At 40.3% G+C, this 144,179-nt stretch overlaps 3 protein-coding genes across 6 annotated transcripts; all 3 read left to right on the forward strand.

Moving 5' to 3' along the window:
• The first annotated feature begins 6,107 nt into the window (after positions 1 to 6,107).
• itgav (integrin, alpha V) lies at positions 6,108 to 82,729 on the forward strand. 2 transcript variants are annotated; one of them, XM_052030793.1, is made up of 30 exons: positions 6,108 to 6,813; positions 7,187 to 7,317; positions 27,224 to 27,315; positions 30,921 to 31,035; positions 32,868 to 32,929; positions 33,618 to 33,663; positions 34,004 to 34,129; positions 34,558 to 34,602; positions 37,332 to 37,375; positions 37,891 to 37,947; positions 38,047 to 38,099; positions 43,135 to 43,340; positions 49,078 to 49,269; positions 50,795 to 50,840; positions 57,104 to 57,208; positions 61,529 to 61,584; positions 64,971 to 65,125; positions 65,922 to 66,059; positions 66,925 to 66,992; positions 68,613 to 68,760; positions 70,151 to 70,243; positions 71,008 to 71,087; positions 72,115 to 72,195; positions 74,077 to 74,176; positions 75,473 to 75,631; positions 76,787 to 76,894; positions 77,610 to 77,723; positions 78,101 to 78,202; positions 78,282 to 78,404; positions 81,456 to 82,729. In XM_052030793.1, the coding sequence occupies exons 1-30, from the start codon at positions 6,644 to 6,646 to the stop codon at positions 81,555 to 81,557; spliced, it is 3,117 nt and encodes a 1,038-aa protein (XP_051886753.1). In that variant the 5' UTR covers positions 6,108 to 6,643; the 3' UTR covers positions 81,558 to 82,729. The 2 variants fall into 2 exon arrangements, with proteins under 2 accessions (XP_051886753.1, XP_051886762.1); XM_052030802.1 differs by having other exon boundaries at positions 6,109 to 6,813; positions 7,190 to 7,317.
• Positions 82,730 to 86,619: 3,890 nt separating this feature from the next.
• Positions 86,620 to 127,873, forward strand: fam171b (family with sequence similarity 171 member B). Its single transcript, XM_052029908.1, has 10 exons — positions 86,620 to 86,673; positions 87,130 to 87,283; positions 106,542 to 106,775; positions 107,976 to 108,068; positions 112,208 to 112,366; positions 114,524 to 114,694; positions 116,695 to 116,811; positions 120,243 to 120,363; positions 122,410 to 126,689; positions 127,586 to 127,873. The coding sequence occupies exons 1-9, from the start codon at positions 86,620 to 86,622 to the stop codon at positions 123,788 to 123,790; spliced, it is 2,484 nt and encodes an 827-aa protein (XP_051885868.1). The 3' UTR covers positions 123,791 to 126,689; positions 127,586 to 127,873.
• On the forward strand, positions 127,326 to 141,090 carry si:dkey-10c21.1 (uncharacterized). Of its 3 annotated transcripts, none has more exons than XM_052030828.1 (5): positions 127,326 to 127,677; positions 133,684 to 133,978; positions 136,772 to 136,948; positions 138,348 to 138,395; positions 139,947 to 141,090. In XM_052030828.1, the coding sequence occupies exons 2-5, from the start codon at positions 133,699 to 133,701 to the stop codon at positions 140,198 to 140,200; spliced, it is 759 nt and encodes a 252-aa protein (XP_051886788.1). In that variant the 5' UTR covers positions 127,326 to 127,677; positions 133,684 to 133,698; the 3' UTR covers positions 140,201 to 141,090. The 3 variants fall into 3 exon arrangements, with proteins under 3 accessions (XP_051886788.1, XP_051886802.1, XP_051886796.1); XM_052030842.1 differs by lacking the exon at positions 127,326 to 127,677 and adding an exon at positions 129,758 to 130,027; XM_052030836.1 differs by lacking the exon at positions 127,326 to 127,677 and adding an exon at positions 132,357 to 132,470.
• Positions 141,091 to 144,179: the final 3,089 nt, after the last annotated feature.

The raw sequence follows: 144,179 nt of genomic DNA on the forward strand, positions 1-144,179 counted from the left end.
AGCTCTTCAGTTTGTCTTTTGACACATAATGCTGAAACAAATTCCTCCACCTTATTTATTTTTAGATTCGGTGTATTGTCTACATCGACATCAACATAGAAGCATTTGTCAGTGACGTAGTGAAAGAAATGTTGGAGGATGTGGTTAGTTTATGGCTGGTTAATGTACCACTGTATGAAGTAAATGCTGAAAGAAATGTAAAATTCTGCATATATGTACAGAAGAAATAAAATCAAAAATGCTGGAAATACTGAACAAGTGACCTACCTTCTTACCTGAATTATTAACTCTGTTTCTCACTCAACAGAAACCTCCTGAGAGGCATTGGTTCTGTGTTCCGTGAAGAAGCAACTTAATTTAGGAACAGCGCATTTAGAAACTTTCATTTCTAATAGATGGATCTACAGACCCATCTGGGTTATGAATGCCCAACTTAGGGACACACTGTACATGTAAACAAGCTCCAATAAATATTATTAAATTCAAACAAAAACCAGTCTTGGAAAAGACCCTGCTTACACGCAACCTCCCCGCTGTAATCAGATACCACTGTCTCTTAAGAATACAGGCTGTCATGTTCACCACGGGAGCCCACTTGCTTTGGAAATTGACCAGCAATCACTTCTATTGATACTACTGCAACAATACTCTATTAAGCAATGTAACACCCACTGATACTTCAAGCCCATTGAAACCAGCCATTGAGCTTGGGACATCCTGATTCTGTACCACTGTAACTAGGCAGGGGAAGACAATAAGTAAATGTTCATGTTAATTGGCCCTTATCAAGTTCTCAAACACAGAAGTCTTTAATGATTTCTGATTTAACATATTTGATGGTTGATAGTCCACAGATGATTTGAATGTAATTGACAGGCTGGCATATGAATGCAAGGAATGTGTGAGTGATGCATATTCTCTGTTAATATAAGTTTTATAAACACTGACATGCAAGCAATTTCTGTACTCTTTTCAAAAAGCAAAACAAAAATGCTAATGCTGTTAATCGGAAATAAAAATTGAAAATGCTGAAAACTCTCAGCATGTCAGGCAGATCAACAACACCCAAAGTGACTGGATTTTTTTAAGTTCAATTTCAAGTTTATTGTCACGGGCATACATACCCAGGGTACAAAAATGCCATGAACACAGCACAGCACATTACAAACAAAACAAACATAACTTACATAAACTTCAATTAACATAAAATTATACATAACTTACATGACAAAATATTCTAAAGTAAACATAACAGCATTAGTACAAGTTGAGGGAAATATAGTCCGAGGAGGAATTAGGATTCTTCAGGTCGTGTCAAGAACCTGATGGCAGTGGGGAAGAAGCTGTTGTTGGACTATGAGGTGTGAGTCTTCAGCCTCTTGTATCTCCTGCCTGATGGCAGCATCGAGAAGGGGCCATCGCCCAGATGGTGGGGGTCCTTAATGATGGATGCCACCTTCCTGAGATGTTGCTTCCTGCAGATGTCCTCGATGGTTGGGAGAGCTGTACCTGTGATGGAACTGGCTGAGTACACCACTATCTGCAGTCTGAATGAAAAACACGATGATGCTGGAGGAAGTCAGCAGGCCAGGCAGCATCCGTAGAGAAAAGCAGGCGGTAAATGTTTTGGGTCAGGACCCTGCTTCAGGACTGAAGATAGGAAAAGGGGAAGACCAATATATGGGAGGGAAAAGCAGAGCCGTGATAGGTGGACAAAAGAGGGGAGGCTCTCTTCTCCCCTCTTCCATCAGGCAGAAGATACAGGAGGCTGAGGGTACATACCACCAGTCTCAAGGACAGCTTCTATCCCATGGTGATAAGACTATTGAATGGTTCTTTTATATGATAAGATGGACTCTTGACCTCACAATTGTTATGACCTTAATTGTTATACCTTGTTATCACCTTGCACCTTATCATCCACCTGCAATGCACTTCCCAGTAGCTGTGACACTTTACTCTATATTCTGTTATTGTTTTTACCCTGTACTACCCCAATGCACTATGTAATGAATTGATCTGTATGAATGGTGTGCAAGAGAAGTTTTGCACTGTACCTCTGTACAAGTGACAATAATAAACCAATACCAATACCAACTTCTTCTTTTGTATAGTTGGTTTAAACTGAAGTGACATTAATTAACCAATCTAATATCCTTGAGAACAAGAGATTTATCTCGTCAATGTTACCATCAAATTTGTGTACAGGATGCTAATTGAAGCAAAACACAGCAGCTGTTGTAAATTTAAAACTAAAACAGGAAAAACAGTGAATGCCAGAAACATGAGACCACTTGAAAGATCATTGACCTAAGATATTATCTTTGTTTCACTTTCCACAAATGCTGTCTGACCCGCTGAGAGTTTCCAACATTTTCTGCATTTGTGCACAGGACAGTAAGCTATTACTTGCTGCATAGTTTGATCAGAATTCCCAGAGCCACTTCTTACAAAGCTCGTTTTTGGTCTCTGGTGCATCAAGTGACAATAGCAATCATGATCCTTCTGAGCCAACTGAGTGATTATGATATGCTCCAGAACAGGTCAAAGCCAGGTTGCTTTACTGTTGGGTTGGAAATCAGATGTCTATTCTGGACTGTGGTTTCATCCCATGCTTTCCTCCAGGTCACTGCAATATTGTGACCCACAAGGGCCTGGGCTCATGTTTGTAATCTGACATCTACACAGACCAGTTTAGGATACATTAAGCCCTTGCAAGCTCTTGTGCACTGCTCAAGCTCTGGCTCCTCATGCTGACCCTGCAGAATTTGACTTCAGACAACTGCTGAATACCCCAAGCAAAAATATCAAATCCAAGATTGGGTTTTTAGAAGTGGAAGCATCAGGAAAAACTTTAATGAACTGACTGCTAACCAAATGAGGGGAGATCAGCCAGCCTGTCCAAGATAGAGGATATCCAGTCTAGGACCATTGGCTCCACATATGACAAATATTCCTTAATGAAGGAATGAAAAAGCACAAAGCAATCTGACAGGTGAATTTGCAAAATATGTCCTTTTTATTGAATTTTCTATTTTATTTAAATCCCTAAGATCCAAAATGAGATGTCAGATACGCAATAAACTGTATGTGTGACAAAATAATACTTTTTTTTCTATAACATTGGCAGGATGACGCTGTTGCCCAAAAGGCATGAAGAGTTGACCTCAAATTGTTTAAATGAATTCACTTGTAATGTGCCAAGCCCTTTTCCCTGAAGGACATTAACAAAGCATTTCAGTTTTTACAGTAAGCCAGCAGCTTTCATATTCATTTGCTGATGCCAAATATGATAATATTTATCAAATTCAGTTTCATAACTTGCCATAGTAGATTTGAATTTACAATCTTAAGCTTGCTTTTTCGAAGCACAACTATTAGGCTATTCTACCCAAGTTCAGTCAATATATCTTTAAGATATATGAAAAAAAGTTCCTTGATTTATTTTGTATCTTATTTCCATTTATCTCATCATCTGTTGCATCTATTTCCTATCTGTATCTGTTTCCTATTGTGTTATTTGGGGCTATTAAAGATCTATTCAAGTATTGATCTGCCAATTTTTATTCACTAATATCACTTCAAAATTATTCTCATTTGCTTCCATTTTATAAGCTGAAATATTTGTCATATGTGGAGCCAATGGTCCTAGACTGGATATCCTCTATCTTGGACAGGCTGGCTGATCTCCCCTCATTTGGTTAGCAGTCAGATTATTGCAATTGATAATCTAAGAACACAGAACAGTACACAGGAACAGGCCCTTTGCCCACCATGTCTGCACTGAACAAGATGCCAAAATAAACTAATTCTCTTCTGCCTGTACATGATCCATATCCGTCCGTTCCCTGCATATTTATGTGTCTATCTAACAGCCTCTTAAATGCCACTACTGTATCTGCTTCCACCACTTACCCAGGCAGCACGTTTCAGGCTGTTTAAAAAACTTGCCCTGCACATCTCCTTTAAACTTTCCCCCTCTCAACTTAAAGACCTGCCCTCACTTACTTTCAAGGCTTTCACATGAATGGGTGAGGTATTAGAGATTGGCTGATGCCTGCAAAAGAGTACCACTGTTGTTGGTTTAACAGGGAGGAAGAGAGGGAAGAACATAAAAAACTTTCAGTCTATAGTAATCTGCAAAACTGTTCACGCATTCAGTCTACATGTAGCTTAAATTAACACATTGTCCTAGATTTCACTTACAAGGTTACGTTGGCAATTCTCAACAATACTACTGCATTTATAAACAGGAAGGAGTTATTTTCAATGCATTGTTTATTCTGCTCATAAATTACCAGTGAAGGTGGGTATTGAGTCTAATGACACAGATGCCAATCAAATGAACTGCTCCATCCTAAAAGCAATTCACTTGACTGAGTGTCCTTGTGATGCATTGATCCAAAAAAGTGGCTCGTAATCCTCTGTATTCCTTACTTAGGATGCTGGAAAGGCTTTAATTAGTGAACTGAGCCCCCTTGCCCTGCAGTTTTAGAAACAATACTGCTACGGCTAGTCCAGTTAAGTTTCCAGTCAATATTAATCCCCAAGATATTGATCATGGGGAATTCATTGATGATAATTCTGCCCAGTGGGTGTGCACAGGAAATTTATTTGCCTGCTTTTGGAAGCAGACATGCACACATGTTCTTATCACACAAACCAGCTTCCCCTCCATCAATTCTGTCTACACTTCCCGCTGCTTTGGAAAAGCAGCCAATGTACTCAAGGACCCCTTCTACTCCAGTCATTCTCTCATCTCTGCCCCCCTGTCGCATAGAAGATACAAAAGTTTGAGAGCACATATGACCAGGCTCAAGGACAATATGAGGGAAGGGCTAGAACGATTGTGAGGTAGGTTTATATAGGTCGGCACAATATCATAGGCCAAAGGGCCCGTACTGTGCTGTTCTATGTTCTAACTTCTACCCTGCTGTTATCAGACTCTTGAACAGTCCTCCCACACACTAAAAGATGAACTCTTGATCACCCAATCTACCTCATCGCCTTTGCTCTTTATTTGCCTTTGCACTGCACTTTTTACTATTTACTACTTCACTGTGTTTATGTATGGAATCATCTGTCTGGATGGCACACAAACAAAGCTTTCTGGTACATGTGACATAATAAACCAATACCAATAATGTTATGGGATGGATATGTGTGAGTGCTTGTCCACAACCTCATGAATTATAAAAAATAATTATTGGAACTGGATCTGTGCTCCTGTTTGCCTCTTTTTTATGTGTAGCCTAGTGGCACCTTTTTAGATCATGAGTACTTTCTCTTGGTTGGTATGGTTATTACCTGTAATTTTCCCCAAGTAGTACTTGGGGGGCCTTTGAAGGCTGAAAAACCTTGGTTGGTGCACTTGTAGACAGCTATCTCTGGTTTTGGGGAAATGAGATAGAATGCCAAAGATCTGTAATTTATGGAGTCTTTTACGTGGTTCAGCATTTCTAAAAATAGCAAGAAGAGTTAAGTCAAGTTCATAACAGTATACCAACATGCCCTACTTATAATTAAGGGCTTATGACTTGCATATTTTGAACTCTCTCATGCATAATTTAGGTCCTTAACTTAATCAGTGACTTAACCTTTCAAATGTGTCATTTTGAAAAACAAAATGGAACATTACTTTCAAGTGATATTACCAAGCATCATTCGCATTAATCAGAAATGTTATTCACTGCTTTTTACCCATCGTGAATGTTTCAGAAAACAGAAAAAATAGAGAATATTGGAAATACCCAGCAGGGCGGGGGAATAAAATGCATGAGGTACATTGAAACTTTAATTCTCTCTCCGTCTCTCCACAGATGCTACCTGACATGCTGAGTACATCCTACACGTTCTGTTTTTATGATAAATTTCCAGCATCCGCAGTGTTTTGCACTTCAATTAATATTCTCGATGACGCGTAGCGTGCAGGTTTTTGGCCCTTCTACGAAATGGGGAGTTTGCGATGCTACAAATGCAGGATATCACCAGCGACGTCTCCAGGAGCCATTAAATGTCTCGTTGCATAAATTATCCACCTTCATTGTGTTACTGGGAAACTGCTGAGTAATTGTTTCAAGTTTCCAGCGAACACAAGAACTGCCCTCTCAGACTAAGTGACTAAATCTGGCGGCTGCATTGTTTGGTGGTGCAAGGAACAGTGTCAGACGGAGGGAAATGTATGACGAGAATTGAATTAACGCAAGACAGGAGGTAGGTGGAGCTTCCTTCTTGGCAGAAAGACGTCGGTGGAAAGCTGCCTTTAAACCTCGGTCTGATCGTTGGGGGAACACTGATTCACGTCGAACTGAACTACTCACGTCGAACGTTGCTTACACTTCATTTCCTGACCCGAGCGGCGCGCGGCCATCCGGTTGCTATTGGCAGCGCCGGGCTGGGGTTCTAAATCAGAACCTCGGGATAGCGTCTGGGTTCGATCCGGGCACGCGGGGGTGCACCCAGGCAGTCCGCAACACTTGGCCCGCCTCGTCGTCGCCGCCGACGAACCAGCAGCCTCGCTGCAAGGCATCGACCCTCGGCCGGCAGTCCCCGCTCTGGGAAGGGAAGAGGGGGTGGGGGGGGGGGGTGATTAAAAAAAAGAACTTCAGTACGTTGTAAAGCGAAGAAAGGGAGTCAGATCTTAATGATGGCATTCGGGGATTTGGAGACGGGGCGCCAAGCGCTTGTCGTGATCTTGCTCTCTCTCTCCCGTTGTTCGGGCTTTAACTTGGACACCAGCCCATCCGTTTACTCCGGACCTCAGGGCAGTTACTTCGGATTTGCTGTCGACTTCTTCACACCTGCCTCGGGACAGTAAGTGGAAGGTTAAAAGCATTCTCTGAAGGGGTTTATTGTCTGGATTTTTTTTCTCTCTACGAACACAGATGTTGCAGCAAAAAATTCCAAATGTTAAAATATGTTTATTGCTTAAATGTAGCAGTTGTGGGTTTAACATGCCTTCCACTGAATTAACTGCTGAACATATTGAGGCAAAGTATGCACCCTGCTGTGATTTTTAAATACTTGAGTACTTCTTTTGTTGGTCAAAACTAAACATAAATCTGTGGAGCAAGTATGCGATCCGTCTTTGCCATTGTCCTAGAATGAAATGCATTCGTGAAAAGGTGACTGCACAGTAAACTGAACAAAGGCTTTTGTTTCTCTGCTCTTTTCATAATGTTCCGAGAAGGAACATTTTAGTTGGAGCCCCAAAGGCAAATACTTCTCAGCCAAACATAGTCGAAGGTGGAGCGGTGTACAAGTGCCCCTGGGAAAGCGGGGTCGCCAGCTGCGAGCAGTACCCATTTGACAACACAGGTATGTAGATTTATTACTGTCAAGCAATCCTGTCCTAGTCAAACATGTAGCAATTCCTCCTTGGTGGCAGGTTTGATTCAAGTTGTATCTGCAGAGAGCCTGTTTGTACATGGTGGTATAGAATAATTTTTTTTTCATTCTGCATCCTGCATGAGTTACTAAATTATCATGCAATTATCCAACTGCATTTTGTATATTTGGAACTGCTATGATCAGATAAACAGCAGACCCCCACTTTGAGTATCAGGTTGTATACCTGTGACCTGGCATAAACTGTTTTCAAACTTAAACGTTAAAGCCAACTTTTGTTTCTTAACTGATCAAAATAAACAAAACCACACTTTCTTCCATGTATTTTTTAATGTTAGTTGCCTATCTAATTGTACATTATAGTATAATGCAAATTTAACACACTATTTAATAATCCTATTGATATTATTTGCAGGGAGGATACTAATGTGGTCACCATTGTTGCAAGCTGTTTGTTTCATAGGTGTAATGCAACATACAGTATTGGTCTGGTGGCTGTAATATTGCCTTTGTTTGACAGTTGTAAGTTCAAGACCTGGTCTAGAGATTTGAGGACGTTATACAGATCAACAATCCAGTTATCTATGAAGCATGATTTACAAGGAAGTGCTATATTGTAGAATGTGCCATCTTTTAGATGAAATGTTAAACAGTAACCAGTGTATTGGATATGTTTGTAAGCTAACTTTAGCAAGTTGGAAACATTGAAATAGATTGGTATTAATGTATATAATGAGGTAATTTTCCTATTCTAAGTAGTAGAAGTGGGAAAAGTTTTGCTCTTCCTCTAATTCAGCAAGTTCTATTCCCTTCTTTGTGTGGAAGTTGAGCACAGAAGGGTAGACCGATACTCCAGTGCAATTGCATTCTTGGACGTGGCTGTCTCAGATGAGTTATTAAAATGAGGACCTGATTGTTCCCTCAGGAGGTCATGAGAGATCCTATTACTCAAGGATCGTGGCAGATAACCGTGGTGTCCTGGTCAGTGTTTACGTATTAGTCAACATTTCAAAAACAGCTTACTGGTCATTATCACGTTGTTATTTATGGAAGTGTGCTGTGTGCAAATTGGCTAACCTGTTTCTTGCATTTGCTGTAAAATGGTTCAGGATGTTTGAAGGGGATGTGAAAGGTTCTATATAAATGCAAGGTTTTGTGGTGAATTACGGCATTTTGAATATTTGGCACTGAATGCAACAGTTCTTGATCATAAATGTAAATTATTAAAGTAGTTTTGGAAAAAGCATTTGACCAGAGTGTTCTAGTGAATCTGTGCGTGAAGAATATAATTTTGATATATTGATGAGTTGGACTTGGGTATAATGGCATAACTTCAAGTTTTGCAGATTACTCAAATCTCAAAACTAGTAAGCAGTAAGGACCTGAGTACCAGACTTTGGGATGCTCTACAGACTGGGGGGTATAGACATTTCATCACTCATTCAATATGTTATGTTCTAACGTTGGGATCAAAATGTAAACTGAGCGCATGCAAACTCTAAAGCATTTAATGTAACATTTATCTCCCCAGTGATTCCTTGGATGTTGATGGAATGATCAGTGAAGACCTGTCATTTGTTCAGTTTGTGCGCTGAATTCATTTTTCTAAATGAAATAAATGATCTTGCTATGATTGGGGGAGATAATAGAAGCTGTCAAACAATTTTAAATGTAGCTGCAGAAATAAGAGACTGTATTTAAGAATAATGTATTAAAAATCCAGTATTCTTGGCTGTTACTAATTTTGGCATGGGTCACAAGTTATGCTAACCAGTGGTTATCAAACAGGGGTTAAACAGCTGGAGTATGCTGGCCATTTCTGGCCACCTCACTTAAGGACAGCAAGGATTCCAGAAACAATGCAGAAATTTACTTGAATGGTATCAGTAATGAAAAAGAAACTTCAATTTCATGAAATCATGGTCATACAGCACAGAAAAGCTCACCATGTTCATGCCAACCACCAAGTACCCATCAATACTAGAGAAATAAGAGTTGCCATCTGAACAGAATTTTTTTTAAGGGAAATTTGATTAGAGATTTTCATCTCGAGACTTTTAGTGGCACAACTAAGCAGTGACTTTATGGTGGAAGAGGGTATGGAAATCTGAAAATACCAATTAAACATAGTAAAGATCAGAAGATTTTTACAGAGCAATCTTTTGTGATCTGGTGTGCACTGCAGAAATTGTCAAAACAACAGGTTTGGTTGAGAAATTTTAAAAAGGAGTTGAATGATTACTAGGTAGTAAGTGCACGGAAAACATTTGTAGGAATGTGAAAAGACTCTTGAGGTGGGGTGTGGAATTATTGGAAAATGCTTTCAATAGCATATCATGAACTGTGGGACATTATATGATCCCTAGGAAATAACGTGCAATAATTCTTCCAAGATTGTTAATGTGTATGCTGAAATGTGCTAAAACTTTTAAAAGAAATAATTGTTGGTATTCTAAAATTTACTTTGCTACAGTCTTGAAGGAGGTGGTATTGTGCTCATCAGCCATGGGAAATGGATGGTTAGAATGTCATTATAAAGTAGTTGTCGTTGGTGTTTCTTGATTAAATCAACAGCGTCATGCTAAGCTAATAAAAGCAATTCTATAATGAAATATCCAACAAATTCCAATGGTTACAGAACCTTTCATTCAACAACAATTTTGCATGTGGATTCTTACAAGAATCTAACATTTTGAGTGAGTGATGGAAAGCATTTTGGTGAAAAAGAGAAATGTTGTGGATCATCCATGAAATACTGTGAGAAATAAAGTCACTGGGGCATGTTTTTGCTATGTATTAAATTTAAGTGACATGATATTGCTAAATACAGAAAACATTGTAAAATTTAAAAAAAAACTGCAAATTGTGAATAAGAACAGAAAATTCTGTTAATTTGTGTCAGTCAGCATCTGAAAAAGAAGGTAGGCTGTGATGTTTTCGGTGTATGGTTACTCCTGAAACTTAAGGTAACTTTGCTCTTTACAGAAGCTGATTAATCTTTAGTAATTTTTTTTATTACCAAGAGCATTGTTTGATTTGCCTCATTGCAGCAAGCTGTAGATTATCATATATATTTTTTAAAAAAAGTAGCATCTTTTGAGGGCCTGCAAAAACAGCTTAAAGTGGCAAATACTAGTGCCTTCGTGAATTGCATAATAAAGTAGGAGGAAGATTGTGAAATTAGTGATCCTATGAATCAGGCAAATTTCTAAGAAAGGATTTGCATTCCCAAACTAAAATCAGAAGCTTTGAAATAAGTTTGCACAGTTAAGGGTTACAGGGAGAAGGCAGGAGAATGGGGTTTAAAAGCAATCAGCCATGATTGAATGGCAGAGCAGACTCAATGGGCCAAATGGTCTAATTCTGTTCCTATATCTCATGGTCTAAATTTGTATTGTTGGGAAGAGATGGACAAATGGTTCCCAAAGGATATTACTTGAAGAAATACTCCTGCATTTATTGTATCGTATGTCAATAAAGTAATTTTCTTTTTGTTTTGATTTATATAATCTGACCTTGCCCCAAGCCAGGAATCTGTGAATTAACCATAGGAGGTGCCCAGGATTACATTGTCGATGATCTCAAAGGAGCATGTGGTTAGAACCAGGTTACAACAGCTAAACATTGGAAATCTATGTTTTATTGACATTGCTATAGGCATTGCACATTCTCACAAATGCAAAATTTGTGTGAAGTGAAAGAAGGGCAGCTACTTATTGGAGGATGATTCTGAACTGTGCAAATACCATACCAAAGACTCACCTGAAGCACTATGATGACACCACCTTAAGTAATCTTTTTTTCTCATTAGATTGAATAATACATTATGTATTAATGTTTACTGCTGTCCCTATAAATTATGCAATATTATGGAAATGGCTTCAGGAGATTTTATTTCACTTAGTGAAGATTTAAGAATTTGTTCCATTAATAACACACAAATGGTATGCACAAAATGAGCAATAACTGAATGCATGCAAACTCTAAAGCATTTAAATATACCACTTCTCCGCTCCAGTGATTTCCTTGAATGTTGGTGGAATGATCAGAGATGACCTGACACTTGTTCTGTTTGTGCACTGAATTCATTTTTCTAAGTGAACTCATAGTGCAGCCGCATAGCAGACCTAAAATGTTTTACACAAAATAGCTCCTAGAAAATTGGGATTAAATCTAAACTGTGGGGGCATATGGTTTGGAATTTTTGTCAGTTTAAGACTTCCAGTAGGAACCTCTTCGAACAAGCTCTTTTCAAAACTTTTGGAGTCTATCTATACGGAATATCAGTGAAAGACTGGAAGTCAAGTGCAACACCCTAGTTTAGAAATTTAGACAATTTTGTCTGAATCATGTCTACTGCCGAAGATGACTTATAATACTCTGACATGAATTTTATTAGCATGCTTGAAGTTTCATGTGGAATATCTTTTAGTTATCGAGTTCTTTTCCACTGAATTAATGATGGCAAGCTTGATTTATTATACGTAAATAATGTGGATCCAAAGGAATGTGCAAAGACAAAGCTGTGTTTTTGGACTGGCCTTCGAGATGTGGTAGTCATTTTTAAAATGACTTGGTTATGACAAACTGTACCTGCAGTAGCCGCCTTGAATTCCCAGTGTCATTGGGTCACCAGCAGAAGTTAAGAATAGATGGTTACCAATGATCTGCGCCAGTCCCATTAATTTCTAGATGGCACTGGTCAAGCTGCTGAACAAATTTCTAGCTTGGAATTTAATAATTGACATACTAGCACAAGCTAAAAGAACCACAAGCCAGATTTTCATTAAGGCAAGAGTGAGGTGATGCACTTTGGGAAGTCAAATTGGGGTAGGATGTGTACAGCAAGGAATGTTGAGAGACCTGGGGTCCAAGTTTATTGTTCACTGGAGGTGGCAACACGGGTAGATAGGATGGTGAAGAAGGCACATGACATGCTTGGCTTCATGGTTGGGTCATGGAATATAAGAGTTAGGATGGCACGTTGCAACTTTGCAAAACACTGGTAGGCCACACTTGAGGTAATGAGTATAGCTTTGGTCGCCACACTGTAGGAAAGATGTGGTTGTGCTGAGAGACTGCAGTGGCGATTCTCCGGATGTTACCTGGATTGAAGGTCTTTATTTATGGGGAAGAGATTGGGTAGGCTGAGCTCGCTTTCCTTGGAGTGAAGGAGGCTGAGGGGTGACCTGATAAAAGTATTTAAGGTTATGAGAGCCATAGATGGCATAGATAATCAGAATCTTTTTCCCAAAGTAGGGGTATCAAAAACAAAGAGGGCATTGGTTTAAGGAGAAAGGAAGGAGTTTTAAAATGGACCTGAGGGGTAAGATGTTTACTCAGTGGTTGATATTTGGAACATGCTGCTAGAGGATGTGGTGAAAGATTCATTAAGACTGATGTTTGGACAGGCAAAACATAGAAGGATACAGTCCTAATGTAGGCAAATGGATTTGGTGTAGATGGGTGAAAAGGTAGGCATAGACCTGGTGGGCCAAAGGGAACATTTCTGTGCTAAATGCAAATGTATTTGAAGGTATAAATTAAGAGCAGAAGTTGCCATTTGGCCCCTTAGCCCTGTTCCACCTATTAATAAGATCATGGTTGAGCTGATTGTAACCTCAACATCACAATCCACTGCACCCATGGTAACTTTTCAATCTCTTATCAAGAATTTATCTCATATTGAAAGACTCTGCTTCTATCTGCATTTGGGGAAGAGTTCCAAAAATTATGTGGCCCCCTGAGAGAAAATGTTTCACCTCATCTGTCCTATGTGGGTAACCCCTTTTATTTTAAACAGTGACCCCCTAGCTCTAGAAACTCCTATAAAAGAAATTGTTGCTTCTACATCCACCGTGTCAAGACTCCTCAGGATCTGTATGTTTCATTCAAGTCCATTTATTCTAAACTAGAAGATAGAAGTCTAGCCTGTCCAGTCTTTCCTCATAAAACAACCTACCCATTCCAGGTATTAATCATAAATAATGAGGCCGATACTGCATTCAGCAGTCTCTAAAAATGCCCTATATAACAGAAACATAATGTTCGTACTTCTGTATTTCTTATCCTGAGCAGTAAATTATAAGATTCTGCTAGCTTTCCTGATTACTTGCTGTACCTGCACACTGGGCATTTGTAAATTGTGCACCCAAATCCCTAAGTGTCTCGGAACTTTGCAGTCTTTCAACATTTAGATCAAGTGCTTTTCTCGTTTTCTGCCAAAATAGATGATTTCACATCTTGGCACATTATATTCTATTTGCCAGATCTTTGCCTACTCAGTTAATCTATCAATATCTCTTTATAGCCTCCATATGTCCTCTTAAAACCTTACTTTCTTGTTATCTTTGCGTCATCGGCATATTTAGCCACCATAACTTCAGGGCTTACATTTGGTTCACTTGTATAAAATATAGAAAGTTGAGGCCCCAACACTGATCCCTTGTTGTATCTTGCTAACCACAAAAACAATCGATTATGCCTCCTCATTATTTTCTGTTAGCCAGCCAGTCTTTGATCCAGGCCAATATGATACCTCCTAATACAAGAAGCTTTTTTTCCTCCCTGCAGTTACCTTTGATGCAGCACTTTTCCAAATGCCTTCTGGAAATAAGTGTTTTACATCCATTGGTTTCCCTTTATCCACAGCGAATGTTACTCCAGAGAAATGTAATTGGTCAAACATGATTTTCTTTACAAAGACATTGACATTGGCTGTTTACTTTGAAATTGATGAAATATCGAGCATGGGAACCAATGATTAGGAAAAGGGGCCACCAGGTTACAAGTTCAATACTGCTTTGAGTATATATAGGTGCTAATACGGGCTGTCCCCAGGTTACGACAGGGTTCTGTTCCTGAGAACAGTTAGTAACCCAAAGTTAGTTTTTAAGTTGGCATTGAACAAAAACAGTGTGTGGGAGAGGATCACGGAAACACTGTGATGGGAGAGTGAGCAGTCACAGGAAGAGTGACCGCCAGCTGGTCCCACCGACTCAGTGAGTTTGCTCCGTGGTCGCAGCTCTGCTTTGGCTCCACCCAGCCCCCCATTGTTGTGGCTCAGTCGGGGAGAGGGGTGGGGGTTGATGGTGACAGAAGGCATGTGGAAAAATTCCCAGCAGAAGATGCCTGTGGCCCAGTAGCAGCCAGCAAATCCATCCCACTGGTATTCCAAACGCCTGCTCATATGTACAGGGTGTCTGTAAGATGGGAATTTGTAATTTGGGGAGAACTTGTACTGTGGGGAAAAATACCTAAAACTGGTCCATTTGTTATAACATTTTAATGTTGGTTGCATCTTTACACGAGCAGGCCTAGTAAGGAGAAGCAAGTGAAAACTTATCTAGGGTAATAGGAATGATCTTGTCACATTATGACTTAATTGGTGGGGTATTCTTAATGTTGTTGCTCTGTATGAAACAGTTTGACTGTTATTGCACATCTTGAGGTGAAAGGATTGGGATTAGAAATGTCTAAAACATGGCAATTCCTCATCAAACTATCTGACCTTGCAGTTCAGTGCAGTTCTTTTCCATATCACCCTATATGGAAAAAACATCTATCCAATTTGTGCAGATGACCTCCAGAAAGATGCAGAAGGAATTTGAGCATGTTTCAAGCTTGCATTGAATATTTTGCAACAACTGTGTTGAAGCAGAAATTGGCCGATCCAACCTCAAGTTCCACTTGCTATTTTTCTTGGTAAATGCGCAGGTGTCATTGGATGTCACGCCATGCTTTCCCACAACAGAAACTTTGTGTTTATTCTGGACTCTCTAATTTGGTTCCTTATCGAGTTTCAGTAATACCCAAGGGTAACAGTATCAGTTTCTAATATTGGGTACCATTTGTTTTATTCGTGCAAAGGTTACTTGAGCCCAAAAGTAAAATAAAACTGCAGGTGCTGGAATCTTAAATAAAAGCAGGAAATACTGTAAATACTGAACAGGTTGGACAGTGTGTGTGGATAGAGAGAGTTAATGTTGTAGGTCGATGATCTTTCATCTGATTTAAGAGGTCATTGACCTGGAATACTGAGTCTGGATCTCTTTGCAGATGCTGCCTGACCCGCTGAATTTTTCCTGCATTTTCTTTTTTCCCACTTAAGTTGATAGCAGTGAAATTGTATCAGTGAAGGAACATTTTTTTAAAAATTGGTCTTGAGAAGTAACATAAATGAAAGCAAATGGGCTGGATGCCTCAGTGGATTTGAATGTTCATTGGTTTTAAGTTTATGAATGGACAATGACTCTTCTTACCTGAGTTTCATGGATTAATGCTTCTTGGTGCTAAATTGTCAGTCTTGCAGTAGGTGGGGTGGGGGAGTGAAAATAACATGTCGCGGAGAGCCCTTTTTGAGTATAAAGCAGAAAATAGATTCCCATGCCACGTTGAAACAAAATACTTGTTCTCAGTGTCTGAAACTGTAAGACTGCTGCTACAAAACAACAACATTTCACAATGTATGTCAGTGATGATAAACCTGATTCTGACTTGAGTTGCAGTTCTCAGTTATTTGGGGTGAATTTCGATAAGCTCGTCATGTACTTTGAAGAAGAATGCAGACAGGCTGACTGGCACCTTAACATGTGACTTGTGATTCTTCTGTTTTTTTCCCCTGGCCTTGCCATAATAGGTTCTAGTTTATCCCTTTCCTCCATTTCTTTTTGTTTTGAATAATGAGCAGGGAAAGGGAACTTCTCTATTCTTGTGGTATTTTCCTCCTGTTTTTATGTTGGACAAAAACTTGCTTTCAGGGAGTACGTGGTGGAGGTGTCTCGCCCACCTGGCCTTAAGTAGAGGATCACCTCTGTTCACCATGTTTCTGATCCTTTTTGAAGGTTCCTTGCTGACCCTTCTGGAGTTGCAGATGTGCTGCTCTTTCTACTGACACCCCTGCTTGGAAGCAGAAATACTTAATCCATCATGCATTCCTGATCTCAAAATGAATCTGTGGTTGGGGTCCTAGTCAGCTGTGGCTCTGGTATCAGCACACCACACATCCTCTTATTTTCAAACATGTTTTCCCAAGCCTATCTCTCTCCACTTTCCTCGACTTATTTTGTACATTACAACTTGATGCCTGTCATATTACAGTCAGTGCTCATTTAAATATAAAATGCTTACTGTGTTGGAGAGGAGCTCATTGATTGTGGCAGATATTTCCCTTTTTGAAAGGTAGCCCGAGAAAGCCATTGGAACAGTGCTAGAAACTAGTTAAACCTCTTGGCAGCTGGGAACAAAGTTCCATGCTGGGATGAAAACGGATAATGTAACTTCTGGCTTTAGTTCCCCACAAAGTCTACACAGTTGCCATAATGTTACAATCTTAATATTAATATTTTTGAGTTGTAGCCAGCCAATACTAACAAAGGATGTACTGTTCCTGTAAATATATTGTTGGCAGTCATAGACAGTAAATATAACTTGCTTGTTATTTCTACTAAAAAAAATTACAGTTTAGTAAAACTCCATTGAAATCACACAAGGATTTACTGTACTGCAAAAAACGTTACAGTTTCAATATTAAAAGTTGGCTGCCATGATTTTAAAAGATACTGTTTTATTTCCCTTTATGACCTTTTGTATATTGCATCCCCTACCCTAGTTTGTCAACTTTTTTTGTTTGTAATTTTCTAAGGGCAAGCAGACGTTTGTCAAATGCTGTTACTTAATTAGTAAACAGAAAAGTGTACTTAAGGTGTTCTCATTAGATGTTCTGCTCCTATTTCATTGTTTTAGCTACTTTTACTCAAGTCATTCCCCCAAGTAAACAATTTAGATGGCAAACTTGCAACAAAATATTGGGAAAGTCCACAAGGGGTGGTGGTTTGGGCGGGGGGGGGGCGCGGTGGTTAACGCATTTTATTAGCCCAGTATTCTTCCTGTGTGCTGAACCGTCACACAGCCTGTGTTTCATTAAAAGACCTTCTTTATGAAACACCTACTTCATTAAATACACAAGGCCTTTTGGTGCAATGCATGTGTTTACAAAACAGTGTAAGTGTGTAATTATTGCAGTGTTAATTTTGGTTGTGAATGTGTATGTTTGGATTAAACTGTGAATGGCTGCCTTTGGAATTGTGAAGCCTTGTGACTTAACTGTTAAAAGACTTTATGGTGAACACATTCCCTCAATGAGGCTTGTTTTTCATGGGGCTGCAGTTGAGATTGTTCAGTGCAGTGACACTTGTTAACCCAGCAGTTACACAGTGATTAATTGTTGAATAGGAATGGCCCAGAGCATGTTGTGTTCAATGAGAGTGAATTTGGTGACCAAGAGCTACTGATTCAAGACAACCAGTCTATTTTTAATCTTTCCTTTCCTCTTTTTTTTTGAAAAAAGAAGAGCTTTTTGAACAATAGTTTTGCTAAGCATTCCTGGCTTCACTTTAATCTTTCCAAAAGCTAAGCTGAAGTACAAATTTATAGAATACACCTAATCAGTTTGTCTAGTTCCGATTAAATGGAAATTTTGGGTGCTTTAGTAACTGAAAAATATTTTGGCAGTTTCTCACGTTCTAGGCTACCAATTCCTTCCTCGTCTAATTTCAGGTAGTGGTGGTTTCAATTGTCTAAGAAATAGGATGGCTTGAATTGAAAATTCACAGTGCATTGAATGGCAGATCAAAACTCCTGGCTTAATATTCTTTTTTAGTTTTCCCTCAGCATTATTCTCTCTTTGTCTTTTCCACATTTTTTTTTGAAATGGAGACCTGGAAGGGGCAGCATGACCTGTTTGGATGCTGGTATTAGTCTATTATGTTAAATATTCACTTTTAAATTGTCTTACCAGAGCTAGTTTTGCTGCCAAGCTTGCAGTTTAAATGCTAAGCACACTGTACTAGCCATGTAGCTCTGTTTTGAACAGCACTTGGAGTTTAACTCTTGGATAACATCCATAACCTTTCTGAGCTAAAGTAATTAGAAGATGATCACAATTATTAACTTCTTACAATATGTTAATTTACAATACTATATTAAAGGATGAATGTATTTTTAAAAGTTTTATAAAAAGGATTATATTGATATTAGATGTTTGAATAATCCTTGTTTTTAGATTGCTAAAAAGCTTTGCTTCATGTTTCTTGCAAGTTTTATAAAATGGGGGAGAGTGCACACTGTTGAAAGAAGTACTTCAAGGAAGTAAGGGAGGCTTGTGCTTTTCTTGAACTTTCTGTAACTCTGGCGTAGTACAATAGAAGCAATAACTGTTGAGATTCTTGGCAAGGCGTTAAACACTTTCTGCATGGGTGGGCCACTTGGCTGCTTCATCTGTACCAACAACGACTTAAATGGAGGTAAGAATTTATGCATTCAAGGAGCTGGCTTGAAATAATTTTAGAACTGTATAGTGTGAAGCAACAGAATTAGTAACTGGTAGAGTAAAGCCCTGCACTGTTAATAGTCTGCATTCACTTCTCTTGCACTAAGTAGTAAGTATGTCATTAAAACCAATTAACAGGTCTGTAGGTCTCTCAAGCTGAGAACTTCCAACTATGGTACAATAATATATAAAAATCATCTGTATAAGTCATACGTACAGTAATAAGTCAATTATGGGGGTTATCATTTCCTAACTTGGAGAAGAGGAAGGCCACGATTATGTAGCAATGATTTCCATGTAATCAATTGATAAAGTGTATTCTCTGGCCTTGACGGTAAAAAGACTGTTGAGTACTTTGGCTTGATGACCAGAAGATAAATGAGTAATTTTTAATGTCCCTGGACCACTTGTTAGTATAAAAGGGACTTTTAAATTGGTTGTACTTTTGATAACCAGGAGTGATTGATCCCTGGGGCTCACGTCTTCTTGGACTTAAATTTTATTTCTAATGCTTAATGCTCTTTTGGTGCAATTGTTTATACTTGTAGATTCCCTCCTTGTCTTGGACTCCAGGAGTAATTCTTGTTGCCATCTTTGCCTTCTACTTTCCTTGTTTGGGCATCAAAGCAAGAAATGTAATCTAGGTGGTGTCCTGGGCTCTTCACTTTAATGAATTTTGTTGCTCCATATGCATGTGGGGCTTTCAGGAGCTGCATTTGGTTCAATTCTCATGTCGAGTGTTTTTATCATAGATTTCGACTCAAAGTTTTGAGGGAACTGTTAAAACATGGACTTCAACGTTGCTTTAGAAAAGGTAGTCTTACCTACTATGTTATTTAATGATTTAAGGTGGTCCTTAAAGCCTTTATCTTTGACCAAATTTTGGCTGTTGATTCCAATTTCCCTTTGTGGCTCCCTGTAGAATTTTATTTGCTGATATTCATGGAAACACCTGAATATCTGTAATTGTATTGAAGACTGTATAAGAATGCATGAGATTATTCATTATTCTATTTTTCATATGAGGCTGGTATTTTACTAGCCTGAGCTATGTTTGTGATGTACATTCTGCTGGTGCAGATGCATTTTGAGATAGAAGCATTCACTTTTCATGCTCCAACTTGCTATCTCAAGCATTTTGTGATTCTAGTTCAGCCTTTTTAGAGATTTGACACTTCCTTCTGGATGTTGCCACTTATGGTGGGTATTAGCACAGGGTGTTATGAATTAGCTCAGTCACATTCATACTGCAAAGCCTAGATGCTGCCTGGGTTATAATGGGGCACAGATGTGAGGAAGCCAGTTTCCCCAATGGCACAGTGAGAAATTGAAATGCCACTCGCCCACTCTGCAGTTACGTATGTGGGTACAACATCTGAAGTGTGAAAGCAAGTCTTCTGCCCTTATCAAATGTGAAAACTGTTCAAATCAAGCAGATATTGGAAGGGGAATGAACAAAAATAATAAATAAGACACATGCGACAGTATGGTTAAGCTCTGAAGGGGCCCCTGTGGTGTGTCGTAGCTTAACAACTTGCATTTGGACATCTGTTCTCTATCGAGCATTGGATCCAAATTGTGCCTAAATATGGTTTCTCTTGCACTTCCTTTCTTTTTGCAGATCCCCCATCCACTCCACCAGAATGCCAGGCCCTGTTATGTTGCAGAAAACATCTGTGAAATTTGAATACTATGGCTTTTCTTGTAGTATATAGTTTTCTTGAGGGCAACTGAGAAAAATAAATCGAGTGAATTAACTTTCAATAATCCTGGCATAAATTACAAAGATGTTCTATTTGGCTTGCACTACAGTGACATTTTGTACTATTTTCTGTTCTGATACTAGATTAACATTATTTATACCTGTGAGTGGAAATAAACAAAAGGGATAGGGCAAGGTTAAATTTCCCAAAGAAATGAGCTTACTAAACCATCTCTAAAGTGCTTCGTTAGTAAAGTTATTGTAATCCATAATATTAGCAATACTTGGTAATTGCTATTTACTAAGAAAATATAGGAATGGTCTGAGCCTTTTGAGTCTGATCTACCATTTGGTTAGACGGTGGATGAACTCCACTGTAGCTCCATCTATTTGCCTTTTTCTTGCATCCTGCAGTTTCATTACACATTTAAAGTTTTCAGTCTCCAATTTAAATTTGTAATGGACTGAGCATGCGAGTGGTCCAGAAGGCATTTCCGGATCTCCTCCATGATGTGGGAAAAGTGTATCTTTTTGAAGCAAAATCAGGAACAAGTTTATGCTTCTCTCCAGTGGAAATGATTTCCCCGTGGCTATTTTTAAAAATCAAATTCTTTAATATAATTTTAAAAATCTCAATTAGAACAGCTCCCTATCTTTTATAAACATAAACGAATGCCATGCAACTTCATGTAACCTATCCATGTCGATGCTATGATCCCAGATGTTAATTTGGTGAATCTGCACTGTGATGCAATCAAGATCAGTGTGTTTCCTAAGATTTGACGACCGTAACCACTATAGGAGTTTCACCTATCTTCCCCCCTGCCAGTCCCAGTGAGGCCAATGTTCCATTAAACTTTCTTGATTTACTTTTTATACCATGTATTTGGATTTAATTATTTGATTGTAAGGATACTTTATCACTTTGGTCTTCTATAGTTCTTAATTTTGTATTAGCAAGAGGATATTCTGATTAATTTTAGACTGGGGACTGAATATTTTTCCAAAAAAAATAGTTTTCCATATTGGGAGTAATACTGTCTAAAGAGGAGCTAATGATCACAACTGCTGTTTTATTTTCTCCCAACATATGCTCTTTTTCTATTGTTTTGCAAATTTTGCAAAAATTCATCAAGCTCTGCCTGTGCACGATGACTTGCCAGCTGTGATCCATATCAGCAGATCCACCTTGGACTCCATCCCAGTGTAAGGCTGTACTCACAACAACACTCTTCTTAATCTTTTTTTTGCTGCAATCACTTTGCCTCCAACAAATTCCCCTCTGGAGTTAATTTGCAGGATGGAATGGGGAGCAATTCAACTGTTACCACCTCTGCTCCATAACCAAGGCCAACCAACTTCAGTCATTCAGTTACAGTTACAGGTCCTTCCCAGGATACAAACGCCTGACTTATGGACCTCCCGTACATCCAAGCGAGCGTTTGGGAGACCAGTGGGATGGATTTTCCAGCTGCTGTGGGGCTGTAGGCATCCTCTGGGTGCAACCAGGGCATTTCCACATGCCTTCTCTCCCCACCCTTCCCAGGAGCCACAACAATTGGGGGCTGGGTCAAGCCAAACAGAGCTGGGAGTGCTGAGCAGATTCACTCACTCGCTCACTGAGTCAGCGAAGCAGGTTGACGGCTTATCTTCCCTGCTCTCTCTCCTATCGCAGCTCTTTCTATGATCCTCTCCCATACACTGTTTTCAACTTATGAAAAGTTCTCAGGAATGGAATCCTGTTGTAACCTGGAGACTGTCTGCACACATACAACATTTATGTAGGTGCATGCTGGAGGCAGAGTTTCAAACCATAGTCACTTCCTTCACTGGGATGCACAAGAGAATGGTTCTGGAATATCTGATTTTCCCCAAGGTTAGGGGAAGGTTGGACAGGCTAGGACTTTATTATTTGGAATGTAGGAGACTTAGGGGTGACCTTACAGAAGTGTATAAAATCATGAGGGGTATCAGTACGGTGAACGCACATAGCCTTTTTCCCAGGGAAGGGGAACTAAAAACTAAAGGGCTTAGGTTTAAGGTGAAAGATTTAAAGGGGACCCGAGGGGCAACTTCTTCACATGGAGGGTGGTGTCAGAGGAAGTGGTTGAGGCAGATACAATAGCAACGTTCAAAAGAAATTGGGATAAGTACATGGATAGGAGGGTTTTAGAGGGATATGGGCCAAAAGTGGGCAAATGGGACTAGCTGTACGTTCACTGTGGTCGGCATGAACGAGTTGGGCCAAAGGGCCTGTCTCCAAGCTCTATTACTCTCTCAGGTTGTTCATCAACCTGTTGCTGCAAAACACTACACCCTGACAGTTAATGTTTAGGGCAAGACTCTGGTCACCATGGATCACTTTCCATTGTGATTGGGAGTCAACTCACAATGAGGGCAGATGTCAAATTCCACTGCCAACTCCAGTGTACAGGATAGATGTCAAAAAAGGCCTTGAACCTGGTAATGTGGTCTGTTGAGCTGCAGTGATCCCTACCCTTCTGGATGTGTCAGAGATCTGGGCAACTTGCAACTAGCATCTTGAACAGTGGAGGTATGCCATGAAGGCTGTATCCTCAAAATTCACAACATCCACTTGAAGAATAGGCAAATCAACATCAGAATCTTCTCCCAGGTTAATATCCTCAGTTTGCTCAGCTAGCTCCAGCAGGTAGGCCACACTGTCTGCGTGCCTTTCATCTGGAGCGAGCAGTCTGCTCTGTACTTTGACACAACAAGAGATTTCCAGGACTGAGAGGATGCTTCAAAGACTTCCTCAAAATCATCTTGGGGAAAAAATGTAACATCCTTGCATCCTTTTGCAAATCCCTAGGCTGCACCCATTCCAACAGGCAGAGAAGCATCCAGGAAGGTATCGAGCATTTTGAATCCCTCTGACAGGAGCACGTGGAGGCAAAGTGCAAGCAAAGGAAGGAGCATACAGAAATCCAGCCAATCTATGTGTCCTAACTGGAATGGGACTAAGTCACCCTTGACCCCTGGGTGCAAATTGAAGAGAGGATTATTACCTGGGTGGCGAACTTCAGTATAGTGTCGGAGAAGTATGCAAAGTCAATGTTTTCTTTTTGGTTTCGATGAGCCCTTTGTCAGTTACGTGAAGTGTTCTGGTGCTGGGCTCCTCATTCAAACAACTTTAACAGTCTACAAAATAAAATGGAGCACATGTCGGTAACCTGAAGCAAAAGCAGAAATACCATCAACGCTCTGAAGGTTTGACAGATTCTGTGGGGTTAAGAAACCAAATTAATGTTTCAGGTCAACAGTCTTCATCAAAACCTGAAAATATTCAGGAGGTTAAACAAGAGCAGAGCCAGGGAAAGGGAAGAGTGGAGGAAAGAGCAAAAGACTGCAAAATAGGAGCTATTTAAATGACAAAAGTGAGGGAGCAAAACAAAAGGGATGAGAATGGAATGTACAAAAAAGAAAAGGTGGCACTAAGGAAGCGTAAATGGGAATAATAGGAACATTGGCAGTTGCAAGTTTTCAAGGAAGATAGATGAAGTGGTTATGAGCTGAGATTCAGCTGTACTTTCCCTGTCCTTGACTTTGTACTTGCCAGAAGCCTATTGCGTCTATAACATTTTCCAGATCTGATGAAAGTCATTGACCTGAAACATTCACTTGCTCCATAGATACTGCCGGCCTGAATATTTCCAACATTTGATGTAGTTAATTAAATTAACAAGTTGCAACTTCCAGCTGCCACAAAATAGCAATATTTTTATTAATGTTTCTGGACTTATGATTTTCTCTAACTTTATTTAAGTCACTAATTTAAACAACGTGCATTTGATTTGTGCTATCCAGAACTATTTCAGTTTTGAATTCTTATGCAATGAAGCAGAAAAGATGAAGTCCCTCTTAAATTTTTCTGAATAGAATCCTCATAACTATGGGATGGTGATTTTTCTTTTGTGTGTGCAGTGCTTTGTTTATAATCTGGAATGAATTGCTTTTAAGTGCTGCAAGTGGATCCAATATTACTATTTGAAAGGGAATTGGATATCTTGTAGGCTTTTGAGAACCTTGAGAGAGAGAGAATTAAAGGAAGTATCCAGATATGAACTCTTTCTGTGTCTTGATGGAATAGACACAAGGCAAATTTGTTGGTCATTTTTTCATGTCAGTAGGTTATGTATTAATTAATACATCAAACATGGTTCTTTTTTATATTTTCTTGGAATTATTTTTCTCAGAAGAGCTAACAGTCCTGATATATTTGGGGTGCTAGTGTGCAATTTGCATTTTAAAAATAGTTAATTCCAAATATTTTAATGGGTCTGTGTCTATATTTTGTGTTTGGCAGTAATAGAACAGATTCCAACAAGCCAAAACAAGATAGAGAAGAAAGTTTTAAATATTTCTGCAATGCTTGTTGTGTTTTGAATACAATAAGTTGCTTGGTGGTGCAAAAAGGTGGGGTGTGACTTTTTGTTTACAGCTGCAGATTGCCATGAACTAAAATATATTTACCTCTTAAAAGAATGAAGTTTAGGCAGTCTCAGAAAATTAAATCATGAAAGTGTACAAAAGTAAAAGCTGTGAGTTTTAAAAAAAACACAGCTCATAAGCAGGTGATTGTTGGTTGGATACTTGATGACCGAAGCACCCTGGTGAAGTTCTTCCAGTGAGGATCTGACATTTTCAGAGACGAGGTATGTTAGCAAATTTAAGTGAGAAAAAATTAAAATGGAAAGAGAAATGAACATCTGATCAAAACTCATTTAAAAAAAAAGTTTTGTGATACAGAGTACTTTTGACCAATGTGTATACTGTAGCTATTACTTATTTTCAGTAAACATCAAGGATGATGATTATACAGGAAGACCACAATGTTTTGGAAAGAGATGAGAATTGTGAGCAGGTGGGGATTGGTGGAGGAGAGGAGCAACTGGAAAGGGTGGCAAGAAGGAGTGTTGCGAGGGAGTGGGCTGGGGTGGAAAAGGGTGGGAAGGGAGGTTGAGGAAAAGGCTTTGAGGAAAAGGCTTTGGGCAAAAGCACGAGTATTTTGTGACCGTTGGAATACTTTCCCCTTGATATTCATGAATTCAGTATTACCAAGGCTCTTTGATCCCACACACTGTCAAATGCTACCTTGCTATCAAGGGCAGTCACTCTCACTTCACCTCTGGAATTCACCTCTTTGGTCCATGCTTGGAAATGAGGCTGCTATGAAATCCAATTGGATTTCAGTGAGCAAGTTATTGGTGAGTAAGTGCCAATTGATAACATTGTCAGTGACACCTGTTTTGAGAATAGACTGTGAGGTAATCACAGGAAAACTCAGAAAATCTAGAACCATCAGGATTCTGGTGGTTCTGAACTAGCAGATCTTCAGGACTGTTGGATGTTTCGCTATTCATTCTCCAACCCACTTTTAAGTCATTTTTTTTTGATGTTATACAGTAGCATAATATATTTTCCATTGGTCCCATAAGTTTACAAGGAATGCAGGGACCAGGCCCCTGGTGAGTTTAAAGGAGCACGGAAAACAGCACTGGGTAATCCAGGTGCCAGACCATTAGGATTTCTGAACAATCGATAACAGATTATTAGAATTTTACTGTAGGTAGTTCGGGTTTGTTTGCTGTGTGTGACTTGGCAATATTTGGGCAATTTTCCACACTGTTGGGTAAAGGTCATTTGTTGTAACTGTACAGGAACAGCTCAGCTAGAGATGTAGCAAGTTTAGTGCTATAAATCTTCAGTTCCATAGCTTGGAAGTTTTCTGCTGCCATAGCCTTTTGCTACACCCTGTGTTCTCAGCCGCTTCTTGTTATCGCATGAGGAGGATCAAATGCACTAAAGACGGGCTTCAGTGATGGTGGAAATCTTGGGCGGATGTGGATCAGCCACATTCTTCCGAATGTGGTTGAAAATACTTAGCCTCGACTTTGACAATCGCATGCTGGGCCATGCTATTGTTGACAATAGCAACGAAATTGGAGCTGCCTCCTCTCAGCGGATAAATTTTCACCAACAATTATGACTAGCTGTGGCAAAAGTACAGATGATTATTGCTGTTGTCTAGGCTTGTATAAATGGCATAAACTGGAGTTCTCGAAATAATACTCCTATTGGAGGAAATGCCTTTATGGAGAAGAGGGAGGAAATAAATGAAGGAATTGATTTGATGCAGTTGGCATAAACTAGCAAAGGCTCCAGCAATGTAATTGTAAAACATCACTGAAGCTGACTAGTTGATGCCTATTTGTTTTTGTTCAGAATTCAAAATTGTTGCAAGGGCATGATATAATTTTACAAATTGAAGCTATTCATGTGTTATAATGTTAAAATTTGTATTATTGGAAATACATGTATTTCCCTTTATTCAGTAGCTAAGTAAATGATCAAAAATTAAGACTGTAAAAGTAAGATGTATTGCTATGCTATTATATTTCAAATACATTGCAAGTGCTTCAACTCCAGGCTGCTTTTATGGCATTGAGAAAGCTCAGCTTTGTCTCTGCACTAACTTTGGTCTAAAGGTGGTGTTAAATTATTTGTTTTGGCCTCTGGGAATTTATGTCCTTATTCACTGGAAAAGTGAGAATTGATTTGACTGCCCTGAACCACGTTTGGACAATATTTGTTTCTTGTGCTTAGTATTTGAGCATTAGAGAAGCTATATTGTGAAATCTGGAATTACTGGAGGGGAATTTTACCCATAACAAATGTGGCCTGATGATTTTGAAAGAATTAAAGATCTCACAACCCTGGATAGGTATTTGCCCTTTTGGGATGATGGTCATAACATTGAGGCAATTTTGAAATGTCCCACAGTGTGAACATACTCTAATGACTTTTTAAATATATTCCTTCAGGTAACAGACTTTTAAACAAGGATGAGCTGATGGAATTCAAATCCCACCAGTGGTTTGGAGCATCACTGAGAACTCAGGGTGATAAAATTCTGGTGAGTGAAGCATAACTCTGGATTGTCTGGTATGGAGTACATGCAGGCATCTGAAACTATTTGAACAATTGCTTAACTCTTCAAAGTCCAAAGTCAGTTTATTGTCATATGCGCAAGTATATGTATGAACAGGTGCAATGAAAAACTTATTGCAGCAGCACAGTACACAAACAGCACACTTGTTTGTGAGTGGCATTTTAGCTGCTGATCGTTGTGGTTAATAATCAGCTGCAGTAGCATCTGATAAATTAAACGCATCAGACTCTGTAATTTGAAAATTTCTTGGAAATTAATAATTCTAAGAAATTATTTTCAAGGAAAAACTGCCATTCATTCTGCGAGTCAGCCTCATCCTTGCTTGTGATTCAGAGAATACAAGGAATTCTGATTCACGTGAACCTATGAGCTGGTAGTATAACCAATTATATTGACGTGGAACGGTGGGGGTTTGTAGTCATGTACAATTCATTTTCATTTGTGTTTATACACCTGTTGTGCCATAAAGGTTTGCTCAATGGGAATCTTAGCAGATTTTTCCACTGAGCCATTATACCAATTAATCAGTAGAGGAATGGTCTGTATGACTGAATTGTTGACTTCTTGAACAAAAAGCCATGAGAGGCTGCAAATCTATGCTTTGTTGGGATGTTGATGATTCCTGAAGGTTGCAATTTTGCTTCACCAGTTGCCCTGTGAGAGTGGTAGTAAGTTGCCACCTTAACCTGTTGAGTTCCTTGCTGAAATGGTACTCTTGGCAGAAGCACTAACCTGTCCATTTTCTGGTCTGTGGTGCCCACAAAGCATGGTTTAAGGGTTGGAGTGGAGAGGTGGTGGTGGTGTTGGGTGAGGCATGGTTTTGGTGGCTATCAGAAGATAGTTGGGCTGTTTGTTGGAGACAATTGTTTGGTGTGAATATCAAATGCCATTAATCAGTCTCATTCTGCACTTTGTCTAGCCTCTGCTGGGGAGTGGCATGGGTTATTTTATTCTCAAAAGTTGTAAATAGACTTGCAACTGTAGAACCAATATTGAACATCAAAATTCCTAAAATTATGAAGGAGGGAAGAAAGCACATGGAGAAGCATTTTCACTTGGTCTCCAGGGAGCTATTGAAAGAATTATTGCCTTCTAACCATCAAAACTATCATTACTTTTTAGATGTGTCTTACATTATTGAATGGTTTCCCTCTGTTCATTTGAGTGACCCCATGAAGTTATCAGTATTTACCTTTTCTGAAGGAACTCCCACCACTATTTCTAGATTAAACTATTCTAGAGTCATTTCTAGAGTCAAAGTGGATGTGGCTGAATCAAAACTGAATATTATTGTGTAGGTATCTCTTCATGATGTTTCTTAAACCTCAGTTGCCTTGGAAATAATTAGGAGGAAATTGATGGAATAGTTTTCATATTGGGACATACACAAGCAATGTATCAATTATTGCAGTGATGATGAGACAGAATATTAACAGAATGTAACCACAAGGGTGTAACCTACTTGATTTTTCCATTAATAGCCTGTGGTAAGACTAGAGTAACTAGAGCTTGGTACTTGATGGAAACTATTTTCAAATTATGATGAGGTCAGTTAATGAGCTCAGTGATACTGACTCCATGATGTTTATAGCACCCTAATACTGGCCACCTGAGGCACTTTGGTTCTTCATCTGCTGCAGAAATGCACACTACGACAATCTCTATTCTACTTTGTACCTCATTCGGTCTTTGATCACCAACATGTTGGACAACCAATCTTGATTCAATAAGCAGAATATTGTACTATCAAGAGATACTTGCACAATAAGATTGTAACACCCACATAATAGTACACCTATATGCAGCATGGAGAAACAAGATTCCACAGATGCTGGAATCTGGAGCAACACCCACAAAATGCAGCAGGTCAGGCAGCATCTATGGAGAGAAATAAACAGTCAATGTTTCCAGTCGAGACCCTTCATCAGGACTGGAAAGGAAGAGGGCAGAAGCCGGAATAAGAAGGTCCAGGGAGGAGTACATGCAGGTGATAGGTGAGTTCAGGTGATATGAGTCCAGGTGAGAGGGGGAAGGTGGAGAAGTAAGAAGCAGAGAGGTGATAGGTAGAAGAAGCAAAGGGCTGAAGAAGGAGGAATCCAGTAGGAGAGGGCAGTGGACCATGGAATAAAAGGAAGAAAGTGGGGAATAGTTTTCAATCATGGCAGAATTTAGCAGGTGACTGTAACAGGCAGGTGTGTCATTAGTGAATTGGATTGGGTGAATGCTGCCATCACATTTCTTGAATGTTGGTGGGGTGGGGGGGGGGGGGAGAAAGGATATAAAGCCTGCGTTAGGATGCACTGGGGCTTCAAGGACTTCCCATTTTGTGTTCTCTTTGCCTCTACCTCTATAGTTTCTCTGTATTTTAAAAAAATGTTTGCTTTTTAACTTTTCCTGTTTCTGCTGGAAGGTCATTGACCTGCTCAGTGTTTCCAATATTTTTCTGTTTTTTTTTAGAAAGATATTTTGTTCATGTTCAACTGTGTAGGAATTGCCCTTTTTGATATACTTATCATCCTTTCTCCATTTCCTTGTTGCATTGGGATGATTTGTTGGAGTCTCCTGCTGTGCTCTGGTCTAATGCTCTATTACAGAACAATAGAGGAAATGAGCAGCAGCAAGGAATTTGCCTTTCAACGTTTGTTGAATGACCTGAGATGGTTTTGCTTTTCAGGGTACTTGGCAAAGGTCTGATAATGTGCTGCAGCTTAAACTTTTGAAATGGTGTCTTTTTTTGATGTTGGGATGTGGTTTAATTTATAATGCTATAATTAAGAACATGAATTTCCACTTCCCCAGCACCACCCCCCCCCCCCCCCCCCCCCCACACTTCTCCACTGTCTATCACAGACCCCACATCTGACATCTGGTCCGCAGTCAGGACCTCTTTTAATTTACCTCTTTGTTCATTGCACATTATTGACTAAATTATCAAAATACTTCATTACTTCACAAATTATTTTCTTTAATGGTATCCATGATGAAATTTGGCTAATTTAGATTTCTTGCACAATCTTTGCCCACACATTGTTCCATTGTCGTTTTTTTTTGGCTATTGCTTGTCCCACAAGCTGGTTTCAAGCCTTCCAGATTCCAGAACAGCTTGCCTCACCCTTCCCCCAGCTTTGTAGGTCTTGTTTCATTCAAACCTTCAGTATGTAATCTTCAGATTGGTTTGCTGCATGCTTGTTGCTAACTTTTCACTATCATTCAAAGCACACCTTTCAGTCTTTCACTCATTATGTCCTTGTCCTCTGAAATTCACATCCACCTACACCTTCCTCTGTTGTATCTCTGCCTTCACATGCATCTTAATCTCATCTATTCAACAGCATCTTAATCGTTCCCCCCCCCCCCCCCAAGTCAGTATTGGTGGTCTTGCTTGAAATGACAATATAATGAATCTATGTATAAACTGTTATGTCTTGTACAGTCTAACATGCTTTACGTAATTATTTCATGTATTCTAGATCATACCTTAGTCATGCGTTGCTTAAAAATGGCAAATACTTAGCTTCCTGATTATTGAGAGTTGAAATGTTCCAGATTTCTCATTTTTGTGTATCTAGGCTTGTGCACCCCGTTATCACTGGAGAACAATAAATCGCTCAGAACGGGAACCAGTGGGGACCTGTTACCTTGCCGATGGGGAAAAGATTGTGGAGTATGCACCATGCCGATCAGGTGAGTTTAAGAAGATGTTTCACTGTAGATTTATGGTTGCTGCCATAAAACTAAACAGCTGATCTCATAACGTTCAGTGAATGTCAGTTTAAGAATGGCTTGAGGAGTTACCATTGAGAGCAGGATCCTTTTAAAGTCAGTTAAAAAGAATGTTGGCTAGTTTATTTCTGTCCTTTTGGTGTCTTGTTTTATAGTATTTTTAAACAATGAACAGAGCACAACATTATGGTTCTTCTTTAATCTGGCAGGTGTAGAATTTGGAGGTCCACTCCATTCATGTAGTGGATAGCTCATCAGAAAATTATGAATGTGTTGCCTGTGATTTTTCTATTAATACAGTGCTGAGTGGGGCTGAAGATTTGTCCACGTTTTCTTATCCTCTGGTTACGTTTATCCTGCCTGTGTTGTTTATTATCTGTGTGTCTCGGGGGTTCATGGAATTAAATTGGTGAGAAGTGCACTTAAGATTAATATTTTCTTAACATTAAAGACAGATAAACACAAGTTGAGACTGCTGAATTGGTTGGTAGAAGCAGTCATATTGGAATCAGTTAAAAACAGTTGGGTCCTTTGATGGAGCAGGATTGTTTGGAGTTTAACTTGTGGATGAGTAGGACAGGATAACAGAATAACGAAGTTCATTTTTATCACTCTGGTGATGATTTAATTAGCAGAAATGCCTTGAAGGGGTTATTGAAATTGGCTCTGTAAAGCAGTTAAATTAACACCAGTGGAGGTAATCATGAACTTTTCTCTCAACTGCCTGCATTCAGCTTGCTAATTCTTTGAGGCTTAATAGTTCATTAGAGCCCGATTGCTTCTGATAATGATGTCAGTGTTAGTTTTAAAAATATCCCTTCCAAAATCTATGGAAAAACAAGAGAATTGCCAAAATTACTGTGAATTGTTTGGAACCAGCTTTTTAGAAACTGTCATTGTGGCTTTGAGATAAATTTCACTGATAGTTGCAATCTCCGGTCATTGAGGTCAAATTCCCTGCATTCATTCCCATGTAATAGTAGTTTCCTCTCTTATCCATATGTGAATGGGGTCTTCACAAATGAAAGTTGAGTCCTTCACAAAATGATTTGATAGACTACATTGTGCAGTTTCATTTAAGTACTAACAGATGTTCTGGAACATTTTGGCATTTTTCCATACTGTAACTTTATTTCGAGTCCAGCGATGCTATCCATTCATGTAGAGGTTTTGTGGAAAGGGATTTCTACTATTTGGGGTGAATTGGATTTACCAATTCTTTTGGGGTCTTTACAAAGAGCTGAAAGTAACCTACTTTCTCTTTCTTGCTATCAGATTCAATTATTTGTATAAATGCATCCCAATTCACCAAATTAGACCTAGGATTGAGAAGCATGGCTTAATATCTTTGAAGGTGGGGCGGGAATTTGAAAGGTTAGCCTGCTGGGCTTAGAGGAAGCAATGCAGTTCCTCCTATCCCACAAGAAATAGTTGTCTCCCAACCTCCTTCCGCATCCCGCGCGCGCAGCCCCCCCCCCCCCCCCCCCCCCCCAAACCCAATTCACCCCTTGGACTCTTTTGTTCTATCTTTTACCCTGGAAACCTGACAGATGTGTTAAGATAGAAACTTTGTTAAAGTGGAAATTCACAGACCCTTCCAAAGGTTTAAATGATGCATCTCTTCAGTCCAGAATGGTCAACTATGTCCCTTGTTTTAGCCCCATTTGAAAAATCTTATCATTTTTATTTCCCATTGGACCTAAATCACACTGGAGGTCAAATTTTATTGTCAGTACTGTGGGAATTATTTTAAAAGAATTATGTTAGTAACTCATGACTTTTTTTATATATAGATAAACCTGAAGCTGAAGGTCAAGGATTTTGTCAAGGAGGTTTCAGCATTGACTTTACAACGGTAGGAACTTTTTTTTAATGTATGCCAACTAGATCTTATTTTAAAGGCCAGTAGATGTATATTGACTTATGTAACCTGTTAACCTTTACATACTAGTTTTGCCAGTCTAATGTTTTACCTAAAAATGAGGCATGACCATTTTTGTTTTTTTAAACTGATCTATCAGTTTACCTCAAAGATTATTTCTACATTTTCTTTCTGGACAGTTTGACTTCCTGTAGCCACAATTTAATCCAATAATCCCTGTGATTACACTTTATCTTGTATTTTGCCTTTTGCAAATTCTTCAAGCTATAATGTCATTGTAACTTTGTGTGATCATTAGAGTTGGTCTATGCTTCATTTGTGTTGCCTGTCATCTTGTTTTAAATCTATGCAAGTTTACATTGTGTGTTCATTTTAGCTAGGTAGCTAACATTGTGTATTGCAATGATTATATCTTGGATATTCCTGATATATGCCATGTTTTGTGATAGTTTTTTTTAATTGATCCATTTGGGAGATCAGGTCAAATATTTTGACTCCAAAACAAGTGCTTAACGTTGAGAATATTCACCGCTGTTGTATCCTTCTGTGAACTTGAATTCCCAGTTGTAAAACCTTGAGCACTGAAAGGAGAGGAAAGTACAATGCCACATGATAAATATCCAGAAGTATAGTTCTTACTTTGTCCATTTGTGAATTGCAGGCTGGTAGAGTGGTTCTTGGTGGACCTGGCAGTTTTTATTGGCAAGGTAAAACATGATAGTACTTGGTTATAATGTAGAATTATGCACTTTCTCGTTGCAGACGTGCTGATGTTAGCCACTGATGTACCACTGATCTGTGTTTTTTTTAAATAATGTAATGATTTTGATGTACTATCCAGCTTTTAAAATGTACTAATCTTTCAGTGGAGAAAAACCTATTTTCTTCCTCCAAATAATATTTGTGCATACTAATATATCATTTAATAGTTTATAATTATGGGCATTTAAACCAAATTGAATGATTTTCTTCTAAAGCTTTGTGTGGAAAATTGAAACAGTTCCTCAAATACTTTTTCTCACCAATAATATCATTGTCATTCCATAGGGCAGTTAATCTCTGATGAGATTAAGGACATTGTCACACTGTACAATTCTTCATCGTTTATCACACAATTTCCGAATCAAATTTCGACCCGTGGGGCTAATGCTGTGTATGATGACAGCTACCTTGGTATGTAGGGCTTGTATTTCATAATGCTGTTCTGGAGCAAATAGAAATGAACCTGGAACATTATTATGTTTTAATGTCTTTTTGAATTAGTTTAAATAATTTTAATATCTAAAAGCAATTTCATCTTTAACTTGGGATTTTAGGATATTTATTTTATAAGTCTGTTTCTTCAATGTCAGTTTGATTTTGCAGTGAATAATGGAAATGCCTCCTCTAGGATTTTTTTTTCGGCTTCAGATTTGATGATCAGGAGTTTTTAGTATCTTTGCTTTGGTAATTGTTTAATTTTTTTAACGGTATTCTAAATTGACTCCTGACCAAACATGAAGCTCATCAGCATTAATTTTTTTTTGGTTAACTTCATTCCAATTAAGTGGTTGATCAAAACATTTTCACCATCTTTCTGAATGTTGAAATTTCTTCCATAGGCTATTCAGTTACTGTTGGGAACTTCAACAATGATTCGGTGGAAGGTAAGCCTACATTCAGTGTGGCTGCTTAAGGACAATGGAGAACTGGAAATGGTGTTTTAATGGGTTACAATAGATGGTTTTTTAAAAAAAAATTTAAGTTACCTAATTAGAAGCTGGAGAAATGAGAAGTGTGGTCATATTCCTCTACTAAGGAGGAAAAAACTGGTCTAAATTTTTGTTCCTCATTGGCATCCACCTATTGAGCATATCTTATAATGCCACAGGGCTCACCAAGAGCACCAGGGACCAGAGTGCTTGTCTCCCTTGTGCATGTGCATGCTCTCCAAATTTGCTTCCATCAAAGAGCTCCACAATCCCTCAGGTGGGAAGAAAAGCCTAGGTAAAATACAAGGACAAAATTTAGGGATAAAACATGAACTACCTTCTCAACCACAACGGGAGTCGGAAGGTTTGCAGGTGATGAGTGTTTAAAGAAACTTGTAATGGCTATCTGACATTAGTACATTGTTTAGCGGGCCATATTCGAGAATCTATCACTAACTTTTCTGACCACTTCAACAAACTCCCTCAATCCAGAAACCTGTCCATTAGCTGTTGACACTTTTCTATATTGGAATATCTCACCAAGTTCTATGCATCTATAACTTGCACTTCTGTCTTGCGTCTTTCACAATATTACTTAAGGAAGTGTGTTCACCACCTTCCTGGACTAAATACAATTCTTGTGTTGTGTTGAAGATCTTCATTGAATCTCCTTGGAGGCTTGGCTTTTTTGCACCAAAAAGCCCCAGTTCTGCAAGTTCCTTAACTAGACTAAAGGTTCTAAATGATTAATAATAGGTTCATTATTGTCACGTGTACCGAGATGCAGTGAAAAGCTTTTGTTTGCATGCCATCCAGATAGATCATTCCATTCATAAGGTAGTAGAAAAGGAAAACAATAACAGAACGCAGAATATAATGTTACAGTTACAGAGGAAGTGCAGAAATAAGGAGCAAGCACCACAGTGAGGTAGATTGAGAAATCAAGAGTTCATTTTTACCATGTAAGAGGTCCATTCAAGAGTCTGATAACAGCGGGAAAGAAGCTGTCCTTGAGCCTGGTGGTACATGTTCTCAAGCTTGTGTATCTTCTGCCTGACGGAAAGGGGGAGAAGAGAGAATGTCCAGGGTGGGAGTAGTTTTGGTTATGTTGGCTGTTTTCCTGAGGCAGCAGGAAGTGTAGACAGAGGCAATGGAGGGGAGGCTGTTTTTTGTGATAAACTGAGCTACATTCACAAATTTCTGCAGTTTATTGCAGTCTTAGACAGAGAAGTTGCATACCAAGCTGTGATGCATCTGGGTAGGATGCTTTCTATGGTGCATCTATAAAAAAAATTGGTGAGGTCATTGGGGACACACTAAATGTCATTGTCCTGCTGAGGATGTAGAGGTACTGTTGTGCTTTCTGGGCCATAGTGTCTACGTGGCTGGACCAGGACACATTATTGTTAGTGTGTACACTGAGAAACTTGAAGCTTTCAACCCTCTACACCTCAGCACCACTTTGACAGAAGGAGAGGCAGATTTGGAATGTGTGGTGAGGGTGTGGGAAGAGGGCCATGGTGGTTGTTTATTTGCACTATAGCATTGTGTGATTTACTCAATGGGGAGAAACAGTAAGGAATAAAAAAAAATCAGATCTGTTTTCTTTCCCTGGAGAGGAAGTTGGGAGCTAATTGGATAACAAAATGCATTTCTGATTTTAATGTTAGGGGAGCCACATAGTGTTTTAAGGCATCACAATTTCCATTTCCCATCCACTCTCTATGCTATACTTAGTGAAGTGCATTATTGGTCACAGATGAAACTTAATCAACATGTTCAAAGACTGAATAGTATATTTTAATTTAAAATTTGGGGCAATGTATCTTAACAGTTTTTAGTGATGATATTTTGGTTCTGGTTGTAGTTTTCAATGCGTCATGTGCAAGATGACCTAGACCTGCTTCCCACTCACCAATCCTTGCAAGCAATCTTGCATGGTATTGCTGTACATTTATGAACAACTCTGCAGTTTTCCACATTAAAGAGAATTTGTCTGATGCAAATCTATTTTTGCATCTCAAATAAATCTGCAGGCTCTAGATAACTTTGTTTTGCCAGTCTAGAACACTCAGATTTCTGTATCATTTGTAAACTTAATGGTTTCATCATATCATTAATGAAGATAGAGAAGAACATCAGCTCTAACACATTACCCCACAGGACTCTCTTAGCAGCCAGTCCTTAAACTTTTAATCTGCCTTCTGTGAGAATGCAATCAATTCCTAGTTAACCCAAAGTTTTCCCACTAATTTCACAGGCCTTAATTTCCCTAAGTAAACTATTTTGCGACTCTATCAACATTTTTGAAATACCAGGTATGCCATATCATCTGGGCTTCAACTAGGTTAGTGAATGTTGATCTTATGGCATTGTCTTTTTTTTTAAACATTGCACCACACAGGCCTCTTTGCAATCACGAATAGTTGTGACCCAGTGAGTGCTGACAAGGCCTTACCAGTAACAATTCACATTTCTTTATGTTCTCTATGAATGCAGACATAGGATGTATATTGACAGTGGTGACCCATATCTGTGCAGGCATTATTACCATTGGGAGAGGAAGGAGATTAAATAAGGGATTGTGACTCCAAGTTTGAGACCGGTTACTGTGTGTAGGTTGTTATGTAAATGCACTGTGATTATTTTGAACTAAATGTATGAAACATTTCAATTCCTTTCAGATTTTGTTACTGGTATTCCAAGAGGAGCAAAGTGTCTGGGCTATGTAAGGAGTGCTTATTTTGTACAACAGTATTTGGGGAGTGATTTAAATAATTAGAATGATGAAAGTTAACTCAATTTATATGTTATTATGTTATTCCTTCAAGGAAGGTTCAAAGTACTCTGCTACTATTGACTTCCTACTTTAGTTGGTGTATAGAGATCAATCGACAGTTTAACGCAGCAGAATCACATGGGCAGCAAGTGAGCTAATAATGCTGTATTGAGGGTGGGGTGTGGATAGTTATTGTTCCTGAGGATGTTGATTCTTCATTAAAAAGTGAGGTGTAATCTCTTACACTCAGGTGACAGGATATACAAAGAAAGGCACCCTTTCACAGTGCATTGCCAATGAAGTACCACAGGAAATGGAAGTGTGATTTACATTCTATGCTTAAATGTTCAATTGAGCTATTTAACCCATAGCTTTCTGACTGAAGCAAGATGTGTGTATCTGAAGTTAAATTACAGCAGCATTTGTCCACCTTTCAATGTATAAACTGTTCTTAATATTGATAGGTGACGATTTTAAATGGAGTTAACATGGAATCACTTTACAATTTTACTGGGGAGCAGGTAAGTAAACCTTTGTGTTATATTTAAAATAATTGTGATTTGTTAAGTTCGATTCTCAATACCAGAAGAATAGTATGACTTGTGTTTCCTTTTTCTTAGATGGCTGCATACTTTGGTTACTCTGTTGCTGTTACAGATATCAACAATGATGGGTAAGGTTGTGTATGTTGAAAGAACGGGCTGCTTTGGAACTATATCTTGTTCAAACTATGTCTTGTTCCATGGTCCCTGGTAAAGATTGACCATCTGGGGGACTTTATTGATTGTTTAACCGAATTTAAAAGCTGAAATTGGTGGGTGGATGGCTAGTTTTAATTTACAAGAAGTTAGTTAAATCTTGTGCTGTTGAACTTTCTATATCCTCCTTGGGTTCTTCAATTTTAAATGCAGTTTGTTCATTAAAAATGTGTTGAAATGATGAGTAAGGAATAGTTTATGTACTGGGCCTGTAACTCGTTCTAACTTGCGTCAGTGTTGTTAGAAACAGAGTGCAGATTGTTCAGATTTGCAGACAATTCCAGACCAGATGGGGCATTTCATCCTGAAGAGGCAGCTTAAAAAACAAAATGTGTTGGCAAAAGTATGGAACAGACAATGGAAGGTGAAATTTCATAATAAGTATGAGAGCTTTGCGATTTTTGTTTAAAGAAAAATGGGTGATTGTTTGTTCACCATAAATGAAGACAAATAGATAAGAATGGAATTAATAACAACTTCTAAAATCTTGGGTCCATTACAAACAAAAAGATCAAATGTTCTGGACCTATTTTTAATTGGGGAAAGAGAAGAAATAGTTGGATGGGGTCCAGATTTTATGGCCACAAGGGGGATAAAATTGAGACTGCTTTAAAGAGCAGCATGTTAGAGGATGCACTTCAATTGGAATGAAAATCTAGGAGCAGTGTAGAATTAGTCAAAAGGCACAGAGGAGGTGGAAAATGTGAAATTTGCTATGAGATACCAAAGCAGAACACTTTTGGAAAATCTTTTGGGTTGGTTTTAAACATGTCTTGTAATTTTGGTTCAGGAGGGGGAATCTCTGGCTGTGACTAGTAGCTGAAGTAGAACCTGTCACAGGCTCTGCATTTGAGTCTTGTGGTGTTATCCAGCATAGTGAAAGTCAGCAGAATCATAATATTTATAATGTTGCAAACTCAATATTGGCTTTTTCACTTAAGAAAATGTCATGAGGTGCTTCATGACCACTGTTGGATTTGACTGTTTTAAGTAGTTTTTTTAACATGTATAGTGTTTAATACACCTCAAGTGTCTGCACAAGGAATGGCTGCTTCCTAGCTTATTGGTTCGTCCATCAGGTGAATACATGTTTTCTCATTGGTTGGTTTGCCGCAGGTATCTAATAGGTTTGTTGATTGGACTATTGTTAGCGAAGGAGTACCTCCCCCCCCCCCAGCCCTAGCTCATCTTTAGTTCCTTTTGTCTCCACTCATCTCCCATGTGCTCTGTGACTGTTTCTTTGTTTTAAACTTTTCCAATAAAACTTTGTGAAGCACCAAGTTGTTTTCAACTCATCCTTGGACACCTGAAAAAACCCGCAGGTTTGAAAAATAACTGGACCTGACTGCATAAAGTATTGTTAGTGCTGATGGAGTTAAGTTCTAAAGAAGATCCTAAGGGAGGAAAGAAGGAGGGATTTATCATAGAGTCATAGAACAGTACAGTACAGACCCTTCGGCCCACAATGTTGTGCTGAACTTTAAACCTCACCTAAGACTATCTAACCCCTTCCTCCCACGTATCCCTCTATTTTAAATTCCTCCATATGCTTATCTAGCAATCTCTTGAATTTGACCAATGTACCTGCCTCCCACCACCACCCCAGGCAGCGCATTCCATACCCTAACCACTCTCTCGGTAAAAATCCTTCCTCTGATATCTCCCTTGAACTTCCCACCCATTACATTAAAGCCATGCCCTCTTGTATTGAGCATTGGTGCCCTGGGAAAGAGGCGCTGGCTGTCTACTCTATCTATTCCTCTTAACATTTTGTATACCTCTATCATGTCTCCTCTCATCCTCCTCTCCAAAGAGTAAAGCCCTAGCTCCCTTAGTCTCTCCTCATAATTCATACTCTCTAAACCAGGCAGCATCCTGGTAAATCTCCTCTGCACCCTTTCCAACGCTTCCACATCCTTCCTATAATGAGGTGTCCAGAACTGGACACAGTACTCCAAGTGTGGTCTCACCAGAGTTTTGTAGAGCTGCATCATTAGAGAGGGAATTTTAAAACTCAGTACCTTAAGTGGTGAAAGCTTGCCAACAATGATGTTGTTATACTTCATACTAGATTACTACAGCAATATATAGTCAATAGATTTTGGAAGAAGCATATTCAGTGGTGGACAGCGCTGGAGTTGGAGCACACACTGGGACATGTATTCCATTGCCCTAAAATCTCTGGCCAAGCCATTTGTTCCAGAGTGGCCCCAGTGCCATCAGACACTGGGAGCCCAGTTTCCATGCCTGTTGGTGTAATCCAGTGCAGTCTGAGTGGCTATCTTGACATCGGCAACTGGCTGGTCTCTTAGAATGACTGACAGCCAATGAGGCCCCACTCGCAGACTTGTGGGCTCTCACAGGTTTTGATATGGTTGAGCTACTGAGTGTTTCTAAACACACTTTTGACATTCACAAACATTCAATAACACGCATGATAAGTAAAACAAAATATTAAGAGTATTTACACTTGCACTGAAATAGCGCAGAAAAGACAAATTAAGAAATTTATTTGTTTTGTGATTAAATTGGTTTGTTTTAATTTGTATAGTACAAAGGCAACCAGTTGCCTTTCTTCCAGGAGTCAATTGCTCCCATTCTTCTTAATAGTGACTGATGTGCTTATACCTGGTTTAGCCCAGCACAGCTGAATGAGCAGAATTCTCAGCCTGACAGCTGAGAAGCCGGCGTGAGATTGCACCACCCTGTTGGACTCCATGATGAGTGCATTAAGGCAGAACAGGGACAGTTGTGGCTGGTGGGAGCTGAATGGAAGATGTTATTTCTAATTTAGGCCAGCGTTGGAAATCAGGACACCCAGGGAAAGTCCTGGCAGTGGGGCACAAATCTGCCCATTGAAAACGGGGCCCAGTTTTTGTCACAAAAGATATGGAAACACTGGAGGCATTTCAAAGAAGTTCAGTGTTAGAGATTTGTCTTCCGAAATACTGGAGAAACTTTGTATCTTAGAGGTGAATAAGGGTGATTTTATAAATTTGAAAGGTATTATAAAATATAAAGTGTGCTGGAAAATGTAAATCATAAAAGTGGTATTAATAGTATCCATGAAAGTTGTATTAATCATATTAGAAAATTAGTTAAATGCCCTTCAGCACTATTGTCATTACGAAAAGCACAACTCTTCACAAATTAAAACTTGAAAATTGTTTAAATATTCGGGTTCTGAGTTGAGAACATTGGGTTCTTTTTTCAAATGTATTAGTTGAGATGAAACAAATGGCTTTCCTCATCTTCATTTATCCTGTGACCCTATTCTGCACATGGGGAGCTTAATTGGATCTAATAAGGTGCCAGTTATTTACCCATCCTCAATCAACTATTTCGCAAAGTAAATCCAGTCACCATCTTGGTATAAAAAATGTTATATTGTTTGTGCCAGGTACTCTGTGCTAAGGGAGACATTAAAAATAACCTATTGCATAAAAGATGTACATGATCACAGTTTGATATCTGGTGCTATAATATTGCCTGATACTGCAACCTCTGTGTCTGTAATTTGCTTTCTGGAAATGTCGCAATCTCTTGTCTCCTTTTAACCTTGTGTAGAGGAAGAGATCCGGTCTTGTAGTTTACAATATAATCATTATTTCAGTAAACAACTTAACAAAAGCACAACTCAAGTTCATTGGAAGAACAAGATCCATTGAATTGGTAAATAGCTGCTAAATCTTTATTTCAAGCTTGAAACAGTTAATCTTTCCCCTTGACACGTATGACTTCAAAAAATCTTTCACAATAAGTTTAAGCTGCTAACTATGGGGTTTCTGAGAAATATAGGGCAGGTCCTCCAAGTTCTTTGTCTGGCCATGCAGCAGCTTTGATTCAAACTTTATTATTTTGTGTAGTTTTCTGCAGATATGCCTAATTCAGCAGTTATGTCCCTGAGTTCAGCCATTTCAAACCGACTGTTTTAGGTGCAGATATAATTTAGAACTCTCCATTGCTCCTGTGACTAATTTCATGACATAATACAGAGTGGATAAAAACTTTGTGCTGAGTCTGTTAACCTCCTGGAGCAGTGGCAGAGGTTTGGATGTATCTGCCCAATGTTGAGAGAAGTTATTCCTTGGAGTGCAGGAGACTGAGAGGTGATCTTATAGGTGTATAAAATCGTGAATGCACTCGGTCTTTTTGCCAGGGGTGGGGAATTGAGAATTAGAGGGCATTTGTTCCAGGTCAGTCATAGAGCTATACGGCATAGAAACAGGCCCTTCAGCCCAACTGGTCCATGCTGACCAAGATGCCGCAGAGGAGAAAGGTTTAATAGGAACTTGAGGGACAACTTTTATACACAAAGAATGGTATGTATGTGGAATGAGCTGCCAGAGGAAGTGGTTGAGGCAGGTACAATAACAACTTTTAAAAGACAGTTGGACAGGTACATGGATAGGAAAGGTTTAGAAGGTTATGAACCAAATGCTGGCAGATGGGACTTGCTTGGATGGGCCTCTTTGTCAGTATGGATCAGTTGGGCCAAAGGGCTTGTTTCTGTGCTGTATAACTCCAAGTTGAGTGTAACTCTAGCTCCAGACTATCTGATTGAAAAGATATTTGAGCAGCCATTAGGTTAGTGTCAGCAATATTGTTTGACATTGTCATAGAGCCCTCCAACACCATTGGGCTTAATAGACTTGGGTACTGGAGAGACATTGCTCCTGGAACCTTGCAGCTAAAGCTAACAACAAAATTAGGAATAAATAGTATTTATTCTCTAATATATTTGTGTGAAGCTTTAAAAGCTCACACACGTTGGTCCAGTAATAGAACTAACTTATTTATCAAAGTGATTGTCAAAACATCATCTTTTTGATGCTGGAGACCACTCAATATAAAATTGCTCCCATTTTTCTAAATCATTGTGCAGTTGTATAGTAATTCTTGAAGCAGTTAGTTTGCACTAACTCTTAATGCTGATATTCTGTCTTCTAGGCTTGATGACCTATTGGTTGGAGCACCACTTTTTATGGTTCGTGGTTCTGATGGGAAATACCGAGAAGTGGGACAAGTGTATATTTATTTACAAGATGCTCCAACTAGTTTTAGAAGTGCTATGAAGCTGACTGGCACAGAGACTTATGCCAGATTTGGGTCTTCAATTGCACCTTTGGGAGACCTTGATCAGGACGGCTATAAAGGTGGGTTCTAGGGCTTTTTTAAATACTTTTGTTTACTTGCACCCTTTTTGATATTTGGTTTTTAATGATGATCTGTGGCTTTAAGTGTTTGCATAATTGATTCTGGGGAACTAACTGTACAAAGACCTTGCCTTATTGGCGTATACCTTTTGAGGTTAATGCTAATGAAAGCATTGTGTATTGTAAATTCAGTCCCTAATCTCAAACCTATCTCAAGTTCAGTCTGAGCACATCCAGGTGTGGTGAAATTAGTCAAGCCTCACAGAACTCTTTTAGAAATCAAGCAAAAACTGCAGTTAATAAAATATAAAACACTGGAAACTATAAGAAAATATTAGAAAGTGATGCATTTTGGGAGGTCAATCGCAAAAGGAAAGTGTACAGTAAATGATGGAAGAATTGACGTAAAGAGAGATCTTGAGGTGCAAGACCATAGCTACTGGAAAAGAACAACATAAGTGGATAGTGTGGTAAAGAAGGCATGTGGCATGCTTGCCTTCATTGGTTGGGGCATTGAGTATAAAAGTTGGCAAGTCATGTAGCAGCTATATGAAACTTTGATCACACCACATTTGGAATATTGTGTGCAGTTCTGGTTGCCACACAATAGGAAGGATGTGGGGGCTTTGGAGAAGGTGCAGAAGAGGTTCACCAAGATGTTGCGTGGATTGAAGTATATTAGATATAAGGAGAGGTTGGACAAAAACTTGGATTGTTTCCTCTGGAGTGTCTGAGGCAGAGGGGCGACCTGATAGAAGTATATAAAATTATGAGAGATATTGACACGGTAGATGGTTGGTATCATTTTCTCAGGTTGGAAACGTCAAATACTAGAGGGCATCGGCTTAAGGTGAAAAGGGGACAGTTTAAAGGAGATGTGCAAGGTAAGTTTTCCTACACAGAGTGGTGGGTGCTTGGAACCTCTTGCCAGAGGAGGTGGTGGAAGCAGATGAGATAGCAATGTTTCAGAGAATTCAGACAGATGCATGAACAGGCAGGGAATAGAGGGATATGGACTATGTGCAGGCAGATGGGATTAGTAAGATTGGTGTCATGGTCGGTACAGATATGATGGGGCGAAAGGCCTGTTCCTGTGCTGTACTTTTCCATGTTATAAATTGCATAAAAACTTAAATAATGCAAAATACTGAGCCCTAACATCTCTGTGGTGTAATGATCTTGCATAGTTTTAACTAATAACTGTGACTTCAACTTGTATGTGTTTCTCTTCAACTCTGATTCTAAATGTAGTTTATCTTGGCGATCACTTCTGTACAGGTGATCAATTATATCTGCCATTTCCTTGCACGTTTGCTCTAAGTTTGTCCCTCCCCAACATGTTTATACAATATTAAAAAATCACCCTAGTGATAGTTGATTGAATAGAATCCTCCTATCTTTGTCCAGATAAAGATTTATCAGGACAAAAATGTAAGGGTTCTAGTCTGTGAATTCCTCAGTTTAATTTGTCTTTGTCATCAGCTTTCATCGAATAGTTGTTTTGTTGGGGAAGAAAAGAGCTGATCAGCATTTTGAAAGGCTCTTACTCAAGTGAGTACTTATTCTGAGGACAGTAATAGCACAGAATAGACAGTGGTTCTTTAAGGCATGCTGGGATAGGAAACTTGATCAATCTTGTGTCATTGTCACAGCAACTTGTATTATAGAGCTGCTTGTCCTTGATGTTGGCTTACTTTGAGGTAAGTGCATTCTTGCTGCAGGCTTAAATATATTTGCCCAACTACCATCCTTACCCATGCCCCCACCCCCAACCCACCAAAAACAAAAGTGAGAAGGTTTTCTCTTTTGAATGTAGAAAAAAAAATAAATTCTATTAGTCTGGTAAAGTGTGTCTTTAGCATAGATGTCTTGGAGTATCTAGGGAAGGAAACCTTGTGCTCCAGGATCGTGCTGACCACACAGTGCTTTTTGTTCACGGTAGACTGTGCTGCTGCAATGGATGGGGGCAAGGAGGGGCTTCCTTTTCGAAGACATCCACTGTTAATTTAGTACCAAGTTAGGTGAGGGGCATTGTCCTTTTCTTGTACCTTACATTCTCCATCCAGAAATGAAAACTCATTGCTGAAATTCAATTTAACTAGGGTGCAGGGACAAACCTGCTGCCTGGCATTTGACTGTTGATCTCCTAAAGCTCTGCTAAGTTGTATTCATAGCAAGTGTGAAATAGTGCATCTTTTTGATCCTTACATTTATTTTGTTGCAGTTATTTTGCAGCATATAGCACTTGAATTTTGATGCTCTTGATACCCTTGCCCGAGAAAAATCTATTGATCTTGATCTTAACAGTTTATAATCCTGGTGGCACAAACTTCCTGGGGGATGAAATATCCAGATTTTAACTATCATGACTGCCTGTCTCTAATTTTTGTCCTCTTATACTCTTTCCCTTACCAGAGAAATTGGTTTTCTATATCAAGATCAACAAATGCATTTTAATATTTTAAGCATCTTGGTCACTTCATCCCTTAATCTTCCCTTGTTATGGTAATACAAAAGAAGCTTTGCAGCCCAGTCATTGTTATGTAATATAACCCTCCAAGCCCTACTGTCACTCTGCATGTAAGGGTTTGTCTGAGATTTGCACTGTAGCTTCCACGTATTATAAACGTCACCCCTGAAGCAAGAATTATACATCATGACCAACATGCTTCACCATGAAGTTATTGCCTTTTCCTGCAGTCCAGCCTGCAAACTTTTACTGTAACAAAGGTAGTTTGGCCTGGCTTGGAAGTATTGGCTGTTGACTTATTTCTGTGCTTTTTAGCTGGCCCAGCCACCCTACATAGCGGTGCTGCAATGTTAATCCACTGATTCTTCATTTTTAAAGAACTAGGGACATTATTGGTTTTACAAAAGGATGCATCTATGAACAGAGGTTTTTTTTGTGCATCATGAGTGGTTGGATTCTTTGAGTCCATGACCACATCTGTGGACTGTGTAGCACTGTGGGCTGTAATCAAATATGCTTGTAACTTGTGATCAGGGAAAGGTTCCATTCAGTTAAAAGTATAGTGTCAGTTGGCATGGTTTCATTAGTGTGTTAGCCAAATACAATAGAAATAACCACACTGCATTTATTCCATGCCAGACTGCAATCTAGTTTGTATTAACAAGATTGAACGATTGGGTCTTTTGCTCTTTAGACTGGATGTCTAAGATCCTGGTCCAAAGTTTGTGAACCACAGCTGAAAGAAAATATGAGCCACGTATTTTCACAGCAATGGAAATGGAGCCTGCTATTGGCATGCTGAAGCAAAGCTGAGTGGGCAGATGTCATGTCTTAACATGCACTCCAAATGATATGCAAAGTCACTGTGATAGGCTGTTGGAAGAGAAGCTTTTGGAACGGATGCAGTCGTTGCAAGATGGACAACTGTGGCAACGCTAAATGAGACTGATTTCAATTAAAACTGTTCCTGTAGCACAAACATTGATTTATGTAGTGGTCTTGCAAAATATACAAATTTGACCTTTGGTTACCAAGCATATTCATGCTTGTCGTATGGAAATTTACCTTGGTTTTTAAAAAAAAAAGTCTGCAAAATCAAAAATAATTTCTTTTTGGCATAGCCATGAAGACTATTGTTGGATGGTTTTCTTCACCACGTGCTTGGTCTCCATCCCTCCCATTCTTGTCCTGTTTCCCTTAACTGAATACAGGAACCACCTTTGCAAAGTCTTTTGATTCTTCTTATTTAATTTTATCATTCCACTTTTACTGTAAACTTTGTAGCAGAAATCAAATATTTTAACTACTTGCTTGTGGAAATCTAGCTTATATTCTTGGCTAATTGTTGAGCAGTATTTGCAAAACTCTGAAGTTTTCAGAGGAAAGTCATGGATAGTTGTGGTAGGAGCAGGGAACAGGGCAATTTAGTGATACAGCATAGAATTTTTGCACACTATTCTCAGAGACATTTAAAAGCAAGGATTTGCAATGTGGAAGGGGGCTTCAACCTGTCAAGTCATTATTGGCTGAACATAAATGCAATCCTGGTTGTCCCATTTCCTGTCTTCTGTAACCTTGCCAATCTTACCTTTCTGATAACTACCCAAGACACACAAAATTCTGCAGATGCTGGAATCTGGAGCAATACGCAAAGTGCTGGAGGAACTCAGCAGGTCAGGCAGCATCCATGGAGGGAAATAAACAGTCGACGTTTCGGGCCAAGACCCTTCATCAGGACCGGGAAGGAAGAGGGCAGAAGCCAGAATAAGAAGGTGGAGGGAGGGGAGGGGGAGGAGCACACGCAGGCAGGGGATAGATGAGTTCAGGTGATGGGGGGAAGGTAGGTGGGAGGAGGAGAAGATGTAATAAGCTGAGAGGTGATGGGTAGAAGAGGCAAAGGGTTGAAGAAGAAGGAATCCTGGAGGAGAGGGCAGTGGACCATGGAATAAAGGATGGGGATGGGGAGGAGAGAAGATCGGCAGGTCATCAAGGCAGAGGAAGGGAGCCACAGGAAGCAGGGAAGACAAAGGGGTGGGGGGGGGGGGGAAGAAAAAGAAGGGGTGGAGTTACCGGAAGTTAGAGAAATCGATGTTGAGGCCATCAGGTTGGAGACTCCCAAGGCGGAATATGAGGAGTTGTTCCTCCAACCTGCACCTGACCTCAACATGGCCGTATAGGAGGTCATGGATAAGAGAACTGAAGTTAACCTTTAAGGTCAATGACCTTTCAGAACAGAATTTTTTTTTTATTATTGTTGGCCTCTACTTCCTGACTGTTAGAATTAATAAATGTACTCTGTAATAATCTGAAGTGAAATGCTTTTCACAATCTTATTTTAACAATAGAGAAGTGCTGCTGCTGTTGAGATTTATCTTCAATAGTCAAATGAATTATTTTTTGCTTTCCTGCCATAATGGGAAAAATATGGTGTACAGCTGAGTTGTATGCTGCCCAGGGCAATCCATCTGGAGCAATGCAAATGTTCTTGCATGTCAGTCACCCTTTTTAATGCTATGACTGGTTTGGTTCTGTTCCAACGAATATTTGGGTTGATTAGTGTCTTGAAGTATCTCATAACAGATGTTGCTTATGTCATTTTTGCCTGTTTATGTAATTTGTATTTGTGGGTGTTCTTTATGACATAGTTGGTTTTGTTTTGCACATATTTTTCTGTACAGTTTCTAGTGGTTTATGCTATCATTTTAAAATAATTAAATTAACATTGAAGTTCTACTTCATGACATGGTCTCTTAAAACTTTTTATTTGTCTCCTGTCTCCTAAAGGCAATGATTCATACAGGTGTATGATTACATATGAGCCAGCTACACTTTGTTTCTATATCCTGACTCTTAGGGTGTGAATGCCTACTGAAGGGGCCTTTACAATTGAGCCTACATTGATCTTTAATAAGTGTCTGTGGACAAATACTTTTCACACGTATCCTAAGATAGAAGTCAGGAGTAGGAGTCTTGGTTGTAATGTTTTTTCCCTATTTTACTTGCACCCTGCAATCAAAGGCCATTTAAAGTGAGATCAGCCTGTAATCTTCAGACTAGGTATTACTAATATAATTAACGTTTTCTCTGACTCAAATCAAATTGGCAAAATAAGTCAGTGTTAAACAGAAGGGATGTGTGGAAGAGCTAAATTTTTCATTGAGTGTAAACTGAAGAAGTGAATAGTACTATATAATGATTTAATTTGAAAGATAAATTTGTAATAGTGGCATTAAAGATGAATTGAACTATGTTTGCTTTTATTTGTAGATGTTGCAATAGGAATTCCTTATGGAGGGGAAAACCATAAAGGCCTTGTTTACATTTATAATGGGAAATCTTCTGGTTTAAATCCTCATCCTTCTCAGATGTTAGAAGGACAATGGGCTTCTGACAGGATGCCTGCCAGTTTTGGTTATGCCATGCATGGTGCTGTTGATATTGACAAAAATGGATATCCAGGTACGTCCAGCAGTTTAAAGTGATCCCAAATTAGTAATCATCCAAGTTAATTTAGAATTTTTTAAATATGTAAAATATGCTTTGATATTATTATAGATGTTGTTTCAATAAAGATTATCTGTATTAACAAAACCAATCTCTACTTTATTCCTGTAAACTGGAAGTGTATATACATCTTGCATGGATAAAGAATTATTTCTGGGAGAGTTATAATGTCCAGAACATCAGATTCTTATAAAGCTGAATTATCTTTTTATTAATCCTGCATAATGCAAGGTAAGGCTACTAAAAGTTTACATGGTTTTCTGGGATAATCAGAAAACAACATAATTACCTATTACTTTTGCATGATCACAAGTTATCTCAAAGCCTTCTGTAAAAACAAACCTTCAGAAATGACTTCAATTTAGTCCCAAAACTATGCTTAAAACTGTGAAGCTGAATCTGATGACAAACATACTAATATAAATTATGTGCAGTTGCCTCCATAACTCAATTTTATTCTGAGACCCACATATATTACATTTTTATTTGTTGACTAGAAGGTCAGCGTTGCACAATAGCTTTCTAGATTGGATTCTATTGCATGTTTCACACTTCTTTTATTGAATTATACTGCTTGGAACCCTGTATGATGTACCGTGAAGATTTTACAGCATACTTTGCTTAGTTAGGATCCCAATATACCTTGTGTTAAGGATTTTTCAAAGCATGGTAACTCCTTACTTTGAAGGAAGGCTTTATTTCAAAATACAATAAAATTACTCTTCCAGTGATTACTTCCCAGAAAAGTTTTCTGTTTACATTTTTACTTGAAGATGTTGACATCTTGTTAGATACTGATAGCATTGAGGCCATTATTTACAATGAAGCATTGATGGTTTTTTTTGACATAGTTGTATGATCATAAGGAATGGAGGGGAGGACATCTAATTTCTGCTCCCCAGCACACCAATGTACAGGTACTTCAAGAAGACCAATACTTTTCCCATCCTAAACCTGAGTCCAATGCTGTGGCAATACTGGTGCTGAGAGTGGGTAATTCATCAAAGCCAAATTGTCCAGACTTGCAGCCCTTCTGATCATTGTGTTCACTGGATAAACTTATTAAGCCTCAGAAAATCCATGTACAGCTGTTCCAAGACACTCTGGCAATTAGACTTTGATTTGGACTGCTGGAGTTGAAGTATGTTTTGTGTGGGAGTGGGAATGCTGTTGTGTTCCTAGTTAAGATTGCATAGGGAGTTTTTTGCATTTCCTTGTTATCCCTGATTGCTTAGAATCAGTGGGAAGATTGGCAAAGTCTTGTATCATGTTGCTTGGAAGTTATACTAATGCATGTAAAATGCTGTCTTCTGCAGTCCAGGAAACATATTTGTGGCTGAATATGTAATGAACCAGGACAACCACAAAAATAGTTTCAAGAATTGGAATGGAGTCAAAAAAAATACTAAGAACCTGAAAATAATTGTGGTAAGAAATTGATGTACACAATAAGCTTACTCTGAAATATTCTTTTTTCTAGATTTAATTGTGGGAGCTTTTGGTGTTGACAAAGCAGCAGTTTACAGGTAAGTAATTTTTCTTTTGTGGTTTTATCTTTATGCAGTCTTAATTTGCAATATTAATGGTTATTTAAAAGGAACTACTTTTCACACTTTAATAGTGGCTTTGTAATCAGATGGTGCTGATTCCTCTTGTATATCCTGTACTAGTTTCTCTTGCTCATCAGCACTGACAAAAGGACAATTTGTTGCTTGTTTTTCTGAGTTCTCATCTGCTTTGAACTATTTTTTTCCTTCTTCACTATAACTGCTGTCCACCTATAGGAAGTTCATGGAAAAATTGAGCAATGATGGCTGAAGCCTCATCTTTAAAAGCTGCCTAGTTAGAGTTCTGCTCCTTTTTAAAAATTCTAATATGAATAAGGCGGAGACTGAGGCTAATTCCTTCCATTGAAGTGAACTGCAGACTGGTTGTGGATTTTTATTTCATTTCATTAGGTTGGACTTATTTTGTAAAAACACTTGCAGTTCATCTTGTCTCTGATTCCTGGTGCTAACTGGGATGAATTAAGGATGAGCTGCAGTGCTCTGAATGACCTCTTTAGCATTTTGGTTTCCTAGTATGGGATTTTATGATGTATTTAAATACCAGTTGTTTAAACTTAAAACATTATCTCAGAGGAAAACATTTCTGCATGCCTGTGTGTTTAACACTTTCATTCCTTCATCTTGGTCATCTGTTGAAACACTTATTAAACCAACTTCTATTAACCGACTTGGCATTGCCTTACATGATGTCGAATAATGTACAGTGAGGCTGAAGTTTCATTTTGAAAATACCCTCAGTATATCAATTATGATGAAAATCTGTTTGCCCCACTGCCACCAAAAAGGTCCTAGAGTCAATGCAAGGATTTCCATTTTTGAGTTGTACTTCAGGGTAGTTTTCAAGCTACCCCAAAGAATGTGGTTCCTGCATGCATTTGATTATATGCTATCTATTTGATGTATTAAGCTTCTCCATTTGCCTAGTGGGTGTGTACTGTCTATTGATTTCAACAACAGTCAAGTTATAAAATGAGCTCTGTACTCCTCTGCTGAGCTAATGGAAAATTATCTTGAGATATCTCTAATTTTAACTGTGAATCATAACCCACTGAAAGAATGAGAACATGAGTGAATAATGTTGAGTTTGACTTGACATCCTTTGTTTTAAAAAGCCAGCTGTTGCTCATTGCCTGATGTTTCAGGAAGAGTGGCTATTTGGAGTGATATTAGTATCTGTGCAACTATATATTTGTAGGGACCCTTGCCTCTTGAGGAGAAAATTTGGTTAAAACAAAATTGTAACTGCCTTTTAAGAAAAACAAAACTATGCGTAATCTGCCAGGCAAGCGAACAAGTGGTTTTGTGTCCAAGTGCTGAACAAAACAACTTTCCTAGAAGTGAAGCACTATTCATAAAAATAGAAAATGCTGGGAGATACTCAGCAGGTCAGGCAGTAAATGTGAAAAGAGAAACAGAGTTAATGCTTCGGGTCTGTGATCTATAATCAGAGCTGGCAAAAGTGGGAAATGAAGTTTTAAGTTACAGTGAAAGTGGGGAGGGACAGAGAACAAAAGGAAAGGTTAGTGATAAGGTGGAGAAGAGTAGGGATTGAACAACATGTGGTGGTGCTGGCTGAAGGAGGGAGATTAGGCTATAAGTAACCAAAGTTATGGGGAGGTGCAAGAGGGAGGAGAAGAGCAGATGTGCTATCTGAAATTGGGTTTGGGAGGGAATTTGCAATTGGACGCAACTGTTCTATGTTGGAATTGGTTTATTATTGTCACAAGTACTGAGGTACAGTGGAAAAACTTGTCTTGCATACCGTCCATGCAGATCAATTCATAATACAGTGCATTGAAGTAGTACAAGGTAAAACTATAACGGAATGCAGAATAAAGTGTAACAGCTACAGAGAACATGCAGTGCAGGCAGACAATAGGGTGCAAGGTCATAATGAGGTAGATTGTAAGGTCAAGAGTCCATCTTATCATACTAGGGAACTGTTCAATAGTCTTATGGCAGCAGGGTGGAAGCTGTTCTTGAGCCTGGTGGTACGCACTTTCAGGCTTTTGTATCTTCTGCCAGATGGGAGGGGGAGAAGAGAGAATGTCCTGGGTGGGTTGGGTCTCTGATTACTCTGGCTGCATTATTAAGGCAGTGAGAAGTGTAGACAGCGTCCATGGAGGGGAGGCTAGTTTCCATGATGTTATGTTAGAGTTACTCTGATGTAATGCAGAATAAGATTACCTCCTTTGTTGTCTTCATGAATGAGTTGATCTAAAATAGCTCTCCACTTTTGTTTTACCATGGTATTAGCTTGGAAATGAATTAAAGCAATATTTTTTATTAATTTAGTCCAATCCAGCTGTGTTTTTATTCTTAATTGGATAATTGTATTGCTTCTGCCCCCATTTATATATTTGGGTTAGTATTATGCAATTCCCAAATTAAAAACTAGAGCTAAAAATCTTTCAAAATTCTGAACTTGTTATTTTAAACTATAAAGAAAGTTGGCTTCTGCAAGAGGTAGCCATAGCATTTTTATTCAACTCAAAGCTCAAATCATTTAACTATGATAAAGAGAATGACTTTGCAGCTGGTCCTACAGTATCAACTTAGTAATGTTTATCTGGATACAAATAATTTTGGCATAAGCCTCCCAATGTAGACGTCACACCTTTTTGAACAGGAATTCTACTGAGCACATTCTAATCTAAAGTAACTTTTTTTTTCCCCTTAAAATATTTTGTCCAAGTGAGCTTTCAAGGAATTGTTCTCATCAAGATAAGAAATGTGTTTACATAGCAATTGTAAGCAAAACACTTGGGGTTCTCAAAGGAATTCTAATTAATATTTACTGTTAGACCCCAGAAAGCATCAAGTTAAAGTAGCTTTTAGTGCAAGATTGAAATGATTTGCTCAGCTCTTGAATAATACTATTTGGGTCTAAATAGTACTTTGGGTATGCGTTAATTCGATTTGGCTGACATGTTCAGTGTTTACCTCGTGGTGTCCTTGTGAGCTGGGCACTGAATACAATACAGTACCTCCAGTAACACAAAAATCACTTTAAAGGCACCAGGGAGAAGTTAGAGTTTAAAAAAAGCAATCACCAAACAGTAAGCTGAATCTCGTAACATTTTATTTTAATGCAATTAGGCTGTTGCATAGTTCATAATAAGATGAGTATGATGATCAGTTGCAGTTAATGGGTAGACTTCTGGTCACATTTGCTGCAGAATTTTACAGGTGATGTTTAAAGTTATGTTGATAGTGAAATGTTTATAATAAAGTATACATTGGGCTGTTTATCCTGTTTATTCAGCTAAATTTGATACTAGCAATGTTACTTGCTATAAATGGAGCGCAACAAAGGTTTATCAGGTTGTTCCTGAATTAGGGGGATTGTCTGCTGACAATGCCCGTGCTCTCTAGAATTTAGAAGAATGAAAGGTGATCTCATTGAAGCAAAAAAAAGTCTCTCAGGTTTGATGGGAAGTATGCAGTGATGACATTTTTCCTGGCTGGGGTATAGAAAACCAGCAGTCACAGTATCAAAATAGGTGGTCAGTCATTCAAAACCAGTGAAAAGAATTTCTTCACTCAGAAAAGTGGGTTTCTGAAATTCTCTATCCAAGGGGACAGTGGAGGCTTAGTCACTCTGTACATTCAAGACAGACTTTTGGATATGATGGAATTGAAGAATATGGGGTTAATGCAGTGAAGGTGGTGTGGAATTAAAAGCTCATTTGTTGACCGGCAGAGTAGGCATGAGAGCCTGTGATGCCTATCCAATTTCTTATGTTCTTCAAATGGTAGTGTTTTTGAGTGAAGTTTATGATTTTATGCAATTAAGGCCATGTAAAGTTAAGTAAGTTCTCTTGATAATGGACAAACTTGTTAACCTCACACTGTGCTGATTAATAATATATTTTTTTTTCGCTGAGGCAATCCCATTTTTTAAAATTCACTTAGTTGAAAAGAGCTGTGGGATTTTGATTTAATGGTATGACTGTGGTCAGACTTGATGTAGGATTTCGCTTTCTAGTTGAGCTCTGCAGTAAACCTTGACACATTTGAAGAATCACATCAGCATACCTTGAGTTTATTTCAGTTGTAAATCTTGTATGACCAGTGAGCATATTGGCATTGACACATAGAGAAAGAATGGTTGACTATAAAGTCATACTAAAATGAATTTTGTGTTTTTTTTTCCTTCATTTCTAAGAACCTGGGTGTTGCTGGCAAGGCCAGCACTTATTTCCCATCCCTAGTTACCCTTGAGATGGTGATGGTGAGCTGCTGGTGAAGTTAGATATATGGATTGAGAGATACAGCACAGAAGCAGGCCCTTTGGTTCACTGAGTCTATGCTGACTATCAACCACCCATTTACATTAATTCCTTTTTTCTTGCCATATTCCCATCAACTATCCCAGATTCTACCACTAACCTACACACAAGGGGCAATTTACAGTGGCCAACTAACTTACCAATCTACGTATCTTTGGGATGTGGGAGAAAATCCATGCAGTCGCGAAGAATGTGTAAACTCCACGTGGACAGCAGCTGGGTCTGGATTGAAGCCTGGGCTCTGTACTGTGAGGCAGCGGCACTACTAGCAATGCCACTGTGTTGTTCTCCCACGATACTATAAGGAAGGGAGTCTAATGATCTGGACCCAGTGGCAATGAAGTAATGGTGATTATATTCCCAAGTTGAAAAGGTTTGTAACTTGGAAGCAAACATGCAGGTGGTCTCATACCACTGAAGCTCCTTTCCTCTTGTGATAGAGGCTGCATGTCAGGGAGGTGCTGTTGGAGTGGCCTTAGCAAGTGATTGCAGTGCATTACACAGATGGTACACTGTAACCACCGTGCACCAGTGGGAGAGAATGAGGATGGTGAATGGGGTGCTAATCATGTGTGCTGCCTTGTCCTGGATGGTGTGGTTGAGTGTTTTTATAACTGTACTGAGTTAGGCAAATGGAAAGAATCCATTCTGCTTCTGACTTGTGCCTTGTAGATGGTGGAAAGGCATTGGTTGTTAGGAGGCGAGTCATTTGTCGCAGGATACCCAGCCTCTGATCTTCTGTGTTGCCTTGGTATTTATGTGGCTGGTTTCAGTTGAGATTCTGGTTAATCGTAACCCTCAGGATGTTCATTAAAAGGTAGCAGGGAGAGCTTGGTAATTGGTAATGGCCGTTGAATGTCAAGGGTTGGTGTTGGAGATGGTCATTGTGTTACAGATTAGGTTGCTATTTGGTGAATGTTCCTTTTAAGATAGAGTATAGTAGTGTGTGTGTGTGGCATCATTACGACAACAGCAGAAGATAACAATGTGCTGACATTTTGGTTCAGTCAGAAAAGAGAAAGAGAGACACACTGCCTGCTGGTCTCTGTATCGATGGATGAGAAACAATAACTGTGTCTGTCACTACAATCCACGTATGGATTTTTGGAATAACCTAGTGGAGTCCACTTTGTCGTTAACCTGTAGAGGGAAACGGGTATTTCTGTGGACGGCCATGTTTCGAATGCCTTTCGGGGTGGCAGATACTTTGGAACAAAGCAGTGGAGATCATCAGTGATTGAGGTGTCGTATGGGTTCCATCGTGGAATATTTGGATTTCGTAATTTCTCACTATTCTCTCTCTACATTTTGTCTTCAGTCAGTGGTGGTTTTGAAAAAGCCTTTGCTCACGTTTCACCTTATGGCTTGCTGAACTGAACTTTTAGAACTATTCTCATACTCATACATCAAGTTTAGTTTTTGGGGTTAATGTTTAATATCTAACATTTTTTTCTTTCTTATTATCATAAGTAGTTAATAATAAAATAGTTTCTAACGCTTCTACATGACTCGGTGTGTTTTTTTTGTTGCTGGTACATAACAAATTCCTTACTGCTTTGTGGCACAGATGATATTTGCCATATCAGCCCATGCCTACATGTTGTCTAGGCCTTGATGCATGAAGATAGGGACTTTTTGTCATTTCCTGAGGAGTTGCGAGTGGAATTTGACATTGAGCAATCACAAGCAAATATCCCCACTGCCCTGAGGAACTCCTGCTGTGTCGTCCTGGGGCTGGGGTGATTAACCTCCAATGCGTACAATCATATTTTAGTTTTCAATCATGATGCGGTGCAATGCAATGTTACAAGTTGAACTGGTCTAAAATCATATATTTTGGATTCTTGTGATTTAGAGCAGAAAATAATATTCTGAGATTCTCTCCAACAAGACGCTGTTAACGGAATTCATTCTGTTTTGAACATTCAGAGCCAGACCAGTAATTCATGTGAATGCTTCATTAGAAGTCAGCCCATCGGTGTTGAATCCAGAAAACAAAAGCTGTACGCTCAGAGACAATGTCATGGTGTCCTGGTAAGTTCGGTTGTGTATATATTGAGGAGCGTTCAGGATCTTAGTCAATTGAATTTTGCTTTGTGGTTTGCTCATGTGTTGGGTCATTTGATTTATTCTTTATCTGATGAAATGACTTAATGCAATAAGTCTCTGTTTACTGTATCATTTTCTCCTTGGCTTCTGAAGATACTGGAGGATAGCCAGTTATTTAAATTATCAACGAGCTTTATTAAACACAAAAAACTTGTAGATTGACGAGCAACATTTCTTCACTGTGTTCCTGCTACCAAGCAAGCAGTTAGCTTCTGTACTGAGGCAAATAGAGACTCTGGTGCATACTTTGCTGGACATTATTGTGTTACAGAGAAAGCAGTTGTCCAGATGGTGCAATTCTTAAAGTAGTTCTGACCAACATAACATATGCCATATTCCACTCCCCCATGCCCAACCTTTTAATGAAACACTAATAAGGAAAAAGCTAACATTCAAAGTAACTGCCCTGTCTCTGTGTGCTTTGGCACAGTCTTCCAAATGCCTGGATCAATGGACAGTCCTACGGCATCTGTTCCTAACTAATGGGAATTATCCTGTGGCTTGTTTCGGAATGGTTGTGTTCTTGCTCTGCAAGGTTAATGGCATGACCATCGGTATTTCTATACCTTCTTCAATCAAGTGTGTTTCATGTTCTTCTTGAGATGGCAGCTGCTTCTCTGATATGGGGTGACCTTCTCGGTCATGACCAGAATATGAACTGGGAAGTAATGTGTGAGTCTTCGTTGCCTTCCATCACATCTGGTGTTGGTCCAATGTGAACTTCATTAGCCACATTAATAGTGTCTTAATTAATATCTCCAGGTGTTCGTAGTGCGAGGTCTTTGCATATAATGGTGTCCTTTGTCATTATCTGGCTGCATCCATTGTCCTACACTCTTTTTGCACCTATGATTCTGGTAGTTCCTCTATTGTTGTGTTTAGTTTTGTGCCTGGTGTAAATCTTTTACACAGGACTGCTCACAGTCATTTGGGTTGGAGTATTGTAGAAAACCAGAATACTCAAATAGAGGTCTGACTGTGTTTTAGCTGCCTTCACCAGTTCCTAGGCCACTTTCAGAGAGCTCTCTGCCTTTCCATTACTTTGGAAAATCAGATGATGTTCAAACTGTCAGTCCTTTTGAGAATGTCCCAAACTTGCCAGCTGTGAACTGTGGCCCATTATCTGTGACCAGCACATCAGGGGGTTTCCACATCTAGAAAATTGCCATTTATGCATGTGGATGATTTCTGAGGAATTGGTGTTTTTTTCCCCCCCAAAAATCACCAAGTGCACTCTTATGTCATGTCTAACTCTGCTACTATCAATATTTTCCTTTCTCCAGAAACCAACAGTCAAATGCCATGCTTTTTACCACGGAGACTTTCAAGTACAGCATCAAGTCTTTGCTGAAATTTCTTTGATAGAAGATGACAATTTTTTTTTGCCCAATAGTATTTACCATTTGTGTGTCAAAACAGATTCTCCTTATCCTTGGAGCACGAGCTCTCCCTATCAAGCTCCACATGCCAGAGCCCATTTTTTGTTTACATCAACATACTGTCAAATTTTGCCCTCATGTTTGTTAAAACATTTTCAGTTGTCTTCATAGGATAATGGTTCCTCTTCAGAGTTCCATTAAGATCTCTTGGGTCTGTGCAAATTCTTAGCCTTCCATTTGATTTCTCATTGGATATCTAAGGGCATTTGACAATGCTACTCATGTTTCAGTTTTTTTCTTTCAGGGCTTTTTGAACACATTTTGGTGGGAGTACTGCCAGTTTTGTTTTCCATCTAGGACTCAATGATGCTTGTCTTATAGTTTTCTTTAAAAAGTACCTGCACATTTTTCAGTGAGTTGCACAGCTGAAGTGATTTGCTTCTGAGCAAGCAGTCTTCATGATCTTTTCATGGTGTACCTTTTTTATCAGCCCATCTCTTGCACTCTGCTGCTTGTAAGTGTGCATCATAACCTTCCTGATTCTTTGGGTTCACCACCTTGAGAGCGCAGCTCCCAGCTGGCTTCTCTATAATCTTGTTGTATGCAAACAATGCGCATTGATTTTGTTTTTAACAGCACCGTCTTGAGTTTGATTTGCATCAGGAGGAAATTACTTGTTGCTCCTGAGTCAAGTTGAGATATTACAGACTGCCCTTGCACCAACAGCTTGGTGTTGATACATCTAGTGGGTGTTCCTTCCACAGGATAGACCTCATTTTGTACTAGGTACACTGTGCTCAGTCAGTATTCTGATTCTAACTCTATCACAACCCCCTGCAAGGCACATCTCTTCTCCTCCATGGACTTGGAATGCCCTCTTCATTTTGTACTACTTGTAGAAATGATTTCTTTTTTCCCCTCACTTTGCCCACACTCTTTCCCATAAGCAGTTTATTCCTTTTTCAGCCACTAATGTTGCCATCCACAATACTGGCAACACTGAAGCCACTGTCTAATGTACTTTCTCTGTGCTACTTTTTGTCTCACTCTTCACCAAATGTACTACTGTTGGCCATCTAACCTTTCTAGCCTGGCTTCGGATAGCTTCACAACTTTTCTTGAGTTAGCTCTTGGATAGTGGCTGATCCCTCCAGTTGGACTCCCATATTCCACAAATAATCTGAACTCTGAATGAGTCCTTCAAATTTGCAAAATGGCAGTAAGTGGGAACAACTTAGCTGCATTAGGAAATTATCAACATTCTCCATGCTCCTGTTGGGAGTACAGAACTGATTACGGTCCATTGTTTCATTTCTAGGTGGGTTGCAAGCGTTTGTAATATATCTAGCGAACTCTCTGGTGTCTCGTGAGAGTTTTACTCTACCTTGTAACCAATTAAGTGCGACAACATTTTAACTTTCACATTCTGGTTTCTTGCCAGCTCAACATACAGTGTAAATCCATCCCTCCACCGTTTCCATTCTTTGGACAATTTGCTTGCCTGGAAATCCAGCATTTTTGGTGGCTTTTTGTTCCCTGTTGTATGACCTCAATTGAATCTCGCTATCACTAAATGCACATATATTATCTCAATTGGGAGGGATTTCACCCAGCCCTTGGTATTCCAATTCAGACACAGTGTCCAAATTTCATAGTTTCTTCAACCAGTTCTTCTGCTGCCTCTTTCAGCATCTTTCTCTTTTTTTTAATGGGAGTATGGTATCTTATTAAAACATTTTGTTAGATTAAATAAATTAGAAGAGCATATGGAGAGTGGCAACACATCTCTACTGTGTTCTACTGCACAGACAGACAGGATTCTTTCCAAAGGCAAATGGAGAATTTGTGGAATATTTTCTCCTCCAATATTGCCATGAGAGGTACAGAGGGCACTTGATCATGTGTTGCAATTCTTAAAATGCCACCAACCAATGTTAAATCAGCCACTTATGTTACAGTCTACATGGATGACATGCTATAAACTTCCAGGTACATTTGAAACTTGGATTTGCTGGACAGCCAAGTATGATTCATGAGAACTAAGTAGTTGAAATATTACCAAATTTGGGATAGAACTGAGTTCTCCCAGTGTGGTTCAACATTTACTCTTAACCAGAACAGATTGACTAATCATTCATTACACTTGCTGTTCACTGACTGCAAACAGACTGCCAGTATTGCCTGTCCAACCCAAGTTACTGCACTTCACTTGAGGTGAGGAATAGTAAAGGCTCAAGTGTCGTCTTCGTGCATACACCAAAAGATGGATAGAACACTCTATCTTCCCCCTCAGTTAATTAAGCTGATCAAATTTATTTGGTTCGTCAGCAACTTTTTGATTTTCATCTTTACTACTATACTCTGCGCCCAGTTTTCCTTCCAGAGATTTCGATGGATGGCGATATCTGACAATGTATAAAGGAGTTGATGGTTTCCAAATGCCCACGTTGCTCTTTTACTAAAATGTTCCAGTTCTCGGTGCTTGCACCTTCACTTAAAAGAATTTTTTAAAAAAGTTAACAACTTTCAACATTTTAATAAAAATTATATGCAAAGCAAGAGTTTATTTATATAACAATATTTATATTTTTTAATTGAGTAATAAATGACAGGAAGCTTTTTAATATTAAACAAAATTTGACAGCTGTCCACAAGCAGCATCACAGCAGATGGACTTGGGTTTCAGGGAGTCTTTTTAAAAGAAGCAAAAAAAAATAGAGGTTTAGGGAATTAATTGCAGAACTTGTGATAAAATTTCACATCAAGCTCTTCATTCGTATCTAATCCATACTTTTTTTAGCTTCAATTTTAATTTTAAAAGTTTTCAGTTTTGGTTTGTAACATTTGCTGATAACCTTTTCATTAGTTTCACAGTTACATTTTGCCTAAGTGCCTTTGGAAAAAGAGCTACAGACTTATTGGGTGAGTTCAGTCTTGTCAGTATTTTGTACAATTTTAATAAAACTATAGCCTATATCTACTCTGCCATTTGAATTCTGGATGAAAAATGAAGAGGTTGCACAATCTTCAATAAGCTAATGCAATAAGAAGCAGATATATGAGGTGGTTGGCCTAGTAATCTTCAATGCTGAACTAAGCTTGCATCTAATGAGATGGGATAGACACAAGTGAAATGCCATAAACTTGAATGTTATGGTCCATTATATGTAAATTGAAAATGATGAGCTGTAACTCGCAATCAACTTGGCACAGTTAGCAAGAAAGCATTGGCCTGGAATTTAGTTGTAATGACAGCAAAACTGTTAGCTGGCTCCACCATTCCTTTGTAAAACTGGTAACAACTACTGGTGTCTGCACATGCACAGATAAATGTAGAAATTGCTTTAAGGGATTGCTTGCTTCTCCACAGGATGTGCTGTTACAATCTTTTTGTTTATATTGCCACTGTTTGAACCCTGTAGGCATTGTCTGTCTTTTGTTTTACTTCCTTATTCTCCAAGGAAAAACTTGTATTTGAATAACACATCTGCTTGAATTGGCTGCAAAAGTTCTGGATAATTGTGGCATAAGACCAGTAAATTTGTGCATGCCTGCTTTGCACAGTCTGTATGCCAAGATTTTTGTCCCTGCTCATTTTTGTCACTTCTGAATCGTGTTACTTAGCCCCCACTTGGCTCACGAACGTACCTGCACCACTGGAACACACAAACAAAAAGAGCCAATCACCTGGCCCCTCAAACCTGCCCCGCTGTTCATTGTGCCCCGGATCTGAATTCCTGTGCCAGTTCTACATAGCTCTCAATTCCCTGGTCTTTGAAAACATTATCAACCTTCTTAAAATACCAACAGCGATCCAGCCTCTGCAACTCACTGGGGCAGAGAATTCCAGAGATTCATCACCCTCTGAATTTTGTATCCACTTGGTCAGCTCATGCTGGATCCCAAGTGATCTCACCTTCCTGGCCAGTCTACCATGTGGGACATTGTCCACATGGACTTCAGCAAGGCTTTTGATAATGTCTACCACCCTGCCCTTGTCAATCCCCTTGCTCACCTTTTTTAAAAAAACTCAATTCAATCCGTGAGGCGTGATTTCCCGCACGCAAAGCCTTACTGATTATCCCTAATCAGTCAGCCTTTCCTAATGCAGATAGATCGTGTTTCTCAGAATCCCTTCCAGTAAATTTCCAACCATTGATATTAGGCTCACCAGCCTGTAAATTATCTGGCTTGCACTTTCTGCCCTTCATAGATAAAGGCACAACATCAGCCACCTTTCATTCTTCTAGTACCTTACCTGTGGCGAAGGAAGATACAAAAATCTCTGCCACGGCCCCAGTAATCTCTTCCCCAGTTCCCAAAACGTCCTAGGGTACACTTGGTCAGGGCCCAAGGATTTATCCAACTTGATGCACTTCATGACTACCAACACCTCTTTTGTTAAATCACTATGTTTCAGTACATCGCTGTTCTCTTTCCTGAATTCCCTAGCTCCCATGACCTCTTCTACGATAAATACAGACAAGAAGTATACATTTAATCTAGGTGAAGAAAGATGTTCTGAATTATTTTGTTAGGCTCTGGTTTTTTTGTTTAAATGCTGATCTGTTTATATGCAAAATTTCCTTTTAATGTTCTGATGTATACTGAAGAGATGTCCAGAACACTTTGGATTCAATTGATATTTGCAAAAATTATTGTACAATGAGCATTAATTTTGCTACTTGGTATTTTTGGTGTTCTGGTGCTAAATCTTGCACTCGGATTTTTTTATGAGATCAGTGTTTCTTGTGAGTGTTTGGAAGAGAATTCAGCACATCATGGTACACCTGAAACATTATTCCTAGTGTCCCATGCAGAGGAGTTCTCTTGTTTTTATGCCCTGAATGTTTGTCATTGCCAGTGTGTGATGGTGCCATCCATTGATGGGAAGGTACCACTGCAGTTATTATATCCATAGGCTCAGTTTAATGTAATAGAGCACTATTATATTTTTTGGAAAGACCTGATTTGCACTGTAATCTACTTTCAATGGCCACTCAAAATAAATGTGTTTTATTTTAGCTGCATCAGACCAGATACAGATATTTTTAGTAAAATGCCATGGCTCTTCTGCTCCACTCATCACATCTCTGGTACTCTTTTCTACCATGTGAATGACCCATGTGGTTTAACAAAAATATGCTTAAACGTATCTCTGGTGAGGAGAAAGTGTTTTTATTTGAATTGTCCAATTAAACTTGGAGCCTGTGGAGTAGCTGTATCAGGCCGTGTGCTGCACATTACTGTTTCAGAGTACTGGAGCCACTTCCTGAATGAACTATTCCAAATGAAATCCCATTCTTCAATCAATCAAGATTGGTAAATTAACACCACAAGCACTAGAGCGTAGGCAACCAGAAACTTGGCTGGAAAAAGCAAACCTCACAGGGCAGCCAGAACGGTGAGCGTGGGCAGACAGCTGGACAAGACCGAAGCAGACTTCACGGGGCTGCAGGACCAGAGAGTGGGTGGGCTGGATGGACCCATCTGTGGTACAGATGTAATCTGCAGACTGTTGCTGTGCATCATGTGTGTAAAGTTTCTGCCATGCCAGGCTGCAGCCAGTCAGTTCAATGGTGGCTATCTCACCACTGCCCCTGCCCCTGCCCCCTCCTAAGATAGTGACCTGAAGAACTTGCATGTAAATTCTATCATTGTCCTGTGTTTTAGAAGTTGAACAAGTTTTTCATCTGTGAGTTCAAACAAGTGTTGGCCAGTTAATTAATAGTGGAGGATATTACACTTTGACTTGCATGCAGAGTTCACTTTCTTTCCATGATCAGAGACACTGAAGCTCCTTTGTGTTCCTCTACATCCGTTTTAACTTCTGTCCAGCTAACTCAGCACAGTTTGGAATTTAATCTTTGACCTTTCCTATTCTGTATAACCTTTTGCTTTGCTGGAAGAAATGTCTGCAAAGAATCTCAAAACACTGCATCAATCCAAATTGAGTTTAATTTTCTACATAATGCTACCTCTTTGCTTCTGAAATGTCCCCTTTGTAATTTCATTTTCCTTCCTGTTCAGGACCATCTTTTTCCTCTGCATTATAAAGTGCTCTAAAGATGTCTACTTGTATTGATAAAGATTGTAGATGTGACGGTGTTTCTGCAGTAAGTGTCTTTATGCACAGAGTCGCTGGGGAAACTTCATTTTTATTAATGAACACCACTTCTTATTTATTTACACAATGATAATTGAGCTCCTAGTCACATTGCAAAGGTATGTTTCATCGCCAGTGTTTGAAGAACTTTTTTTCTAATTGATTTGCTGAATATTATTTTCCTTCCTTGGGATATTTGCAGATTTTAATGTGGAATTACAGCTGGATAAACTAAAACAGAAGGGTGCTATCAAGAGAGCTATGTTTCTTCACAGTTCTCTTTCTTCTTATGAGAAGAAAATGCAAGTGGAAAATAATCGAAGAAAAGTTTGTGAAGAATTGCAAGCCTATCTGAGAGTATGTATTTACTTTTTGGACTCTTTTCCTCTTGAAATAATATTTTATTTATTTATTTTCAGAGTAAGGTTCTTGCTCTCCTTTTCTTAGTCCCCTCGAGGTATATGCCATCCTTGGCTAAGATGGTTGACAGATTGCTGTTGCCCTCTTGCCATGCCAGTGCTGTTCTAGTGTAAGTGGTGTAAGATAGCTGTCTGTTGTTTCTTCCATGTATTACCGCTTTCAACATGTGTAGCGTACATTTTGTTTTATTCTTTAGCTGTGCTGCTTTTATTTAAATTGTCAATGGGAACAAATTCAAGCACCAATATTCTTTAAAGAAATTAAAAAGGTCTGTTGTAAAGCATTTGAATAGGCTTGTATTTGATCTAGCGGGTCTGAAAATATGTTTAATTTCAGCTAGTGCAATCTCACATGCCAACAGGTGCTTTAATCTATTGTTGCATAAATCTTTGTGGTGTTGCTTTTATTTTCTAGTCATTGCTAAGTTGAAGTTTTACTTCTGGTATCAGGTTAACATATCATTGTTAACATTATTACTGGGCCTGCCTGCCACTGTATTAACAGTTTGCCATAGTGATGATGGATCACCCGAATGGATTTGTGCAGTAAAACACTTTATCTCCTTTTATGGTGATGGTCATAAATTGTAATCCCTAGTCTCTGAAATTTAGAAATGGGTTTGTTTACTGTGGATTATGTAATGTGTTGTGCTTTTTTGTCATTAATCCACTTGTAGGAATTTTAAGATTGAAGCACATAAAATTTACAATGCAGTGTTTATCTTCTTTTACAGGATGAAACAGAGTTTAGAGACAAATTAAATAAAATTGCTATCTACATGAAATACAGCCTAGATTTAACTACTGCAACAGAGAAAAATGGATTGCAACCAATCCTCAACCAATTTACTCCAGATAATATCACCAAACAGGTTAGTAATCTACACATATTTTTCATTTTTTGAACTGAGTTGCACTTGGCTAATGGTCTGCACGTCAGATATTTTTTCGTGGTTTTAAAATGCTAAGTACTGCTAAAATTAACTTCTATCCCTTCAATTTATTTATCTCTGTCCCTTTTTCTCCAAGCCCTCCAAATACTTAGGCCATGGACCATTCCCTGGCCATTAAAGCAGGTAAGGAACCTGTTCTACCCATCCATCATTTGTAAACAGCCTCATTTTGGGAGATGGACAAGAGCAGCCTTGTTGGTTGCCTTTCAAATTTTTCTTCCCGGTTGGCAGTGGAAGCTTTCAACTCATTATTTATGCTTCATTGCCCACCCCCATTGATCATTTCAGTCGGTACCTTAGATCGGGACCACCTTGTCATCTGAAATGAATGCATTTTTGCTGTTTTCATCGTTTTGGTTTGCATATCTGGATCCACTTCAGCAGATTTCTTGTCTAAAATATTTAACAATCCTCAAGAACTGATGGTTCAGCTTGCACTAAAACATGTTTTTGCACGATTTTGAGTGCTGTGATCAAAACACAGATTGTACAAGGGCTTGAACTAACAGTTTTTCTGACAGTTCATCCTGATGCTGTGCCTGTCACAGTGACAGTTACAATGCAGAGTCTGTGCTTTATGAAGTGCTACATAGCAAGTTTTCTCAAACTCTTCTCTTCTAGGTTTAGCACAGAAATTAACTTTTTTTTAAATTTCTGATGACAGTGTTTGTTCTAGAGTCAAGTTGTATTCTGGGGGCTGGATGGTAAATCAGCCAACCTACCTGCTCTATTTATTTATCAGCATTTTGATTTATGCTTTATTTTTAACCTTCCTCTCCTGCAGGCACACATTTTAGTGGATTGTGGAGATGACGACATCTGCAAACCTGATCTGAAGCTCTCCGTGGAAGGGTATGTTCAAATAGACTGTGTCCAGCAATTGCCCTGATTTCCTGCTTAGAATTTTTGTTAAATTGGCTCCATCAACAATTTTTTTATAAATGGTTTGCACAATGGCATCCTGTGGATTTCAGAAATCTGAAATAAGAACACAAGTTACTGGAAATACTCAGCAAGTTAAGCAGCATGTGTGGAGCAAAAAAAGCAGTGAACTTTTCAGGTCACACACATAGATTTTTCTTCCCCAAATTACACCAGCTGCAGACTAGACTGATCTGTTGAGAAATGCCAATAATATATGCCCCTGAGAACATCAGCAGGTTTGGGACTCCCTTACAAATACGGTTGTCCGGAACTTGCTGTCTGGGCTGTGACGGTGATTTCAGGTGTCAACCGCATTGGACACCTAAGTGGAGTCTAGCTGGGAAGCACAAACCATCTGAATTCTTGTTGAGCCTGGCACAGCAATAGCAAGCCTATTCATTTGAATGGAGCAGGCCAGTTCTTGAAAATGACAAAGATAAAGTCATTCTTCCTGAAGAAAAACCTGATGATGCTGGAGGAACTCAGCAGGCCAGGCAGCATCCGTGGAGAAAAGTAGGCGGTCAACATTTCGGGTCAGGACCCTCCTTCAGGACTGAAGATAGGAAAAGGGGAAGCCCAATATATACGAGGGAAAAGCAGAGCAGTGATAATAGGTGGATAGAAGTGGGGAGGCAGGGTGGGCACAGGGTGGTGATAGGTAGATGCAGGTAAGAGATAGTGATAGGCAGGTGTGGGGGAGGAGGGGAGAGCAGATCCACTGGAGGATGGGTCAAAGGTAAGGAGAGAAAGGAAAAAATAGGGTTTTTTCATCTAGATTCCAACATCTGCAGTCCTTTGTTTCTCAAGTCATTCTTCCTTCCAGCTAGTATTAATTATTTGTGCTTTTTAGTGATTTTACACTTTCTTTCATTATTTTGTTTTAAAAAAAAATTGTAATTGCTTCATTTTTTTTAGTGTTTGAATGCATCCAGGACATTCAGACGTATACAAAAGCCTTGACATCTTTGGCAGTCAACAAACTGACAACAATGACTTTGCCAGCCACAAAGGATTTTCAGATATTCTGTGGGATGACTTGCTCTATAGACAGCACTTGGGCTTTGGTTGACTCAATGAGTCACATCAGTCCATAAGGCCTTCCACTTTAGTAAATTCACATTGCTAGATTGGCCAAAGACAGCTTTGAAGTTTTTATATGTCAGTGGTAGGCAGCTGTGGAGAGCTGCGGTCTGCAGATTCCAAGCCAAGTTATGGCATTAACATCCTATTTTACCTTGCACTATCATCCCTTTGTGTCATTCAATCTCTCTTGCCTTCCAGACCGTGACAGACTTTTTTCTTATCTCCATCCCTTTCCCCTTTCTCTGCATCTTAAAACGTGTTTATCTCGAACTTCTCCAGTATTAAATGTTAACTTTTGAAATGTTAACTGCTTCTGTCTTCACGGATGCAGGCGGACCTGTTGATTATTTCCGACATCTACTGTTTTTATTTCAACAGTTCTAACAGTTTTAACTTGCTTTGAATGTGAATTACTTGAGGCTCTCGATGTAAAATATATTTACCTGTGACTCATTTCATCTTCAGGGATCGAAAGCAGCTGTACATTGGGGATGATAATCCCTTAACCCTGATTGTGAATGCACAGAATGAAGGTGAGGGAGCCTATGAAGCTGAATTACACATTGAGCTACCACCACAAGCAGATTATGTTGGGGTTGTTCGCAACAATAAGGTAGGCATTTTGAACTTTATACATTGAAGTTGTACCCCTTGTAAAGCTAACACTAAATAGTATAAATTGTGCTGTTCCACCCAGGTAAATATTAATAGAAGCTTTTAGCTTGCTTTCTCCACATATTTTGATAAAATGTAAAAGAGAAATGACTCCAATCAGCATTGGGGCAGGCGTCAAAGTTCTTAAGAATATGTAAAGTGATGCTCATGGTTTTTAAAATAGCTTTTACAGTTACAGTTCTAAAAATTGATGGGCAGTTAGTGCAATAGTTTAAATATACAGATTTTATAGCAGCATTTTATTATTTTAAAATTAAACCTTGATTATTTGACACAAAAGTGGACATGTTGCTTAAAACACAGTATATAGTGGGAAACAGACTATCAACCTGAAATGTTAACTATCATCAGAGCTGGAAAATGTTAGAGAAATACATTTAAAGATACAAAGAAGTATTAATTTCAAGGAGACCATTTAGGCCATCTGAAATTGAGGTAAGGAATAGTTAAAGGAAATAAAATGAATAGCATTCTGTGTGAAGTTATGAGTCTTGTTCAAAAGAATGTCACAGATTGAAAATGCAAACCTAAAAAAACACACTTTCAATATTTTAATCAAGTGCCATTTGATGCATCTTTTTTAAAACCATAAAATTTAAATTTACTAGTAAAAAAAACTATAAGTGTAACTTGAGCTGCTTCAATGGTATCCACTAACCAAAATTGAGTCAATACTGGAAGGTAATTTTTGGAAGCGTGACCGTGAAGTTTAAATATAAGAGAATGGTATCAAATGCTAAATCAGAATAAATTAGCCTCTTGGCTACATTCCCTTTGTCAAGTGTAGTATAAGAGTTATTGGAAGTCCAGGCTGATCTGCAATTTAAGTAACAAAAATAACTAGATAAGGAAATGTCACTGGAAATCTGGAAAAATATGATTCCTTGTATTGAATGCAAAATAAAGATTACATTTGACCACCACCAGTAATGATTAATCAATAGCTCTCCTGTGCTGGTAAAGTTTGCACCTAATTTCAGTTTGGGTAGAGCTTCACTGAAACAGAAGGTTAGAGGACTCAAATGGAAGTGAAAAGAAACCAATTATCTTCACTCTATTGGTCATTTGAACTTGGGCTTCACTCTATTATTTCCGTGTGAAATAATTAAGAGAACCCATCTCTCTGGGAAATATTATTTTCTTTCACATCAACTTGAGTTCCTGGACTATGCTGATGTCCATGTGGGAACAACTTGCCTGATAGATAAATTATATAATTATGATTGATGGAGCAGAATCTAAACACTTTTTTTGTGGTGTTGACACTGGTTAATTCCTCAAATACAGCTTGTGCTAAAAGCTCTTGGTGTATCTGCTTTATTTTTCAGAGTCTTGCCAGATTGTCCTGTGCTTACAAGACAGAAAATCAAACCCGGTTGGTAGTTTGTGATCTTGGAAACCCCATGAAAGCAGGAACAAATGTAAGGAAACTAATTTTGATATTTGAAGAGATGATTATTTAGAAATATACACCGCTGAAACAGGCTTTCCGGCCCATCAAGTTTGTGCTACCATCAGCCACCCACTTTGCACTAATCCTACATTAATCCTTTTTTTTACTCTTCCCACATTCTCATCAACTGTCTCCAGATTTCTACCACTCACTTGCACAGTAAGGGTAATTTACAATGGCCAGTTAACCTACCAAGCTCACGTCTTTGGGATGTTGAAGGAAACCCACGTGGTCATGGAGAGAATGCACAAACTCTACACAGACAGCACTCAAGGTCCAGATGAAACCAGGGTTTCTGGTGCTGTGAGGCAGTAGCTATACTTGCTGCACCACTCTGCCACCCCTACTTCTAGAGAGGAACAACTTGAGCCTTTTTGTGGTAGCTCTCCTTGGACAGGACTGCCAGAATCTGACCACAAAGTAGCAGCACTCAGCCTCTCCAGGCCTTCTCTGTGAGTCTTTGGACACCAAATCTAACCAGACTTGTAGAAGAGAAAAATGTTAGTAGACCGGTTGGGCTGTTTTAGTATTTTTTTTTCCTTGTTTGCTTAGTTGCATGTTAAGTTGCTGCATATGTGTTAGTACAGAGAGAGTGGTAGAGACTGGGCACAGTATGTTTCCAAGCAGCTTTTGAGTCCAGTTACCAGGAGATAAGCAGAAGAGTCCAGAGCCTGGTGCGTTACACTGAAGAGCTGAAGAATCCAGAATTTACTTTTGTAACTTCTTCTACAGCTCTTGGCTGGTCTGAGATTCAGCGTACACAAGTTGCAAGAGGCCGAAGCAGTTGTTACCTTTGACCTGCAAATTAAAAGGTAGGTTTTAGTCTTTGCCAAAATTGGTGAATCGAAGGCTTGCTCTGGTGTTAGAATTACTTATACTTCACATTGTTGCAATTATCTCAAAGCCTTGCAGACCAAATAATTTGTACAGTGCGATGAAAATATTGCCTGGCCTGGGAAGAGTCTGCATCCTGCTGACCCAGCTGAAGGCAATTTTAATTCCACACCACCGCCTCTCCACCAACCACCCACCCCACCTCTTTTCCCCCCCCCCCCCCCCCCCCCCTTCCCTGGGAATGCATCAGCTTTGTATTGATTGCCAGGATGAAGGAATAGTTGTAAAGTGATAGGAAAGTATGCAGCATAGTACAGGAAGTAACAAAGGATTATAGACGAAATGAGTACCCAAGACTCTGGTAGATGGAGTTTGAAGTGGAAATGTGCAAGGATAGCCATTTTAGATATGAGAAAGAGAGTTCACAATGTTTATATAATGGTGATCAACTCTGAGCTGTCCACATACACGGTTAAGAAGTGCTCCTTCACGTGAACAAAGACACGATTAGATCCTCTTTGGAGTTTGATTCTGGGTTGGATTGCACTGTTTGCATTCTCTGTTCATGATCGTCAGCCTGCTGAACTCTCCTGCCACAATAAATTTTAGCAGTCGCATGGCTCCCAAAGCACTGTGGTGAGGCACAGTGGATCACGAGAGCAATAGAACACATGTAGCAAGTACTAAAGCACTGTCCATGGATGGGCTCCTGACAGCTTGTGCAGTCAGGAGACTGTTTCACTGATGATTAGAGACTTTTAGAAATAAGTGGAGGTGAATAAAAAAAAGAAAATAGTTCAAATAATATTAATATTATTAATTATTGTTAATTACTTCATAGCATAAATATACATGACATAAAAGAAAGTAAAACTTCACTGAATGCACCTTTTTAAGTGAAGATTGACTACCCTATTTTAATGAGTCAAACAGTAGTGACAAATGAACAATGATTTGAGTAATTTGATGTTTTCTGTAACTTATCACCTTTCATTTATTTTGCAGTTCCAACATACACAATGGGGAGAGTGAAATGGTGTCCTATGCAGTTGACATTACTGTCCTGGCTCAAGTTGATATCAGAGGGTAATTATTAAAAATTTAAACATTAATATCAGCTGGTATTATGCCTGATTCTAAGTCATTCCCAAAGTTGGGGGAATGGTGGATGGCATAAATAATTAATATAGGATTAATAACTTTGCAACATATTGGAAGAAACTGCAGTAATTTCTTTTAACAGGAGAGTGTGCAATCAGAATGCAAAGCACTTGGAAGTGAATAGGCTGTTACTATGCATCAGTCTGATTTTTTTCTTTGTTTATTAAATTCCCAGGAATGGAAAAACATGCATAATGATTAGCTGATTCAATACTGAAATTTTTGTAATTTTTTTTCCTGAAGTTGAGTTTTCCCATATCATTGATTAAATTTGCACCGAAGGTCATGTCATTCACAGGTTGGCATGCCAATATTTAATAGTTGATTAGTGGTATGTTGCTCATTGGAAGGTGCATGGATGTCCACCATGATCTGCATTCCCTCTAGTGCACACACTAAAACTATAAGGTCAAGTTTATTTTAATGATAGGACATTGACTTGAAATAGAGTCATAGAGGGAAACAACGTGGAAATGATGACAGTATTACAACACAAAGTTGAGCTGTAGTGAGATTTTCAACCTTGTTGTCTTTTTAAAACAACATCTTTTAATTACTCACAAGAAAACCCAGTTCTATTAGTCCAGTTTATTCTGAAGCTAAACAACTTAAAGGACCAACATTAAAACTGTATTCTTTGTTCTTGGAGACCTATGACTTCCAACATATCTTGACTTTCACGCCCAAGGTTACTCTCAGCTTCCTATCCTTGTGATCATTTCAGGGTGCTGCTAACTGCTGCCACTTCTCTATTTGCTTCTCATTGTTGCATTAGGGAGGTCATTCAAATCATATTCAATGAGAAAAGGCTTCATTTACTTCTCCTTCAGCTCTAAAGGAAGCTGAGTAGGCAGTAGTATTTTACTATGGTGCTGGCTTCTCCAAAGGACAGGCATTCATAGACTACAGCCATGTTGGCCCTTTTAAATAGTGTGGTGTCAGCAGGAAATGGGTTAGTAGAGTCTGGTATTCCTGTGAGTAAATAAAAAATGTTTTTTTTTCAGGACCAGTGAGCTTGAAATGGTTGCTAGGGAGAATGAAAATCCAGCTGAGGAAGGGACTCTAAGCTGCCCAAAAAATGTTCACAGAATTGCTCTACTCCTATCAATTTTCAAAAACAGTCTTGAGAGCCTCTTGTCAAGAGCACCTGGTTGTGGACGTGGAGGATCTCCGTGGTCCTCCTCGAGCAAAGAACATGCCTCTTATGCCCAATGTTTTTCATCAGTCTCTCCAAGTCCCTCTGATCCTGTGGGAGCATTCCCCCACCTGCTTTCATTATTACAGCATCCAGTCTTTCAGTAGCAAAACTGAAAGAGTTGTTTTTGTATTATATTTACCTTTTGAGTTGTCTGCAAAGATCACACCTGCTAGGCTACAGGCTGACAGCTGTGAGAACTATAACTCATCAGTAGGGAATGCAGTACTGAAGCCAGCACTGTCAACTTGCAGCATGGCAATGGACAGTGTTGCTCTGCGAACCTTGTTAATTGAAGTCTTTCCTCTTTATAATGACTTCCATAAACCGAGTTGGAGTAGCACGCAAAGCTATTTTAGTGCCATAGAGAAAGCATGGGACAATTTTTGTGCCCTTGTTTCTTTCTGCCATTTTGCAATAAAATGTCAAAGTTGGATTTCTGATCCCATCTCTTATGCTCCAAACAATGTCATGATTATATTGTTAATGTTGCACAACAGTGTGGGTAGGTGAATAGAGTTTGTTGTAAGTTTGTTAATTAAACAGTATGATTGTTGCATGCAGTGCTATATTCTTTCCCACTCTGATTTTTTTTTTGATTATTTGGCTAGTGTTTCTTCTCCTGATCAGCTGTTTTTACCCATTGCAAACTGGAAGGAAGACCCTCAGAGTGAGGAGGAATTGGGTCCATTAGTTATGCATGTCTATGAGGTTGGTGCTGATTTGTTCTTTAGAATGCTGTGTTTTGTCTGTTCTTGGGCATAATATTGCTGCTTTATCCTGAATTTCTGTTTCATATTGGATTCATTATTTATAATCATTAAGGACAAAAATTGCAAAATGCAAAGTATTTACCCTTTCCATGAATATGTGAAAGAAGTCTTGTTCTTCAAATGAACTTTAGTGGTTGCTGCACCGTGAGTGGTTGCAATTCAGACTTTCTTCTGACTCTGATCTTCACAGCTGAAAGGCAGTTTCTGCAGGCAGACCAAAATTCTCCAATGAACTGAAAGCTGCTCTCTTTTAGATGGCCGAGTACTGAAATCTTCATTGGATTAACTGCTTCATTAAGAATTGTTTTTCATATTAAATTCATTCTGGATGTTGGCAAGGCCAGAATTTATTTCTGATTAATAATTGCCATTAGAAATGGTGTTGTATGGCTTTCCTTAGAGCTATGAGGAAAAACTGTTCATGGAAAATTGTTCTTAGGGTAGGAATGCCCACTTAAAATTGTAGGGAAGTAAGTACCCACAATAATTAGTTTTGAATGTTTATTTATCTTTAATATTCATGAATTTATGGATATGACAAAAGAGTAATAGACTGGGAATAAATATCTAACTCTTTCTGAAAAGTCCCAGGGAAGATGAGCCAAATCACTTTCTGTGATGTAAAATTCTGTCCTCCTCCCCAGTTCCAAGGTTGTTTATGTTGTTCTAAATGATCTAAGACTTGCAGGGAAGGTGACGGGTATAAACAAGACCCAAGATAAAGAACAGGTCTGGTTTATTGGAAACACAGGCTCAAGAAGACTGCAGCAGTAACGGATTTGAAATAAAAGCTACCAACTGAGAATCTTTCCATCCAGTGAAGGGTAGTGTAAATATTAGTTTGAAATGCAACTATGTCAGCATGACCTGGAGGGACAACCATGATGAACAAATTTGGGGAAACAGAAGTAACTCCTGGCATTTGGAAGGATTAATTTGGTAGGACCCTTTACATGCCTTGGAGTTCATCAGAATGCAGTTGTAGTCTCTATGATGGAAGCATTACAAGAGTGTAGATCATAATCAACATATAATAGGGCGAGAGTGTGTTGTGAAGAGAAAAGTGGCTGATAGAAGTTGTCTTTTAAATAATTTTACAGCGTGGCCTACAATGGCGTGCTAAACAGGGTGGATCACAAGAGGTCATGTTTGACAGTCTGTCACAGTTAACATAATTTCTAATTATTGCTAATATGAAAACACAAAATGTTGACCAAATATCTCTCTTTTGAAGTTACGAAACAATGGACCAAGTGCTTTCAGCAAAGCTATATTGGATCTGCAATGGCCCTACAAGTTTAAGGACAACTTCTTGTTGTACGTAATGGAATACACAGCTGAGGGTCCTATGAATTGTACTTCAGACACAATCGTCAACCCATTGAATTTAAAGGTAGATATTTGCATTTATCAGTTCTAGTAAGCACTGCAATTTTATTTTTAATGTATTTGTCTTTTGGGGTAAGATCGCGTGACCTAATTGTATTGAGAAAAATACTGTGGCTGCAACTATTAAGGTTTGTATCTTGAAGGTTCCTGAGACATTGCTGCTGTTGCCTCCTTGAACTTCCTTCTGCAAATTTTATCCTCAATCTCAAGTAATCTTTGGGGGTGAAAGGAGTTCACAATGAGGTCACTTGCAAAGTGCTCTCTCGTGGATAGTATTTTTTGCAGTTGCACCCATTTGAGTAAGTGGTAAGTGTTCAGTCACATTCTTGCTGAACTTTGTGGATGATCGAGGGCTTTGAGGAGTTGGGAAGTGAACCATTCATTAGAGCATACAGGCCATAGCCCTCTCCTACAGCCACAGTGAACACCCTCAAAACAGTGATAATGGAGGATCTGATGGTTATCTTGTAAAGGAACTTGGTATGTTTATAAGTGTTTTGCAAACACTTTACCCTTTTCGCTTGCATTGCATGCTGGCCTTCACCATGGTTGAGTATGGCGATATATATGAATTCCCCTCTTGTTATCAACTGAGTAAATGCCTTCTGCCAATCTCTGTGGATTTGGTAGGACAGGAGAGCTTTTGTCTAACCAGTTTGGTTGTCAGACTACTTGTCTCGAGTTTTTTTATGATGTTTAATATACCAGTGTATCTTCATTAGGGTTGTGCATTATTCTTGGGTGTGCATGGTACTGCTCCTGACATCTTTGTATTCTGCACTGAACCAATTGTTTTTTTACTAGTTTGATTATCAGCAGAATGAGCAATTTTGCACATGATCAGAATACAATATTCTACAGTTCAATTTCCCACAGCATTGCAGATGGATAGTTAAGAAGAGATTGATATTATAAGCACAGAAGTTGGTACTCACAAAATTGGCATATTAAAGTACAGATGTTGATGTGAAACTGAGGGATAGGTCTACTTTATGCAGTAATTTTTGCTATAATTGGTAGATGTTGAAATATACAAATTTGGCAGGAATTTGTTATTATGAAAAAAGGATTTATAGCAAATTAAATGCGAGTGTAGTATGTTAGTGATAAATGGATATTTTAAGAAATATTTATGACCTTTTTATTATTTTTATTGTAGATTGCAGGTTCTAAGACAAACCAGTCGTCATCTACAACTGCAGGTCCAGAAACTCGACGCCAAAGAAAACGCAGAAATACAAATGAGTTGGAGGGGATTCAAGTGCTGGTATGTATCCAGTAGAACCAATGCTTGATTCTGGTTTGTTCAAAAACTCCTTTCACAAAGCCTTTCAACTAGGAATTGCAGTTGGTTTAAAAAGGAATGTTGAGAGGCAAGTTGTGTCAGGGGTTTGGAAGAAACTTGTATCTTAAGTATATACTTAGTCTAATTCTATTTTAAATCCAGTTTTCCGGTCCTCTACAGTTCAAGTGATGGGAAACTGAGCATGAAGTATCTAATTTCCAAAATGTCTTTTCTCTTCCAAAAGTGTTTATCTGCAGCAGATTTTGATTCCACATGTACAGTCAATGATTCAGACTAGACAACAATTGTTAGCAAGCTACCAAATCAAGGGGCAATGCGGCTTGCATTTGTACATCCCTTTCTAAAGCATCAGTGAACGTGAATGGAAGCTTGGCAGTTTTACTTCTGATAAATCAGGCTTTACTAATTTATTTTATAAATCCCTCTGTGGATGCTGCAGATATAAATCAGTATTGAAACTGCAAGTTTTGTTAAAACTATATTGTGGCATTTTCCATTTTTAATAAGACACATTGCAAAATGCTGAAATTGATTCTTTAATTCACAAATATTAACAATGTAGTTGGGGAAAATAAATATGCTTCAAAATGTCCTAAGCTTCCCACAATGTGCCTCATTTGTCGAACAAATTTAAGAGAACATGTGTCAATGGATTCAAATGTGTTAATTCCCATAGGAATGCGGTACTGTAGAATGTATGAAAATAAACTGCCAAATTGGTACACTGGAAAGGGGCAAGAGTGTAGTTCTGCACATCAGGTCACGACTATGGGCTGAAACGTTCATGCAGGTGAGTAGTAGAAAGTTTTTGAAATGTACAGCAACTTCTGCATAAACCTAGTTCCATTTGTTATTTAAGTTGAGTTTAATGTCATGTGCACAAGTATGGTGAGGTCCAGGTATAATGAAAAACTTGTAGCAGCATCACAGGCACGTAGGTACAGACAACACAGAATATAAATTGTACATAAATTACACAAGACGGTGAAGAGCCAGAAAAACCATTCTGTATAGTTGTTGTTACAGGGGGTATTTCATGAGATAACCAGTGACTTTAAAATGGATATGCAAGTTATTGGATGTTATGGAAACTTTCTTGGAGGAGAGAGTTCGGTAGATGAATATATGAAAATAAACAGTCTTTCCTTTTCTTTTTAATGTTACTAGAAAGAGAATCAGTCCTATTCCTTGAATGCTTCAGCGACATACAACGTCATAGAAATGCCATATAAAAATTTCTCTGCTGAACTTCCCTCTGGATTTATTGTGGTAAGTGCCTATTTTAGATCCACCAGTACACTTGAAAATTAAACTTTGTTGTATAACCAGCCTTTTTTTTTAATTGCAGGTCACCACCTTAGTGACTTGGGACAAGCCAACAGCTCCTCACCAGGTGCCATTTTGGGTAATTATATTGGCACTCCTGGCAGGTCTTCTACTTTTAGGTCTCCTGGTACTTATCATGTACAAGGTAAGTGCTACATATGTCCGGGCTTCTGGTTTTAACTAATCTCTGAAAAGTGCGGAGAGGTCACTGGATAATAGACCAATGATTACATTATCTTTCACTCAGTAACCAAAAGGGTAGATGAGGGTAGAGCAGTGGATGTTGTCTATTTGGACTTTAGCAAGGCCTTTGATGAGGTCCCACATGGCAGGCTGGTCCACAAGGTTAAGTCCCATGGAATCCAGGGAGAGCTTGTTAGGTGGATTCAAAATTGGCCTGGTGGTCGGAAGCAGAGGGTGGTGGTTGAAGGTTGTTTCTTGGAATGGAGTCTGGTGACTAGTAGTGTGCTGCAGGAGTCAGTGTTGGGACCCTTGTGCATTCACATCCAAATCATTTGTATAAATAACGAATTACAAGGCTTGATTAGCAAGTTTGCAGATGACACGAAATTAGGAGGTGTTGTTGATAGTGAAGAAGGTTATCGTAGATTACAGGGGGATTTTGATCAGTTAGAGAAGTGGGCTGAGGAGTGGTAAATGGATTTCAATATAGATAAGTGTGAGGTGATGCATTTTGGAAAGTCAAACTAGCATGGGACTTATACTATGAACAGTAGGGCACTAGGGAGTGTAACGGAACAGAGGGACCTAGGAGCACAAGTGCATAGTTTGTTGAAAGCGGTGTCACGGGTAGACGGTGGTGAAAAAGGCATTTAGCATGTAGGGCTTCAGTCAGGGCATCAAGTATAGGAGTTGGTTTTTATATTATATTCATTTACTAAGAGATCGTTGGATCTACAGTTTTTTTTATATTTTATTGGTCTTTATGATTATCTATGCTATGATTGTTATCCTGATCTCTTTGTATTACATGTATAAATATTGATGCTATATATCAATCTGTATTAATTTGAAAACGAATAAAAAGATTGAAAAAGATAAAGAGTATAGGAGTTGGGACATTGTTGCAGTTGTACAAGTCATTAGTGAGGCTGTACTTGGAGTACTGTGTATAGTTTTGGTCACCCTGTCATAGGAAGGACATGCTTAAACTGGAATGAGTGCAGAAAAGATTTACAAGGATGTTGCCAGGACTAGAGGGCCTGAATTATAGGGAGAGGTTGGCCAGGCAAGTCTTTATTCCTGGGAATGTAGGATAATGAGGGGCAACCTTGGAGAACTGTTGAGAGGCATGGGTAAGGTGGACGCTAACAGTCTTTTTCCCCAGGATAGGGGAGTCTAAAATTAGGGAGCATAGATTTTAGGGTGAGAGGGGAAAGATTTAAAAGGAACCTGAGGGGCAACTTTTTCACCCAGAGCGTGGTGAGTATATGGAATGAGCCGCTCGAGGAAGTGGTTGCGGCAGGTACAAGAGTGTCATTTAAGAAGCACTTGGATAGGTACGTGGAGGGAAGGGGCCTGGGAGGATATGGGCCGAATGCAGGAAATTGGGACTAGCCAGATGGACAACATGGTCGGCATGGACTCGTTGGGCCAAAGGACAATACAACATGGATACAGGCCCTATGACTTGAATGAAAGGTGTGTAATGAAGAAATGCTACCCAAAAGCCTGTCTGTTCTGCAGTTCGGGTTCAATAAATACATGTGTGAATCAAAACATGGAACAAATTTAATAGAAAACAAGATGGTGGAAACAACATTTGAAATTTTGTGGAAGAAATTTTCTTTTCTTATGTCTGTGACAGCAATCTAAAAGGAAAACCAAGGTTTTGGGCGTATGTTTTAATTGTTCTCTTATCATAGCTATCTATCACACTGAAGGTACATTCATTGGTAGATTAATATGATGTTGATTAATGTTACAATATTAATTCATAAACTGAGATTAGAGGGAAATTAAATCCCTCTATGTAGACCATTTAAATTTGCCAGATGAACTTGACCTAGTACATTGAATCTACTAAGGAGAATAATGAACCCATGGAACTAAAATTATAGACAGCCAGGAAATACTGAAATTAGCACTCCAAAAACACAAGAGTGGAAAGTAGAAGAGAGACAAGTGATATTTCTCAACCTGGCGAACCATAGATCTTTGGAAAGAGATGTTGGTTTAATTAGTAACCTGAACATAAAACAGCAGATATATTTAACATGAGCACATTAAAAGACATGCACAAAGTAACATAATTATGTTTGGAATAATAATCCTCTTGAAAGATGAGGTTAAAGCTTCAGGTTTTATTGCTGAGTGCCAGCTGTCACTGGTAAATCTGTGTAAATCCAAACATAGCAGGAATTTATCATCATTATTTAAAAGTCAGTAATTGAGCTTTAATGTTGGGACCTCCTTTTGTGCGCAAAGAAGGTCCCAATATTAAAGCAAAATTATTGATTTTTAGGCAGATTATACTGTTTATGCTTGTACAGGGGACTAGAGTCAGTGATTCTATCTGTGAAACACTTGAATTAAGTGTTTCACAGATAGAATCTGGTGGCTTCCATGAGAGTAAGCATGCAATGAGAGTGTTTTAATAAGACATGGACATTATAAAACTAGGTTGCTTGTAGATAACATTATGATCAGAATCCTCAACTTTACTTAAATCCAAATAGCAAAATGTTCTTGAATTTATTGAGTATTATATTGCAGAAGTGTGATACATTTATCAGATTTTACCCAGTTGCTGGAATGGAAACAGCTTGTGTTTTTCTCTTTGAGATTAAAACAGACTTATTCATTGGTGATATTCTAGCTAACCCCAATTTCCCAAAATTCTTTCTAAAAAAAAACTTTGAATGTTTTCAGTAAATTCATGCTTAGGACTGACTGGAGGTGAAAATCCTTCATCCTACATTTCCTCATCCTTCCTGCATTTTCAGCAGGACCAGAAAATTGGTGTAGGATCCCAGACCTGAAACGTTAACCGTTTCTCCTTCCCCACATGCTGCCTGACCTCCTGAGTGTTTCTAGCACTTTCTGTTTTATTTCCAATTTCCAGCATCTGAGGTTTTTTAGTTGTACATTTGCACTAAATGTGGTATTGTTCAGTGATGCAATTTAAATCGGAAGGACTACAATGTGTTTTTTTTATATATATATATGTACTCAGCTTGGTTTTTTCAAACGGGTCCGACCACCGCGTGAAGATTCCATTGAACGGCAGCAACTTCAGCCACAGGAAATGAATGGAGATGGAACTGCAGAAGCGTAAACGCCACTTGACGTGAAATAAACTGCCCAAACAAACAAACTTAAACCCTGGACTTGAAGTGAACAACCTAACTAACGTGGTATGAAATGAACTGCCAAGAATGCAGTCTGCACTAGCATCTTTATTTGTATTGACATGGTTGTAGGTACAATTGTTGAGCAAGAGCAATATAAATTTAGCTTTGCTGGTTCCTACTGATGTGGTTCATGTATTTCATTGCACTGATTAGCACTTCAAAATCTGCAAAATGCTGCAGGTTTAAATGGTGAAATTCTTGGCCACAGTTGTTGATACACTTGCAGCAACCTGTATTTTTCATTTTAACTTTGGAAGTGCAATATCACGATAGGTTAGTAGATCCTCACTGAAAAGCAAATTATTAAGTCATTTTAGAATAAGACCTCTTAAATGTACTAATTGCTTACATTTGTGATTTAACATCATTTTTGTAATATTACCTGACTGTTGCCAATATACTTGGAGAAAAGAAAATGGTTTTACATTGAGAATGTATATTAAAAAGTTTTGGAATGTGATTTGATTGCCCATATTGGGTGAATAGGGAGTAATGTGGCCTGTAGTTTTGTTGCATTTTATTTTGGTTAACAGTGGAAATTATTGAGCAAATGTACAATGCACTACAGTGAACTATTTTGATACTACTTACTGTGGACTCTTCTTACCGGAAACCTTTCTATTCCTTGGTTGCACTCTATAGCATAACATAACCCAGATTGTCACAGACTTGTGTTATTGCATCGAAAACCTAAATGCAATTCACTGCCCCATCAGATCATCACATAATATTCAGCTCACCCTTTTATTCCTATTCATACAGACTGACCTTTTCCGAGCTGACAACCAAGTTGTATTGCAATTTTTTTTTTAAAGTTGCATACATTTGTGAAATGTAGATAAAGCTGTTTGGTTACTAATGATAACTGTGCTGCATTTAATAAAAAGAAAATACACAAATATTTTCAGAATTCTTTTTGATCAGAATATCAGACAGTCTGTCTCCTTGTAGGTTTTAAAATTTTAAAAAAAGGGAAATGAGTATTTTGGCATGTATCTTTTTAAAATTTTACATTTGTTCTTTTGATAGCTTATATATCTATGGGGTGATTGTATTTCATGGCTTTTTAAAGGGAATAAATGGGTTATGAAGTTCAGAGTCTGCGTCATCCTTTGAAACCATAATCGTTGATTTATGATCATGAACATACATTTTGCAACACAATGGGTGAGGGAGGGAGAGGGTTAAGACCTTATTTGATTATACTAACAATATCTACATTTCCAAACATCATATAACATTATGATTTTGAAGAATAGCTGGAAGGACTGATTTGATGCAAATGGAATAAATCTGTCATGGCTGAGATTTCTTTAGATTCCACAGCCCAAGTGTCAAGTTAGCAGCTGCAAGTTTTCTACAAGGCCAGTGTCAAATCTGCATTTGTCTGTATTACAGAAATGTTAGTGTTATTTTTAAAGTCATTCTGTATATTTGGCATGTGATTGTTGCTACAAATGGTATTGTACATTGGCAGTTTTATCTGCCTACAGAGTTTAGTTTGTATTAAAATCTGAAGCACCTACATATAGGACAAGTGTAGTTCATACGATAGTCCTACCACCCAGTCAGCTTGAAATATTGTGTTCTAGATCTATGTGGTGGCACATTAACATCTGGCAAAGGTTCTGCATTCACTTTTACTTCTTCAACATGAGTAGCGCCTCTTAAAATTGCAGGAAATTAGCTCAAGGGAAGGGGGTGAGAGACGAAAGAAAATTTTGCAACTGTTTTGTCAGCAACTGGAAAGAAACTCGTAGCTACTTTGGCTAATCGTCCTTCATTGGAACAGGTTTAAAGGTCCTTTCCAAATTGTAAGCTGTCATTTTATCTTCCTCTTTTAGTTCCTGACAGACCTCTGTATTCCAATTACAGTTATGCTTTAATTTGTTCAGTCTTACTGCACTTCAATTCCTTTTTTGTTTTTTCCAGAAATATTCTACAGTGCAAACATGTTCTCAATTTTGAGTACAATGGTTATTTCCTGATATTACATTTGTAAAGGAGACATTCAGTTCACCTTTAAGAGTGACCAGCAGCACCCTAAGCCTATAGTAAAAAATGTTGGGATAGAACCTAGAAGTTGCAAATTGTAGTATCCTGGGAACTTTTCACACAATTGTAGAAACATCTTTACTAAAATCTCTAAAGTTCACATTATTGCATCCTTATGGAGGGTGGTGTTCTAAAGATGGTGATTTTTAAAAAAAAATACAAAAGCAATGAATTAATACTTCACTGCACTGCAAGAAGGTGAAGCTTATTAATCGGGTCCAACAGAGCAGCATTTGTCATTTTTCCAAGGGTTTTTTCCAGGGAGAATGTTGGGAGAATGAGTAGTTAGTGGTCAGCATAGATGTGGTGGGCTGAAGGTCCTGTCTCTATGCTGCTTCTATCTTGAGAGGATGTTGCTGCCTCCATGTTCTGACCATTAATGGCCAAGCACTTTCATTTGTGCTTCATTAGCACTTGGGTTCGTGCTGCTAAGGACCACTTTTATGGTGTCAGCCCTTCCACTCTGGGCTTTCCTTATGCCCTCTTTTGGATTGATGGGGTTTAGGCCAACCAGAGTATTGAAGATTAGAATCTGGGTGGCTTATCAATCAGTCGGCAGGGACATTGTAGGCAACTTGGCTAATGAGCCATCAATCTAAAAATATTTTGTTTGAGACAATCATTTGCAGTGATTATCCATCACTTCACCTATTTATTACTTTGGTGCACACCTTTTATTTGGTACCATATTTCAATAATGTTTTGTAGGACTGTAAGATTGTAACTTGAATTTCCAAATGGGATAAAAGTAAAGACAAATTTCATGATGTATGTCAGTAATAATAAACCTGATTCTGAAATATCCCACAGGTACACAGTGCTTAGCAATCATGGAAATGGTCCTTGCTGAAGGGTATTGTGCCCCAATAAATGAATTGTCACAGATCCACTTTGTGGATGGTCATCTAATATGAAGACTGATACTAGAATAATGCTTGAACACATAAGAAAATAAGAGCAGGAGTAGGCCACTCAGCCCCTCAAGTCTGCCCCACTATTCAAATGATCATGGCTGATCAATGATGGTCTGAACTCCTAGTTCCCCATAGCCTGCACTATCTTAAGTATTTATCTACCTACAGTTTAAATATATCTAGAGATCTACCCTCCACCACCCTCAGTGTCAGAAGGCCAGAGATTCACTACACTCGTAGAGAAGAAATTTCTACACACCTCAGTTTTAAATGATTGGCCCCTTATTATTTCCCCGCCCCCCCTTGTTTGTGACTCTCCCACTAGTGGAAACATCTCAACATCTGCCCTATCAAGTTTACCCTTCCAGTTATCAAGTAAAAATAAAAGAGTAATAATTTGACACAACAAATTTCACGACATACAAGTTAGTGATAATGAACTTGATTCTGCTTCTGAGTATAAAATTAACAAGAATAAAGTTGTTAAATTAATTCACCAATGGTATCAAATTCATGGGAGCAAAAACAGAAAGCTGGATAAATAAGTGTGGAAGAGAATGGGGTATGATAGTTATGTGGTATGGGATGGAAGGGGCTTGTGTATAATGTTAACACTGGTATGGACAGTATGGTTGATTAGCTTGTTTCTTTGCTGTATATTTTAAGTAAACAGAATCATGTTCCAACATGATAGGGAGGCTTAAAGCTGCAGACCAAGAATCATGTATACCAGGGAATCAACTTTTTTTCCAGTAAAAGCAAAACCTAATGAAACCACTCAAAGTAACAGATTAGTACATTGTTAAAAAAAATTCTTCTAGTCTAAAAGTCTTGCATTATAAAGCCAAATGATCTACTTATCAAGAGGAAGAAAGATTGTCATTACTACAGGGCCTTCCATATATTATTCAGGCTGTCCTAAAACAATGTGGAGCAAAACAAGTACTTTTGAAAAGTGCTCATATTTGGAATGACAGCCTACTTGCTTCTATAAACAACAATATGGCAATGGCCAGATCTTTTTAAGTGATGTTCAATCAAGGATATATATATGCCTGATCTGATTGAAATGGGATCAACAGAACTTTTTGTGTCAACAGAGTTTAACATTCCATCCAAAAGAAGGTAACTCTGCAGCAAGCCAGTGGAGAGTTAACAACATGCTCTAGTTGATTCTTTGTGTTAATAAGAGCTTGCATTGATAATGCGTACAATATCATAAAATATCCCAAGGTACTTTAGCAATGTGTCTCCAAGTAATTTGACACTGAGCTAATAAGGAGAAGTTAGGCTAGATGACTAAAGTTATATACAAAGGATAAGGGTTTAAGGAACATCTTAAAGGAAGAAAGGTTTTAGAAAGGAATTCCAGAACTTGAAGGCTTGGTAGCTGGAGGTGTGTTTGCTGCTGCTGGAGGTGTGTTTGCTGCTACTGAAGGAATTAAAACTGGAATCTGGAAGACCCCAGAATTGAAGGTGTGCAGAGACCTGAGAGTTGTAGGGCTTGCAGAAGTAATAAAGGAAGGAATGTGCCAGCAAGTATTTTTTCAAACCAGGATGAGAATCTCAACATTCTTTTTTTTTGCTAGATCACAAGCCACTTTGAGCATAAGTTATGGGCAAAAAAAGTGTACTGAGGAAAAACCTTTTTTTGAAAAATGTGGTTATGACCTGGAACTCAATGCCTGTAATAGGTAGTGAAAACAGAACCCATCAGGAAGGTATAAAGGGAATTGGAAACACGCAGAACATAAGATAATTTACAGGACCACAGGGAAAGAGTGGCGGATTAGTCCTGATCAGCTTGTCCTCCAAAGACTTGGTATTATTTGGACAATGTTTTCTTCTTGAGCTGTTCCATGATACTTTTTGAACAATTCTGTGATATTGTGTGATAGTTGAACTGCTCGGAAGTGTAAATTAAGACAGAGAAAGCAGAGTATTTCGATGTGCTGGGCTTAAAGAGGGCCAAAGGTGGGAGGCTGACTGGGAGAACATTGGAATAGTGAATTCTAGGATGGAAATTTCAGTAGCGCATGAGCAGTATTACAGAAGTGAAAGGAGCCAGCCAGTAGGTGTGGTACTGGAAACATTTTAATGTCAAATAGTAATTCAGAGGGTCCCTATCGGCTCGGCCAGTAAGGGGAGAATGGAAGGTGGTGACAAGTGCAGGTTTGGTCCCTTCGGTGCATGAGTCGTTCATAGTTTCAGTTTTAAAAATATGTCAATAATTGCAATATTCAGCGTTGGGTTTTTTGGTCATTTTCGCTCCTGCGCAGGCTGCTCGGATGGACAAGTGTTATTGCACATGCGGGAGTTTCCTGTGGAGGGCGCCAGCTCCTCCGCCCCTCCAATCAGTTCCCTCCAGAGAAATTTCCATCCTACAGCAATAAGGACCGCACCGAGCAGCAGATAACAAACATGGGAACGGACCGAAATCCCATCGCTTCTGTTGCCTCCTTGATGCAACCACCTGCCCCATCGGACCGCCGCCCTTAAACCATGTCGGATTCGCTTAGTTATCTAGCCCTGTTTGTCCTGCTTTGCTGGCAATGGGCTGAACGGTTCCATCAGGAGTAAGCCGACGGTAAAGGCTGCGTGGAGGGCGCACAATAAAACGGGGAAATTGCACGCCCAGCATCAGCGGCAGCAATCGTTGCAACTCCCGGGCCAGAGTCCAGGTGAGGGTGGCGCCGCGCCCGGGGGCCGGGATCTGGGGATGTGATTGACGGGGTTCGTGGCGGACAGGTGCAGCTCCGGAGCCCGAGCCCAGGTGAGGGTCACGCCACGCGCTCCGGGCCGAGTTCCGAGGATGCGAGAGACGGGGCTCGCGTTCAGCGGCAGCAGCAACGCCTGACTCCAGCGCTTGTTGCGATGACAACCTGTTATTCCGCTTCATGTCTATATCTCTGGGATGGAGAGAGAGAGAGAGCTATTTCTGTATGATGGTTAAAAAAAACCTTATTTTTTTTAAAAAAGATAGTCCTACATTATTTTTTATTTGTGTATCCTGTGCAAGGGTTGCAATGATCCCATGTTCCTTCTTGGGGGCCTTAATCCCAAACCTTCTTGGGTTGGCACCTTGTACCCTCGACATCGGGGTTGAAGCTTCGCCTGTGTGCAATGTTCGAACCTCGGGCTGGAAAGTCGGGCAAATATTGGCATGATTTTTTTTTGTTTAGTCTTCCCATTACAAGGACATGCAATGTTAGTGTTAGAATTCATAGAATTGAAGTCCATGCATCGTTTGATATTACAGTAGAAAACCCCTTATTTTTGTTGCTTTTACGGCTGAGTGCAGCCATTTCAGCAGTTGCATTTGTTTGTAAAAGTGTAAATGATTTGATTTATTTTAAAGGTGCGTGTTAATTGTTATACAGGGTTTTTAGTTATGAATATTAGTGATTATAATATGGAAGTAATGAACAGCCAAGTGGGCAGCATTTGATAAAGCAGTAGTAATTCTGACCTTTGGCGCAAGGTTGATGTCTTCGGTTTATATTCGGACAGGGAACATGTGTCAGGGTGATGTTTATCGTGCATTCTCGTCAGGGCTGAGCAGATTATTCAAGTTCTGTATGGACATCTGGAGCTTGCACAGTTTTTGCCAAATACTTTGATATTTTCAAAAGGACGAGTAGGGAAAAATGTTTTACGGACTGACCAATCATAAAAGACTTGGAATTATCGGTTGCCCTTTTTATGAATGCAGAAGTATAGAGTAGATTTTTAAAGTTTGTGTGGTTTGAACACAGCAGTGGCACTTCCAATAACCATCGCCCCAGAACTGGTGGATGAGCCTTAGTTTAGCATTACACCTCACCTGAAGTTGCAATCTTTGACAGTGTTGGGAGAAGGAGGCTTTCATTTATGTAATATCCTTCTCAAATATCCCAAACTACTTCACTTTGAATTGTAAGTGATTTTTTAAAAATTGTTTGTGTGTATAAAATGACTTCTGTACTTTATTGCACAACAGAGTCCCAAAAAACTGCAGTGAGATTGTCACATATGTCCTGAGCTATCAATTAATTTAATTATTATTTTTGCATATATTTTGTATAGAGAAGTGTTGGACTTAAATGGTCAACATTGTAAATCATTGAACCGATACTTTAGGAAAACCAGTTGCCTTGATAGTGAGCCAAATTAAATTCTGATAAACTAAATGAATTAGCACAAAATTGGTAAATAATATTTTAAAAATATCAATATTCCTTTGTGCTTTTTATCAGGATGTAGATAATTTGCATTGATAATTTGCAATGCATTTTTTTGGCCTTTGTGGTTTCAGATCTTTGTGATTGCTTGGGCTTTTGCATGTCAAGGTTTAGAAAGAAATACAGTGACATCTGCTGTGATAATTATTCTGGATAATAATGGTATTGTACTAGATCTTTGAAAGGCAGATGGACAAAAGGCTTTACAGAATGAATGATTTCCTAAACCAAGCCACGTTTATCTATATGCGTAGGCGGCTAGGAGTTCGGTCTTCAAAGGGGTCTGCCAGTCTCCATGCATACTGACTAGTGGCCAGTTTTCTGGAAAAAAAACACCAAATTATTTGGGGAGGAGGTGAAACGAACTAATAAGGAATTTTTTTTTAAGATTTGATTTCTTCAAGTCAAAGTAGGGAGGATGTGGAATCCACATATCTTACTCAATACAAGGATATATGGCTGGTGTATACAAATATGGCTTTAGATGGTATCTTTGCTTCTGATTTTGGGCTCCTTGACCATGAAATAGAAATGACATAGTCATGGGTGGTCTCCTTCTCCCTTTCCTGTTAAACTTGCATGTCTGAAATTGTGACGTATTTAAAAAAAAAACTGATATATTCTTATGGCTTGATTACAACCCAAATTTTTATAAAGTGTTAAGTATTGGCTTTATTTTGTGGTTATCACTTGCATATCCAGAACCAGTAATGCAAGGAGATTTAAATGAACAATGCCTGTTTGCTTGTGTATAATGCTAATAATTCCATCAACAAGCTACAATCAGAAATTCACTTTTAAAAATTGATTATACTCACACTGGCCAATGGCATATTAGTGATTCTATCATGATTGCCACTTTAAATGTGGGTGAACATGCTGCAGTATATTCTGGTGGGTTAATGTGAGTTGGGAGATTGTGGATTAAGCCACTTTCCAGGAGCATGTAATCATTCCAGGTTGATACTTCACAGTACGGAGGGAGTGCCACAGTGTTGGAGATGCCACCTCAGCTATTAAAGTGAAGCTTAATCTGCCTGGTTAGATTTTCTTGTACAATTTGAAGGACGGGATAGACTCATGCCCTAAGCATCCAGGTCTACAAGGACATGCAATGTTAGTGTTAGAATTCATAGAATTGAAGTCCATGCATCGTTTGATATTATAGCAGAAAACCCCTTATTTTTGTTGCTTTTACGTCTGAGTGCAGCCATTTCAGTGGTTGCATTTGTTTGTAAAAGTGCATGTGATTTGATTTATTTTTAAAAGTGCATGTTAATTATTATACAGGACTTTTAGTTATGAATATTTAGTAATTTATAATATGGAAGGTAATGAACAGCCAAGTGGGCAGCATTTGATAAAGCAGTAGTAATTCTGACCTTTGGCGCAAGGTTGATGTCTTCGGTTATGTTCGGACAGGGAACACGTGTCAGGGTGATGTTTATCGTGCATTCTCGTCAGGGCCTGAGTAGATTATTCAAGTTCTGTATGGACATCTTCTGGAGCTTGCACAGCAAGATGAAGTGGATAAATTCTATATTTATCTCATTGGTGTTTTGAGACTTAGTGGTGTGAAAATTGACAAGCAAAAACAGAAGTGACAACTTGAAGCGCCTTTTAAGTGGCTTCAAATTATGAGGCAATTATGTTGGTTACCTTCGTTAAGTTACGAGAAGCAACAATGTTTGGTTACTTGTTAATTTTTGCTTCATTTTGGTGCCCTCTACCAGATGAAAAAGAGTCTGCAATGGAGTATGTGGTACAGTAATTGAATTCAGTAGGGCTTCATGTTGTATCTCAGCCCACTTGATGTGGAACCTGGACTAAGTCGACAAGACAACTGATATAAATGTGAGGATTGATATTATCCTAAGCACCCTGTGGGCCCGTGTGACCAAAACGTGCATTTGTCAGCTGTTCTGTTTGTGGTGTGCAATGAAGGACTGTGCGCGCTGGTTTGGGGGAGTTCAATGAAGTTGTTTTTAGGTCAGTAAAGGAGTTGAGGGCTTAGCACCCTCTGATCACCGGTGCTTCAGACCTGGAAAGAAGCTGAAATATCTTTGTTTTGCACTTCCCTGCATTCAAATCTAACAATGGACGTGGAGAACAGATCAACTCAAGCTAGGACACACTGGTCCAAGGTACAGCTGGCCCAGGAGACTCCTTTGCATTGGGAGCCTTTACACGGGTGTTTGAGCTGATACTGATGGGCAATGATACTTGAAGCAGTGGCACTGGCAACAATGGCATTCAAGGCAACAAAGTGAGGGGGAGGAGCGAGTCACAGTGGCTGGCGATCAGAGACCATTGTGCGACAAAGGGAATGACCATTCTAAGGAGCGAGTAGAATAGCAAAGAAAGCCCAGCATCTCCATGTATGCCTCGGGAAGAGTGTTGATTTTCTGTGTGTGGGGAGATCACTGGATGGAATTTATATTTTCGATATTTTACCTCATGAGATAGGGATTATTTGCATCTAGAGCTCTTGGGATTTTTGCTTTTGCTGTGGCTTCAGATCTGCAAGTGTTTTAGAGCATGGTTCAGATGGGCATGATGCTTGATGTTTTTAATTGAGGAAGCGCATTTTTAAATGAGTAATTGGGTTACGGGGGCAGAGTGACCACTCAACCTTCCCTGACCTCCTCTACGCCAGACCTTGGAACGACAACTCTGTGAACATTCTGTGTGACCCAGTTGGTTGCCCCTGCAAAATCCATGGATCAGGGCAGCAGGAAAATTCCACCAGGGATATAGGCGGAGCAGCGGTACTCCGGTTTCCTCCCACATTCCAAAGCTGTACAGATTAGTAGGTTAACATGGGCGTAATTGGGCAATGCAGGCTCGTTGGGCCAGAAGGGCCTGTTACCGTGCTGTGTAAATAAAGTTTTTAAAAAAAAGTTTTAAAGCTGATGCTTATACAAGTTGAGAGAAGAGGGTTTCACTGAGGTGGAGCTGGTTGAGGAGGTGGGGTTGGTTCTCTTGATTGGTGCATGGGAGAACCTAAATTTGCATCTCTGTTTCTGAGATGGTCTTTGCAAAGAACATCGTTTTAAAAAAAATAAATAGTTCCCTACGAGTGCATTTGCAGGCACTGCTCTTCCCACTTGCTTCACTGGGCAGGAGACCTGTGCCAACTCTCGCCATTTTGTTTCTCTGTGATGCCATCTCACCGTTCTGGTGAAGGGTCCTGACCCAATACATTTATTCTGTTTCGCTCCACAGATGCTGTCTGACCTGCCGAGTGTTTTCCAACACATTTTTTTTTCCAAAATGATTTCTTTTCACAGTATCAGCTCAGGTTCCATGTGGGTCCGCTGTTTAATGCCCCGAGAGCTTGACCCTTCTCATTATATTGAAGGTTGTGGAATAAAGAGGCAGGTGGCAGCGTGGAAGGAAAACTGGCTCCTTGACGGAGTGGTAGTGGTGGTGAAAGGTTGATATCCACCCCACCCCCCCCCCCCCCCCCCCCCCCCCCCCCCCCCCCCCCCCCCCCCCCCCCCCAGTCTGGAAGGAGGTCCCCACTAAGTTGAAAAATCAAAAAAGAAAACTGAAATAAAACCAAATTGCTGCAAACGCTCAGCAGGTCAGGCAGCATGCAAAGTTAATATTTCGGGTTGAGGACCCTTCATCATGTCTGGGTATGTGAGAAAACAAGTTTAGTCATAGAGAGAGACATCACAGAAACAGGCCCACTGAGTCTGCACTGACAACCATTACATTAATCCCATTAGTTTTAAATTGCCGAGACGATGGGAGAGGGATGGATAGGATAATGGGAATGCCTCTGATAGGATGGGGCCAGGGTTGCAATGACATGTATGAAGGTAGTTAATGAAGCTGGCTGGTTGATAGATTTGAGAGAAATCCAACATGGACATCAGTCAGAGCTGTTGCAGAAATCTGAAACCAAAAGGGAGATGCTGGAAATACCCAGCAGTTTAGGTAGGGTTGGGGAGAGAGAATAGCTGACCAGTTGTGATATAGTCAAAGACAGAAAAAGACAATGCGAGTTATCGGCAAAAATTGAACCTTGAAGGCTGTAGCTTGCGCAGACGGAAGGTGAGGTGCTTTCCCTCAAATTTACATTGGGCCTTGTTGGAAGGGCGCAGGGATTGTGGACGGACAGGCCAGAGCTGAAATAGAATAATGAATGAAACAGCGATAGTAAATTATCTGTTACCTTCATAATAACATTAAATACATGATTTATTAACCCACATCAAACCAATTATTAATCTTGCTCCAGTTAGTGATAATTGTAAATTCTCCTCTTATTTTTCTCCCTTAAGGAAGCAGCCCCAGCTTCCCCCAGAGAGGGAAGCTTGGGTCACTGAAAAGCTGTTGAAAAGCAGGAGCTGTTGGAAACCAGCCTCGCTTAACTATCTCATTAGTTCATCGGGCATCCATCTCATGTTTCAATAATGTATTTCCAGTCCAAGTCAGATGGCTCTCACAGATTGTTAGATTAAATCCAGCCAGGCTCTGATCAATGTCTCGTTGCAGTTGGAACTTGGTATTCTCTACAGCTGGGTGTCACTGGAATTTCCTTTCTTTTCAATCTTTTTTATTAGTTTCCAAATTAATACAGATTAATATATAACATCGATGATTGTACATGTAATACAAAGAGATCAAGAGAACAATCATGGCATAGATAATCATAAAGAATAATAAATGTAAAACAAAATCTTTAGATCTCATGATCTCTACTAGATGAATATAATATAAAGAAAGGAAAGAAAAGATTTATTGTGTATATAAAGAAAAAAAAATCCCCAAATCAATGGAAAATTGTAAATAATCAAACCAAACTAAAAAGAAAACTTCAGAAAAAAGAAAACTGGACTGAAATTTCTCAATAGAAACAGAGCAATATTATGTCGTCAACTCCGTTCCTCTAAATTGAAAAGTTAATGAAAAGGGATCTATATCATATGAAAGTATCGAATAAATGGTGGAATTCCCAAAAAGCAAAATTGATCCATCTTTTTCTTTCAGGAGCATTGCGGTGAACAATATATCCGCTACTTAAAACCCTCCCCCACCCCTCACCAATGTACAGTTCCTTCAACACCGTCTTCCATGACTTGAGAACTAGGTTAAGTAGTGAAAAAATACTTCACCCTTGGTAAATCATTTCTGCTGGTCATCACAATTAATTTACAAATGTCATATACCTTGGGGCATAGAATCCTTATGGGTGTGTTTAAGCTTTAATGTGTAGAGTCTGTGTAAAATCTCTTTTACTACCTCCCTCCCAGCATCACCTTGATCCCAGAAAAGGCATCACTCTGGGATTTTGGCATTTGCTCCTTTTAAAACCTCGTTTAATAAGCGCTCGGATTTTAAACTTGCTCACACCGCATTGATAACATGGACTCTTTCTGCCAACCAAACTATTACAGACTTAACAGGCAGAAGGGAACCTTGGTCACACTGGTAAGTGGATATGTGTACAGTTTTGTTGTTTGGTTGGGAGAATAATAATTGTACTGGTGAATGTGAGCAAGGCACTGCCCGGTTGGAGCCAGTAACCTCTGACCAGTAGCTACTGTATTGCTGTAACCGTGACAGTAATCAAGGTTCTGCATCTTTAAGTGATTTGCAAGCTGTAACCCACTACCGGCCATAAAACATCATGCCTAACATTCTTTTAAAAATTGAAAGCTGTTTCGTTCTTCCTGTGTTGGGTCAAACACTAAATGAGTCGTAGTACCCCTGTTGGTTTACTGGGTAAATGTCATGGCTGGTATGGAACCAAAGTGTGCAGAGGTTCCAAGGTTAGACCTGCTGTGTATTCCAAAGCTGCTTTAAAACTGGGCTTCCAGCCAGCAAGTCTCGAGCAGCCCGTGGTGTCATCAAAGTAAAGTGACAGATTTGCCACAGCCGATGTGTGAAAGCATGTTTTTTCTCCCCCCCCCCTCCTGACTGCGGCCGGTCTTCAGAACTCGGTGAGTTGAACTCGGGCACCTGCGACTGCGCCCTGACTTCAGGAAGCGGCGGTGCCGAAAGCATGAGCCACTGGCTTGGGAGCTGCTCGGTTATTGATTTTTGCTGGAAGGGCAACGCCCATTGCTCCGTCACTGTTGCGCTGTTCACTGCTCGTGTAGCTAGATGGATGCAAGGGGAAACTGGGTAGGTAAGCGAGGGAGAGGAGGAAGGATAGGGAAATGAGGGGAAGAGATGAAAATAAGACCATAAGATATAGGAGCGGAATCAGGCCATTCAGCCCATCGAGTCTGCTCTGCCATTCAATCACAGCTGATTTTTTTTTTGCTCTCTCGACTCCATTCTCCTGCCTTCTCCCTGTAACCCTTAATCCCTGTACCAAACAAGAACCTACCCATCTCTGCCTTGAATACACCCAATGACTTGGTCTCCACAGCCTTCTGTGGCAACAACTTGGTCTTCAGAACTTGGTTCCAGAACCAGACATAGGCAGGGAGGAGGCTGGTACGGAGCATAAGCATTGATCCAGTTCAGCTTTCCCAATTGAGCAAATGTCAAGCTGGGACTCTGAAGCTTCCCTTCTGTTCAATCAAAACGATTCTCCAACTCTTCTTGTGCTATGATTTTTGGGGGAGGGTTAGTGTCAGGGGTCATGTGCTTAGAAATGACAAGTGCGCATTTATTTTTCTGTTCTGCATTTCCTAAGTAATTCCATATGTGTGTTCACTTTGCCCAGTGACTTCCTTCAGTTGGGGTTCAGTCATTCTTTTAAATTGGTTCTGACTCTTGCTGCAAATCCAGTGCCTTGGATCAGTGGCGGTTGCATCATCGCTGCATTTATGCTTTTGCTGAGTGTGACGTCGTCCCCTCCCTCTGGTGTCAGAGCACCCAGTGCCCCATATTGGCTGTAATCATCGAGTTGGTTAAAATCCACCGCGTCAGGGACGGGGCTTCTGGGCAATCAAACGACAAGGATAAATTGTGGGAATGAAGTGGAGGAGTCCTCCCTGCCGGCCAGAGAGGAACTGCCAAGCTGGAACTCTGTGAAGCCTCCCTTCTGTTCAATCAGAGCGATTTCCCCAACTCTTCTTGTGCTATGATTTTTGGGGGAGGGTTAGGGTCAGGGGTCGTGTGCTTAGAAATGACAAGTGCGCATCTGTCAGGTTTGCTTGTATTCTAGTCATGTCAGAATAGTACATAAAGGCTAGCAACTGGGTGGTGCTTACCATTAAAGGCAGTGGTAGCGGGAAGAGCATGATAACAGTGGCAGCTAGTAGATATTTTCGGGACATATTGGCACTGTACATTTTCTTTGAGCTAAGTGAATTCTTAATGCATATTTACATTATTAGAGGCCCAGGCAAGAACAGGATCTGCAGCAGAAAAGCCTTAATGTAACACTGGCCCTGCTCAGAACAGCTGAATTTAAATAAGCCTTAAGCACTGAGTAGCTTCTGATCTCTGATTCTGCAGTTTAATTGGTCGAAGGGAAGAAATGGGCCCATATAACATTTTTGACATTTTTTTTTTCAATATACTGGATGGTCCTATTAAAATTTCCAAACTTTATTTCTAATTACTTTAATAAGTTGATTATAGATGGTGGTGTGAAGTATATCAAAGGGAGAGGTAGCTTTGGGTATCTAATTTTCGGGAAAACCAAACTGTGTGGGTTGCTGCCAACACATGTAAATGTGGGAAGGTTTGCTATTTGGAGCCTCCTTCCGTTTCCACATCTTTTGCTGCACATCCTCCACAGCTGTGTTTGCCCAGTTAGCATGGGTTCTGCAAACACTGTTTCTCACTTGTTACAAATATTGATGCAGAAATATAATTTTCAGTTGCAGTTATTACCCTTATTCCAAGGGATAGTTAGATCAGGTGTGCTCCTGGGATATTGCTGCCTGTCCCCTGGTATTGTGGCATTTGATCAGTTTTTATTTCCTCAGTCTCTTTATTTCTTTCTGTTATATTTTGCTCTGTGGTGATGTATATCCCACACGGATATTTGATTCTTCCAACGGTAATAGTTTGTATTAAATGCTAATCCCTATTCCCTCTATAGCCTTAAGCAATTCTGACAGGACACTTTTTATTCTTGTCTGTGCAGAATGAATGATTTGATCTGGTATTTTCAGATTATATGAGATTGCATGGTGCTTCTTTCTGAATAATTTGGAACAATCAGTGCATTGGTCATGTATTAATGGATCAGTCAGAAAATAAACCTGCCTCAGTGCTGCTTTAAGAATCAACATTGAGGGGTGGCTATCTTAAAAAAAGTTAATTGCATTTAAGATAAAGAGAGAAGATCAAAAATGGTCAAGTCTGTGTTTCCTTGTTTGCTTTTTCTGGATTTCCTCTGGCCTTCGACAGAGAGGTTTGATGCCTTCTCTGCAAATATGATTTCTGATTTTTTTTCTACCAATATTCATCCAATGTTGCAGGATTCAGGTTGTTCCACACAGCTGGTGCATATCCTGCCACTTCTACACTGTTTGTTTGCCACTATTGAAATGTTCCCTGCCCTTCCTTTCCTGCCTGCTCCCTCCTCCCTAACCTGCTTGCACTTTTGATATGAACGTAACAACTTCAAGCACAGTCAGTAATCCACAATCAGCAAGAGAGAGCAGTCATCACAGAATGCAGTTGGTTTTAATTTGCTTAGATAGGTTTAAATATGTAGCAGAATCTAAATTTATTTGCTCAGAAAGAATGTTTTGTCTGAGAAGCAACTATTTTTGCATTCCCCTGTAATCCTTCTGCCTTCATTTGGTATTTAGCTACTATTGGTCGCCTTTAACAGCCGGTGGTTGTCATTTTTATTATTTAATTTGTCTCTTCTGGATCTTGAAGAAAAATGAAAGAAATGCACAACATCCCATTCAGCATTTGTGGAATAAAACCAGTCAGCATCTCAAAGGTAATCCATCCTCAGCATTGAAAACTAAGGCATGAATGATCTCCTGTTGGAGAGACAAATCAAAGAAGATGCCCCGATTACTGGTGGGAAGCAGATCTTCGGCCTGTGTGTCAGAAAGGCAGAAGTCTGTCAGATCCTGGAGAAGAGTGGGTGGTTATTGGGACGGGTGAAGGGGCATAATGAGGGAAACAATAGCCCACGGAGAACTATTGGTGCACTTCCATCTATTCTTAATTGATGTTAAAAATTATTTGAGTGAGATGTTTTAAAAAAAAGTTATAAGAACAAATAGCTGCACTTGAAAACTTCTGAGGACATAAAGTGGATTGAGTGGGAGAGAAGACGGGTAGAAAGAAAAGCAAGGAGTACTAATGCTGAAAGCATAAACTTTCTGGGAATGTACAGTGGTGTAAAATTTGCAGTCAGTGGCAAAGCAGTAACACTCATCATTGACCCAGATGATAGATAGTAGGCTCCCTCCGTCCCTGATCTCTCTCTGGTAAGAATTCCCCAATTCATCTGGGCCTCAGTTAATTGGCATTCCTGGCACCCAGCGGCCGTAGCATGCAGCCAGCTTGATTTTTCTATATTTGCTAATTGAATTTGCAATAGATGCAACTGAATTTCCTTCATTGGGATGCAAGAAGCTGCAAGCACAGCCTGTGCTCAATCACAATCTGAATTGGACAAGTAGCAAGTCATCCTTCTCACTGACGGACTGCATGATCAGAGGCTTGAATCAGAAACTTGGGGATCTCCACACTAAATAGCACATGTAGCAATCCAGAAGTTGCTGTGAGTTTCCCAGAATAATAAAGCAAATGCCAGTTGTTTTGCTCTTAATAGGATGTAAGATCTAGGCTGTAAAATCTAAGATCTCATTTAAAGTAAACGGTAAAGGACAGCGCTCCCATCACCCCACAACACTTAATTCTGACAAAGGGTTTATACCTGAAATGTTAGAGGTTCTTCTCTTGTGCCGGCCCATATAAGCAGCAGAACAACCAGAAAATAATGGATTTATTTTAAATTACTGAAATCGACGTTGGGGCTGACTGAAAAGGATGAGGTGCTGCTCCCAAAGCTGGGTTTGTACTTGGTTGGAGCAGCGCAGGTCTCCAAAGACCAAGAAATATGTAGTTATAACAGTACTACGAGAGAAGTGCAGAGGCGGCAGGATGCGCTATCTGGCAAACTGGGTGTGGACCCAGTAGGGTGCAGCTCAAGCCGAGGGCAGGGTCTCGGTCGAGCGGACGGGAAAGGGTGGTGGCCCAGCGGACCGTGTAGGGTGAACCCTGAACAGGGATGGACAGAGCCACCTAAAAAGGGGGCAACTAAAAGCAGGTCGGGCATTGCGAAGAGATGCAGGGCGACGAGCCAGCGCACCAGGTGGGGTAAAGCGTGAACCAGGCTGAGAGGGCGAATTGAGGCGAGGGCGAAGCACAGAAGGCAGAGAGCTCGCCGGCGGCAGGGAGAAGTGTACGGGCGGAAGCATGACCCGGAGTTCATCTGCCAGGCTGGGTGCGGACCCGGTAGGGTGGAGCCGAAGCGGACCTGGAAGGGATACACTTGGGGGCAGCGCCAGCGGACTGACGGGCCTAGCGGACCTGAAAGGAATACGGTGGGGTTCAGGTCGAGAGGACGTGAAAGAGCGGTGGCCTAGCGGACCATGTAGGGTGAACCATGGACAGAGTGAAGGGGCGTCTAATCAAGGAGTGCGCAACAGTGATCGGCCGCTGGGCGAAGCGGGGTGTTTGGAAGTGGACCGCCAAGTGTGAAGAAGGCGCGGACACAGCAGGGGTGAAGCAGAAACAATGCGGGCAAATAGGAATAATGTATATAGGCACAGGGGCGGCATGGACATGGGCCGAGGGGCATGTTTCTGTGCTGGATGACGCTCAGATTCTGACTATATCAAACTTGGAAATGGAAAAAGAGCACATGATACCAATATACCGCAACAGGGTTGCAGGTGGCCAGCAGAAAGCTATCAGACTGCATTTAATGGAGAGGTGATGGATTTTCACAGAAAGAATGGGGAGAAGCAATGTAGACAATGGCAGTTCTAAGTGGGGTGTTCACAAACAGAAACTTGGTGGTGGGGGGAGGTTCATGGACACGTCAGCTAACATGGCAGGGCACGATAAGAGTGGTTGACAAACAACGTGTGGAATCTTGGGCTCCTTAAATAAAGGTATTGGATATAGAGTTGGAAAGTTACGCTGATCAAAACAAAAAAAAATCTGCAGGTGCTGTGACCTGAAAGAAAAACACAAAATGCAGGAAAAACACATTAGGTCCAGCAGCAACTATGGCAAGAGAAACAAAGTTAACATTTGGGGTCATTGACTCTTCATTGTTGAACCTTTATAAAGCTCTAGTCGGGCACCTGTAGAGTAGTTGGTCAGTTTGTGCTAGATTTATCGAACAGCATGTATGCAGCTCTCGCACCTGGACATTGACGGCTGAGACCTGTGCAAATAGATATTTTTTTTAAAAAGAAAAAAAATAGGAAAGTTTTCGAGGATATGGGTCAAACACAGGCAAATGGGACTAGTTTAGATGGGCATCTTAGTTGGCATGGATGAGTTGGGCCGAAGGGCCTGTTTCCGTTCTGTATGACTCTGTGAGAGGGGGAGCGTGAACAGGGGTTACTGGTGAAGTAGGTGAAGTATAGGCACACACCTGCATTTACAGTAGAGCTGTCCAGATGTTGGACAGAGTCTGTGAATGGGCTTGAAATGAAGTTGCACAGTAAACCTGATGCTGACAGGCCACAATAAATTCTGTCAAATCTGTGTCCGAGAAGCTGAACCAGGGTTTGTGATTTTTCTGCACTGCACAAATTGCAGTCCTTGTGGTGAAAACACACCAATTGTTAAGTGAAGAATCCAGCCATCTCTGCTCTGTGATTAAGACTTTTTATGACAGAATAGGGACCTAATAAATCCAGAATTTAAAAATATATGTTGTGCAAAAGCAGTAAAAAAAACTGGTGATCCTGTAGTGCTTTGCTGCCTGCTAGCATTCCAAATGCAAATTATCAATCTTTTCACAAATACATTTTATACAAAGATGTTTAAAAATTATGGATGTGACCATTAATATTTGTGAAATAGTATTGGTTGAATGCAGTGTTATATGGGTATGCAGATGAGGTAACTTGCAGTATTAAAGAGAGTCCCACGGGAATAGATAATTCGAGAAACCTCCAAGAGACACTAAACTGGTTGTTATACGTTAATGCAAATCTGCGAATGAAACAGAAATGAAGAAAATAAGTGTATAGACTGAAGAAATCTTAGCTGAAAAGCTTTTGAGTGTGAACAAAATGTACTTCTGCTGTAAGTTTGGCGTCTCTGCTAAGTGCTAAAATTTCAATGCAAATCTGCTGTCAGGGTCTGAACTGACTCCAGCAAAAGGAGACGGCAGACTCCCTTGAGGAGGAAGTCTATCACCGCTGCTGCTTCACATCACAAAGAGTGTGATTCCAGTGCGATTTCCACTCTGGTTTTAAAAAGTGCCTGGGGGTTCCTTGGGAGTCTTGGGCATTTCAAACATTCAATTAATTAGACTGCGCAGGGCCTGCTGCCTGTGGTAATTAAATGTTTAACATATGACGCCTGGGAGAGGAGCTCCATCTTGGACAGAAAAAAATGGAGACTGGTAATGTATCCTTCTGTTGGCGATGTGAGATCAGCTGCTGTGTGCATCTACCCTCTGCATTGTGCTCCCTCCAGTCACCTTGCCTTGAGAACCTTCTACTCTCCTGCCCCACCACACAATTGCAATGTCAACAATTACCTTTTAAGGCTTACTTTTTTTTACTTCCAAAATGTATATTTTATTCATAATATGCACAGCGAACCCAATCAGGACATGCCTTCATCTAGATTCCAGCATCTGCAGTCCTCTGTTTCCAGGGACATGCCTTTTTATACTTTCAATTCAATACATTCTCTCGCAATGCATCAACGCCACTTGCGTCTCCTCCTCAGACAATGCACCCGTGAAGCATTTTGAAAGGCCGCCACTTCCTGGACTGAGGCCCTTCCCTGCAGAGTCTTGGTGGTGGCTGCACCGAGCTTCAGTGCATCCCTTACACCTGCACCTTGGAACATGCTGTTTGCTTGTGGACACCTCGTTGCACTGGAAGACCAGCCAGTTTCAAGCCGGCCAAAGTGCCTCTTCCACTAAGTTGATGGCCTCCCAGCAGCAGTTGCCGTTTGGCCTCTGTATGCAGACCATGGGGCAAACCTTTGACAAGAACCATTGCTTCCCTTTCCAGACCGGCATGCAGATGATCATCTCATTCATACTGCAGCCATTTTGAGGGAGCGTGCAGTGGAATCAAGGCCCCGACAAGGCATGAAAGGTCTGACGGGGAGAGCCCCTCTCAGTATCAGCCAAGTGAGGTCTTGGAAGTCTGCCAGTGAGGTAATAAGTCTGCCCGATGACTGACAATCTGCTTGTGGAACCCTCCCACACAATCCACCATCTCCTTCTCTCACAGGGGCTCAAGGCTGTTCAATGCTGACCACTACCTGATGAAATTGTGGTTGAAGATAATTTTTTTTTTCCGCAGGAACCTTTCTATGGAGGGCGGATAGTCAAACTGAATGGAAAATTTGCCCGATAGCGCAAAGGAGGCCGGGCCCATCCTTTGCAACACTGGATAGTTGGAAGATTTAAGAAATCATTAAGTAATCATTTAACCTTTTTTGGTTGCAGTTGCCATTAGAACAGTTTGTAAGGACGCTGGCATTGTACGAGATGTTGGTGAGACCCCACTTGGAGTATTGTGTACAGTTTAGAATCTCAGCACCTAGTGATACTTGGTGTTTGTCTATTTCAGTTCTACACACTGCTTGGTGTAGCTCCATAAAGGTGGTGATTAGGACGAGGGTAACGTTGGGCTATGTTTACCTCGACACCTGTGCATCACAACCCAGTGGATGTGATCCGTCCTGATCTGCACGTGAAATGGAAGGTGGCTTAGGTGCCTACCACAGCAGAGGAGCAGGGTATGGACCATAGAACAGTACAGGCCCTTTGGCCCACAATGTTGTGCTGATCTATATAAACCTACTCCACGATCAATCTTACCCATCCCTCCTACGCAGCCTATAACTCTCCATTTTTCTTACATCCATGTACCGATGTAAGAGTCTTTTAAATGTTCCATTGTATCAGCCTCCACCACCAGCCCCAGTACGTTCCAGGCACCCACCACTCTCTGTTTTCGAAACAAAAACCTACCTCCTGACTTCCCCCGCCCCCCTCCCCCTTTAAACTTTCCTCCTCTGACCTTAAACTGGTGACCTCTGGTATTGGCTACTGCCACACTGGGGAAAAGGTGCTGGCTGTCCACTCTGTCTATGCCCCTCATGATCTTATACGCCTCTATCAAGTCGCCTCTTGTCCTGCGTCGACCACATCTGTCCCACGAGTACCTCGCACTCGATGACCAGGACGTTGCCCGCTGTCGAAAGGGAGCACTGTTCCCGCATTCCCAGTTACGGTTTTCACCCTGGCTCTCCACTCCGTCAGTCAGTTCTAGTCGCGTGCCCCACCTCCTCTGAATCAAGTTCCTGGCTCCTGCAGGTCGTTGATGGGACCAGAGGATCGGAAGGGCCATTTGCCAAAGAACGTAAACCTTTCTCCTGCTGCAGTTGACTGGCTGCAGATACTGATGCATCAGTAGGCTGATCGTGGGTCCAAGCAGAAGACTGTGACATTGTCCATGTGCAAGCAGGCCTCAGCCTGAGTGCTAAAGCTTGCTTAGCTTGCAACAAGACCATATCAATAGAAGATCCTGAAGATACACAGCAGGTCAGGCAGTATCTGTAGAAGGAGAAAATGGAAGTCAATGAAACATCTCATTCTGATGAAAGATCACTTGCTGAGTGTTTTCTGTCTTCCTGTCTCAGGTTACCAGCATCTGCAGTTTTGTGCTTTTGGATTACAGTCAGACGAATTGTTTTGTAAAATTTCAGTGGAGCAACGTCCAAAGGCTTAATAGTTTACATTCTTCATCACCCCTTCTCCAGCTTCCACTTCTAACATTGATGCCCTCCTGTTACTCCCATTCCTGCACCAAGCAGCACGGCCCCCAGCTGATAATACCTCCTACTTGCAAACTGTGACCAGGGAGCCACCTTTAAATTCCAACAACGTACTTACCAAAATATATTTTTAAGAAAACATAATTACAGACGGTTCATAGGGTGTAGATAGGAGTGTGGCTTTTCAAAATGGCACTCTGCAATTTGTACATACCGTACATTTGTACACCTGACCCAAGTGCTGACATTTGTAAAACAAATGATGATGCACCAGAAATATTTGTGTATGGATCTAAAGCTCTTGCTTACACTTGTTGCATGCAAGTTATTGAAATTTTATGTTAAACTTGTACGCCCTGATCCTATTTGTGATCCAGGTTTGGACCCTTGCTCATTGAAAGGCCAGAATGCACACTTGGCAGTGGAAGTTGGTGCATCAATTAGTTTTCTGGTCATTAAAAATTAACAGCCTTCAGTGCCCTGAATCAGGACTATTAACCTATAAAGTTTATCCTCTTATATCTTAGGATATCCAAGATAGACCTATGTTATATTTGAATATGGTGGGAGAAAACAATGCATTAACTCAGTATTATCATTAATATTGTTGAATCTCAATGCAAAACATGAATAGTTGGGCCTCTCTTCTGTCTGCATTAGTGATTTTTGCTTTAGTAAGTCCATGCTAAACATTTTTTTTATTTCCTTATAAACCTTTTATTTTTCCTAAATATATGTAACAGACCAGTACATTTAAGTATTGGTGTTTTATAGAATTTGGGTTTACTCGGCTTTTGAAAGCTATTTTTTTTTACAAGTTTTCTTTCTTCTGGACAGACCCATATGGTGGAATTTTCTTTTAGTGCTTAAACATAGATGCTATAAATTATTTGAAAAGAAGTTTGACTATCTATTGTGTTTTACTGTAATTGTTCATAAGCTGATAAAAAGAATCATTTGTCAATTTTCTTTTTGTAGAGTCTGATCCTTAAAACAGTAAAATGGAATAGAGTGGCCAGAAGGTTCATGCTGCTGATCTGGATACTTCAGTGTAACCAATTGTCTTATAATGAAAATTCCATGTTTCTCATGTTCCAGTTTTGTTAGAAGTTCACATTTAATCCTTAAAACTACTCCTTTTTGTTTGTTAGTGTTATCACACACAAATACAGCACAATATTTTGCCAATAAATAAATACTTTTTGGCCAGTGATTTGATTTTGTTCGCTGCTTGGTGCAGAATCATTGAACACCTGGTTCTTAGTGAGGGTCTGTGAGCAGTCATTGTCCTAAATATCTATTAAGTCCCACGAGGTATTTGCAATATTTCTTTTATATATACATTCATATTCTGATAATCTGTTATTCAGCTATTTGGAGATCCCAATGATTTGGCATGTGGCAGTGTTTACTGTGTTTCCCTGAAACGCACCGGTGCCCTTGTACTTAGGCACCCTTTAAACACATTGGCTTCACTGGAAAATTCATCATAATTCTGTATAACACATAAAATAAAGAAATAGAAGTGAATTGGAGTATTAAGTGGAATAACATCTAATAGTCCAGAAGATCTGGCAGTCCAGCACCACAAAGGCCCCGAGCATGCCGGATTATTGGAGTTGAATTGCATGTTCTAACCTCCAGTTTGTGAACATAAGGTTTGCCTCCTCTTCTTATAGACTGATGGAATATGGTGGAAAACCAAACTAGTCGAACACTTTGATAGGTGTCTTATACCAAATTGTACTGTGGTCAATCTCAGAGCTGCGCAAGTAAGTTATTCTGGTCACAGACATCCATCGTTTCCAGGGTGACACTGATTGTAGACTTTACCACTCAACTAGTGGGAAGATTTAAGAACTCATTAAGTAATCATATAACGTTTTTTGGTTGCAATTACCATTAGAACAGTTTGTAAGGACACTGGCATTGTACGAGATATTGGTGAGGCCACACTTGGTATTTGTATTGGTTTATTATTGTCACTTGTACCGAGGTACAGTGAAAAACTTGTCTTGCATACTGATCGTACAGGCCAGTTCATTACACAGTGCAGTTACATTGAGTTAGTACAGAGTGCATTGAGGTAGTACAAATAAAAACAATAACAGTACAGAGTAAAGTGTCACAGCTACAGAGAAAGTGCAGTGCGATAAGGTGCAAGGTCACAACAAGGTAGATCGTGAAGTCATAGTCCATCTCATTGTATAAAGGAACCATTCAATAGTCTTATCACAGTGGAGTAGAAGCTGTCCTTAAGTCTGGTGGTACGTGCCCTCAGGCACCTGTATCTTCTACCCAATGGAAGGGGAGAGAAGAGAGAATGTCCTGGGTGAGTGGGGGTCTTTGATGAAGTCTTGTGCATCACATGGACCCAAGTTGCATCACTTAGTTCTCCAGTGGTTTTTTTGTTGATTGGTTGTAATTAGAATTAATAATGAGTGTAAATGTGATTTTACTATTGTGTGGTTAGCAAAGTAGTTGCATTAATGTAATTTTCCTACAATATTCTTCTGATTCCTGTATCTTCTGCCTGATGGGAGAGGGCAGGAGAGAGAATGACCCGGGCGGGTGGGGTCCTTGATTATGCTGGCTGCTTCACCAAGGCAGCGAGAGGTATAGACAGAGCCCATGGAGGGAGGCTGGTTTCCGTGATGTGCATAAAGCTGCTTGTTAGCTACAGCATGTTATACCGATCGACAGCTTCCTCAGAAGCAAATTTTGTAGTACAATATACTTTGTTGAAATTATTAAGCGTTAATCACTTCTCTTGTTTCAGGGTCTTTATTCACTTTGAAGGTGCAGGTAAACAATGTGGTCACTCGTCATTACCTGGACAGGGCCACTGTTGATGTCTTTGTTAACTTCACAAAAACTAACTCGGCCCTTACTGAGGATGATGGAGGAGTGGTGTTCAAAGTACCTTACACGCTGGGCCTCACTTTGACCGTCACAGCGCGTAAAGGAGGCTACCTGCTGGCATCTTTGCCCTGGAAAACCCGAAGAGTGCCAGGTAATCACTCGATTGTGACTCCTTCTCCGATGTTCTTCCCTCATTTCTAGGTTCTGCTCCACCCAACATCTTCTGGAACTGGACAGGTGGGCAGACAACAGCAGCCCAGCCCTTTGTAAATGTTCTTTAGTTGGCTACGCCTTCTGTTCCCTCTATGGCAGAGTGTACCACAGTTTTAAAGTGCCTCACCACCTGTCAAGGTTTTGAATGTCTGGGGAGGGATATGAAAGGTACTATATAAATGTGCAACCTTTTGTTTGAGTTAAGAGATATCTTTATTAGTCACATGTACATCGAAACACAAAGTGAAATGCATCGTTTGCGTGGAGTGTTCTGGGGGCAGCCCACAAGTGTTGCCACACTTCCGGCACCAACATAGCATGCCCACAACTTCCTAACCTGTACGTCTTTGGAATGTGGGAGGGAACTGGAGCACCCGGAGGAAACCAATGCAGACACAGGGAGAGTGTACAAACTCCTTACAGACAGCAGCCAGAATTGAACCTGGGTCGTTGGCGCTGTAATAGTGTTACACTAATCGCTACACTACCTGCCCAGGTTTGGGCCTACAATCAGGAAAAATGATTTTTCTGGTTCATGCCTCAAAAGGAAAATCCTTATTATTTTGGGGTTGCTTTAGACAGAAAGACTTGGATTTAGTTTTATTGATTTCATTTCAGAAGTGCCAGAAGGGAAATAATACTGTGAACTGTCACGTGAATCTTCTGGCATTAACCCAGTTTGCTGATGTTCGTATGGTGTGTTGATGTCAAAAATGGACTTGTACTTTTAAGAGAGTTTATCCATCAAAGTAATTTTGTATGTAGGAACAGGACGTCAACTGCAGTGTTTCTAAGGATGGAGCCACCTCAGTTAAATGCTCCCCTTGTACCGCAGCAGTCCCGAGATTCCCAACACTTACTCCCAAGTTACTCAGTGGAATACTGTGGTGTAGTGTTGTTTAATGCTTAAAACCATGGTTCGTTGCAGCCTGTCTCTGGAACTCCCATCAATTGTTTAATGCTTGGGCTTTTGTCTGAGGACTTCTGTTGCCCGCTGCCATGTGCGGGTAGTGAAGAGAAGTTCTGTAGAGGATCTTCAATCGAGCATTGTCTAATGAATTTGGAATGACTCATTGAAACTTTGCACATTTGTTTTTGCCTTAATTCTTCTGTTACGCTTTTTATTTCTACTTTCCAGTTTTTGCGGCTGTAACACTTTCAATGATTCCACAAAGCCGAGCAAATCTATGGTTATTCGAAGACACCATCTTGATAACGGGAGGAAAAATTGGTAAGTAGAGTTAAGTAGCTGCTTTAGCTGTTTGCTTTTCCTGTGTGTGTGTGTGTGTGTGTGTGTGTGTGTGTGTGTGTGTGTGTGTGTTACAAAGATATCATAGTAAGGTTGGTGTTGCTAAACCTGAGGTACCAAATATACATAAAAATACAAAATACCCTGATTTTCCTGTGCGGGCCTGCTATCCATGCTTGGCATCCATGCTCGTCCTCCCCTAGACGCGACCCTCTCCGCGTCTGGAAGGCGATTTCTGGTGCCCCACTTGTCCCTGGAGCTGAGCGGCGAGGTGCCGGGCAGCGGCAGGCTTGCCAACGATGTAACGGAATCCTGAAGGTGGACGGGACAAGCCCAGGCCACACGACCCTTCTGGAAACCTTCTTAACGGTCCGCAAAACCCTGCCCCCAGCCTCGCTGCCTGTCAGACCTGCCAGAGTCCTCCTTAAGTGTTCCTGAATCTCATCAGAATCCAGGGCATAATAATTAGTTATGATAGTTCTCCCCTGAATATGTGGATCGGTTTTGTTTACCTCCTTGCATTTACTGGCATCGTTGATTCCCTTAAGAATTCCGATTTCGATGGGACAGAAACAGAATTTACTAACAGAAGATAATGGCATCCCCATGAGATTTGGATCTGCTCCTTCAATTCCTCAAAAGGTGTCTGGATTTAACACAGGTTTGGTTCAGATGGTTAATTGGGTTTATGAAGCACTTGAGCAGCCAGAGCAACAGTTCTGATCAGAACCACTTGGCTTCATTTAGTGAAAGTAATGGAAACAATGCAGCTCCCACTCCTCCGGAGCATCTTCCCAACCTCAATGGAGTATTCCCTCGCCAATTCTCGCAGTCCAAGGCAGAGCCCCTTCTTCCTGCCGATTCCTGGTTGCAGCACCTTCCTGTCTAATGTCTGCAATCCCTTGCCCAAACTGCAGAGACTGCTGTTAGATTCAAATAAATAACGTTCTCACTGTAGTGATGAGTGGTAGCTGGAATATTGGACGTGTTTCCTGGTTCACATTCCCACCAAGTTTGAAGATACCACCGTCAGGCCTCCACTTCTGTTATTTAAACACCTCAGGAGCCAAGTTCAGCTCAGTGGTAGCATAGTATTCGTGTTGGTTTATTATGGTCACTTGTACTGAGGTACAGTGAAAAACTTGTCTTGCATACCGATCATACAGGTCAATTCATTACACAGTGCAGTTACATTGAGTTAGTACAGAGTGCATTGAGGTAGTACAGGTAAAAACAATAACAGTACAGAGTAAAGTGTCACAGCTACCGAGAAAGTGCAGTGCAATAAGGTGCAAGGTCACAACAAGGTAGATCGTGAGGTCATAGTCCATCTCATTGTATAAGGGAACCATTCAATAGTCTTATCACAGTGGGGTAGAAGCTGTCCTTAAGTCTGGTGGTACGTGCCCTCAGGCTCCTGTATTATCTACCTGATGGAAGAGGAGAGAAGAGAGAATGACTTGAGTGGGTGGGGTCTTTGATTATGCTGGCTGCTTCGCCAAGGCAGCGAGAGGTAAAGACAGAGTCCATGGAGGGGAGGCTGGTTTCCATGACGCGCTGGGCTGTGTCCACAACTCTTTGCAGTTTCTTGCGGTCCTGAGCAGAGCAGTTGCTGTACCAAGCCGTGATGCATCCAGATAGGATGCTTTCTGTGGTGCATCGCTAAAAGTTGGTGAGTGTCAAAGGGGACAAACCTAATTTCTTTCACCTCCTGAGGAAGTAGAGCTGCCGGCGAGCTTTCTTGGCCATGGCATCTACGTGATTTGACCGGACAGGCTATTGGTGATGTCCACTCCCAGGAACTTGAAGCTCTCAACCCTCTCGATCTCAGCACCGTTGATGTAGACAGGTGCATGTATGCCGCCCCCTATCCTGAAGTCAATGACAAGTGCTTTTGTTTTGTTGACATTGAGGGAAAGGTTGTTGTCATGACACCATGTCACTAAGCTCTCTATTTTGTACAATACGACGATAACAAGGAATCCTGGAATGTCAGCATTTCATGGAAAACCTCCCTCAATTTGCACTAATGTCATCGTATTTATTTTGTCATGCAAGATCAGAATCAGGTTTATTGTCACTGACATATGTCATGAACTTTGTTGTTTTGCGGCAGCAGTACAGTGAAAGACATAAAAATTACTATAAGTTACCAAAAAAATAAATAATGCAAAAGTGGAATAACGAGGTAGTGTTCATGGACCATTCAGAAATATGATGGCAAAGGGGAAGAAGCTGTTCCTGAATTGTTGAGTGTGGGTCTTCAGGCTCCTGTACCTCCTCCCCAATGGAATTAATGAGAAGAGGGCATATCCCGGATGGTGAGGGTCCTTAATGATGGATACCCACTTTTTGAGGCACCGCCTCTGGAAGATGTCCTCGATGGTGGGGAAGGTTGTGCCCGTGATGGACTTGCCAATAAGTCGTGTATAATTTGTGTTAAGTTTATGTCATTTATGTTTGTAATGTACTGTGGTGCTGCCGCAAAAAGTTGTTTCTTCGTTGGCATTTATATACCCTGGGTATGTATAGCCATGGCAATGAACTTGAACTTGGGGGAAGACACGGATCTCTCTGAGCTTTGTACAAAAGGGCCCTTTTCAACAAGCATCTGTTGCAGGTGTGCTGGGCTCCCTTGGGAATCCTGAAGGACGTAACTGACAGAATAGGATCCAGGTTTCAAAGCTGGGGCAAGCTTCTATTGGGGGGGTGGGGGGGAATCACGGCTGTACTTTGGACATCCACCGGGGGGCAGTGCATACTATCAGAGAGAAGAGTGTTTTACCTTGTGTTATGGTGCTGGGGCATGTGGGGAAAGGAATTTTTTTTTAAACTGAATGTATTCTCGTTTTGATTTGCTTTTCCTCATAATTTTCCAGCATTTCACAGTCAGTTTTGCGAAGGGGGATCTGCCTTCCTCCTCACCAGTGCAAAAACACATGAGATCATTGAAGGAGGCTGGGGGTGGAGTGAGAAGTGTATTAACAGTGAGGTCATCGAGTGAAACACATCCACTTTTCATCAACGTTTGCAGTGCTTGTGTGAACTGGAGGTGTAACTGGGACATGAGCAGTAAGAATCTGAAATAGCTAAAGCAGCAGGGCTTGTGCCTTAACAGATGGTGTTGTTACTGGTCTGATATTTTCATTGAGTCATGAAGCAATCAAATGATATGGTCAGCAGATACCACCAAATGCTGTTAACTTAGTAAATGAACATAAAGCTGTCCCTCAACCCTTGTCTGAGTGAATCATTGTGATTTGGCCCCACTCCCCTTGCTTTATTAATGAACAAAAGGCTGCCCTATTCTCTTTGTCTGGAGTTCAAAAGGAGTAAATCCTCGCTATAGCGAGATTGCCCTAATCCTGTCTGCAGACCCCTTCCCTTAACCATGTGAATTCCTGGGAGAGACACAAAGGTCAATATTGAGGGGGAAATTATGGAAAATTCTTCTCCCAGCATAATCAACACTAATCCAAGAGACTGCATTGATCGAGTGAATGATATTGTTCACAGGCATAGAAGGATACAAACCTAATGCGGGCGAATGGGGTTGGTGTCAATAGGCAAAGTAGTCAGCATGGACGAGGTGGGCCGTTTCTGTGCGACACTTTGCCCTGCGATCCTGTTGTGGAATCTGAGTGTCATTTTCTCCAGCGTTATGTTTGGGGATAACAGCAAGGCTGGCAGGAGTGCTGTAGTGGAGTGAACTGACCCTCAGATTTGGCCCTTGGTGGGTTGCAGACTTCCACATCTCACAGCTTGTCCACTATTTCAGGTTTGATGGATGAACAGCAACAGATCCAATTGGAACCATCAGCAAAAAACGGCGTGATCCAGCCCAAATGGCCTTGCGTTGTGGGCTGTATTATAGCAGAGGCTTCTGCATTTGCAAAAGTGCACATATCTGTAGGAACGTGATCTTGCTGTTTGCAGGAAACATGTCTGTAAATAGGTTAATTTAATTTCTAGCTTTGTAACATTAAATAGAATTCTTTTTGTAAACAAAACAAAACTAGTCTGCCAGTTCTATGCCACAAAGAACTACTGTGCTGTCGGTAATTGGATTTTAAGTTTCCTTTTCTATCCCTTCTAATCAAAGTTCTCATGTTTTTTTTTAGATGACGGAAGATATCCTAGCGTCCAATTCCCAAAAGGATTACTGAAACTACCGAAGAATACATATATTTCTAATCTAACAGCCTATCTCACAGCTCCGCAGCTTCCTTGGCGAACAGACAACTTTATCCACACGATGGGAACCTTAATGAACAAATCAAGTAAAGGCTTAATCATTTCTTCTGTTCGCAGCTTTCTCATCTTGTCACTCTCGACATCATTTGTTGTGATGTTATTTCTATAATAGCTTGGCACTTGGTAAGCCTCTAGTTTGGAGTATGTGACAAGGGCTCTTCATGGCCTGTCTGTTTATGGTTTATGGATTGAGCTAAAATTTGGTGCTGATTCTTTTCTTACAATGAACAAAGGTTGTTGGTATGTGATATTAGATGCAGGATTATCACATATTTGATGCAGGAAGTGAAAGGAAACTTACTAAAATTAAACCGTTCATAAACCTATCATTTCTGTAGTCATTCATCCTACAGAGAAGTGTCAAATAGAGAGTAACACGGTCAACAAAAGGAGCTAACAATGTGCAAACTTGCTCTGATTTTTGCTGTGTATTTTCCACCCTGAGCTGCTTTTGGTGATGATGCTGCGCAAATTGAAATGGTAACGATGATGCTATGTTTCAACCAGCTGAGCTGCGGAGTTCACGTGATAAGTTTATCACTGCAGATAGTATGAGTGAACAGGATCTCACCTTGATTTGTTTCAATTTTTCCGCTCAAATTATCAGCCAGATGATCCCACCGTCTTTCCATAATTCATACATTGTATTAAGCTTTTCCATCTGATTTTCTTTTCTCCCCCTTCGAGGACCCCCTTCCACTTGTTCCCTTAGAGATGTGACGAAGTTGCTTTTCCTGATGGATGTTCCCCTCCCTTCCTCTGGAACCAGCTCATGTAAAACCCCACAAGTATCTACAAAAATAAGTGTCCAGATAACTAGTTTTATTGATATTGACTGAGGGATATATCTTGGCCAGACAGCAGAACAAACGCCCTGCTCATTAGTTGGCTCTGTAGATTTTCTTTTGCTTTCACCTGAGCAGGCAGATGAGATTTTAGTTTGTTGTCCTATGCATAAGATGGCATGCCTGTCAGTGTAACCTTCTGTTAGTATTGCACTGCAATCTTGCCTAGGTTATGAATTCAAGTGTCAGAAGTGGGAATTCAACCATTGACTTCTGACTTGGAGATGAGATCCAGCCCTAACATTTTAATCTTGGATTTAACTTAATAGCCTTTCACTAAATAATTGCATTAGAAAGTAATTGAGACCAGGATTGATCAGTATAAAAGGGTTTGTCAGGGAGATTTTGGATCTCTACAATAATTCCCAATGAATCTACGTCTTTTTAGATATTTGAAACAAATATAATTGCATGATTAAATAACTGGTGAGAAAACAGTACAACATTAAGTTCACTTGTCAGGACAACCATTTGTCAATCAAATGGCAAACAAATAAATTATTGCTATGGTTTTCCAGTCATTGTCGATGTCCTGTGTAGAATGATCAATACAGAGGCTCTGAAGGTGGTCCTAAACAAAGGTTTACTAGACTGACACCAGATTTGAGACGTTAGGTCTGCAAGGAAAGATTGAGCAGGGTGGCCCTAGTATCTGGAAAAGAAGAGCGAGAGTGACCTGATAGAAGGCTTTGAGAGAGTTATTGTGGAAAAGACATTTTCACTTGTTGTCAAAGCCAGAACTAGAGTTGACAAATTGAAGATAGTCGCAGATAAATCCAGCAGACAATTTGGGTGAAAGTTCCTTATCCAGAGCATGAATAGAGTAGAGGAGTTGGGGAGGCAAATAGTGTATCTAAAGGGAAACGAGATAAGGACCTGAGTGGAAAAGAATTAATGGCACATGTTGATGGGCTTGGTTGAGGAATGGTAGGATGGGGCATACCTGTCGACAAAATGGGCTCTATCTATGCTGTAATTAATTTTGTTTTGCTCTGGAGATACAGTGGAGATAATTAATCAATTAAAACTGAAATACTTTGGATACGAACACAATGTAAAATTTCAGTTTTCCCACAAAAATCTGTAGAAAATAAAAGAAAAAATCCATGGCAATGTGAAATTCTGCTTCTGTATACAGTCAGGTACAAATGAATCATTCATGTAACAACATATCTGACAGATTTGACTATCTTTATCATATTTCAGACCATCCCCTCCACCCCGGCTCACCCCCACCTATCTTGCAGCATGTAGAAGTGTCATTTCATGCTGATGTGGATTTGTTTCTTTTGTTTTCTGAAATGATGTATTTTACAACAATAAAATGATGCCTTACAGGGCTGAAGAGCATCGAACTGACACCACTGGCTGCCGTTAATGTTGAATTGTTTGCTGCTGGAAAACACATAAAGGTGGCGGGATCCATCCACATTACGTTACCCCTTGGACCAACTGACCTGGTAACACATGCAGATGCTCTTCCAGCCTGGACATTTGACCTGAAAATTGGTACGTGAGCAAGTTTCATTGTAGTCCTGATTGTCTTGGATCAGTGATGCAATGTGGTGGCAAATACCTTGTTCGTACACGGGGCGACCGCCGTCTAGCTGTTAGTGAAGTGGCTTGTTAAAGTGCAGAGGATTTCACGCGACAGGAAGGAGAGAAACTTTGGTAGCACACTTTTCCAGAGTCCACGTGTGTTGTAAGGATACTGTTTGATTTTAGTTTGGTAAATATGGATGAGAGGAGCCATTATTCCATTGAAATTCTGAGGCTGTCCTGCCCATTGGTCTACACTCCATTCTAAGCCCACGGCAATAATTAAATTGGTCTTAAATGACCAAGGGCTTGGATTTTGCCCTTGTGTATCGGCAGTCACCATTTTTATTGTGTGAAACTGAGAGCAAATTTGGGATTTCCTTAACTGAGTAACTCAATGTGTAAATTCACATAGTTTCTGTCTGATCCAGCACTTGTTCAGCCATTGCTCTTTCTCGAAACTTTCTTCTTTTCAGTCATTTTGCATGAAATCTATGTGCACTAAACCACAAAACCACAATTATCACTTAGTAATCTCTCTGTCCCACAAAAGTATTAATTTTATGTATGTTGATTTTAATTTCTTTGGCAGCTTCTACTTTATTGTGTGTAAATTCCTGTCTTTATTTCACAGTCTGTAAAATTGGTGTTGGTTTATTATTGTCACTTGTACCAAGGTACAGTGAAAAACTTGTCTTGCATACCGTTCGTACAGGTCAATTCATTACACAGTGCATTGAGGTAGTACAGGGTAAAAACAATAACAATACAGAGTAAAGTGTCACAGCTACAGGGAAGTGCATTGCGGGTAGACAATGAGGTGCAAGGTCAAACAAGGTAGATTGTGAGGTCAAGAGTCCACCTCATTGTATAAGGGAATCATTCAATAGTCTTCCCACCGTGGGATGGAAGCTGTCCTTGAGCCTGGTGGTTTGTGCTCTCAGGCTCCTGTATCTTCTGCCTGATGGGAGAGGAGAGAAGAGAGAATGACTTGGGTGGGTGTGGTCTTTGATTATGCTGGCTGCTTCACCAAGGCAGCAAGAGGTGTAGAGTCCATGGAGGGGAGGCTGGTTTCTGTGATGCGCTGGGCTGTGCCCACAGCTTTCTGCATTTTCTTGCGGTCCCAGGCAAAGCAGTTGCCGTACCAAGCCGTGATGCATCCAGATAGGATGCTTTCTGTGGTGCATCGATAAAAGTTGGTGAGTGTCAAAGGGGACATGCCAAACCTGCTAAAAGTTGCACATTTCCACATTCTGGTTTGCAGTCTCTGAGAATTTTTTAATATGATTGCTCAGCAAGTTCGATAACACGATGCTTGCGCAACGTTAGCCATCTCTTGAACTGATTCCTGATGGCGATGAACATCAGCAAGGGAAAAGTCCATGCGACCAGAGGATGCTATATCTTTCTGGCTCACTTTTTTACCAGTCTACAGCAAGCACGCTTATTGTGCTGCTAACTGCAAGATCCAGGCCGATCTATTTTCTCCCCCATGCCCATCCAATTCTTGATCGCTTTTTTGCCCCATTTGGCCCATCAGGTCTGTGCTAGCACCCAGCAGTCATCAGACCTATTCTGTCTCAACCCTGCAACCCATTCTCTCTAGAATACCCATCTATTCTTTTGCCACTTATGTATATTAGAGCCAATGTATACAGCAGCCAATGAACTTACCATCACCTCTGTGGGATGTGGGAGGAAATCGGAGCACCTGGGGAAACCCAAGTGATTACAGGGAGAACATGCAAACTCCAAACAGACAGCCCCCGAGGACAGCTTCAAACCCTGGCCCCGGAGCTGTGAGGCCTCATAGTAACCGTACGACCACTGTAAATATTTAACCGAAAAGGATCATTTCAATATATGTTTATAAAAAGTTTTTTCTAATGTTGGCTCTTTTATTGCAGTACCATAAATTTAATTTGCCATGGATAAATACCTGTTTGCTAAATATTCTTCTTTAATCAAAGGTGCCTGGGTAAACCGAGGACTCGGAACGGTTAGAAAAGAAGGTGACCAGCTAGTCTGGACCTACATAGCCCCTCATTTGGGTCACTGGATAGCTGCCCCGTTACCATTAGCCACAGGTGAATGAGCATGTTCTACACTTACTCCTTCCACTTTCCTTTTCCATTCCACCTGTGAGTTTTAGTTCTGTGTATTTTACTGGGAGTTAAAAGTTGTAGTGAGTGGATTGGAATGTAGTTTGGGTAATTCACTTGATTCTGCAATTCAGTATGAGGGGACCTTGTTCCTATGTGAGCCTAATCAATGAAAGCACCAGGCCACTTATCTGCAGAAGGCACCAGCCCTTGCCCAGTATCCACAAAAGCTGACTTCAAAAGAGAGAAAGTTGGCTAAAAGTAGAATACTTTGTAAGAGCACTATCTCAAGTTTGTTGTCCACAAATAGTAATGAATTGCTGTTTTATTTGTGGGCCATTAATTATCTTACTAACCATGATAAAATCAACAGATTGATCACCAGGGTGCTGGATACATGCAGAAGGGCAAATGTACTGGGTCATTTTTCTTCACTGACAATTCAAATGGCTTCATTAAAACATGGAGGATACTTGAGATCAGTGGTAATTACATCCTAATCCTTCAAAATTATAAAATAAAATGCCCAGGTTCCATTTGATAATATTCCAGCAAAAGTATTTTGGTCCAATTGGAATGACTAAATTTTGCTCAGTTGCCTTCAACATGTTTAAGGAAGCTCAGCTGATTTTACTTTGAAGGAGACATTGACCCCGTCTGACAGCATCAGTATCAACAGCTTTTACTTATTTGGTCCAAACTGAGATCACTCAGCTTATTGAGTCAGGTAGAGGAATTGCATTGTCACAGACAATTAGTTCCTATTATAATTTTACAGTGATCACTGAGATGTTTAAAGTGGGTTTTATATTCATATGACTGAAAAATTAAGGTGGTCAGTTGAGATTTGAAATTTGTGACTGAACTCTGGCACACAATGACATACAGCATGGAAACTGGTTCTTCAGCCTCTGAGTCCATGCCACCCATCATCCATTCATTTATATAATCTTACATTATCCCTTTTTTTAAAATTCTCCCCATATTTTCCATATGTCCCCTAGTTCTAGTCTCGCCTACCAGTGACTTTTCTGCATCTATCTTGTCTATCCCTTCCATAATTTTATATGTTTCTATAAGATCCCCTCTCATTCTTCTGAAATCCTGCGAGCATAGTCCCAGGCGACTCAATCTCTCCTCATAGCCAACCCCTGTCATCTCTGGAATCAACCCGGTGAACCTCCTCTGCACCGCCTCCAAAGCCAGTGTATCTTCCTCGAGTAGGAGACCAGAACCACACAATAGCTTCGTGGTTTAGGATGATGCTGTCACGGTGCTAGCAACCCGGGTTCAATTCCGGCAGCTGTCTGTAAGGAGTTTGTACGTTCTCCCCGTGTCTGCATGGGTTTCCTCCGGGTGCTCTGGTTTCCTCCCACATGAAGTGTGGCCACACTTGCAGGCTGCCACCAGAACATTCTACACAAAAAAAAGATGCATTTCACTGTGTGTTTTGATGTACATGTGACTAATAAAGATATCTTATTCCAGGTGCAGCCTAACCAGTACCCTGTACAGTTGCAGCATAACCTCCCTGCTTTTAACTTCAATCCCTCTAGCAATGAAGGCCAACGTTCCATTTGCCTTCTTGATAACCTGTTGCACCTGCAAACCAACCTTTTGCAATTCATGCACCAGCACTCCCAAGTCCCTCTGCACAACAGCATGCTGCAATCTTTCACCATTTGAATAATAATCTGACCTTCTATTTTCCCTTCCAAAGTGGATGACCTCGCATTTCCCAACATTGTACTCCATCTGCCAGACCCTTGCCCACTCACTTAATCTATCTATATCTCTCTGCAGACTCTCCGCATCCTCTGCACAATTTACTTTCCCACTCAATTGAGCGTCATCAGCAAACCCACTGTCTTTAGGACGTGGGAGGAAACCAAAGCACTCAAAGGAAACCCGTGGAATCACAGAGAATGTGCAAACTCCACACAGACCGCACCAGAGGTTAAGCCTGAACCAGGGTCGCTGGAGCTGTGAGACAGCAGTTGTGCTGCTTATATAGAGTAAAATCTTCTTTTATTTCCTTTTTTTGTTTTTGTGTTTCACCTGAAACTTTCAGCTCTTGTGTCCATTCTCTGATCCCCCTCTGGCAGTACTGGTAAGGAACGAATGTCTATGTAATTGGTGGCCGTGGTTGGACAGGGTGATGCTTTGTGTCCCACACACTTCACTTATCTTTCCTTTTGTCTCGCCATCCTGTAGTTGTGCAGACTGGATAGACAGAGATAAATACAAACCTTCTTAACCTCCCAGCATTGATGCTTCATCATCAACACCAGTTTTCAATGATAAGTAGGTCTTCCTGTACTGGATTTCATAAGTCTTGTTTATTTTAAATGTTAATAAATAGGAGCAATGTAACTTGTTGGCAGATTAATTTTTCCTGCTTTGAGAATAAAAGAGTGACGCAAACAATAATCAAGAAACACACAATCAGGGTTGGGAGCCGACATACGATTGCAGGAAGGATGATTTTTGTTATCAATCAGAAACGGATTAAAAACAAGCCAAAAAATTTTAGTACTGTTACTTTGGATATTTCTCTACAACAGCACTTGCACTTGTACAGTATCTGTAACTGAGTAAAACATTCAAAGTTGCTGTAAGGTAGTTTTATCAAATAAGACATCATCCAGTACACAAGGAAGAATGAGGACAAATAATCAAAAACTTGCTGAAAGGGTCTGAGTTTGGGGACTTTCTTAGAAGAGGAGAGAAGGATCAAAAGGTTTCTGGGGAGAAGTTCCAGAGTCTGAGACCTTGCTAGCTGGAGGCACGAGGACCTCCGATGGTTTCAAGTCAGGGATGTGTGTGAGTTGTGAGAAATTTAATTAGAGTCTGCCATCCAAGTAATAACTGCAGCTATTCCCATATGCAAGAAATGGTAAATGTGGGGAGAACTGCTTCAGTGAGTGCCTTAAAGAGATCAGAGAAACCAGGGCCCTTTTCGACAAGTTCAGAGGAAATCTGACTGAGGTATTCAGAACTGTGAAGAATTTTGCGGAGGAATGTGGAGAAAAGTGGTTGGTTATTAAAGGGCAGCAAGTTCTGATTTTTTTTCTTCTTTGAAGGAAGAAAATACATTTTTATAAAAGGACAAAATGTAAAAGTTTCCAGTGGGTGTTCTAGGGCAGCAAGACAACTCGCGGGTAAATCCTGTGTTGGTTTTCAGTATTAGAAACATTTCTAGAAAAGGCTTATAGACTTGACAACTAATTATTTTTACTTGTCGAAACCAAAAATTAAGATGAGCTATACCCATGGATCCACAAAGTATGTTGCCTGCTATATCTGGTACATGCCGAAGTACTGCAATCTGCACTGAAGCTGGCACTGATTTTAAGTCACAATGGCGAACAATACAAACATGATTTATTATTAAGACTTTGTTTTCTTGAATCCAGGTACAATTGGTCGTATTGCAAAGGACATAAGCAGCTACCATACAGTACTTCTGGTGACTATATTAGGAGGCACTGCAGTGATTCTTGCTGGTTTTGTAGCTGTGCTTTTCTGTTACTGCAGGTAGGTAGTTGAATTGCTGCATAAATTAATGCCCATGTAGATTTCCTAAATTATTCTGTAATGAGAACATATGAGAAAATATATAGAAGTGTAGGAGTCCATTTGATCCACTAAGTCTATGCCCACTCTCAACATCCCCGTCAGTCTCACACCCCTATTTATTTCCTGGTAACCTAATTTCCCTCTTGTGCTCTCAGCTTCCCCCAATTCTCCTTCACTAGGGACAATCCACAGAAGCCGATTAACCAGCTGTCCCGCACATTTTTGGGGTGTGGGAGGAAAACCCACGCAGTCACAAGGAGAAGGTGCAAACCCCACACAGCGTCTTAGGTCAGGATTGAACCTGGGTCCCTGGAGCTTTGAGACTGCAGCACCAACTGCTGCATTGAGGTATCCTTTACAATGTAGATCAGTAATTACTTGTTGAGTATATTATAATTAAAGACATTGAGGAAAATTGACACAGATTCTATCATGTGCAGAATTTCAGTAACACTCTGTTACACTGGCGAGATTAGGATTGAGGTATACTGTTGCGGAGATTCTGGGAGGCTTTGGTCTTCACGTGATCCCAGTTTACATAATGTTTGAATGCTTAACCCTGACGCTGGTCAGCTGAAATGAGGGTCCCTTGTTTTACGTTCTATCATTCTTTACAATGCATAATTTTCCAGAAGAAAACTCGATCTTCTTTTAAAACAAAGATTAGTTCATAGTAATTTGTAATACTGGCTTGGAATTTGTCCAATTCTACTTGGAACTGTTTAGGTATCCTTAGAACTTGTTTGAAAGGCAAACCTTCAATTAGTTGAGGGCACTTTCCCACCAATTGCAACCAGTTCTCCAATCAGTTGCAGCGTTGGAAGCAGTGGGTAAGTTAGGAATGTTAACCATGGTTGAATATTATCCTGGATATGAGCAACCGTTTGTACTGTGGGTTTTGAATATTGCGGTGATCAAAAATGTTGAGGAATATATTTCCTGACAAAATGCTGGAACTTTCTTTAAAAATAAACTTTATATTTGCTCAGTGATTTGGAGGTTACTTTTCCGCCATCACTTAAAGTTCAGTTTAAAAATCCCAAACTCTGTTTGTTAGTGAGCTCTCATATCCTGTGGCTTTCACTGACATGGTGAAGCTGTGGGCTGAGTCGTACAGCGTTTTAGAGTGTTGCAATTAAGAATTGTTCATCCAGTCTTGGTTGACTCCCAGGCTCTTGCTGTCCTGGTTATGCTACAGGATGAGGGGTGAAGATGAGACCAATGGGCCTGCACAAGAGCATTCAGTTTCCTCCATTGAATGGAAACAATTAGCTGCATCATCTTGTAGGAGGATCTTTGCTTAATAGGTGGCCTAATCAAAATCGAGTGAATAACTTGTCAGAAGCATTTATTTTTCTGTACCTCAACAAGTTGCTTATAATTTCCCGGTAGGTTTTGTATATTTATGAGGGGAAAAAATCAGTGAATGCAGCGTAGTAAGTACAGTACTGATGGTGGACACTGGGTCGATTAATCCGCAGAACGTCAAATTAGTCTCCCTTAGCCACTCTTTCTTCAGGGACCTGAAAATTGGATGTTATTAAATTTGCTTCTATCCCCTCCAAGAACGGGGAAGGGGGGGAGAGGGAGAGAAGGGGGGGAAGGAGGGGAGAGGGGTAAGAGAGGCAGCAGGGAGGGGGGAGGAAGGGAGGGGAGGAGGGTGAAGGAGAAGGGGAAGGGAGGGGAGGGTGGGAAGGAGGGCAAAGGGGGGAGGGAGGAAGGGGGGAATGAAATCCCATGATAATTGAATCAAAAATCATACAGGACAGAAACAGGGCCTTTCAGCCCACCTTGTCTGTGCCGCCCATGATGCCTGTCGACGCTAACCCCATTAGCCTGCACTAGGTCCATATCTCTCTATGCCTTTCCTGCCCAAGTATCTGTCCAAATGCCTTTTAAAGGGTGTAATTGTGTCTGCCCCTTTCACCACCTTTGGCAGCTTGTTGCAGATAACCAAGTGGAAAACTTGCCCCTCAGATCTCCTTTAAATTTTGTTTTAAACAGAGGGCGATACCATCATCCGCACAAAAACTCGCAAATCAAGGCCAAAATGGATTCCTCCAAGAAAGACCAGACTACGTCGACCAACCACGTGAACTTGGCTCCTGGCACCAAAGAAGGCCCAAAACCCGACGAGAAGCCTGTGTCGCAACAGCCTCCCGTCATCGCCTACAGCCCACGAAAGGAGGTGCCTCAAAAAGAAGTGAAGGAATTCTGCAAACTCGTGAACAAATCTGCAGAGAAACAAAACAATGAGAGCTGCAAAATCTACGTTGAAAATTTCACAGTCCGGTCGCGGAAGAAGTGCGGGGATAACCTCTACCAACAGGCGGTCATCAACCCAGAGGATGTCCCCAAGAATGCATTGCAGATGAAACACATGAAAATGCTGGCCCGGAGGAAAGAAATGATTGAAGAGCAGTACAAAATGCAGCACGCTGTTAATGAAGAAATGTACCAGTTACCTCTTATTTCAAATAAATTATTGCCTATTTATAACCCGGCTGTGGCTATCATGCAAGGCCAAAATCACTTTGGTACTCCGGACCAGGTTTCTAGGTCAGCTACCTTGCCCAGAAATAGGCAGATGGTCTATAGCCCGTTGGCTGAGCCACTCACCAGGGATAGTTACACACAGACACTTCCTAAGATGCCATTGCATTCCCAGCAACAGTCAGAAACCCAGAGACAACAGCAGGTTCTTCAAGGGCAGCAGGACTATGTAAACGTAAAGCAGGTGCTGGACCCCAAGATGCCTGCCAACTGGGGAAGGTACAGCAACAACCTGCTGGAGTCTGTGTCTGTTCCTGGCACCCTGAACGAAGCAGTAGGAGTGACCCCGTTTGCCACTGAACTGCAGGGCATCTCCGAGCAGACGTTGTTAGAGCTGACCAAAGGCAAGCCCTCGCCGCATCCCCGGGCGTGGTTTGTGTCACTGGAGGGGAAGCCAATACCGCCCATCAGACATTCGTGTGTGCTCATTCAGAAACCAAAAAAAGCGCACAGCAACGACACGAGTCTCGATTCAGGAGTTGACATGAATGAGCACCACACGGGCAAGAGGCCGGAAAAGGAAAAGACTAGCGCCAAGGGCGCAGCTGCCTCGAAGAACCTTTACTCGGAAGACGCGGAGCTGAGCGGGAGTGAAAGCGGGACCACGGTGTGCACCCCTGAGGACCTGTCCTTCAGGCAAGGCCTGGATGTGGGCAGTGGCCAGTTAGTCGAGGTTGAAGAAGAACAAAGTGACCGGAGTTTGCAGGATGAAGAGATCAGTGTGACCCCTCCCCACAGACAGGGGCGAATGAGTACTAAAGGTGAGGGGGACGATAGTAAAAAAAGTGTTTGGCAGAAGAGAGAGGAGCGACCTCTGATCTCTATAAACTAAGTTGAGTTGCTTTGCTTCCAAACCTTCACAATGGAACAAAAGCATGTTTTTGGTTCTGTGGTTAAGCAGGTTTTTATGCACTCCATTTTCTTGTTATTTACAATTCATTGTACTGAATAAAGACACTTTGTATGTGTATCTTCTAGATCTTTCATTAACTCGAATATACTGTAAATACACATGGTTATCAAGCACCAAGTTAACAGAATTTGTGCCCTTGAGACTTTGGCCCCAGAGCCAATTCATAAATTAACTTTGTAAGATTATCTGATCAGCTTCTAGTATGATTTTACAATCAAACCTTTGTGTCCTTTGTTTTTCAAAGCAATTTCCCCTGATCTCTCACCTCTGTCACTGTGAATCTTGAGCAAGAAAGAAAGCAATTGAATCCTCTTTTGATGTTTAAAATGTGTCCATGCTGAAAATGTGTTCATATCCTGTTGTCAAAAAGTAGTTATGGTTAAGTTTGATTTGTGCCTGTAAGGATCAATTTGTGTGGTGCCCACAGGAAAGCTGATCCAGGAATTTAATTAAATTCATACTGAAGACAACAGACTTAATTTAAAACTGCATTGATACAGGGATACACAGTCTCGTCCTCAGGCACCTGTCTTGACTTGTCTTTATTTAAATGTCAACATGGTGTCTTGGCACTTCATTTCATAATGTATCCCCTTCAAATTTATTTCCACAACTTGGTGCAAAATATAGTTTCAAATGGTAGTTTTGTAAGATGTTAAACCATGTGTATGTTTTTTTAAAAAACTCTAATCCAAAAAGCACAAATTTTGCAAATTTGCTAATGGTTGTGATACTTTGCATGTGACTTTGGGAGTAGGAATCCACACAGCAATATTTAGAAAACGGAGCAGATGTTTGATGTTGCATTCTGAGAGGCTAAGGCTTATCTATAAATAGAAGCAGAGTTACCTAGTTTACAGTTAAATCTGAAAAGGCTTAATAGGAAGCACTTTTTACGAGTCACTTTAAAATGTAGAAAGCACAATAAAGAGACTAAAGAGTTCTAAGTCCAGTCACAAAAGCTATTTCATTTTTTTTCTTTCTGTGACAGAGGTGGGCAGAAAACATTGAAACAAATTGGCTTTAGAGCTTTGCCAGCAAACCACATCACAAAGTATGCTTGTTCTTTCTCGTATGATGATTCCCCAGCCATTTTATGGCATCCATCTTGTTTGCAATTAGTTATCTGTTAAGATCCTAAGGAGTCACTGGGCATTTTTAAGCTGATAAAAAGCTGCATGACATCATGCTGCTAACTCTGAGATTTGAAGTGAGGTCTTTGTTTTTACTCTGTTCTCATTCGCCACAATCCAGGCAGTTTTCCTGACTGAAATATACTTCCAGTAAATCATTCAACTAATTCTGGTTAATCTTGGCAACTACGTGTTTGAAAGGTTAGACTCGTTATTCTTGGAACATATCTTGATAAGCAGTTTGAGTTTTCACTTCATTCATGACAAGATACAGGAACTAAAGCAAGAGCTTGCTATTTTGTGAGATCATTGGGAAGTATTTTATTGTATTATATGTTTTGAAGAAAGTGTTTGCTTACTCCGTGTGGTGTCAAGCATGGTTGCATGTTCATACATTTTGTTCATTAAACAAGCTGATTTTGCCATAAGACTCTTGTATTTTGTGTAACATTTCTAAGAAGTAGTGAATTACATTCAGAATTGTTTTATTGCATTGTTGAAAACCCAATAAAACTGAACTAAGTTTTGTTTACATTGGTGTTTGAGTCCAATGCTGTTTCATAGCACTATCAACAACTCCCTCAATCGCTGATGATTAAGAGTGGATGATGGGATGATAATTAGTCGGATTGGATTTGTCCTGCCTTTTGTGATCTGGATATTCCCAGACAATTTTCCACATTCCCTGGTGTTGTCACTGTTTTGGAACAGCTTGGCTAGAGGCATGGCTAATTCTGAAGCACAACTTGTCGGCACTGTAACTGGGGTATTGTCCGGTTCCATCGCCATTACTGCATCCAGAATGTTCATTTTTTTGCTATTGCGTGGGGGAAATGACGGCTGAACTTCTGTGCTGATGAGGGAGGGGAAGCCAAGGTGGATTGTCCATTTCGTTCTTCTGGCTGCAGATGGTTGCAAATGCTTTGCACTTTGGCACTTGAGTGCTGGGCTCAATCTTATGAGGATGGGGATGTTCACAGAACCCCACCTTGTTAGCCCCATCCATGTGGATATGTCGTAGTTGCAGAACTTTTGATCTGGTCTGTTGGTTGTGAGATTGCTCAGCTCTATAAATCATTTAGCTTCTACCATTTAGCATACATTTGGCCAGGTTAACATGTCATGTTTAATTTTTTTTAAAATTTTATTTACAGCGTGGTAACAGGCCCTTCCGGCCCAACGAGTCCGTGCCGCCCATCTAAAACCCAATTAACCTACCTGTACGTCTTTGCAATGTGGGAGGAAACCGGAGCACCCGGAGGAAACCCGCGCAGACACGGGAGAACGTACAAACTCCTTACAGACAGCGACGGGAATCGAACCCCAATCGCTGGTGCTGTAATAGCGTCGCGCTAACCGCTACGCTACCGTGCCGTCCTGATGCTTGCTCCTTATGTGTTCTTCCTGCACCTTTCATTGAATCAGCATTATTCGAGTAAATTATTAATTTCACTCATGGCGGATACGTCATTAGCCAGATGAAACCAAGTTAACATTGTGTAACCAAAGGAGAGTGTTTGTTTGATGAAGTGTTTTGTTCTAGGTTGCACATTGTGAAAGAGTGACAGAACAGTTTAAACAGTCACTGAAAAGAAATTGGGATAAATATTTAAAGCTTCCAAGGGCTGTGCGATGATCACTCCTACCGATACTCGAGAACGGATGTACTTGCAACAAGTAGGCTGGTAAGGACAATAAGGATTGGTTTTTCCTCAATCTGCTGCGGACACATCCTGGCAACTACATTAGAACATAGAACAGCACAGGACAGGCCCTTCGGCCTACAATGTTGTACCGACACAGCTAATCCCTCCTACCTACCTACAGAATGCCCATACCTCTCTATTTTCCTCTCATTCATGTGCCCATCCAAGCCCCTCTTGAATTTCCTGACTTGGCCAGTTGGTCTGTCTGATGGTGCTGCAGAGCCACTCCTAATGATGGACATCAAAGTCCTCTGTCCAGAGTATGTTCTGTGCCCTTGCCACTCAGAGAAAGCACTGATGATCTATTCTCATACTTTAAAAGGCTATAAAACCGAGGGGATAAAGATTCATGCTGTCTATAAACAGTGTGACTAATTATCACCAATGGTCAGGTGAGCTCCTAACGAAGAGGAAGACGGTGCTCACAGTTTGTCTATTAATGAGAGCAAGGATTTGGGCTTACAGTCACATGATCACTGCAGTCTTCACACAAAAAAACACCTTGCAGAAATTTCTACCCTGTTGATCCTATGGGATATCAACATGAGTTGAACAAAGAGGTCTAGTACAACTTAATCTTTTATTAGCACTTGAGTTACTTAAGCATGCATGTGTACCACTGACTTTTTATAACTTCACATTTGATTTTGTGTTCCAACTTTTCAATCGTACTAAATCACAAGACTCGTGGCTCAGACTCAAATACTCTGTGAGATGGAGTGGCCAGGCTCACTCCAGGGCCGGTAGTCTTCTCCAAGTTCCAAACTCATGGGGGGGGGGGGGGGGAGTGGGGGCATCCTCCTTGCTGTGGCTGTATCCAGGATTTCCACTCCTGATGTCTTGGACCGACCTTTTATACAATTTTTTTTCTCCAGTCTTTTAAAGGTTTTCTCTGTTCTCACCCCGGCCCAGGACTCTCGTGTTTCTGAAGTCCATCGTTTCAAGTTATCACTCATTCAAAGACTGGGTAAACAAAGTGCATCATTTTTCCTTATCAGACGAGAGAATTCTTTAATCGTCCGGGTGACCCTTTGGTGCTTTGCAGTTCATCATGCTGTCCCTTTGCAGGAAGGCAGTTCCCGGACACCCCTATCTCGTGGTCCTGCTTCTCATGGTCGGATCACACAGTTATAAAGCTGTCTCAGCTGTGCTCTCGCGTTGATACTGACCAGGTGTCCATCATGGGACCTTCCTTCACTGAGCTGCTTTGTTCTGTGGTTCCCAGTATATACAGTATACAGTACACTCCCCTTCCCTCCCCCTCTCGTGCTCTTCCTGAAGGCCCTCCCAAAGCCTGTTGGGCCACATGACATCTTGTCTCTAGCTGCAACCTCTAAATCTGTCACTTCCTTGATAAAGTGAACTCCCCCAGTTCACTTGCAAATAGTCATTGGTATTTAATATTTAGAACACTTTCTCCCCAGCCACTCTTACATTTAAGATTTTGCTTGAATACAAAGTCTCACATTGTTTAAAAGTTGTTATTGGATCACTGCTGGCAGTGTAATCTTTTGCTTTTAACTAGTCATCGATAAGGGCAGGCACAGTAGTGTAGTGGTTAGCGTAACGCTTTACAGCACCAGCGACCAGGTTCAATTCTGACCACTGTCTGTAAGGATTTTGTACGTTATCCCCGTGTCTGTGTGGGTTTCCTCTGGGTGCTCGTTTCCTCCCACATTCCAAAAGACGTACAGGTTAAGAAGTTGTGGGCGCGCTATGTTGGCACTGAAAACGTGGCGACACTTGCGGACTGACCCCAGAGCACTCTATGCAAAAGATGCATTTCACTGTGTGTTTCGATGTATATGTGACTAATAAAGATATCTTAAATTCTACCTCGCTCCTCTCCTTTAAAATGGTCCTTTAAAATCCCACCATCAATCCTAATGTCTCTTTCTGTGGGAGAGGGTCAAATGTTATATTGTTACAAAACAAAAATTATCTTTGCCCCTTCCAATTATCTATGTCTGATTTGTCACTGAATTCACCCACTCTACACTTTCTTCTTGGTCCTTGACCTATTACTTTCACAATTCTGAAATCAGATTGTTTAAGAAGTTGCCAGGTTTTTTGTGTTCACGTGTACCAGATGCCCACATTCCCTCACTGCAATGATACCAGCTTGCACTTCCAACAACATGTCACAGAACAAAATGTTAGGACAGTCCCACTTAATGCCAGGTGCTCTTGCATGCTCTGTTGCATCATATTCCATTTATAGAGGAAAAGCTTTCAGTATCAGTGCTGGAGTGCGCATCAGCATCACCTAAGTATTTTATATCCCAAACTATTGTTCAGCTAAGAGACACAGAATGTTTTTGAGTCTCTGCTGATCCAGAATGGAACTCTGTTGCCATTAAAATCCACTTCCTTTTATGCTTAAATTTTAAGTAGAAACTGGATAGAAGTTAATTCCGTGATCCTGTTTGATTTTAATAAAGCACTCCAGGGATTAATTCAGCAAAGGGCTTCTCTGGAGGAAATTATGGTAGAGAGTAAGTGCTGTTGGCTCCTGATCATCTGGTTGTGGTTAATCCAGGTCTGCAGAACAACCATCCGCCTCAGCACTGCCCCCATATGCCCAGACCAACACTGTTAACCCTGCATTCCACCCTCTGATCAGCCCTGAAATCGGCTATCCCAGATGGAGCTCTGGAGCAGGTGACCGCTCTCCCAGTTGGTTCGTATGTGATTGCAGAAGTTGCTTGGCTGCTGAACCACTCACGGTCCCGAGATCTTTTTGAGTCATAATGTCTGAACAGTAAACCGAGAGGGTACTGCACAATGTGTCGGGTACCTTTTTTTTAATGTGTGTTATTTCCAGCCTTCTCCAATGTGTTCTGAGTGTGACAGTAAAACAGGAGGAGCTGCCGAGGAAGGCTGAAGCTTCGCTGGAGAAGCTTCACAGCCAGACTCCTTGGTAGTGCCCCTTTGAACCCCTTTACCAACTGTAAGATGGGCCTCAACTCTCCAGTTGAGTTCTGCTCCAGAGTTCAAACCCCACACCGTTCATCACAATGCTGCACTTTGCCACCAGAGGTTTTGGGTTCATTTACAGATCACTTGCACAACGGTAGTTTAGCGGTTAGCATAACGCTGTTATGGGTTCAATTCCCACCGCTGTCTGTAAGGAGTTTGTATGTTCTCCCCGTGTCTGCACGAGTTTCCTCTGGATGCTCCGGTTTCCTCCCACATTCCAAAGACATACGGGTTAGGAAGTTGTGGGCATGCTATGTTGGCGCTGGAAGCATGGCGACACTTGCGGGCTGCCCCCAGAAGACTCCACGCAAAAGATGCATTTCACAGTGTGTTTCAATGTACGTATGACTAATAAAGATATCTTATCTCAAAATTTTTCTCGCTTGGTGATTAGCTGTTCACACATCAGTGCCAACAGCCTCTACTTTTCCAAGTGCAGTGTTGGATTATGGATTTACTAACATTCCCGACCACTGATAGTACAAGTCAAGTCAAATTTATTGTTATATGCACAGGTACACTGAGGTACAGGTACAATGAAAAACTCGCTTGCAGCAGCATCACAGGTACATAGCTTCAGACAACACACAGAGCATAAATTATACATAAATTATACCAGACAGTGATCTGTAATTATCATGTTTTTGCCTCATTTTTGCCATCATTGTTGATGTTGTCCTAAACGACAGTGACACAACAGAAAATGTCAGGAGTACACTTCAGGTAACATCTTCAGAGCAAGTGGCAGAATTAGTGTTTCAGCCTGATGACCTTTCATCAGAAGCTGAAATCTGTCTGATTTGCTGAATGCTTTCAGCACTTGGGTGGTGAATCGGTCAAAGTGAGAGCAGTAATCAGTATGGTGCTATCAGTATGCACACACTGAGCTGTTGACATGGGCAAGGTTCAAGTAGATTTATTGACAGCAATAACAGTATGATTCCAGGAATGGGCACCGCTGAATGTGGGGGCTGTTAGAATGTTTCCTTGAGGCTGCATTTAACAAAATCACTGCACTAACCATTTTACAGAGCACCTATTTGATGACCACTGTCAGGCAATTAGTTGGATGTGAGATGGGGCAAGTGTTTGTGCTCACAGCAACAAATAAAGTCAATTTGCTCCAAACAAGAGACATTATTCAAAGGAGGCAGGGAGCCAATGTTATGACAGAAATTACCGCAATTTCTGCAGAAAAATTCAGGAACTGCTTCTTGAACCAACCTGCACAACCCTAATCCTCTCTCAGCAATTGAACATTATGGACCACCTCTAACACTACCATGGACTTGTCTCTGTATTTTTTGCACTAATTCCTTGTCTTTTATTTCTCTTCACTATCTTTACAATTATATTTTGTGTGTTGTTTAAACGTACATGCCTGTGGTGCTGTTGCAAGCAAGTTTTCAATTGTATCTATACCCCAGCATACTCATGCACATGATAATAAACTCAACAGCAATGTGTTTTTTTTTCTGCCTTTCAGTTGATCAGTCTCATCATTCTGTATGGACCACTACATACTTATGAGATGAGCTATTTTTTTTTCTTGGCAACTCCCCACCTTATCTTATCCAAGGCTGGAGTTTACGGATCTTATCCAGCCTGCCTTTAACCTGGCAGGGCTAGCACTTGCATTGCCCATCCCTAATTGCCCTTGAGAAGGTGGCAGTGAGCTAGTGCAATCCTCCTGGTGAAAGTGCTTCCACAGTGCTTTTGGGGAGGGAGTTTCCGGATTTAGACCCAGCAACGATGAAGGAATGTTTACAAACCCCAGACCCTCAAACTGCAAAAAAGAAACTATTTTAAAAATGAGTAATTAACCCTAACCCAATCTGAGAAATCAACAAGCTGATAAAAGAATTGCTGACAAGGCGCCTTAGTCCGTGGACTTGCTGGGCATGGACTCCACTGGGCACGTGCCAGCCGTGGTATCAATTGCAGATGTTTAGAGAGAAGGAGGATGAGAGGTGACTTGATAGAGGTGCACAAGATGATAAGAGGCATAGATCAAGTGGACAGTCAGAGACTTTTTCCCAGGGCGAAAATGGATAACAGGAGGGGACATAATTTTAAGGTGATTGGAGGAAGATATAAGGGGGATATCAGAGGTAAGTTTTTTTTACACAGAGTTGTGGGTGTGTGGAACGCACTGCTGGCAGAGGTTGTGGAGGCAGATACATTAGGAGACTCTTAGATAGACACATGAATGACAGAAAAATGGAGGGCGATGTGGGAGGGAAAGGTTAGGTAGATCTTAGAGCAGGATAAAATGTCAGCACAACATTGTGGAAAGGGGAGGGGGTGCTGGGAGGTGGGGTGGAGCAGGATAGTGTTTAGGCTTGAGCCACACACGCTGTCACCTGTCATGGGGGGAAAGGCTGGCGCAGATTGGAAGTGATTGAAAAGGATGTTCTGGATGGCAGAAGGGGTCAGTGAGTGATAGGAAAAGAAACAAGAGGTAGTTTGGAGGGGTGGATAATTGGTGATTGCAGATTGACAAAGGGGAGGAATGCTTGGAAAATGTCAAGTACAGAGAAGGCTTGCAAAGTACAGCAAGCCTGTGAAGAAGACTACGAAGTTTGCGAAGCTACTGCGTACATTTATAAACAGGTCACTTCCTTCCTCACTTCTCATAATCCAGGAAATAGACTAAGAGTGAAACTTAAAGCAAGGTGCATCAGCAGAGAGGTGCTTCAAGTCAATCTTGCTTTGTTTTGCTTTTGTTTCTTTCTGAATACAACGATTGGTTAATTTCCGTGGTAATCCTCTGAGAGAAAGGTAAGGTGAACTAATGGAGATGAGAGTGCCTGCCGTGCAATCCAGTTACAGGATGTCTGAAGTCGGCAAGTTTTTCGAAAGCCAAGCATTGAGGCTGTGTGGTGAGAGGAGACACTGTTCATTTCCACCCGGTGTAGAGCTGAAATGAGCAAGACCAGAGTGCTTGCATTGTGCTTCCTGCATCAGCAAACACTTGGCACTTGTGTTAAATGCACTAACCGTAGGTTTGTGCGTATCTGTCCTCCGATCCCGAGCACCTCTCTGCGCAGGAGGAGGAGTGCCGAGGGGATATTCCATTACACTTCACAATCTGAAAAACTTTCAGGTTCGGGTTCAAATTGTTGGAGATATTTGTGTTTATCTGGAAAGGAAACTCCTTGTCCTGCACAACCCGAAGACACAATTTCCTGTGTAAAAAGAAAAGTAAGATTTCAAAAGAATCCTTGAGGAGATCAAATCAAAGATCATACACTCAGCAGGTTAGACAACCTCTGTGGAGGTAAAAACAGTTGTCAGAATGGGAAGATGTTAAAGGTAGGCACCTTCTGGGCAATTAAGTCAGGGGAAGGAGGGCAGGAATAGCGAGGGTTCTGTGGCATGGTGGATGTTCTTGCAGGAGAGATTAAAGGACAAGGTGATGATGGCGTGTGAATAGGAGGGGCAATCAGATGCGTGCAGAAACTAAATCTGGGCCTAGAGGAGTCTACAGAAGAGCAGACTGGTGGGGAGGCATGGGAATTGTGGCAAACAGGAGGATGCTTTTATGGCCCAGGAATGTGACAGATCGATCTTGGTGGGACAATGTCTGGTCGATCCCCACCACAGCTCTGGCCCTCAGCACTGCTGCCAGTGGCTCTGGCACCACACCGCAGCCATCTTTCAGTGCCAGCACCTGATATCCATCTGGAGGCCGCTCAGCCCATCAAGCTTCTTTCCTCTACAAATCCTCTGGACAATTTCCTACTCAGGACCCTCCAACTCACCAAACCTTGTCTCAGGGATTGTCAGTTTCGTGGAATATTTGACTACGATTTATTCAGTCCCCATGGGAGAAGTAGTTTTATTTGGCTGCTCTTTTAAATTAATAAATGCATTAGTTGCTTTAGCTGGCCATCTGTTCGACATATTTACTTACCTCTAGAAACTGAAATCCTTGAAGTTACCAAATTAGTGTAAGGCATTACTGAAAGTATAACTTATGTTTCTTTCCCAGCCGTAGGCAAGCAATATGGAGCATATCCGAAGATCAAAAACCAGTCTTGTTGAATGGTTCACCAGTGATCCTGATTTTATTCTGCAAATGGTACAAGAAGATGCCCTTGTTACTCAGCGGGAGTATCACAAGTTAAAGGCAGAAAATGACCCTGAAAAGAGAATCATAAACCTCCTTGATACTATAATGGGGAAAGGACAATCCTCCTGTGAGCTTTTCTGCCAAGTTTTGCAGAAGGATAAAGTAAAGGAGACCTATCCAAAATTGATTGAATGGCTTTCAAGTAAACAGCAAGGTAAATTCAGTCATATCTTTTAGGATATTTGCTAATCTTCTCCAAGTTAGATCTCAAACAAAATGAACTTTCATTCAACTGGAAGTGAATACAGTTACTTTTCTGTACCGTCTCAGCAGTTTATTAATGTTCTAGGTATTCATTAGATTTTGTTACTCTAATGTTCAGACAGTCTGTTTAACTTGGAGACTTAATAAATTATGAAACAGGTTAATTATTGAAGTCACATGGGAATTTTCTACTACTGTGAGCGGCTGGATCCACAGACTATCCTCTCAATTACCTGAATTACAGTCTGTTGATTGCAGCAGAAGGTGTGCTTCCAATGTTAATCAGCAAGACTTGTTAAATGCTCTCTGCCCATATTCATGCCTCTTGATGGATTAATTTAAATGCAGTTTCACTTTAGAATTCCTTTCCTGCTGATGAAACCCATGACATTTCCTGCTATCTTCCAAAGGTTACCTTTTATCCTCTTCTGTGATTGACTGCTATGTGATGGGCATTGGCAGGGCATTAGTCTGGTGAGGGTTTGATTCACGGTGTTCATACTCTCGCTGGTTAAATGTTAATTTTCCCGTGAACCCAGCCAGTCCACAAAATGTAAATGCAAGTCATATTGCCTTGATGTGAGTGATAAACCCTTGATATTTAAAAAAAACGATTAAATACAAGAAAAGGGGACTAAAGATGGGTGGTGTAGGGAGACAAAACTGAGACGTCTTCTGAGGACTGAGGATGAAAATTCAACTTGCATACAAATAACCTGAAAATAGACTCTCAAGATGCGATATATGCTGTCTGTGGAGTTCCCTATTAACACGAAAGCAAATCATCAGTAAAACTGACGAGATTATGTAAACCAATTTCCTTTCCACTCAAAATAATTTGGATTGCCAAATCTTCCAAATAAGTACTCAGTGATCTGAAGCCTTCCTTGTGTTTGGCAACTTTTAAGTTAACCACTTAAACAAAAACGGAATGGAACCTCATTCCAGTAATGAGCATTTTAAGTACTGTTGGCTAAAAGCAATTAGAGTGTAAAGGTGGCAAATCTGCCTGCTGAACTGCGTTGCGTCTGTGTTCAATCTGCTGGTTCCCTTTACAGCTCTGACCCAACATCTGAATCATCTGCAAATTAAGCAGCTGCTTTTCTAGCCTCACATTTCAGATCATTTCTGCACAACGTCATCAGTAATGGGCCCACAGTGAGTCCTGAGGGATCCTGACAATCACACTCTTCTGTTATGATAAAGCAGCACATCAACTGTTCTTTGTTTCTCCGGATTTGGCTGGTTTCTGGTTCACTGCAGAGGTTATCACTGTATCTGCTCTCACTGACTTTGAAGCCATCTGTTGTGTGCTGTTCCAATGGGAAAATAAAGTGCCACGTCACTTAGAGGATTTCATATTTAGATGGAGGGTAACCCAAATAACAATGTTACGGCGATTCTTTGTTTGGCGTCATTTACTTGCTGTGGATGTCTCCTTTATTCCCAAACCCTTGTTCCCTGGAACCATTCCTCTGTATTTCCACTCGAGTTCCTCACTTTGTCTAGCTGAAGAAGTCACCAGGGGGTGGGGGATGGGCTGTGGGAAAAGCCAATCATCCAAATCCCAAATCACACAGGGTGATAAATGCAGTGGGCAGAGGACTGAGCTCCTTCTCAAATTAGTGCTTGGTGTCTGAGTGACTGGGAGCTCCAGGATTACCACCTTTGCCATCCCCACCGTATGTGATCCTGCGCTGCCAGATGGTTTACCCAATTAGCTAGAAGGTCACAGGTCAATGTATCCTGGTGCATGATGCACATCTGCAGCAAGCCTTTCCAGACCATCCCACAAAAAGCCAGCGAGAACTTCCCTTTAGAGTAGATATGCTGAGACCCAAGTTTGTCCCAAGCCCTAATAGTTCCTGCAGGGCTTCAGTGCACCACAGTTCGAGGTGAGGAAAGGGAGCGTGGAAACCTAGCCCAAGGCCAGAGGCCCGATCTGGAGCAGCGGAGAGCAAGTCCAGCCAGGCTCCTGGAATGGGTGATGAATTTGGTGAAAGCTGATTTTTAAGCCAGTATCCAGGGTCTCGATGGAGATCTCATCCATGGAATACCATCACTGCCACCTGCAGCTGAACACCATTGGCCACTGGATGTTCACCCGGTGAAGTAAAAGGTCATCGGTCAATGCAGCCAGCACCTCCTGGGAAATTGTGGGAAGCTTTCCTGGAATTTCTCATGATGTCTGCAGAGGGAACGAAGGGGAAGATGGAAGTTGTTCCTTTGGAAATGCACATGCCCATAAAAAGGGCATTTCTTTCATCCGATGATACGTTCAAAATTGAATTTAAGAAGATGTGAGTACATTGATGTTGTTGCCTTTATTTTTCAGACAGGTGGAGTAACGAAACAGGGACAACACATTGTTAGGTCTTTACAGCCAGCATTTAGCATCTGAATAGACGAGCTTTGCGGCACAGAGACGGTAAAAATGGAGCAAAAAAGCAAAACTGTCGGAGGAACTCAGTGGATCAAGAAGCATCTGTGGAGGCAGAGGGATGGTCTGCGTTTCGGGTTGAGACCCTGCATGTGGACCTGACCCACTAGAGTTCCTCCAACTGTTTGCTTTTTGCTCCAGATTACAGCATCTACAGTCTCTTGTGTCTCCAGGATGAAAATAGAGATGACTACAGATTGACCATTGCAATTCTACTTAAAGTAACAGCACTTTCAGTAGAACAGATGTGCTGACAAGGTCTAAAGAAATTGTATTGACAGCTTTCTCTGTCTTTTGTCCAAGCTCCTTCCGGTCCTACACTCAGTGGACGGAGAGTCATTACAGCCGATATCCACGCTGCTGGAGGTTCCTTCGTGGTGTGTCCCATGATCCAAACTAGTCAAACCTCAACTATTAGCATACCTGTAAATTTCAACTCACCCGGGGATAACAGGAATGTGGAAAAGGACCTGCCTATAGGTAAATGTTTAAAATGGAGCCACACCTTACTTTATGAATGATGATCTATTAATGATTCACTTCTGCTCAATGGTTTGCAGTGTTTTTGGCAGCAGTTTTTGGATCATAGAGTCATAGAGCACTACAGCACAGAAACAGGCCCTTCGGACCGTCTAGTCTATGCCGGCCTGGTTTTCTGCCTGGTCCCATCTACCTGCACCCGGACCATAGCCCTCCATACCTCTCTCATCCATGTACCTATCCAAACTTCTCAAATGTTACATTTCAACCTGCATCCATCACTTCCGCTGGCAGCTCATTCCACACTCACACCACCCTCTGAATGAAGTCATTCCCCCTCAGATTCTCCTTAAATATTTCACCTTTTGCCCTAAACCTATGACCTCTAGTTCTAGTCTCACTCAACCTGAGGGGGAAAAGCCTGCATGCATTCACCCTATCTATAGCCCTCATAAATTTGTGTACTTCTATAAGATCTCCACTCATTCTCCTGCACTCCAAGGAATAAAGTCCTAACCTATTGAACCTCTCCCTGTAACTCTGGTCCTCAAGTCCTGGCAACATCCATGTAAATTTTCTCTGCACTCATCTTGCTACTATTGTTAAATCCTAATATCATCAAGGGCTATTCTTTGATGTTTACCTGAATTCTTGTGATTTAACTTGGATGAATTGGGCAGCTCAGACAGAAGGTGGCATTCATCATCAGGAACCATCTCCACATCAAACTCATCGTAACTTTCAGATGGGAGGAAAGGAAATCATCAACACCCATATGATATAAAAATGCAATGAACTAGGTTTTTCTACAGTAATAGTGATCTCCATTGATGATCATCAGGGTCAAATTGATCATAAGATAATCCTGATCAAGTTAACATGTGTTATATAAGGACTTCAACCACTGGTTTCTAGATGTAAACCTTCCAGGGCTGTCTGACTCTCCAGGATTTAAAAATCAATTCCACCCACACAACCTTGAGCAATTCAATGGATGAAAAATTTAAAGTTAGATTTCAAAATATGGTCCCTACTGATAACTTTGCAGTTGCTGCAATAGAAATGCAGTGTAACTTGTATGTTGAATTTAAAACAGTTTCAAAAGATAAATAAGGACATGTTTATTCCTGGAAGAAAACATATCCAGAATAGAGTTTACCTTATTATGATCTGGTATCACATTTCCTTAATGCAGAAGTAATAAAAAGAGTCAATTGTAGTCTAAAAGGGGTTTAAGATTGAAATCGTCAAGGGGAAATAATGGAAGACTGAATTGTAAAGAAGCTGTCAAAATAAATTTTATGAATTGAATGCTAAAATTATGGAATATTTAAAATACATGAGATGGAATAAAATCACTGAGGAAATAGCACTATTTTCAATTATATTGCTTTTGCAGGTTCCACAAAAGAAATGAGCGTCAAAGAGCTGGAGGATAAAGTGACAGGTAATCAATTTTTCTTTTGATTAAAAACAATTATTGTTTGCGACATCTACAGAAAATCACAATGATTGGGTTACCAATTCTCCAGAACTACCCTCAAATCTCCAAGAAATAAATATCAATGTGAATGACAAAGCTCTGGGCAAGCTAGGAGAAATATGAAGGCATTAAAAAAGAGATGTTGTTTTAACTTTCTTTAAGACTTTGATTTCTAGTTATACAAGTAATAGCAATGGAAGAAACGCCTGCATGATTGAGCAAGGTGGTTGGAGTCAGTAGGTCATGTGTACATAGCTCCAGAAGTATGTTCAGCCTGAGTTCAAACCCTACATAATGGTGAACATCCAGAATCAATATAAAATAATGTATTGGAGTCTGGGGAAGCTTACCCTCAACCTCCCACATTGGCTGCTAAAAGTTCAAATATGGGAAATAAGAACATCCTGTTTTAATTTAGTATGGGGCAGCCAATTTCCTGTTTAAATATCATTTGATGCAGGACTGTTGGCAACCTCTATGTTCCCAGCACTATGTTAACTACAAGGCAGTATCCTTTAAACACTGCCTACACCCCTAAGAGAAACAAGAATTCTTTAATGTCATGCTATATTCTGTTAATGGTAGATTTCAACGAAAGAATAAAAATATTAATCCCACGATTCTGCACATAGATATTGTTTTCAAACATTATAATGTAAGGCATGTTGTTCTAGATGGCCCCATAATACATTTTGGAAAGTAAGGGAATCAGGTTCATTGAGAAAGTAAGTGCTGAGGTAGAAGATAAGACATCTTTATTAGTCACATGTACATTGAAACACACAGTGAAATACATCTTTTTGCATAGAATGTTCTGGGGGCAGCCCACAAATGTCGCCACGCTTCCGGCACCAACGTAGCATGCCCACAACTTCCTAACCTGTACGTCTTTGGAATGTGGGAGGAAACCGCAGCACCCGGAGGAAACCCACGCAGACACGGGGAGAACGTACAAACTCCTTACAGACAGCGGCCAGAATTGAACCCAGGTCGCTGGCGCTGTAACAGTGATAATAATAATAATAATAATAATAACAGTGTAATGCTAACAGCTACACTACATCAATCTTGGGCTTACTGAGCAGCAGAGCAGTCTTCAGCTGGTGTGTGACTTACCCCTGTTCTTAATTGATATATTCTTAAAGGTGTCATGTTACTGGACCAGCCAGTTTGAAACTTTAGCTAATTTTAGTCCTCTGACTGATACAGCACGAACAGCTTCTGAAAATCCATTAACTTGTCCCTGAGTTCTCAAAGTACACTAATTAAATAAAAATTTAGTATGTGTTTCAAAATAACTGAAGTACTTTATTTCAATTCCCTGATGAGATGAGATTACACCAGTTTTATTTCCACTCATAGGAAAAGAGGTATTATTTTACAACAACAGAATCACTTCAGTGAAATCAGATGTAAAAAAATTTTTAGAAAAAATATCTGTATCTGCAAATCATGTACTTTGGAGTAGTATCAATCTCTACCTTTTGTTTACCTTCTATTTTTTTGCAACAACAGACAAGAAATCCTTTCTGAAAGAAAACTGGGCGAACCTGGTTCGGAAAGTGAAACAGGTTGATGAACTTGCAGATCAGATGATGGGACATGGCCTCACGAATGAGATGTATTCTAACATCATGGCTTGTCAAACACCTGAACAGAAGATGAGAAAACTTCTAGGATATGTGACGACAACTGATGTGGCTTCAGGGCATCTGTTTACAGCACTGTGCACTTTAAATAGTTACATCATGCAAGAGCTCATTCAATAAGATCACCCGCTCACATCTGGGTTGCTATTGTAAGGTAGCTGAACATTGCTTTTAACCATGTTGAATTTTCACTTACAAGTATGCATTGCTGAAGTCCAATATACCATACATATATTTCCTAGGGTCATTTCAGAAGTAAAATTAGTTGTGATCCTGATGCTGGGTTTCCACCTGTATTATATTTCATTGGCCTGAAGTCTGCTCATTCCATACTGGGGCTGGTTGTCTCATGCTTCTGTGCTTGTCGGGGGATAATGGCATCATTTTGACCTAGGGTTGCCACCTGAGAGTTCCAGATAAGGAAAACACACAGAGGGCCTTTAAGAAATTTACATGTTACTTCCATCAGAAAATTAGAAGTACTTTTGCAAATCAGCATTCAAAGATGTGTCAGGTCAGTGACGTTTTATTGTTTGGTATATTTCACCTGTAACTATCAACTGACTCCTCCTGTATAAATAAATTAGGCATCACCATAGAAGTGGAAAAAACACATCCAGGATTTAAATTTGGTAATTGTACCCATGTATTGTGTTCAATTGTTAAAGAATACAATTTGTTACATTTTTAAGTTTATTTCAAAATGTTTATTAAATGTTTCAAAACCTTTTTTTTAGAATTAAAGTAAATAATAAAACAGATCCTTCAGGTTATGAAATACCAAATGTAAGACATTGAAATACTACACGAGTACACAAGAAAATAGGAACAGGAGTAGGCTATGAGGCCCCTCAGGTCTGCTCCACCATTCAATATGATCATGCTGGCGAAAACTCCTTTTCTGTGCCAATTCCCCATAGCCCTCAATTCCTCGATCTTTCGAATATTTATCTATTGCCACCGTAAATATATTTAACGATCTGCCCACCACCACCTACGGGGGGGCAGAGAATTCCAGAGAGTCACTACCTTCTGAGAGCAGAATTTCAGTTTTTGTTCAGAATCAGAGTCAGGTTTATTATCACTGACATACGTCATGAAATTTGTTGTTTTGCAGCAGCAGTACAACGCAAGACATAAAAATTACTATAAATTACAAAATAAATTAATAGTGCAAAAACAGGAGTAATGAAGTAGTGTTCATGGGTTGTCTAAAATAAGGCCTAAAGAGATGTTTAATAGGTTAACATTCTTTGATGTTGCTTAATAATTATAAGCTTACTAGTGTTAAGAAATACGATATGACTTAACAGATGTGTTCAAATAATGCCCCTTGAATGTAACACTTTGCTTTCAGTGTTCTCTATTTGACAAGTAGTAGACATTTAAGTTAGGCATTATTTATCAGCACCAACCAAGCATTTACAAGTTATTAAAGTTGTTCCCCAAAATCATAATTTGTTGGTAATCGGGTATTAATGATACATTTGCATCTCCTATTCTGGGGAAGACCATTTCAGTCCAGGGGAAAGAGATTACTGGATCATCTCTTCCTTTGTTGTAAAACAGCAAATCAATACATTCTTATTTGCATCTCCTATTCTAAAATGTTTGTTAACATCAGAAGTAGAAGGTAATAGGTCACAAATAAAGACTTTTGCATCATCCAAGATAAAGATTATCATAAATTAATATTGAACATATTAGCAACTTCTACTATAACACCCTTATAAATGTCTTATTCATTGCTATGAAATGACTTTAGGTCCATATTAGATAAAACAATTGATTAACTCATGCACAATAGTTGAAAACTAAAGTCAAGTGTCACCAAAATGAGTGAGTGTGTCACCAGTTTGATGAAAAATAATGGGCAGTGATCGTGCTTTAATTTTCGCGAGGTCAGCTCGGTCTGAGAGCCCATCAGCAGCAGCAATTTTCCTCAGCAGATAACTAACTATTCAGTTCAGCAACCTTTTCTAGTGAGCAAAGCACTGTTGCCCATATTTTAAGGCACCACTTTATACTTACGATTAAAATATAACATTCTGATTCAAGTTAACACGGAATCATTGCAAATTGTCATTCCACAAACTCCTGCCCTGCACCTGGCAACTGCCTGATCTCAAGCATGAAATGCATCAATTAAATGACCTGGAAACCACCTCCCAAATGCACGCACAGAACTTGGTGACTACCAAAGGCACAAACATCCCCTGGACTTTCCTGAACCTTTTAACATAAAAACACAGAAAACAGAACTAGTTTACACACATTGAACATCGTCACAGATTCTGTTATTTGGTCCCTGGCCCAGCTGTCATATGCACACAGTAAAACGTGCCTGTATTTGTTGGTATAATTACTGATCTAGATGCTGATCCATGCTCCAGGATTTGGAAACTCAGGTTGTGATCTGCTTTGCAGACAGTTGTGCAAAAAAATGGGGCAAAATACATTCTGTATTAACTTGAATCTGAATGTGATATTTTAAAAGTAAATATAAAACGGTGCCATAAATTAGGGAAGGTGGCAACTCTGTTGTGATCTGCTGCCAACTTTCTTTGGATATCTTCATGTAAGAAAGACAGAAGAGATTGACTTGTACAGTCAGGTCAGCAAGGGTACGTCAGTGGCTATTTCTGGCTCTGTGCTGATACAAGGGGTGCTGGACAAGGAAGGAAATGAACAGTGGTGCATTCGTGTTGACTACGGGGAAGGAGAGTAGAGTTGACCCGAATGCATGAAAGGCAGCTACGGTACTCAGTACAGCTCACCGGCTGTTAACCTCCATCATTTATGCACTTATCACCTCTAGCCTTGGCTATCCCAACAAACTCCTGACCAGCCTTCCTCCTTCAATTCACCACCAAACGTGTGGGTCTCCAAGCCTCTGCTGCCCATGACCTATCTCACATCGTATTTTTCAACAATTAACAACCTCTCAGTATTGGTATTGGTATTGGTTTATTATTGTCACTTGTACCGAGGTACAGTGAAAAGCTTGTCCTACAAACCAATCGTCCGGGTCAATTCATTACACAGTGCAGTTACATTGAGTCAGTACAGAGTGCATTGATGTTGTATAGGTAAAAACAATAACAGTACAGAGTAAAGTGTCACAGCTACAGAGAAAGTGCAGTGCAATAAGGTGTAAGGTCACAACAAGGTAGATCGTGAGGTCATAGTCCATCTCATTGCATAAGGGAACCGTTCAATAGTCTTATCACAGTGGGGTAGAAGCTGTCCTCTCCTTGTTGCTATGGACTTCAACACATCAGATCTGCGCACCAGCACTGATGGTTTGGATCTTTTGGCATTAAATGTCCATTTGTTCGGTTCAACGGCTATAAAATATAAAGTAAAACTTGAAAGAATGATTGAGGGACAATAATAAATGGAAAATGCAATATATTTCTTCTAATAAAAATAGTGGGCAATGAAATTAAATAGTTAGGAATACAGAAAAGGAAAGAAATAGTCAGCAATAATCAACTTTGCATGCTATGTTTGAAGTGTAGACTGAGCCAAATAGGCAAATGCAGCAGTCAGTTAATGTACAGTAAGGTTCCACAGGTTAATCTGCTCTGAGGAAGCTGGTTGAGGAACAATATTGGCTAAGGCACCAACAGAGATCTTCTGTTTCTCTTTGTATACTGTGATGAGATTCGTAAATCCTCTTCGACAGGCTGATGTGGTCTCAGTTTAACAGTGAGAGGTATAGACAGAGTCCATGGAGGGGAGGCTGGTTTCCGTGACCTGCTGGGCTGTGTCCATAACTCTCTGCAGTTTCTTGCGGTCCTGGGCAGAGCAGTTGCCATACCAAACCATGATGCATCTGGATGGGATGCTCTCTATGGTGCAACGATAAAAATTGGTGAGAGTCAAAGGGGACATACCAAATTTCTTTATCTTCCTTAGGAAGTAGAGGTGTTGGTGAGCTTTCTTGGCCGTGGCATCTATGTGGTTGGACAAGGAAAGGCTATTGGTGATGTTCATTCCGAGGAGCTTGAAGCTCTCAACTCTCTTGACCTCAGCGCCGTTGAAATAGACAGATGCATGTATACCACCCACTTTCCTGAAGTCAATGACCAGCTCT

This window comes from Pristis pectinata, chromosome 1 (assembly GCF_009764475.1).
Source record: "Pristis pectinata isolate sPriPec2 chromosome 1, sPriPec2.1.pri, whole genome shotgun sequence".
In the NCBI taxonomy this organism is placed as follows: domain Eukaryota; kingdom Metazoa; phylum Chordata; class Chondrichthyes; order Rhinopristiformes; family Pristidae; genus Pristis; species Pristis pectinata.

Bases quoted from the DNA above. Each gene is read 5' to 3' on its own strand.
- fam171b (XM_052029908.1), top strand. From the start codon at position 86,620: ATGGAAATTTCAGTAGCGCATGAGCAGTATTACAGAAGTGAAAGGAGC. The intron at 86,674-87,129 runs GTAGGTGTGGTA...TTAGTTATCTAG, and splicing joins GAAGTGAAAGGAGCCAGCCA to CCCTGTTTGTCCTGCTTTGC. The intron at 87,284-106,541 runs GTGAGGGTGGCG...CTCTTGTTTCAG, and splicing joins ACTCCCGGGCCAGAGTCCAG to GGTCTTTATTCACTTTGAAG.
- itgav (XM_052030793.1), top strand. From the start codon at position 6,644: ATGATGGCATTCGGGGATTTGGAGACGGGGCGCCAAGCGCTTGTCGTG. The intron at 77,724-78,100 runs GTGAGTAGTAGA...TAATGTTACTAG, and splicing joins GGGCTGAAACGTTCATGCAG to AAAGAGAATCAGTCCTATTC. The intron at 78,405-81,455 runs GTAAGTGCTACA...ATATGTACTCAG, and splicing joins TGGTACTTATCATGTACAAG to CTTGGTTTTTTCAAACGGGT.
- si:dkey-10c21.1 (XM_052030828.1), top strand. From the start codon at position 133,699: ATGGAGCATATCCGAAGATCAAAAACCAGTCTTGTTGAATGGTTCACC. The intron at 136,949-138,347 runs GTAAATGTTTAA...TTGCTTTTGCAG, and splicing joins GGAAAAGGACCTGCCTATAG to GTTCCACAAAAGAAATGAGC. The intron at 138,396-139,946 runs GTAATCAATTTT...TTGCAACAACAG, and splicing joins GCTGGAGGATAAAGTGACAG to ACAAGAAATCCTTTCTGAAA.